This window comes from Arvicola amphibius, chromosome 13, assembly GCF_903992535.2.
Source record: "Arvicola amphibius chromosome 13, mArvAmp1.2, whole genome shotgun sequence".
NCBI lineage: Eukaryota > Metazoa > Chordata > Mammalia > Rodentia > Cricetidae > Arvicola > Arvicola amphibius.
In genome coordinates, this window is record NC_052059.1 from 50,887,987 (window position 1) to 51,010,780 (window position 122,794).

Below are 122,794 nucleotides of genomic sequence, written 5' to 3' on the forward strand. Positions count from 1 at the left end.
GACAACCTGGTGCCCTCCTCCAGCCTCTGTAGACATTGTACCCATGCAGTGCACAGATGTGTGCAGCCAAAACACCCATACACATAAAATAGAGTTCTTAATCTGAAAACATGTATGAAAGTGCCATGATAAATATAATGAACCAGTTATATATAATTAATAATATATGCCAATAAAATGCATATATATATATATATATATATATATATATATATATATATATATATAGGTTTCTTTGCAGCTCCATGGAATGGAAAGGCAGTATTTGTTTTCCTCTACTACTGGTGGAATTGGTGGATGGATAGTCACCATCCACCTCAGCTTTACAGAGGCGCTTTACAGAGGAGGGTAGATGCAATACACCAGAACTCTGAAGGGATGGATGCAAGTAACAGCCAGTCTCCCTTCCTGTTAGTATGTGACACTAACCTCCATGTTCCTGTCCAAGAACACGGTCTTGAAATTCTAGGTGGGGAGGGTTCTGGCTTTCAAGAGGCCATGTGGTTGTGGTGTGAGCTGGATCTGACTATGGCTACCACAGGGCTTATGTCAACTGGTGGCAGAAGTCGAGCACCCAGAAAGAAGAATAAATGATAAATCTTCCTCTACTGAAACCACCGTGTTCCACCCTGTATACAACACTCAAACCTTCCTTGCAAGGGAAGCCTGATATCAGCAGAGGTGCCTGGAGGGACTTCCCGCTGTTGGTGATCAGTCAGAGCGGAGCCTGGAGCTGTGTGCAGAGGAGAGCCTGGCCAGGTCCCAACTCTACCCCTTGCCTTCTGCCTAGTGGCCTCAGCCTCACCTCCTGCCCCTGTCCCCTCCTGCACAAGTCACAACAGCAAGTCCTTCTGAACTCTGGCCCAGACACTGGGTGGACCTCTCTCCACCTAGAGGACAGGTGGACATTTGAAAACTCACCTGGGGTTCTGTATGTCACTTGCCCAGATCCTGGCTGCCCTCAGCTGTCAGGGCCCTATACAGACAGGTTGGAATTAGCTGCAGATCAAGGGGTCCCACTGCTATCCAGCCTTTGTCCACCCTGCCCTCTGAGTCGGAAGTGCTTCAAGGATCAGAGTAACTTTCTCCATAAGACTTGCCCCTTCCCAAAGCCCAGCACCCTACCTGTGGCCCGCTGTTATCTTCCCACCAGCCTCCTCCCCTACACCATCAACGCCACACATGTGACCTCAGCTCCCAGCCGGGCTATCCACAAGGATTTACTAAATATTGGGCACCAGCTTTCAACGATATGCGAGAGTTGGAGAAACAGCTCATCAGTTAAGGGTGCTTACTCCACAATCTTGAGAATCAGCATTTAGATCACCCAGAAACTAGGTAGCAAGCTAAGTATCCCCACAAATGCCTGTAACCCCATTTCTGATGGGAGTGGAGACAGGAGGGCCTCTGGAGGCTTACAGGCTTCCAGGCTAATCAAGAAAATGGGAGCCCTGTGTTGGGAGCAGTGAGACCCCAGATCCTGAATTTCTTGTAATCCCCTGATCTGAGTGCCTACAGCTGCTCTGAGCACGAGACCTTCAGGAGTTCCTGATGGCAGGAGAGTGGTTTCTGGTGGGTTTGGCTAGGGTGTGGCTATCTCTATATAATCTGCCCCTGAACACAATAAAGGGGGCATTCTTGGGGAATTCAAGGATGACCCGTGTCGCTGTCTCTCTGTCTGTGTGTGTCTGTGTATTTTAACCTCCTGCCCCTTGCCCGAATCTCGTGAACTGGGTGCCAGCGCACCGAATGCAGACACGGGGACACCGTGCACGGAAATTGGAGGTCTCCACTGAGATTACGGCAATTGAAGGTCTCGTGCTCAGAGCAGCTGTAGGCACTCAGATCAGGGGATTACAAGAAATTCAGGATCTGGGGTCTCACTGCTCCCAACAGCCCTGGGTTCAAAAAAAGTACCTGCCCTAAAGGAGTAGGCAGAACGGGGGGCAGGCACCTAACATGCTAACACTCACCACACATACATAGACACTCCAGACTTTGCCCATTAGTTCACACACACAAACACAGCAGGAATGTTTCAGTCAGAGCCACCAGGTTGGACCTCTCGTTATGGAGCTGAGGCCCTGAGAAGTCAGTTGCTACTTTATAAAGACCTGCTTTGTGTCTTCTGAAAGGCAATATGGGGGAGTTTGAGCAGCAGCCAGCAGTCCCTTGGTGAGAGCCGGACTCTTCTCTACCGTGACTCTGCAAGGCCAGTACTCAGCTCCCAGCCTCCTCCTAGAGAGCTGAGTCTGCTTCCCACCACAGGACACAGATCCAGGAGGCTGAGAGTAGGGCGCTGGGATGGGATCCTGGCATCAGAGGTAGCCCAGGTGCAGCAGGGAGGAGAAGTGACCTCAGCAGCCAGCATAGCTCCTTGGCCCCAGTGGACCATCCTCCCTGACAGCAAGGTCACTGTTATCTGCTCCTCCGTGAGCACACTCACAGGGTCTGGACATCCTCCAAATATGTGCAGGGAGTTTCAGCCTAACCCAGAACTGAAAGGCCTCCTACGCCTGACATTTTCCAAGTACTGTAGACTCCAAGCAAGGACAAGAAAATAAAAAGGTACTTGGAGGTACTTCTACAGCCACCGCTGTGGCTACGACCTCTGAGCATGTTCACGTACATGTCAATGCATGTGTGGTGGTGTCTAAGTGGTTAATGTGTGCACGTGCTGTGCCTGTGCGTGTCATTGTGTGTGTATGCATCAGTGTGTCTATGAATGTGTGTCAGTGTATGTTTGCATGTGTCCTAGATACACGTGTATGTCTGTGTGCCAATGGGTCAGTCTGTGTATGTGTGTCTGTGTCCATGAATTGGGAAGGATGTAGGGAGTCGTCCACTTTGTGAGACAAAGTTAAAAATTGTAAAAATGGTGACCTGTGCTTGTATTTCCAGTTCTTAGGAGGAGGACGAAGGAGGATCAGACAGTCAAGGTCGTCCTCAGCTACCTAACAAGCTCAAGGCCAGCCATGGACACAAGAGACTCTGAATCTGTTAAACTGAGTTACAATTTTAAAAGCCTGATGTAGTGGTATACACCTATACTCCCAGTATTCAGGAGTCTGAGGCAGGAGGAGCCAGTAGCCTTGGCTGTCTACTGAGTTGAAAGCCAGCCTGGGCTACATAACAAAACCCTGTCTCAAAAAACAAGACAGGTAACATAGGCATGTGGCTGCGATTACTCCAAGCGATGATCTCTAGGAGACAAGAAAGCAGGCAAGGGCAGCAGTAGAGGCCACAGCATCCTTGGATCAGCCACATCCTGGTCAAGCCAGTCCTGTTGGGGGTCCATGACTTGTTATTGAATTCCCCCATGCTCAGCCTACCTCACATGGGCATTTGGAAACAGGAAGTTAGGACTCTGAAGGTGACTTGAGGTATTATACACAAAATGTCTCTTGTGGTCTCTGCATTTCCCCATGCCTGGTCTATGGCCTCAGCCCCTTGGCAGAGAGTTGGTCTCCCGAAGGCCATGTTCACTGTTAACCATGCCTGCCTCACAGACCTGAGTGAGACAAGCTCTCACATGGTTTGCAGCAGGGTCAAGACCTGCCACGTCTCACCTGCTTGCACTCTGCAGCCCTGACTGTCTGAAGCATCCTAGCTGGTCAAGACTACTTCTGACTCTTCCAGAAGACCTGGATTAATTTCCAGCCCCTACATCAGGCACCTCACAAGTCCCTGCAACTCCAACTCCAGGGGACTAACACTCTCCTCTCGCTTCCATTGGACACCTGCACATACACACAGAAACATAAACAAAAATAAAAGAAGAAAAATTGGTGCTTGGAACAGAGGAGTGGAGTGGTATGTCAGGGAGCCCTGTCCAAGGGTGAAGGTCTGAAATCAGCCCGATGATATCTATCTAACTTGAAAATGTCCCTCTATTGGGACTCCACCCTAGCCAGAATCTGGGGTGGCCAATGGAGTTGGGTGGGGCTTTGCTTTCTTTGTTTTGTCTTTAAATTATAATTACATTACTTCCCTTTTTTCTCTCCTTCCTCTAGACCCTCCCGCGTACTCCTCCTTGCTTGTGTTCAAATTCACGGGCTCTTGTTCATGAATTGTTACATGTATCTGTATACTATGACTTGTCTGTATGTTTGCAGGGCTGACCGTCTGGTACTGGATAACCAATGGGTGTGCTCTTCCCTGGGGAGGACTACGTCTCCCATTCTCAGCATTCCTTAGCTGTCCGTACTTCTTTGTGTAGGGTTAAGGCCTTGTAGGCACAGGCGTTCCTCAACCCACCTTGACGCTGTCCATTGTTGCTGTCTTTGTTCAGTTACTGTTTAGGTAGTCACGTGGGTAGAGCTTCTGACGTTACCAGTAAATCCAATGTCAGCAAACTCCCTGATCTCCTGGCGCTTACAAACGTTCCACCCCCTTTTGTGCACTGTTCTCCGAATCTTAGGTGTGGGAGTTGTTTTGTAAATGTATCCTTGGGACTAGGCTCAGGTCGCGTTGGTCTTGTTTGTTTGTTTGTTTGTTTGTTTTGAGACCGGGTTTCTCTGTGTAGCCCTGACTCTTGGAACTCCCTCTGTAGACAAGTCTGACCTCAAACTCAGAGATCTACCTGCCTCTGCCTCCCGAGTGCTGGGACTAAAGGCGTGTGCCACCATGTGTGGTTTTCTAAGTGTAGTGGCCCATGCTTATAATCCTAGCACTTAGGAGGATGAGGTAGAAAGATGGTGTCTAAGATTATATGGTCAAACAATAATACAATAAGAGAAGCTATGATATCCAACCCTAAAATGTCTCTTCTGACTTGGAATCTCAGTTGGGTAAGAGAGAAAATTAGTCAATAAAAACATAGTGAGTTGGATCACTTTGGGGGGGGGGGTGTCATAGTTTTTTGCCAGCACAGACAAAGAGGCCTTCCAAATGGCTGAACTTGAGGGGGAGCAGAACACTAGTGCTCAGAGACTGGGGAAGGTAACAGGCTGAGGAACAGTAGGTGTTCAGGGCTGGAGAGTCCCTCTACTCAGAGCTGGCCTGTGGGATTTTCTGGAGGGAAGAACACAGGCTTAGCACAGCCTCCATGACTGGTGGGCACTGATGAGGGGCTCAGCTTCCAGGGTGAACACATGACTGAGTCAACAGCTTTGGTGTGCCAACTGCTTAACTCCAGTCTTTTAACTCAAGATATCCCCCCACCCCTGTTGTTTCAGTCTCTCTGGTCCTCTCCTTCTCCCTGGATGAGGCATCTAGGCTGGAAGACTAACCCAGCCTGAATTAGTCTTCTTCCTCCTTCTAAGACAAACGACATTAGCAAATGACAACTGTGACCTCCTTATTCCCCAATTTACAGTGCTGCGTTTGGGCCCTGACTTGTTGAGTCTTTAGCATTGAATGCTAGAAATCTCTGTAATCTCAAAGCCCCTCTCAGCAGCTTCTGCCCCCCCCCCATCTCTTGACTCAGACCACTCTGCTATTTGTGACGCGGGTGGTACCCCTGATGCTCAGAATGACAGTTGATCTTTATCGGCTAGCAACAGGTATGTCTTTCCATATGTCCTCCGGAGCTCAGGCGTACACACTAGAGCACCCCAGCTCCCACTCAACACACTTATTTAAACCCACTCAGTCCAAGTGAGGAAGCTGTAATGGAGGCTCTTCCAACACCACAAATAAAATATGCCTAAGAATAATCCCAGCTGGGCTGTGGTGGCACACACCTTTAATCCCAGCACTCGTGAGTCAGAGGCAGGCAGATCTCTGTGAGTTCGAGGCCAGCCTGGTCTACAAGAGCTAGTTCCAGGACAGGCTCCAGAGCTACAGAGAAACCCTGTCTCGAAAAGCCAAAATATTAGTAATAATAATAATCCCAATCCCCCTCATCTTCTCCTCACATTCTGTCCCCTCTCTGCAATAATGGACACTGGTCTAGTGACCTATGTGTGTCAGACATCTACCGATGGTCTTTTCATCCCTTCCTTAGTCCTGCCCTTTAGGAATAATGGGCCCAGTACACCAACACGAGCCCCTTAACATGTAGACTAGGGCTTTCTTGTCGTCTCTCAGTAAGTCCCTACTGCTCTCTAACTGAAGTCCCAGCTCATTAGTAGAACACTGGGGCCACATTTACTTCTCTGGCCGTCATCACTTACCCTTTCTCACACTTGTACCCTAGCCAGCATGGCCTGCTTGCCCTGGGGGAGACCATCCTGCTGTGCCTTGCACTGATGCCCTACCTGGGTCTTTTTCCTGGCTGGGATGTGCACGCCACCCTCCTTGGCTGGCATAATGCCCATGCATTCTTTAAGACTATCTCAGAGGATGTGTCCTGGGAACTCTCTGACTGCAGCCTAAACTGGAACCCTACATTCCTGTGCTCCCCACGCTCCATAGAAAAACCCGTCTGTAGCCAGGCGGTGGTGGCACACGCCTTTAATCCCAGCACTCGGGAGGCAGAGGCAGGCAGATCTCTGAGTTCGAGGCCAGCCTGGTCTACAAGAGCTAGTTCCAGGACAGGCTCTAGAAACTACAGGGAAACCCTGTCTCAAAAAACCAAAAAGAAAAAAAAAAAAAGAAAAATCCATCTGTGCTGTGCTGGGGGCATCTGACTGCAGCCACTAGCTGAGTTCAAGGTTTGGGTCTTATCCAACTTTGAGACCTTGTCCCCTATTTTTATGCCTGGCCCAAGTGGGAACTTGATACCTTTTTGTCAGACGGAACCAAGCTAAGCTGTGGGGTTCTTTAGAAGAAAAAAGGAGAAGAGAGCCTGGTGTTGAAGCCAAGGTGCAGGTGACAAATTTCTCCCCCTCTCTCTGAAGAAGACTTCTGCAGCTAGGAAGAATGTTCAGATCAGCAGGCTGAGAGGAAGAACAGACAGACAGATCAGACAGGGGACACAGCAGTCAGCTGAAAGGCACCACAGGACAAGCAACCAGAGGAATCCAGAAAGCGTGGTCTGAAAATTGTATAGGGACTGTTGATTCAGATCTGAAGAAAAACCTCTATTTCCAGGTGGCATGCATTGCCACAGGCTGAACCCTGGAGGTGAGACGTTTGTAGAAACTGGAATGCGGAGTGACGGCAGACATACTGTGAGGTTATTAGCAATGATTGAACTCTGTGATGTAATTTTGACTATATGGGAAAATAGCTTTTGGAGACCTCTGGAACTCATGATGTGTGGTGAGATCCACACTTCTCTTTGAAGCACTTTAGTGTAAAATGCACAGCGGGTTTGGAGGGTAAATGTTGCTCTGAGAACCTGCGAGTTAGAGGCAGCGTGTTGTTCACAGCAACTAACTTCTAGGAGAGATGACAGCGGTTGAGTTCACGCTGGTAGAAAAGAGGAGATTTGCAAGGAGGTGCCTACATTTGACCTCAACTCCTCCGTGGCTTTGTCATACAATTGGTTATTTCTTCTTAGTTAAGTTTGCATATTCAATCACAACGGTTTAAATGACAAAAAGAGAGGCCTGACAACCTAATTACCAGCCCTTCAAATACTCCAAGTTTAGGCAAGGTCATCTTCTTTGAATCTCCTGGGGGAGGGAGGGAACTTTCTCCTGCTTGTCACCTGACTGACCTGGCTGTGCCCTTGAGAGTCACCCAACAGAGACATTGCTATCTTCATTAGTTTTCTATTGTTGTGATATAACACCGTGACCAAGGCTACTTATTGAAGAAGGAGTTTATTTTGACTTATAATTCTAGAGTGGTGAGTCCACCCTGGCAGGGCAGCATGGCAGCTGGGGCAGGAAGAGAAGGGCTCACATCTTAAACCACAAGCTGGAAGCAGAGAGAAGCCCACCCCCAGTGACATACCTCCTCCAGCAAGCTCACACCTATTAAACCTACCCAAACACCACCACCAACCCTGAGCCAAGAATCCAAACATCTCAACTTATGGGGGGAACATTCTCATTTAACCCAGCATAACCACCCAGTATCCTGATGTTAGCAATACAGGTTCTGTGGACACTTGCCAAAACTGCATTTTTCCAACATGAAGACTGGTCCTCTGCAGCCCTGGCATGGGTTGGTGAGCTCATTCCTAAATAGCTACCCCACCAGGATGGGTTTCACACATCTGTCACACGTGAGCCTTTGGGGAAAGGAATGCTCAATGATGGGAACCCACTATGAGTGATTCTCATGTTTGAGCTGCAGGAATTCCTGGAGACCACTTGATTCAACGATCTTACTTATTAAGATGGAAACATGAGCCCAGAGGAGGAAGAGACTGACCACTCACACACAGGTTAACCGTGGGATGGAATCAGAGCTGGGTTCCTATCCACACTTCAGGGCCCATTTTAGACCTTGACTGCTCACAGGACTGCTCGTTTAAACAGACTCCCCCGAGACCCGGGCCCTACTCTGCCTCTGTGAGGGAGGATGGTTTTGTACGCCTGTTTCCTCCCCTAATATGTGAGTGTAATTAAGTTCACAAATGTGAAAGGAAGGGTTATAGTATTCTGCACTGTACAGATCCACAGTTTACTCAGCAGCACCAGCGGTTTTGTTGCTGGAAATGTCACCAATACAGTGATGTCACCAACCCAGTCACGCAACAGAGTAGTAGAAATCCCAAGTTATAAAGCGATAGCAGCAATTAGCAAATGATCTGCTTCAGACATACACCTCCAAGGACTGCTGCCCCATCCACACGCCTCCCCACCCCCACCCCAGGTTTACCCTGGTGTGTTGTAAGCAGTTGTCTCGGTTTTGTGTTTGGGGCTGTTTGCTTGTTGTTTTCTCATCTTTATCTCCAGCCCATTTCATTTTTGACAGTTTCGATTCCCACTTCTGCGAGTTCACTCATTTTCCCTGGTAATGTCTAATGATTCGTCCCTCCCCGCCTTTTATGTGGTAGATGGTTGGTTAGCTTGTTCCTCCATCTCTAGACGTGATTGAAGGGTCTGTTTCTGTCTTCCCTGTCTTTATCTAAAATGCTCCTGCTTTTTCTTTATCTTCTTGGACACGTGGAAAGTACAGCAGCAGTTACAGCAGCTCGACTGTGGGTCCTAAAGGCTGTGCCATTCCCGGGCCTGTTTCTGCTCCTCGTGGCTTCTCTTTTCCAGCTTCTTTGCACATCTGCAGATTGTTTAGTTTCATTTATCCTGCAGTGTATGAGTGTTTGTCTATATCTACATATGTGTACCACTGTGCATACAGAGCCTGTGGAAGCCAGAAGAGGGCAAAGGATTCCTTGGAACTGGAGGCACAGATGACTGTGAGCTGCCATGTGGGTGCTGGGAACCGAAATCAGGGTTTCTGCAAGAGCAGCCAGTACTCTTAACCACTGAGCCATTTCTCCAGTTCCCTTTAACTACTTTTTGTATATTTTATTTTTTCTGTGTGTGTATATTTTCTGCATGCGTGCCTATATGTGCCTGTGCCCCATCCCCTCTCTCCTCTCTCTCTCTCTCTCTCTCTCTCTCTCTCTCTCTCTCTCTCTCTCTCTTTGTGTGTGTGTGTGTGTGTGTGTGTGTATGTGTATACATATGGAAGCCAGAGGTTGAAATCTGGTATCTGGTATCTTTCATCACTTTTCCGTTTTGTTTATTCTTATATTTATTTATTTATTTATTTCCACTTAATAAGTGCATGAGTGGTTTTTTTTTAATTTTGGGGTTTGTTTGTTTGTTCTTTTGGCTTGCATTCATGCATGTCTATGTACCAGGTGCATGCCTGGTACCCGCAGAGGCCAGAAGAGGGCCTTGGATTCCCTGGAACTGGAGTTACAGACCATTGCGGGCCAACATATAGGTGCTGGGAACTGAACCCAGATCCTCTAGAAGAGCAGCCCATATTCTTAACAAGGTCTGTCTGGACTCAGGGCTCAGAGAATGGCTAAACTTGCTAGTCAGCTAGCTCCAGGGATCCTCCCATCTCTGCCTTCCCAGCACTGGGCACATACCGCCACAGGAGCTAAGCACGTGAAGCTGGGTCCTCAAGACCTATCTTTCCAGACCTTCTTTGTGATTGTGGAATTTTGTTTGTTTGTTTTTGTTTTGTTGATTAATTGGTTGGTAGGATTTTCTTTGTTTATGAGGAGTTGCTTTGTTTTGAGATGGGGTCTTGCTACATTCCTTTGAACTCAAAATCCTCCCATCTCAGCCTCCCAAGTCCCATCCCAGCTTTGTACGCCCTCTGATTTTTTAATTGTCTATGTAAATTTTGCCTTTTCTGGATCTTGGATCTTTTATTGTACCTGAGCTTTCATTCAGGGGACCAGATGAGTGACAGGAAAGCAATTTCTTCCTTCCAAGTCTTGCACAAGACTCACTGGTACCAGAGCAGCCACAAGTGCAGGGCAAACTGAACTAATTCCCACTACCAAAGCCATAATTTCCAGATGTCCGTGCACCACAGGAGCTCATCTTGACCCTGAGGGCTCTGATGATGCCCGTCCTGTCAAGAGGCTTCTTCCCTGAGCACCAGGCATCTCCTGGCACAAATGAGTCCCTCTGTTCTCTGCTAGATATTAAAGGAGAGCCGGACAGGTCTGCTGAACTCTCTGTGCGGTGGTCCTCGTGCATTTTCTGCTCTGAACTGCTCCATGCATCTGCCCACCAGGCTCCCCATGGGTTGCTCTACTGTTGAAGCCCAAGGACTCCTAAGCAAACAGGGCAGAACAACCCTTCTCTCCAAAGCCCCATCCTGTGCCTGTCACTCCTTGTCTAGAAGCCTGCTAATGTGCCTGTCCTGGTTTCCATTTCCTTAATGTGGGAGTAAACTTGGTCTGTGCTATTCCATTGTGGCTGGTGATGGAGGCCAGGCCTGCTCAGACTTTAGAGCAAAGCTATTTATGCTGGCTAGCCTTGGGCCTCCGAGGATCAGAGGTCCAGGTAGCTGCTGTCACTTAACCGCTTCAAGCAGTCTGAGCCCGAAGCCACCTCAGAAGAAGGTAGCACAGAGGTGGATTTGGGGACTGATGCTGGTGAGATGATCTGAGCCCTGAGTGGAGCCTAAACTTAGACTTCTTCGCTGCACAAGAGAGGAACCAACAAGATGGCATAATGAGTTAAGAGGATTGCCACCAAGCCTGAGGACCTGTGTTCAATCTCTAGGGCCCACATGGTAGAAGGAAAGAACAGATTCTGACAAGTCTCTCTCTCTCTCTCTCTCTCTCTCTCTCTCTCTCTCTCACACACACACACACACACACACACACACACACAGACATACACATATGTAATTTCTAAAAGACAAGAACCAAATCCCTCCACTCAGGCTGGTGGGGTCTGGGTTTCCAACACTGACAAGGACCAGAAGGGCATCTTTTCCTGAATATGGAGCTGGAGAGCTGGCTCAATAATTAAGAGTGCAACCTGCTCATCCAAAAGACCCTAATTCAGTTCCCAGCACCCACGTCAGCCTGCAATTCCAGCTCCAGGTCACTGTACCCCCTCTCTGGCCTCTGTGGGCACCCATACAGATATGGCATACATTCATACGGACACGCATACCCACAAATAAAAATAAATCTTTAAAAAAACTGTATATAAAGCTAGGCATGATGGTGCATGCACATAATCTTAACACCTTGGAATCTGAGTTCCATACTAAAAAAAAAAAGTTACATGAATAGCAATATTTGTTGCACCACTGTGGTAAGGATGCTGGGAGTAGTCTGTGGAAAGGGGCCCTCAGGTCTGCACACAGTAGGTGTTCAATAGATACTATTTATTTCCTGGACTCGGACACTCGCTTCTTGGTCTGGGCTTCAGAGCCAGCCAGTCCACCCCCCTCTCCCGCTCGCAGTATCCCCCTCCACCAGTCACCCATTCCTTTTGGTGGCTCACAGGCCTGGTTCTGGGGCTCTCTGAGCAGAGTCGGCTTTACAGCTAATATCCCTCCACCTGCGGGCGCAGCTTGCGGAGGTGTCACGTTTGATAAGCTCCATTTAGTTTGGCGGCACTGCAGTGTTTAAATGATTCAAAGACAGATCGCTCCCTCCAGCAACCCCCCCCCCAAGGATTTCTGCTCTACTGAGTCCCACGGCAGGGCACTAAAGGAAACAGGGACGGAATCAGCAGGCAGTTTCTCACATAAGCTGAAATCAGTTCCAGTCCTTCTTCTCCACCCATCACACCCCATTATTCCCTGCTAATTGCAAGCCCTGGTATTTCAGGTTAACTCTTTGAGAACAATGGTGGCTTTGATTGCTGGAAAGGCGGACCCCTCCCCTCACTTGTCACCCCTGCCTCCTCCTACCCCTCCTCCCCAGCTGATTCAGCCTGTCTAGGATTCTGAGGGTTTCAGATTTTAAGACTGGGTCTCATGTAGCTCAGGCTGGCCTTAAATTCACTATGAGCCTAAGGCTAGCATTGAATGTTTGATCTTCTTGCCTCAACCTCCTGAGTGTTTGTGTTATTATAGTCATGCCCCACTAAGCCTCGTGCTGCCACCCTGTATTCTGAAGGGGGACCTGGGATGGGGCCGCTGGTAAGGTTCCACCCAGAGACAGTGAAGTGTTGTCTTTAACTGGTATCTGAATGCATCAGCCTAGAAATCTGGCATGATGGTGCAGGCCTGTTATCTCAGCACTCAGAAGACTGAGGCAAGAGGTTTCCCAGTTCAAGGCCAGACTAGGCTACACAGCAAGAACAGCAAGACTCCATCTCAAGCAAACTGGATCAAAGTAGACACATGCAGCTGTTTGGCAAAGCCATCTGTCATATTGCCATGGCTGGGCTCAGTCTTGACCCCACATCTCCTCACCCTAGCACCTGGACCTGGCCTCCCCGCCACGCCACCCCCCCCCCCCCGTCACCTGGGCAGCTGGTCCACAATGCTCACAGTCTACATGACTGTTAGGCACCTGAGGAAACATTCTTCCGGGGACCCTGTGTGTCATCCCCACAACCTATTGGCCTAGATTTTGGGTGGTGCTCACTTAGGGCAAAGAAAACTGAGTACCGGAGAGATGCTCCTGTGGGTGAAAGAGTGCTCACTGTGAACCCCCAGATCTCTTGAGACGCTAGGCTGAGTCGTGGGCCTGCAAGCCCAGCACTGTGGAACATGAAGACGGGCATCTCTGGGGATTGCTGGCTGCCAGCCTACCTCCAGGTTCAGTGAGAGAGACCCTGTCCCAAGAGAATAATAGATAGTGATGGAGTCCAATGGCTAAATCTGGCACACTCTTGTGTGGGCATGTGTTCCCCACCCCGGAAATGCACTGCATATATACACAAAACCGAACAACGGATGATAAGATAGTTCAGCTTGTAAATCCTAACACGCTTTTGCTTGGCCTTTTACAGGCAAAGGTCCTTGACTCTAGCACTGGAATTTAGATTCAGAGGGAGCAAGGCAGAGTGGCTCTGAAGACATATGAGTCTGCCCTAGACTACACCCTGGCCCGGAAGACCAGTGTCAGTAACATAACTGATGGTGTAACCTTCAGGGACATCACAGCACTTCTGTGCACTGACTTCCATCACTGCGCTGGATGGCTGTGAGGGAGCCACTTACTGGGAAGACTGGGGACATATGAACTTGTACTGCTTTTGTAACCTTCTTGGGAACCTGCAACCACTTATATTTCAAACCATCCTGCCTGGATTCTTTGGAAAATTGGACTCATCCAAGAAGCTTTGGAAGAGGCCATTCTGATTTGCCTCCTTTCTCAAGATACTCCAAGTCAAGCTCGTTCTAAAGTGTCTAGTCCTTAAACACAGGGAGGGGAAAGCATGGCACCTTATTTCTATACCCCTAAGGATGCTGGAGACACGGGTTCCCAAAGAAGGGGAAGTGGTTGTATGGGACTGTCCCCGCAAAGAGTCTTCGATTTCTTCCCACACACTGAGGATGCCCAGTGGTTCTGTAAGAATTATCAAAGATGACAAAAGCCCAGGTTTGCACGGGAGGGATGCTTGGGGCTCTGAAAGCCAGCCCACTGTGTCAAGGGTTAGGAAATGGGATTCAGAGAGGTTCAGAGCGAGCGAGCTATGAGTTACTATCAGAATATGTCTGGCATCAGTGTGACTGTGTCCTGACACAGCCCCATGACTCCTCTAATCAGGGAGTCATTTCTGGACTCCTGGCCTCAGCAGGATATTCCTTTCAAAGCTCCCAAATGTGAGAACCAGACGGTCTTCACACAAAGCAACCCTTTAAATGTATTCGGCGCGCCTCAGAGTAAGAAGTGTATCTTTAACAATAGCCGGGTATGCGCACGCCTGAGTGCATAAGATACAGGAAGCAGAATCCTCAAAATGAGGCTCACCCTGATGGTGCCACGTGTTCCAGTTCTCTGACTATTTCTTCCCTTCCTTCCGCTGTCACTATTGAAAAGAAAAGTGTTCCTTCGTCATAGGACAAGCACTAGATGCAAGGAGTGCTGGGGGCATAAAGGGGGCCTCAGAAGAGGTGGTTACTAGTGGGCTATACTTACTCATCATCCGGCCCTTCTGGAATTGTGACCCCAGGCGGTCTCAACTCTATGGGTCGCTCCACTGAATTCTGATACCCAGATTCCAGGCCCAGTGGGCATGCTCAGCTCAGATGCTCCTGGTATCGATTTCAGAAACAGTAACTTACATATATATTACATCACTGACAAACCCAGAACTCCCAGGCAAAAATAGGAGAGTTGACCCTTGTTACCTTGTTAAGAAGAGAAAGACCAGGTGAGATAGGTAGTCAGTGAAGTACTTAATATGCAAGCAAGAAGACCTAAATTCAGATCACCTGCACCCACAAAAAAGCCAGGCAAAGTGACTTGTGGCAGTAATCCCAGTGCTGGGGAGGTAGCCACAGGAGGGTGTCTAGGGGCTTGCTGGCCAGCCTGTCTAGCCAGATCAGTGAGGACCAGGTTCATTGGGAGACTTCATGAAAAGTAAGGTGAAGAGGTTGAAGAGGATTCCTGACATTGACCTTTGTCTCCTTTACACTCATACAGAGATGGGGAAAAAGGGGAAGGAAAGGAAAAAGTGAGGGGAGGGGAGGGAGAGGGACGATCAGACTGTTTGATGACTTTGTCAAGGTCACCTGCAGCCATTATTGCCAGATTTGGTCTTCTGGTGTTCTTTCCACCAAGAAGGTCTCTCGTGCCATCCCCAGCATTCATGTGCTCTCTGTCCCTGGACATCTGCGTCCTTTCTCTCCTCCTCCTTATATGTCTCCTCCATCCCTCCAGCTCTATCTGGACCAGGACGGCCCTAATTGGGGAGAGTTTCTAATAGTCACTTTACTACAAGGAGGGGCTTCAGCCAGAGCCTGCTTCCAGGGAATGAGTGAGACAGTTTAGCCATTTATACAGGCGCAGCTGCTCGCTCAAGAGGAGCAAGTGCAAAGCCCAGGGCCTCGAGCTCTCCCAGGACCTCTCTGAAGATGCTGTGGTCAGAAATGACTTCAGCGCCTTCCAGGAAACTTGACTGAAAGGCACTGCTGGTGGCCGAGGGCTTTATTAATTGACTGTGTTTGCAGCTTCTTCAAGACAGGGAAGAGCCACACTGCACCAGAGGAATCTCAAGCCCTGTGCCTGTACATGGTCGCAGGCTCATCTATCTAGGGTGACTGTCAGATATTCCGGGATTTGTTGTATTTGGGATTAAATGTGGGGACGGAGGATAAAATTAACAGGGTTTCTATAAATATAACTTCTCTGGTGCTTGTTAAAACTCTAGGGTCACAGGAAGTCTGCCTTCCAACAGGACTGTGTGGCGTGAGCCTGTTTACTTGAGACGTCTCGCCAAGATCTAGCTTTGCCCCATTAAAACTAAATAAATAATTTCCACAGAAGCTATTTTTTTGGCTCTCTTTACCAAAAGTTCTGGGAGAAGAGGCCAGCACAGAAGCCTCACATGCGTGTTTGCTATGGCGTTCTCAGACTCAGTGGGAAATGGGCTTCTTCTTCTGTAAGCTGTTTCATGACGGATGAAGCTCAGTTGGCAAATCAGTCCACAGAGAAGGACCCAGGGGGGCCACCATCCTGGTCACGTCTGACAGGAAGAAGGACCCAGGGGAGCCGCCATCCTGGTCACATCTGACAGGCAGCTCCATGGCTTCACAAATGTCTGTTCCCCATAAAGAATTTTAGGGGAGCATGGTTACTCAGTAGGATCATCTCATTGAGCTTACACAAACGTAAGATGGTCACCTAAATTTGACTTTCAGAAAAACCTGAATAATTTTGCTTTTTTAATATTTGTATTTGTTGACAGTTTTGTCTGTTTGCTTGTCTGTTGTTTTAAGGGATTATTATGATGATGATGATGATGATGATGATGATGATGATGATGATGATGATGATGCGACAAAAAACACATGAAGGTCAGAGGACAGCTTGCTATGTCAGTGTTCTTCTACCATGTGGGTTCTGGGGACCAAACTCAGTTCTTCAGTTTTGGCAGCAAGCATCCTTACATGCTGAGTCATCTTTTGGGCCCCTAGTTTTTGTCATTGTAGACAGTCTCACTAGGTAGCCCAAGCTGGCTTCCAATTTACAACACCCCCCATCTCAGACTCCTCCGTGCTGGGATTATAAAGTATGCAAGTAGGCCCAGCTAAGTAATTTTTTTTTTAGCTAAAAGTATGTTGTATATGATCTTTGGAACATCTTATATTAATTTACTACTTGTGATTTATCTGAAACTCAAATCTAATGGACCATTCTAGTTTGCTACTGTTGTTTTGTTATTATTGTTGTTGGCAACCGCCATTAAAATGCTCCATCTGCTAATCTCTCAGGAAATCTGATTTCTAACAGGATAAAGACGGGCAGTTATGGGCTTAGAAAGGAGCTTTGGGGTCTGGTGTATTGCTGACATGACAAGAATTTGTTTCACATCTGAAAAGGGGCTAATCCAGACATCTGGCCCCATGAGGAGGCTGTGCCCTGGCTCCTGGGAAGGCTGAGGGCTGGCGCTGACGCCAGGCAATGTGGGTCTCACCCCTCTGAGACAGACTACCAGAGTGTCTCTGGATGAACCCAGGGGGGAATTTACAGTCCCTCTGTAGCCCTGCTGAGCAAGGGAAAGGCAGGAATGGACAGCATGGATACAGAGGGAGAGGAGACTAGGGGATACTCAGAGGGTAAGCACACGGGAGAGTTCTATACGGTGATCTCAGAACATTGACTTTTACTGGCGTGTTCACGAGTTTAGGAAGCTTTGGGGCCAAACATCAATGGAGAGAAAACCATGGAAGGACCAGAAGAGATTTTGTCAGGGAAGGAAGGAGAGCAAGGCGCCTATGAGACTTCAGGGGAATGTACTCCTGACTACCAGGAGGCCTTGCCTGGAGAGAAGCCTGCCTTCTCTCCTTGGATTTGCATCCAGTTTAATGAGAAAATGAAGCCAAACTTCTGGAGTCTCCTCAATCTTAACTTCAAGACAAAGACCCATCCCGCCATCACCAGTCAGCACAAAGCCTCTAAAATCTCTACTGAACTCAAATTCAGGCTCCAATAAAACCTGCACCCACATCCTACCAACTCTGGTACCAACGGTAGATTTTTTTTTAATTAATTTTTTTAGGGTAGCATGCAAAGTAGTAGGTTTCTTTATAGCATTTTCATACATTTCTGTCATTACTTTTTGTTCTCATCCCCTCCTTCATTCACGCCCTCTGCACCTACTCTGGGGCTTCCCGTCCTCCCCACAGATAGTTCTTCCTTCTACTACCCCAACTTCTAGTAGCCTCCTCTTCTGAGCTTCTTTTCATTTTTTTTGTCTTCAAGCTAGCTTTCATATGTAAGAGAAAATATTGTACTTTCAAAACATTAAGGGACCTCTACTGGCCTACACCAGCAGTTAACAAGAAGGAAGTATTGTCCCCAGGATATGTGGGACGATGTCCAGAGATGTTTGGAGTTATTACTCCCTGGAGGAAGAGGAAGACCAGGGATGCTGATCTTAAATAAACAGACTACAGTGCACAGGCCAGCCCCGACCCCGCCAAGATCTCAGAGAAGTGCCTGACCCAAAAATACAGCCTGGATTGTTCACTTAATCCCTTCATTCAATCACTGAGCATCTTTTGAGCAATATAGTGTGCCCCGGATGTTGGACTAGATGAAAACGGGACATGGTCTGGGGGTAACCTTGCACACTATAAAGGAAGACTCACTGTGCCTAACAAAGGCCACTACTCTGGGCATGGGGCGGGGGGAAGGGTGGGCGAAGAGAGGCAGGAAGGAGAAACTGTGCCTGGGAAGAGCTGGGGAGGGCATCTAGAGAAATGCATTGGAAAAGAGTTACAATGAGTGGGTGTTTGGGGGCAGAGGCCCAGAGAGGGCAAAGCAGCATGGCAGGTTCTAGGAAGCACAGAAGTTCTGGGCAGCAGTGAAGGGGGATGGGGAGCCCAATGTAGAAGACTTAAGGCTACGTGCATCCTGGGCCCTCCTGCAGCTGCTGAGGATCAAACATAGGTGGGTTAGTCGATCATTCTATGCAACCCTAACAAACTTACCTGAGCCTGGAGCAGGAGGTCAGCCAGAGAGGCTGAGAAGGTAAATGGCAAAGTCCTTGAGGCTAAAGGAGGAGGCAGTGAAAGGCAAAATTGGAGGGTTCTAAGAGTCAATGCAGATACAACCGGAGGGCAAGGGTGGGTGCAAGGATCTGGAAAATGACCAGAGAAAGATGATGTGGTTGTTGCAGAGAAGGAGCCAAAGCAGGTTGGGGTAAGATGTATTAGTCTGCTATGGCTGCTGTAACAAACGCCACTGATCTTCAGTAACAGAATGGATGAGGATACAGCCAGGCAGTGGTGGTACATGCCTTTAATATCAGAACGCAGGAAGCAAAGGCAGGATCTGAGTTTGAGCCCAGCCTAGTCCACAGAGCAAGTTCTATGACAGCCAGAACTAAACAGGGAAACCCTGTCTCGAAAAACAAAAACAAAAAACAAACACAACGAACATATGAGGGTAGAGTTGGGACTATCACCAGGAGGAGTAAGCCAAGCATCTTCTAGCCACCCCCAGGAGCCGTCAAATTTCACTAATTATTAAGCCTTGACTTCATAGGCAAGAAGACAGTAGCTACTTCCCACAGACCAGGCAGCCAACTTCCTCTTGGCCAGAAAAAAAAAGAAACACCCATCTTTTGAGTAATGACGTCTCTGTGGCATGTGTTTTACATCACAAGCCATTTCGTCCTCACAGGGATTCTGCAGCTAGCTATTGCTATCGTTGTCCCATTGAATCAGAGACTAGAGGTCAGAGATGTCAAAACTTAGCTCAAGCCCACTACCAGGGCCTCTCCTGCACTTGAACTTGCTAACTAGAAAAACCTAGTGTTCCCTGACATTGTATCTTCTGGGAGAGATTTGACTTTATGTTACCATACATCCATAGCCCAAACTCCATCTCACCAGGGAAGTGCCCATAGAACAACAGGTAGCCTTCAGGACATTGGAGCCTCCGGTCAATATTTGCCTAGTAATTCAGGCAGGTAATAAACAGCTTATAGGTAGCCTCCCTTATACCACACAAGCTTCCTCAACCAGGGAGCTGGGCCCAGCCCATGTACGCCTAGGCTAGAGAGTTTACTCTCTAGATCTATGGAACAGAGGTAACTGTCCTGGCTATACCTTAAATACCCAAGGAAGCCTTGAATGTCCTGGATCCAGGCCACCTCCAGAGTAGCCGAAGTAGCGCTCAGGTGTTAACATTCCCATAGAGGACTTCACACACAGCTATGGTTGAACAGAAAGCCGCAATCAATTGATGCGGTAAACATTCTTCATTGCTTCTCATCCCAAGGACCGAAATGAGAGTTACGGCATTCAGCTAGGGCCTCTTTCCCTCTGCAGGAACATCTACAGGTTTCTACTTCCAATGTCACCATGCAGATGGACACGACCCGGGACAGGTGTGCAGCTACTCAGATATACGTGTCCAATCACAGGTACACATGTTCCTCACAAGCCTTGGAGAAGAAGGTTCTGGGCCTGGGTGGACGTCTGTGGCTGGGGAGCCAAGGCCAGTCGCTGGAGTTTTCCCATGTCACCCACCGCATTGGCACCTCTCTGGGAAGGGTGACACCTGTGCACACCAGCATGCAGAGAGGCAAGGGGCCTGGTGGTTCTCCCGCCACCTCCTCCCTGAATGAGGTTAGGAAATGGCTCAGGATGACCATCCCCGGCCCTTGTAGCAGAAATACAGTATGACCCACATGGTCTCCAAGGAGAGTCACAACCGACATGCTTCTGAGAATATTAAATGTCTTTACAAAGTCAGTTCCACCATTCTGGGGGAACAGTGGGGCTTTCCCCCAATTTTAGAGATGAGGAAACAAAAACAGAACTTTCTGTTCCCCGATTAAAAACTGTGGTAAGTTACATATGTCTACAATATGCCTTGTAAACCCTTCACACGTAAAGTTGAGGCGCACTACAGGCATAGCTAATGTTGCACAGCCACCCCCACCATGCAGCCACAATAAAATGAACTCCTCCATCTCCTGCCGACCCCCATTCTGCTGTGTCTCTTTGAACTGATTGCTCTAGGGACTTCACCTAAGAGTACCCACACAGTATTTATCCCTTTGTGACTGGTGTCCATCCCTTAGCACAGCGCCGTTGAGGTTCCTCCATGTCGGAGCATGTGTGTGAGTCTCTGTTGTGGGATTAGTGTGGGAGGTCCTTCTGTCTGTGTCTTGCTTTTATTGGCTAACGAATAAAGAAACTGCCTTGGCTTGTTGATAGGGCAGAACTTAGGTAGGTGGGGAAAAATGGACTGAATGCTGGGAGAAAGAAGGCGGAAAGTGAGGGAGATGCCATGTAGCCCTGCGGGAGATAGGTGCCAGAACGTTTCCCGGTAAGCCACAGCCTCATGGCGATACACAGATTAATAGAAATGGGTTAAATTAATATGTAAGAGTTAGCCAATAAGAAGCTAGAGCTAATGGGCCAAGCAGTGATTTAAATAATATAGTTTGTGTGTGATTATATTGGGCCTAAGCTAGCTGGGCAGCTGGGAACCAATAAGCAGCCTCCTCCCACTAAAGTGGGATATCTATAATTGAGTGAAAATGTATCCCTGTGATTGGTGTAATAAAGAGCTGAATGACCAGGAGAGAGGAAGGAGGTATAAGTGGACTTGAGGGCAGGGAGAGAGAACTCTGGGAAGAAGAAGGTGGAGTCACCAACTAGATATGGAGGAAGCAGCATGAACAGTATGGAGACACGAGGTAACGAGCCAGTCAACAGAATGTAGATAAAAAGAAATGAATTAAGTTATGAGAGCTAATGGGACAAGCCCAAGCTAAGGCCATGCTCTCATAATTAATAATTAGTCTCTGTGTCATTATTTGGGAGCTGGCAGTGGAAAAGCAAATCTATCCACAATTTCCTTCCTTCATAGAAAGCCCAAATCCTCCCTTTATGGGATGCTATGTTTGCTTATCCACTCTTCCATTCATGGGTACTTGGGTTGGCTATTGGGAACAATGTGAAAATGGTATCAAACATCTCTTTGAGACCCTGCTTACAATACTTTTGGACGTGTACCCAGAAGTGTAACTGCCTGGTTAAATGATAGCTCTGCATTTAATTTCTTTTTATATTTACATGTGTACTTGCATATGTTGGTATGTGTAAGAGAACACATGTGTGTGTGTGATCATGAATGCACATATGTACATGTGCCAGGTACCATCCATCATTTTTGAGACAGGTTCTTTTCTTGGCCTGAAGCTCATCAAGTAGGACAGGATGACTAGCTCGTGAGCCCTGGGGACCTAATTGCACTGGGATTACAAACATATGTCACCATGCTCAGCTTTTTTGTTTTTTTTTTTTCTTTTCCTTTTTTTTTTTTTTTTTTGTTTTTTTGAGACAGGATTTTTCTGTAGCTTTCGTGTCTGTCCTGGGACTAGCTTTTGTAGAACAGGATGGCCTTGAACTCACAGAGATCCACCTACCACTGCCTCCTGAGTGCTGATTTTAAAGGTGCGCACCGCCACCACCTGCCCCCCTTTTTTTACATCATGCCCTCCTAGTTAGGGTTTCTATTGCTGCTATGAAACATCATGACCAAATAAAAGTTGTGGAGGAAAGGATCTATTTGGCTTATACTTCAGCATTCCTGTTTATTCCCAAAGTAAGTCAGGACAGGAACTCAAGCATGGCAGGAGGTGATGCAAAGGCCATAGAGTGGTTCTACTTACTGGCTTGCTTCCCCTTGCTCCCCTGGTTGATTACCTCCATTGACGTTGCTGCCACTAGCACTTTGTTTGATGCCACTGCTATCATTAACTCCGTCGACGCTACTGCTATTACTGCTGACATTACTGCTACTATTACTACTACTTACATTGCTGCTGCAGCTTTGGATGCTATTACAAAACTTACCAAGGTGATAATCAGCCAATTCTCTTTCAGAAGACAGCAAACCCACCAATATGACAAAGCACAGGCATTGTTAACACCTTCTTGGCAGTAGGAGAAAAGATCGAGCAACACACCCGACAGCTTGCCATCATCTGTAACTCTGGCTCCAGGGGCTCTGATTCTCTCTTCTGGCTTCTGCTGGCACACACACACACAAATATGTGCACATAAACACACAGGTACACACAGGCACACAGAAGCATAAAAGCACATACACATAAATGATAAAATAAATATTTCAAAAGTTCTTAAAGGGGATGGAGAGATGGTTCAGTGGTTAAGAGCATTTGCTGCTCTTGTAGAGGACCTGAGTTCAATTCCAAGCACCCACATGGCAGCTCACAATCATCTGTACCTCTAGTTCCAGGGAATCCTTTGCCTTCTTCTCCTGGCCTTCATGTGTGACACATGCGTAGATGCAGACAGACACTCGTGCACATAAACTAAAATAAGCAAATCTTAAAAACAAGGGAAAATTAAAAGATAGCTAAAGACAAGACATCTCCCAGGTCACCTCCAAGCAACAGGAACTGTGAAGACTAAACTGCCCAGATGGTGACATCTCTCTTGTGCTATGATCTTCCCACGGAGACTCAAAACTGATTCCACAGCACCCCAAGACTCCTTCAGTAACACCCAGCTCCTGAGACACGAGAGGCCAGCATCCAGCCCTGTCCAGTTACCCCCAAAAGCATCTGACTGGGTCTTCCTTGCTGACCCTATACCCACAGCCCCTGGATAGAACCAGGCCAACAAGACCGCCACAGATGCTCCCCTCAGCCGTGTGCCGGGAGAGGGTGAAACGGAGGGAGAGTTACTGAGGCAGAAAGGAGGCAAATGGAGCCAGAGTGTTCTTGGGTAGTGAACAGAAGTGAGGCAATGAAAAGCTGCCAGATTTACTTCCTTAGGGACATGATATGTGCAGCCTCCCTACCAGCTGTGCACTCTTCCAGTCCGAGCATCTGTAAAATAACAACTAAGTCCGGCTGAGCGCTGAGCACATCCCGAACTCATTTACACAGACAGTATCTCATTGGATCTTTGCAGCATCTCCCTAGAGCAGGCCATCACTGTCACCTCCTGTTTACCAGGATCTGCGAGCTGATAGCCCAACCTAGAGTCAAAACCCTTCTTCACTCCAGCGCTACGGGGTCTTCCTTACCCAGACCCAGAATCTGACAATGTCTATACACTGGGGGTGGCGCACTCTCAAACCATTCAGGGCCTTCGTCATCACACTCAGCTCTAAGCAAACTCTAAGCATCACCCCAAGGCAGTCATGCTACAGACTCCAGGGCAGATATACGCTTCCTGTCTTATTCCCAGTGTTCCTGTTCCAAAGGGTCCGACCAAGTGCTCCGGCCCACATCTCTCCTAGCAGCCAGCCTATGTCAGGCCCATGGAAAAGCAGCTCCTGGTCTGCGTGGCTCTCTCTATTCTCCAAAACCACCTCCATTATCTCTTTCTCTTCTCCAAATCACCTTTGGAGTCTTTTCTCTCCTCCCCCCGCCAGCCTTGGCTTGTGGAGGCTGCCCCAGCCAAGTGCAGAGCAGAGTATAATAAAGTGGAAGGAATTCGGAGTTTCTAGGCAACCTAGCCAGGAGGAGATAAAGAGCAGGGAGGAGTAAAGACAGCCAGAGTGCTAAAGAAAGAAAAGACAGCTCCCAGCTGGAGGGACTCTGTGCAAAACTCCCTGTAAGTGGCCAAGGATCCGCAGATGAGCAAGGCCAGTGCTCTGTGTAAATACGCTCTCTAGGCTAGGGATGTAGCTCAGTCGATAGACAGCTTGCCTATGTGCACGAAGTCTTGCAATCCATCCCCTGCACTGAATAAACCCCCATGGCACCACACACCTGTAATCCCAGCACTGAGGGGATGCAGGCAGGAGGATCAGAAGTTCAAGGTTATCCTCCGCTATACAGCCTGAGATACATGATAGCTTGTCTCCAAATAACTACTACAAACAAACACGTGTGCTCACTGAGCGCCCACCGTTGTCCCGAGAGGTGAACATCCCCTTCGTCCACTTCCACCCTGGGAAACAATGCTGTTGAGGCGCTGCAAAGGGAACAGGAGCTTACTGGAACCAAAGAAAACCTAGATGAGCCTAAGCCGCCGGAACGTGCTCAGTGCCCTGGGACATGTGCATAGATGATGCTGGGGATGTTGCTACCGAGCTCCATCCAGGATTTGAGCCAAGGGATTAAGTCACGTGTTCAGGAAACTCAAGAGACCACATGCTTTTCCTTTTCACAGATGAGGCTCCATCCTGCTACAAGCGTCTTCATCTGCTACTCCAGGAAGGACATGAACTCTGGGCCCTTCCTAGTCTGCTTCATTGGCCCCTACACCAATCTGCTCGTTGCTTTGGTCTTCCTCCCACTTCCTCCCTCCTTACCCTGGGAGGAGAGCCTTCTCTCTGTCACTCTGAAGAGAGTCTCTACCAACCATGTGAGAAGGTTCTATCTGGACTCAGATCCTCGATACTCTAGCCTTCCTCAAGATCCCTATATCTCTTGACAGATTTCAGCAACAGGGGGCCAAGCCCATCCTGGAAAGATATTACCCCCCCCCAGCACTCCCAATTCCCAAATGACTCCCAGAGCCCAGATGTTTTATGTCATAGAAAATAAACATCTAGATGATTTAATACTTCCTGCTGGGTCTCATTTGGCTTCTGGCACAGAGATGGTTGGAGGTCACTCTGCCCCTTAAGCCTGGGCCAGGGCACCTGTCCTGCTCCAGCAGGGCCACTGATGACCACTGATTCTGGCAGTCACTCTGCAGGAACTGTAGAGCCAGGGCTGTAAGAGACCTCCACACCCATGGGTGATTTGCTAAAATAGCTTGCTCATCAGTGGATCAGAGGTTCACAGCAATATTTATAAGCCAGTTTCAAAGAATGCGTGAAGGCCATCCTGGAGAGAATAGGGATTTAAGGTCTATGAAACACCCAGAAGTGCCAAAATTCCAAAACTGAAGGCTATCCGCCCTTCCCCTACAGATCCTGAGGAAAAGAAGGAACACGTTGTGTGTTCCTAAGAAGCACTAGCCGAGTGCTAGGGGGCTGGGAGGGGGCCAGTGACTGTTAAATGCCTCAGTTCCATACACCACAATTCATATACAATTCACATGACGGCGGATGTGCCAGCTCGCAATGACTTGGTGATTTAAATGGTCATAACGGCCAAATCCAACACTCTCCTCTTTCGTGGGGAACGAAGCTGGCGTGAAGACACCGCCTGCTTGGGTGGCATGAACGTGGAGCACCTGCAATTGCACACACAGTGTTCGTGGTGACGGCAGTAAATGACGGAGACTGTGTTTCTGGTGTGCCTATTGGCCAGGCTATACTCGCAAATTATTATCTTAGCATGCTCTTCTTCTATTTATAAAAACCCTTGCTGCAAAAACAATACTCTTGCTTCCATCCACTTCACACAGCTCACTTTTACTGTTTCCCTTGATGACATCAAATGCCACATCAAGCAGCTGACCTGTGCCATCTAGGTATATGTCACTACTCCATGATATTCGTGTATCCATGACATCATCTAATGATGTCACCCAAGGAGCACGCCCCAGCCTGTAACACATGCATGGCTGTGTTTTAGAGTGTTTCATTTGGTTTGAGACAGAGTTGCACGTATTGTAGATTCACCTGGACTTGCTACGCAGCTGAGGATGACACTGAATGTCTACTTCTCCTGCCTCTACCTCCAAAGGGCTTGGATTGCGGGTATATACCCCCACACCTGGTTTCTGTGGTGCTGGAGACTGACGCCCTAGCTTTGTGCCTTCTAGGTAAGTATTTTATGTACATTGGTGTTTTGCCTGTCTGTATGTTTGTGTGAGGTTGTTGGAACCTAGAGTAACAGTAGGCTGCAATGTGGGTGCTGGGAACTGAATCCAGGTCCTCTGGAAGAGCAGTCAGTGCTCTTAACCACTGCGCCTTCTCTCCAGCCGCCCTGGGACTTACATCTTGGCACTAACCAACAGCTGTCTAGTTGTACTTAATGCCCACCTAACCAGAGGAAAATCACATCTGGTAATGGAATCTAGCCAGATACCTGTAGCTAGTAAAATCATGGATCTTAGCAGAGAACCTGCTCCGACCACTTCCTGGAGCCAGTATAATTTTTAACTGCCCATAAATGCTCTCTTTCTATTTACAGGCAAGTGTGGCATCCAGCCTTCATCAAAGAAGCTTTGTGCTGGCCATACTGATATGTGCACTTATTCCAAACACTCTAGAGGCCGAGGCAGGTGAATCCCTGTGAGTTCAAAGTCAGCTGGTTCTACAGAGCAAGTTCTAGGACAGCAGAGCTGCACAGAGAAGCCCTGTCTTGAAAATCAAAACAAATGAACAAACGAACAGAATGAAGCTTCTTTTTGTAACAGACTGAATCCTGCTGCTGCAAAAAGCCAAAGTTAGCCAAGATGCAGGGAGTAACTGAGTGCAGAGATCCCACTGCAGCTGACACCACAGAACTCCCACACCTGCAGCTGCAGGAACATCACAAGAAAGGGGCAGGGAGGACTGTAAGCACCAAAGGACCAGGGAGTCCACAGCTGGATCGTATGTTCTATGTATGAGGGGGAAGCTACACGCATGAAATATCAACAATGCAAGCTACTTAAACAAGTCCAGAACAGTAACACCACCAGTTGACATAGCAATATGGTTGAGGGGAATTTCATGGGACCTCTCCCCTGATGAATTAATTATAAACTGCAGAGAGGAGGAATTAGTCTTCCCTGAAGATAAGCCCCCTAACTGGGTAAAACCAAGAGATCAATCCTAAAACCTATACATATAAGCAACACGAAACAGTCTCAGCAGTTTTCATTTATATATTTATTCTTCTCTCTCTCTCTCTCTCTCTCTCTCTCTCTCTCTCTCTCTGTGTGTGTGTGTGTGTGTGTGTGTGTGTGCGTGCGTATGCATGTCCATGTGTAAAACAATAATAATTAAAGAAAAAGGAGTCACAAATTTGAAAAGGCATGGAAATCGTTAGAGAGGGGCTAAATAATATAATATTTTAGTTAGAAATTTCTTTAAATATCAACTCTCCATCCCCCCAGTTTGGGCACCCACCATTCTACTTTGGCTTCTATGAATCCATTGATGCTAGAGATCTATAACCCCCTTTTTCCTCCCTCTCTCCCTATCTCTGTAAGACAAGGTCTTGCTATATAGCACAGACTGGACTTAAACTGCAAATCCTTCTATCCCAGCATCTTAGTTACTTCTTGATGCTGTGATAAGACACCATGACCAAGGCAATTATAGAAGAAAGAGTTTCTTGATGGTTGGAGTCCATGACCATCTTGGAAGCAGACAGACAGTCGTGGCACTAGAGCAGTAACTGAGAACGTATATCTTCAGATACAACCATGAAACCAAAAGAGCTAACTGAAAAATCTCCTCTGTGATGGCTAATATTGGTTGTCAACTCAACTCTATGTGGAATGAACTACAATCCAGAAATGGAGGGCCCACCTGTGATCTGGAACTTGCGGCAAGAAGCCCACATGCCTTTGTTCTGAATCTTGAGGTAGAATGACTCCTTTATTCCAGGTCTTGAGGCTGGATGACACACCTTTAATCTGATCCCCACCATCTTCTGGAAGCCTGTAAAGACAATGGGAGAAGGAAGGTTTCCTTCTTCTTTGCCTGCTTGCCCTTGCCTTGGCAGTCCATCTATTCCTTCACTGGCATTGGAGCCTACTTTTTCAGGCTTCCAGCATATACAGATGACCAGCTGAGATGCCCAGTCTTGTGGGACTGGACAACTACTAGATTCTTGGACTTCCCATTCACAGCTAACCATTGTTGGATTAGTTGGATTGCATAGGGATAGATAGATAGATAGATAGATAGATAGATAGATAGATAGATAGATAGATAGATCGATAGATGATAGAGACAGAGAGATATCCATTCCATAAATTCTGTGACTCTAGAAAACTCTAATACATCCTCCAATAAGTCCACCCTTCTAATCCTTCCCAAACAGTTTCACAATTGCGGACCAAGTATTCAAATATGTGAGTCCATGGCGGCCTTTCTCCTTCAGACCACTACACTCAGGCTCCTGAGTTCTGAGATTACAAATGTGTGCCACCACAGTGGCTTCGTTTATCTTAATTGTGGGTAGCTTATCTCACTTGGTATGATGCCTTCAAGTTTGAATTTCTGGCTTTAGGAAGCTTCTTAACCAAAGTATGGTGGCCTGGTGAGTCATCTTGTCTGCCAAGAGCCCCAGTGCTGGCAGCCTTCCCTAGGTAAGCCCAAGTCCATCCTCCGCTTTCCCCTGCAGAACAGCCCTCCTGTCTCCCACAGAAAGCCTTCCCCCAGTGTTAGACACGTGAGAAGCCTAGTCTCATTCCACCTGTCCAGGCCTTGCTAAGGTTCCCTGAGACGTACATCACTTTTCATTAACTTCTTTGGAGTCTTTGCCTCCACACAGGAACTGGTCCCTACCTTCCAGGGTGGTTCCCTGAGAACTCCAGAACCTGCATTGCTTCCTGGATGTTCTTGGCAGCTGTGGCACAAGGGTTGACCACTCTCTGCCCTCTCCATCCACACAACGGTTAGACATGCCCTCCTCTCCTCCTGTAAAGCAAGGGACGCCAACTCTGGTGGCCCTAGTTCTGCTTATTCAGGTTCCCTGGCAGTCCGCACCACCCATTAACAGCCCCGCTCCCTGCACTGCCCAGGAGAGCTCCCCCATTTCCACACCATTCCTGAGAGTGGAGCTTACCAGCCCCTTCTGTGGCCCTCATCACCTCAGGCTTCCTGCCTGAGGTAGCTCCACCCACCTGCCCGAGAACAGCAGCCCTGGATTGCAACACTCACACCTTTAGACTGTGGGTGCCACATGGGCAAGGACTCTGCTATTTGTCTTGGCGCCGCCTTTTTTATTAATTCCCTGCTGTCCTTGTTAAGAGCCCCATAAAAGCATAGAATTAGAAAGAGGAGGATCGCCCACGGCCTTTGGCGCTCCCTTTCCGAAGCAGACGTTGGGAGAGGTCCTGCTTACCTAGTTCAGAAGTGAAAAGGTCACCTTTCACCTGCATACCCACAATGCCATGCAGAGCGCGCAAGGTGCCGTCCCAGGCCCAATCCTCAAGGACTTCCTGTTGGGAGAAGTCACCTCCCAGAGTCTATTGTCTCATCTTATTCCATCTACCACCTGTCTCCTGGCCATTTTGACGCTTGAAACTGTCCAGAAGTGTCCCTGTTCCCTCTCCATACCCCGGGTCCTTTGCTGAGTGCCTTTCTTAAGGGCCACTGACCCTCTTCCCACAGCCTGGCTTTCAGGAAATATGGTTGTTCCGTCCGTTCTCTGGTTTCCCAGAGCCTTCCAGACCTGTGGCCATTGTCTGAAGATGGCTGTCCTGAAGTTTTGCAGGAGTCTATTCCCCAGCGCCGTCTCTGTCCGCAGTCTTGAGAAGACGAGCCTTAATCTGACTGGGGAGCTCAGAAGTGAGATTTCTGGAAAGTAATCATTAAAGGAGGCCATCGAGTAGAATGCCCCTGTGATTGAACCCTGGTTAAGAATAGGCACCAGGCACCGACAGAGATACAGACTCCCTGTCTCTTGCCATGTGACATCGCTAGCAAGAAGGTCATTGCCAGAGGCAACCTTCATCTTGCACCTCCAAAACCATAAACCCAAACAAATCTCTTTTATTTATTTTTTTAAAGTACACCTTCCGGATTATTCTCTTACGGAGCCAATAGCTGCCTTACACAGTCTGCCAGCCCTGCACCCGGTCTACATGGGTCAAAGTAACCGTACACCTGCCTCACTGTGGGGTCCTCTGTTCCAGAGCAAGCTTCTCTCCTCCACGTTTCAGGAGCCATCTTGGCTTTCACCTTCTCCTCCAGCCCATTAAAATGAAAGAGGGTCAGCTAGTAAGGATGCTGGCCACCGAGTCTGATGACCTTAGTGAGGCACCTGGATCCTCTCCCAAACCTCAAAACACTAAATGCTTCCCTGTTGCCCAGAGATGATGGATTGCTGCTCCACCCAAAATCACCTCCTATGGCCTCGATGTCATATCCCGTACTGTGTGAGGACACTCTAACAATTTCTAGAATGTTCATGCTGTCTTGCTGTCTTAGGGAGAATGTGGATTAAATCAGAGAGAATTGTGGGTTTTAAGAAGGGAGAGATTAGTTGGGCAGTGATGGTGCATGCCTTTAATCCTAGCACTCCTGAGGCAGAGGCAGATGGATCTTTGTGAGTTCAAGGCCAGCCTGGTCTACAGAGTGAGTTCCAGGACAGGCTCCATAGCTACTGAGAAACCCTGTCTTGGAAAATAAAAATAAAAAGGTGGGGTGGGGGATATTATGGCTGTCTCTAATGATGGAAGGATGGAGAGGGGAGAAAAAGGCAGAGGAGTAAAGGCATGAAACACAGAATATCATCTGTGAAAACACATATCGAAATACAGGACGACCAGCAATAATGAGAATATGAACCTAAATATGCACAGAGCTCTCTCTGTCTGCCTGTCTTTGACTTCCTCTCGCTGGAGTGGAGCGGATTCCTGCAGTGTATGGTGCAGGCTACAGCTAGATGCAGAGCTGTGGCAGGGTCCTATCTTCTTTGGATTTTCTAAATGTTAGTTGGGAGGATGGATTCGTTCCTAGTTAGGGCAGATGTTTTCATGATAACAGTGACATGAATTAGAGACTAACATGACATAAAAGATGAGTGCTTGACAAAGCAGGGCTGAGAGCCTCAAAACGGAACCAGCTCTAAAGAAGGTGAATTCTAGCCCCAGTGTTACCAGAAAGATCTGCCCCTAGGTGTCTGGGTGGGGGCAGCAGGCTTGGTAGATGCAGTCCTCTTTCTTACCCCATCCCTCCATCCCCTGCACCCTCCCTCTCCTGTTGCAGAATATTTGTTTACACTGTGAAAATGTGCTTTTGCCAAGGCACCTTCTGATTGGTTTAATAAAGAGCTGAATGACCAATAACTGGGCGTGAAGAGTTTAGGCGGGACTTCCGGGGACAGAGAGGACTCTTGGAAGAAGAATGTAGTCACCATCCAGACGGCGAAGAAACAGAAGGTGCAATATGAAAGAGAGAGAGAGAGAGAGAGAGAGAGAGAGAGAGAGAGAGAGAGAGAGCAATATATGGCAGAACGTAGGATATTATAAATGGGTTGATTTAAATTCTAAGAGCTAGTTGAGACAAGCCTAAGCTAAAGGCCAAGCTTTCATGATTAATAATGAGTTTCCATGTCATTATATGCAGGCTGTCAGTCCAAAGATAGTCTGGCAAGAAAGCTTACTGTTCTCTCCCTCTCACACCCCAGAAGAACACGGGGATCTAGCATGCTGCTCTGTGAGGGCCCACAGACTTGTGGGCCTGCTTCACCTTGACTAGAGGCCAGAGAGTTTGAGCTCAGTTTTGTTCTCTCGAAGTTGTTAAAAACAAGTATGGCTACAAATGAGAGATTCTGACCTAGGGTGAGGTTAATTAGTATTTTAGGTATAGAGGTGGATCCACTCCAAAGGTCAGAGGATTCAAGTCTATTCCTTATATCATGTTAATGAAATCTGTTGCCTCCGCACTCCCCTTTGGGAGTGCAGAATATGAGCTTGTGAAAGAATAAATGAGGTAGATTCAGTATTCACTGAAAGTCCTTCCCGATGCTCTTCTGTGTTTCTGTCTCTTATTTCTCTTTTATTTCTGTTCCTTTTGCTTAATGATTGTAATCTTCATGCCCTTACCCTGGAACGTATGAGGTGGAATATATGAGGTTTGTTGAAGCAGGTCTTCGACACTCCTCTTCCGCTATCTGTGACCTGTGTTCATGGGACTTGTCTGTCCTCAGCTCTCCAAAGGAGAGATCTCAAGATGTCCAGGTAGCACCCTAAGGAACTTACAGTCATTCTCAAGTACACCTCCCCCCGAAGGCAACAGATGGAACCATCTAGAAAAGTGTGACCTTGAAAAAAGAGAGAGAGGAGGAAGGGAGGTGGATTATTGACATAAGATTGAGCTGGCCAAGCAGGGAGAGAGAGCCAAGTCAACAAGGACCCTTAAAGATGACCCATGGCTTCTGAAAGAGGACCCTCCTGTCAAGGTTGACAGCATCTGATCATTCAGAGGTGAAAGAATGTTTATACCCTCAACCTGGATCAACGTTCCAGTCCCAGATTGCCTATATTAAAAACTAAAAAAAAACAATTAACCCCGAAAGCACAAGCAACAAAAGGAAAAAAATCAAGGAATTGTGTAGTATTTCACACTTTACTTCTGAGTGAAAAATGTGTGTGGCAGAATGGGAGGAAATACCTGCACTCTGTCTAAGAAGGGGTTAACATCAACGCCATGTAAAGGCCTCCTGTAGCTGGAGGACTGACCCTACAACCCCCTCTGTCTGCCATGAGGTGACACCGGTGAGGAAAACCACGCCCTCCCTCCCCTCACCCCTCGCCACCTGTGGCAGGTCGGAGAGCTGGCCCAAGGGCCACAAAAGTGGGAGAACTGGCCTTGGCCCTGACCCGCTGCAGCACAGGAGAGCAGGCACAGCACCTTGCTGGACAGCATACTAGAGCTGACCCTGTTGTTGGGGGCATGGGTGAGCTGGGTCTGTGGGCATGAGAGCAGGAAAGATGTCCCTCTCCGCCCCCCCCCCATATCCCATGGGATGGCAGGGGTACGGGAAATATGCCCTCCCTGCACCCTCACCCCTTGCCATCTTAACAGGCAGGAGAGTTGATTTTCAGGGCATGAGAATGGAAGAATTGGCCCTGCACCTAGCCTGGTGGTGTGAGTGCAGGTGAGCTGGACCGAGAGTGTGAGATCAGGACGGCTGGCCCTGCTCCTGCTGTAGGTGGGTGAGCTAGCTGGGGCAGTGCTGCAGAGCTGGAGGGCTGGCGAAATAAGGAAAGCTGGCAGGCTGACCAACCCAGCTACCACCCAGGCCCACAATCAGGACTACAAGGTAGCCCACCCCAACACCCACCTCATCTATGAACTGCTGGAGCATGTGAAAGGGCTAGACCTACAGATCCAAAGCTACAGGATCTCCATGACACATGCCAACAACAGGATATCCAAGAGGAGTCCCAGTGAGGGCCTATTATCGCCGGAGGATGTAGCAGAAGCCGGAGGCCTCTAACCAACCAGACCAATGACTCGTTGCAATGAAGACTTACAAGTAAAGATGTATCTTCTAAAGGGTACACTGCGTGACTCACCAGTCCACAACACCTCCCAGCCCAGATTTTGTTTTGTGGTGTTTTGTTTTGGTTTTACTTTTAAATATTTTTTTGGCGGGGACGAAGGTTGTAAGGCAGAGGGGCTGAAGTGAGGAGCCAGGAGATAGGGATGTGAAATCCACAAAGAATCAATAAAAAGTTAAAAGAAAAAGAAAGAAAGAAAGAAAGAGAGAGAGAGAGAGAGAGAAAGAAAGAAAGAAAGAAGAAAGAAAGAAAGGAGAAAGAAAGATAGAAAGAAAGAAAGAAAGAAAGAAAGAAAGAAAGAAAGAAAGAAAGAAAGAAAAGCTCCCCCTAGCTTACCAACAAATACAAAACAATGCCTTGGAACTGGCCAGAGGATTAGAACCTACAGCCCCAGAGAAGATACTTAAATAGCCAATAGCGCACAAAGAGACACTTAGCACCACCATTAGTGAAAACAGAGGCAGAATTGTTGAAAGACCTGCAGAAGCCAAAGCAAGACAAAACTGGATTTCTCAGGGAGAGCGAAGCATCTGTGCCATCAGGCTGTTGGTGGGTGAGGTGGGTACTCCTCTGGAAGTGAGGTGGGCACTCCTCTGGGGTGGAGGAACAAATCCTCACAAGATGGCACGCTGACTGAGGTTATACACACACACACACACACACACACACACACACACACACACACCCGGGACCTTCAATTTGACCAACTACTGCCTTGATCCTAATAGCTGAGAGGCCTAAAAGGATAAGAAATGGTCAATTCCTGGCAAATTCACATCCCCCCCAAATCCAACCTTACTCCCTGCTGAGCAGAGGAGGGATTGATACCTCCTGCAGCTAGGGATATTCTGCTATTGTTTTACAAAGACAGCTCTGGAGCACAGGAGGCAGAGGTGTGGTCAAGGTGAACCCCCTCAGCAGAAAAGGGGCAGAGTCTTGCCCAGGTTCTGACTGCACCTCACTGTGTCCCCCAGTTGCCACATGCCTGCCACCCATGAACCTCTATGGAGGCCATCATCCTTTCCAACAAACAGAACAAGGAACCCACAGTTCCTTGTGGCCTTTTTAAGGGACCCATCTTCTCCTGACTGCTCTCACTTTCCCTGTCTGTCCCCATTCTTATGCCCAGCACAAAACTTCCTGCTTTCCCTCAGGTTCCCTGTCTGGAGAGACTGTTTCTGAGTTTTCCTTTCTGCATGTTTGCAATCCATGCAACGGGGAGTCAGTTCCTCCTGAGAGTCTGTGCTTTCTGTCTTGCATCTCTCAGACAGAGCAGCTCAGCAGACATCTGTAGAACCTCAGCTACTAAGGACCCCTCCCACTGAGGGAGCTGGTACCTGGCCTTCCCCTGGGATAGTCTAAACAAGCATCTTCAGAAAAGGGCGTTTATTGCCAAGACAGTAGAGATAAGCGGGGCTCATCTGTCTGCCACAATGACTCGGGCTGGGCCGGCTTGTACGTTGTCAGAGTGATTTTAGCAGAGCCTGCAAGCCATGAAACTCTTACAAACTCCAGATAAGGCCCTTGTCTTTAGAGAGCTTGGAGGAGAGGGGAGTGGGGAGTTGTAGCGATAGTCGCCACTGGAGATAAGGAGAATATATATTTTGTTTAACCAAACCTGTCTATTGGCTAGAGACACCAATGAGCTGGCATCTATCAAATACTTTTCTGATTTACACGAATACCTGATTCCTCCTGATAAGGAAAAGTGTAAGTCAACACAGCTCTGTTGTCATTGGGTGTTACCTGCCCAGATACTGGAGTTTTTATCTGCAGATTCATCCACAGGCTTCCTTCAGCTTTATCTGTGACTTAGGTGTGACCAGACTGTCTTACATGCCTACATGCACACGTGCGTGCTTGCAAGCGTGCATGCGTGCGGGTGGGCGTGTATGTGGGAGTGTGCATGTGTGTGTGTGTATTGCAGAGGTCTGTGTAATGATCGTGTCACGAAAAAACACCACGGTGAAATGGCGAATTGGACCCCAAAGAGGAAGAGAAGGAGGTGGCAGCAGCATGATGAATGTGTTTCATAATCAGCCCCAAGCCGCCAACTGTTGTCTACTCCAACAAGCTCCGGCCTGCTATCCATCAGCCCTAAGTCGGGGAGGACGAACCCCAGGGCTGCCCTGATAAGACAAAAAACTGTGGTCAATCATCCTACACCTCCGGACTCAGTTTCTCCACTTATGAAGGAGAAAATGACATCCATCATGAGGACGAATGGTCCACAGCACGCCAAGTGATCCCAAGACAGGAAGGCTGGTGGATTAAATAAAGATTTACAGAGAACCGTGTCCAAATGAGGCTGACTTATGATGTGCTCCGTGACGGTAATAGATGACAACCACCGAGATCATCAGGAGAACCGACTTCCAGCAGTTCAGTTTCCAGAGAGAAGAGGGAGGGTGGGAGGGGAGGAGGGAGGGAGAGAAGGGAACAGAGAGAGAGAGAGACCCAAGGAAAAAAATTTGCCCAGGATGAATTATTTCTTCACTCTGTCTTATTCCTCTAGTTCGACATTCAGTTCAAGGCTTGGAAGAGTTCACCTGGTCAAACACTGATGATACCAAATCCACCACTCCAGCATAAAAAATGACACTTGGAGCCAGGCGGTGGTGGAGCCAGGCATTGGTGGCGCACGCCTTTAACCCTAGCATTCTGGAGGCAGAGGCAGGAGGGTCTCTGTGAGTTTGTGGCCAGCCTGGTCTACAGAGCGAGTTCCAGGACAGGCTCCAAAGTTACACAGAGAAACCCTGTCTCAAAAAAAAAAAAAACCAACCAAACAACAACAATAAAAAAAAAGTGACAATGGAGGCAAGGAGGTAGCTTACCAGGTACAAGGGATTGCTAAGCAAACCTGGAATCCAGAGTTCAATCCCCCAAACCCACAGTGTCAGGAGAGAAATGACTCTACACACACACACACACATACACACACACACACACACACACACACACACACTGTGACACACACGTGCCCTCACTCAAATACGTGTACTACATACATCATCATCATAAATGAAAGATTTTTAAAGTGTGCTTTGGAAAGAAGGTTTAGCAGCTCAGAGAAACCGAGGTAGGAAATGGAAGCCGCTCACCTAAATACACTGTTAAAGTCCTTTAAAAAGTTCTTCTGCTTTGCATGCAGCATAGGAGTTTGTGTGTGTGTGTGTGTGTACATGTGTGTGTGTTTGTGTGCCTGTGTGTGTGTTTGGTGTGCAATATTAAACCATCCCCCAGCTCTCACCTCCCCATCCCCTCAGCTTCCCCGTCCCATTTCCCTAGGAAACAAGCTTTAAACTTAGTCTTTCGGGATCTTGCTAGGAACAAACCTACACCTGTGTCTTTGAACTTCGTCATCTTCTCTCACAAATGGGCCGGATGGAAAGTCTCCGGTGCCACTCTTGAACTGCCACTGAAACAGGGAAGAACTTACCACCACGCCACTAGGCGATATGCATGAGCGTCTGTGTACTCCCAAGAAGTCACTGACTCAACATTACTCCTGACGCCCAGCCTCCAGGACCGCTGGCCTCATGGACACACTCACCTCTGTCTTAGTCATAGCTCTGTGTGTGACGGAGGTTCTGAGACGCCATTGAGTCAATGTATGTGAGAGACCTGATAAGACAGGAGTTATGGGACAATGGGCAGAGAGGGCAGCGTGTCCACCTTTTGATACATAGACAGTATTCCTGGGAGTCCATGACTCCTCATAAACCCACGAAAACCTGTCTTTGAAAAACATTGACAGTTTTGACTCTGGGCATTTATGATTTCCTGACCTCAACTTTGGAACAGACTACGAGGCAAGCAAACATGTGCATGACCCCACACCGCCCCTCACTATTCCCATTAGCAGGTAATCCCATCCCTTGACCCATTCACCTCCACATCTAAGGATTGCAATCTTAGCAACCAGTGAATCATATTTCTTTACTAATGTTGTATGGGGGCTAATTTTTTATTTAGGTATGTTTAAACCAACTACAGAAATGAAGGTCTCTTGTGAGTCTGTGCCAGGGACCAGGGTAGAGACAGAGCTGTATGAGTGGCTTTAACAGAAATGACTATAGTGAAGAACTGTCAGCCAGCATTCTAATTAACTATTGTCCCAGTATTGCTGTAGTAGACACCATGACCAAAGCAACTTGGGTGAGGATGGATTTATTTCAGTTCACCCTTGCAGGTCAGAGTTCATCATTGAGGGAAGTCATGGCAGAAAAATCAAGCAGGAATTGAAGCAGAAATCATGGAGGAGCTCTCTGGTTCATCCACATCTGGCTCTCTTAGAGAGCTCCAGACAGCCTACCCAGGGATGGCAAAGTTTACAGTGGGCTGGGCCCTCCCATATCAGCCAACAACTAAGACAACCCCTCAAAGAAGACATGACCACTGGACAATCTGACCTGGCAACCCCCAGTGGGGACCCGGTCAATGCCTCTGGGCTATGTCAGGTTGACAACTGACTTGTACTAGGACAGCTAAGTTTGAAAAGCTAAAAAGGCAGCATCATAACCCTAAGGTGTCATCTAGGCAGAAACCCAAAGGCAGACATCGCTCCTAGGGCAATTCTTGGGCAATCCATAGGGAACGGCTGAACTTATTAGTCGTTAGACACCTAGAAAGATTGGTAGCAGATCCCACACTGCTGAGGAGGCATTGATTGACAGATGGCACCTGCAATGAGAGAGAGGAACATTAAGACTCAGCTGGTGTGTTGCCAGAATTTAGAGGCTAGATGACACACTGACAGAGACAGGAAGCAAGACACCAAGAACTCCCTCCGACCCCCTGCGACCCTCTCTCCTGCTGGCTGAGTCCCCTCTATAGCTCCAGGATCAGGAATGCTTCACAGTCTGAACCAAAGCATCCCAGGGCAAACGAGAGAAAGGTAGGTTGACCCTCAGAGGCTAGGGCTTAAACTTGCATCCTGTGCCTATTTTGCTTCCCTTCTTTCAGTGTTTGTTTTGTTTTGTTTTGTTAAGATAGTGTGAGTTTGTAGCCCAAGGTGACCTTGAACTTCCTGCCTTCGCCTTCTAGATACTGACGCTATAGGCAGGGATCACTGCTCCTGACTTCTTGCTTCCAATTTCCCTATTCATTTTCCCTGTCGTATCACAATGACTTGCACCTATGTAGAAAGCTTGATGGTGGCGTCTTTATCCTACCAAAGCTGAAGTCATCGACTTAATACCAACCACTCATTGGCTTCACTTTTATCCCATTATAAAATTACAGTCGAAGTTCTGCTGAGGTTCATTTTCATCAGGAAAGGATGCTGAATTGTATTAAATGTCTCTCTATATTTCTTAATATTAAGGTACTTGGGTTTCCAGAAGTAATGAGTTTTTGCCACTGACGCCTTAATTTTCAATATAGTGCTGATTTTTGCTTGAGAGTATCATGTTCATTTCCAACTGTTGCATCAGTCAGGTGTGGCTCATGTTTGTGAACTCAAAACTTGAGAGGCTGAGGCAAAAGGATTACTGTAATTAAGGCTAGTCTCAGTCAAAAAAAAAGTTTATGGATAGGCTAGAGAGATGGCTCAGAGGTTAAGAGCACTGACTACTCTTCCAGAGGTCCTGAGTTCAATTCCCAGCAACCCACATGGTGGCTCACAACCATCTGTAATGAGATCTGGTGCCCTCTTCTGGCATGCGGGCATATATGGAGGCAGAATGTTTTATACATAATAAATAAATAAATCTTTTAAAAAAGGATTATGGTTTCATGGTTCAATATTAAGAAGAATATTATGGGATAGACATAATAGTGGTGTATGCCCTTAATCCCAGCACTTAGAAGGCAGAGGCAAACAGACCGCTGCTTTTTTGAGGCCAGCCTGGTCTACATAGAGAGTTCCAGACCAGCCAGAGTTACACAGTGAGATACTGTCTCAAAGAAGAGGAGAAAAAGGAGAAAGAAGGAGACGAAAATAGTTTGTGGCTGCAACTCAGTGATAACATACTTTTACCTGAATAGTATGCGTAAGGCCCTGGGTTCAATCCACAGCAGAAGAAAAAGGAGGGCGGGCTAGGAAAAGGCCCTGTAATAAAATAACCTCTGGGGTTGGAATATAGTTAGTTCAGTATTAAATCATCCTAAAATGTGCAAGGTCTTAGATTCCATCTCTCTCATGAAAACAAAGAATTTGAATTTGTTTTATTTTGTCTTTTTGTTTTGCCTTTTTGAAATAGGGTCTCTGTGTAGCTCTGGCTGTCCTGGAACTCACTCTGTAGAGCAGGCTGGTCTTGAACTCACAGAGATCTGCCTGCCTCTGCCTCCCAAGTGCTAGGATTAAAGGCGGGCACCACCTCCCAGCTAGTTTTACATTTTAACAGTTCAAACCATACAACTGTTACTGTCCCAAGGATTTCTGAGTTGAGTCAAGCTTTAGTTTTCTCCCAGGTTCAATGGGACCAGATGCCATCTCTGCAGTCAGTCTGCCAGTTGCTTTATGGAATGTCCCTAGCTCTTCCTTTTTTTTCATTAAATCTACCTCTTGCTCTAATCCGTTCATTTGTCTCTTCAATCCCCCATAAAGGGATGGGGGTAGGAACTACACACACATTTACCACATGACCACGGGATTCTGCTTTTTGCTATTCGAACTGAGAAGGAAGCAGTCACATTCTCAGGAAACCTTTGCACAACTGCTGTGAACAGTTCTGTATGGGGAGACTCCCAGGAGCAGATTCAAAGGCGGGAATATATGAAAAATACCTGCCGCTCAAGTGCATGGGCTGTGGGGAGGGTCACACCGGATGAGAGACGGGAGCACTTGTAAATTGCCTGCTGCTGCACAGATAGCTACTCCTGCTCCTCAGCTGGGAGCGTGAGTAGAGAAACCCAAACCCAAGGAAGAACACGATGGGCCTTGTACCGCAAGGAGGCAATAGTGGGAGCCAGAAGACCCGAATGCAAGGCCTTTCTGTAAAATTAGACACAGAGGTCAGAGAACACACATGGAGCTGAGTGCTTGTCACGGGTACAGCCACTTCCTGGTATGCATAGGACCCTGGGTTCCAATCCCAAAACCACACATGTGAGTGTGTGTGCGCGCACACACACACACACACACACACACACACACGGGCCGGGGGGGGGGGGTGTCAGTTAATCCAGTTATGAAACATCTTCCCAAGCTCATGTTTTAGATTGGTTCCCACCTGGAGGAACTAAGAACTCATCAGTAAGAAGTGATTGGCCTCACAAGACATGCCTTAGCTCACCCTGACCCCCTCTCTCCCTCTGTTTCCTGGCTGCTATGTGATGGGCCACCATGCTTCTTCTGTATCCTCTCCACCCTAAGCTAAGGGTCATGTGTTTAACCACATGAGTCTATAAGAACATGTCACACTCAAACCATAAAACCCATCTTCCCCACACATAATATTAAAAATGGTAGCCCTTTGTCAATTTTTTGATGTCAGGAATCACAGACTGTGAATCTTTTTTTTTTTTTTTTTTTGGTTTTTCGAGACAGGGTTTCTCTGCAGCTTTTTTAGAGCCTGTCCTGGAACTAGCTCTTGTAGACCAGGCTGGCCTTGAACTCACAGAGATCCACCTGCCTCTGCCTCCCGAGTGCTGGGATTAAAGGCGTGCGCCACCACCGCCCGGCCAGACTGTGAATCTTAACAGGAGCCCTGAACAATAAGAATTATTACTGTACCTATTTTATAGACTTGAAAACTGAGGCTTAAAGATATTCACTAATATCTGTCATGGCGGTACATGCCTTTAGTCCCAGCCCTTGGGAAGCAGAAGCAAGCAGATCTTTGTGAGTTTGAGGCCAGCCTGGTCTACACAATGGGTTCCAGGACAGCTAGGGCTATGTGGAGAGGCCCTGTCTCAAAAAGCAAAAGCAAAACAAAACAAAAAAGGTATCTACTAATGAGCTCACATGGAGGAAGAAATGTCACTTCTAGAGGCTGTCTCTTAACTCTGGGATCAATGTCAGGTCTTCTGGGGAAAGGAGAATCCTGTTAGGGAAGTTAAAACTTAAGACTGTCTGGTGAGGGAGGAAAGGGGAAAGGCCAAAAGGTAAAGGACAGTCTCATTTCTACTGCCTACATTACTTTTTAAAGCAATGAACACTTAACATTTTGATAAGAAAAACCAATAAAGGTGTGTGTTCATGTCACGTGGTGATGGTGTACATGTTTAATCCTAGCACTTAGGCGGCAGAGGCTGGTGGATCTCTGAGTTCAAGGCCAGCCTGGTCTATAGAATGAGTTCTATGACAGCAGGGTTACATAGAAAAACACTGTCTCAAAAGAAAAAAATATGTTTTCATGTGTGTGTGTGTATGCGGGTGTGTGTGTATGCATATGCAGGTGTGTGTGTGTGTGTTAAAAGTACAAGGAGAAATGGCTTCAGATGGGGCTTCCTCTCTAAGTCCCTCTGGCCTCTCCTGTGGATTATTGTCTTTGAGACAGGGTCTCACTATGTAGCCTGGCCCACTTAGAATCCATTATGTAGACCCGGTTGGCCTTGAATCCACAGCAATGCTCCTGCCACTGCCTCCAAAGTACTGGGATTACACAAGAGCACCACCATACTGGCTCAGATGTGGGTCCCCGTGACTTGTGCTGGAGCTGTTTGTATTTACAGATCTGCCACCCTCGTGGTCCTCATCCCTTGTCCCACTGACCCAGGAGTACAAGTTCAAATTCAAGGTATCTTAACTGAGGTCATTTTACTGAGGTATATTTTGGAGTGCCAGGTCCTCCCAAAATATACGAAGCTGCTCAGAAGTTAGAAGCCACGAAAAGAAAGCCAGGCTTCCTTCCACTTCACAACATAATAACTCAACAGAGAGAGAAATTAAAGTATGGCATGTGTCATTAGCAACCGCAGGTTTGCCTAACCCTACTTCTTTTGACAGAGTCTCATTTAGCTCAGGGTGGTCTCAAACTGGCTAAGCAGCTGAGGATGACCTTGAACTCCTGAGCTTCCTGCCTCTACCTCCCAAGTGCTGGAATTACAGATTGAGCCACACACCCAGTCTTCATGGCTGCCTTTTTAAAAAGTTCTTTTTTGAAGCCCCCAAAATGTGTTTTTTTTCCTGACTATTGAATCTGGACTTTCTTGTGGTTACACAGAGTGGCAGGGCTAGCATCTGAGCCTGGGGTCTCTAGCTGGTAGGGCACTACCGTACCCAAAGCTTCCTGATGATGTCCTCTCAGCTTTGACCCAGTTCTGCGAAGAACTTCACGTCACACCATCTCCTTGACTACAGAACTCCTCAGAAGGTCTGCAATCTGTCCCTCAGTAGGACACCAACTGAAGCGACTGCATATTGCTGCTCCCAACAAGGAAAAGAGAGACCCTCTCTAATTTTAGATCAAAACTCCATAAAAGGCAGAAAGTATTGTAATAGTTACTCAGGAAAGGAGACACAAAATTACCATCAGGTTCAGGAACTCCACTTTTGGAGATAGTTGCAAAAGAAGGGAAAGCAGAACAGAAAGCAGTGTTTAAACCCTGCTACTCTCAATGGTTAAAAGTCGCAGCATCCTTCTCCAAGAAAGAGCTCATCAACTGATTCCCCAATACCAGATGGTAAGCTCTGAAAACACACATGTAAGTAACATTATACAGACTGTGCAGGCTGTACTTATTATTAGGAATATACAAAGACAGATATAGATACACACATACATATACACGTTTGCGTGTAACAACAATTAATGAAAAAGAGGCCATGAATTTGAAAGAAAGCAGGGGGAGGGTATATGAGGGGATTTTGAGGGAGAAAGGGGAAGGAGAAAATGACATAATTACATTATAATCTCCAAAAGTAAAGGAAACTGTTCTTTGAGTTGGCAACAGCCCCAATAGCCATCAACAGATGGATGGAGAAATAAAATGTGGTTTGTACACACGGTTCCGTGTCATTTGACCTCAGAGAATGGAGATGCTAGTGTGTGCTACAACATGGGTGAAGAACGTGGACACAGTGCTAAGTGAGACAAGCCAGTCACTAAATGACAGAAAATGCAGGACACCAGTCATAGGTGGCAGTGGTCATCACATTCATTTAAGTAGAATGCAGAAGGGCTTACTGTAGAAACACAGGCTAGACTACAGAATGGTGGGGTTTCAATTCCACCTCCCACCCCCCAAAAAAAAAAACATTAAGAGCTTTGAGTTTCATGAATGAAGCTGTTTGATCCCCAGCACTGTGTAAACTAAACATGGTAATGTATGACTATAATCACAGATGGTGGCAGCGTCAGGAATTTCAGGTAGTGCTACTTAGCAAGTTTGAAGCCAGCCTGGACTACAAGAGACCTGGTCTCAGAAAGAAGAGAGGAAAGGGGGAAAGGAAGGAGCAGGGACAGGAAGACGCATGCCTGCAATTCTAGCACTCAGGCAAGAGGGAGGGAGGAGGCTTGGACATCCAAGGCCAACTTGAGATACATAGTAAAACCCTGTCTCCAATCCAAACTAGGCTGTTAGATGGCTCGGTGATGAGAAACCTTTGCTGCTCTCCCAAGGGACCAGAGCACCCATATCAGCGGTTCACAACTCTCTGTAACTCCAGCTTCACACACAGATACACACCTGGGCACATAACTAAAAACAAAAGTGTGTATATATATATATATACATTATATATATATATATATGGTAAAACTGGTGCTGGGGTGGAGTTCAGTGGTAGAGATCTTGCCTAGCTTAGGTTCAACTCCAGTAATGGAAGAGAGAGAGAGAGAGAGAGAGAGAGAGAGAGAGAGAGAGAGAGAGAGAGAGAGAGAGAGAGAGAGAGAGAGAGAGAGAGAATGTGTCTGCAGAGGAATATGGTTGTACATAAACGTCCCTAATGGCACTGAACCCTACAGTGTGAAGTGGTTGAAGCAGTAACTTTTGTGTTTTGTTTATTTTACAATCACAACACCAGAACCCATGTTACCAAAGCACCGGGCTGGTGACCGTCGGCCCACTGGACAGGGAAGGCCTGTGACTCGTCACGTTCAGCTCACACTTCAGGAATTTTAATGACCTGATGCTTCGGGGAGTTTTACATGAGCATCTTCCTGTGGAATAGTTTCTGCAAGTCATCTGGTGAGGGCAGAGCATAGAGACAGGGGGCTATAGTGGACACCTTATTCATCACTCTGAAAATATTCATAACAAACTTCTTTGAAGGGAAAGGCAGTCCTGGTTCTTCCGCATCTTCCCCTTCTCCTCCAGGCCTTCTCTCTTTCTCTCCAGCTCATATTTTATTTTCTCCTGGTAGCGCCCCCCCCCCCCGGGCTGGTCTCTTCTGTTCCAGGTTCTTGCGCTACATTTGCAGATCAGTAATAACTTGTCTGGGTTCTCGCCACTGTGCAGGGACTGTTTCTAGGAACCCGGGAAGCTATGAACTGGGAAATGCATTAAAGTATGCAGGCATTGTGTTTATTCTTCTTGTTATTATTAAGACGTTCCTCTGGGAGACGCCAACTCCACAGGGGCCATCTACCCTGAGTAAAACCAGAGATCTGTTTGCCTGGTTCCCACAGCTGACTCTGTGAACCTTTCGAGGTGCCTAGCCCTTCATTTCTGGGTCAATTGGGGGCCAGTGAGGACCCCATGCCTAGGAGTATTCCAGAGGAGCTGTCACCTGGCAGAAGAGTCCCGCTGCACGTGGAAGGAACACTTCTGAGGCTATTCCTATGCTGAGAATCCACAAGTTATCACCGATTAGGGGGCTCAACTGATGGGGAATCCAATGTAGGTTCCATCTTTCTTGCTCTGTCACTTGACCACCTCTCTGAGTTTGGATACCTCAATCAGCATCATAAGCTACACTCTGGCGGATCCACTACCCCTGGTGCTAACCAACAGTGTCTAAAACATCCACTGCTTTTTATTGCCATACTAGGTGTTTGGAGAAGGACCATTTTCTTAAGGGCAAGCCTGGGATGCAACAGCAGGTTGAAGGAGGACCATTCTCACTGTGCATGGTGATACCCGGGGTGTGTTCCATCTGCGTAGAGTCCTTCGGAGTGACCTTGGGCAGCCTGAGCAGAACCTCTTGAATGTAGACTTGTTATTTTAAAAAAAAAAAAAAAAAAAAAAAAAAAAGTCCAGTCAGAGCTCTATGCCCGCCAAGCTTCCTTCCACTTCCACACGTACCAACAAGAAAAAGCCAGCCACGGGACTCTCTGAATTAATGAATCACTTCTCTTATCTATTTTTGCTGTTATCTAATTCTGAGAGGAAAGCTGGGAGCAGTGGGAGCCGGGAGATGTAGCTCACAACGTCTCCCTCCCACCCGGCTGAAACAGGCTGGAATCTCTGGGCCCCCAGGCTGATCTGTCCCTGAAAACTGGCCTCCAATAAGCCTGGAAGAACTTTCTACCCCTGGGTGAGTCACCTCCAAGTGGCCCTCCTGCCAGGGAAGGCCGGGAGGAGCAGTTGAGGGATGAAAGCCACGGGAGGACTGTGCATGCTGAAGAGGAACCTGGGAAAGGAGGGAAGGGAAAGGCTTCGCTTCAGTCCTGGGCACCCACCCAGGCTTGCTGGGGTGGGAGTTCTTCAGCTTTCGAGTAGAGAGGAAAGAAAGGATTGTTTCAAGGACAACCTGCTGAGGCAGCTTCTCTCTCTCTCTCTCTCTCTCTCTCTCTCTCTCTCTCTCTCTCTCTCTCTCTCTCTCTCTCTCTCTCTCTCTCTCTCTCTCTCTCTCTCTCTCTCCTTCTATCGCTGTTATTCTTTCTTACAATTGCCTGGCATTTTAGCTTCTCTCTTTCCTGGTTCACTGCCAGAAACTGATGTGAGAGTGAAGGCAGGCGGGCTGACCCAAGCAGGTGTCACTGGGCCTTTGCTCCCTTCCAGCACCAGATCTTACTGCTTTTCCCGGGGTCCCCCTATGGCTACCTGCGTCATCATAAGGACCACCATGGAGAACTCAGGCAAGCCCTTCCCAACCACGCCAGAGTTCCGCGCTAATTGGGTTAGTCGGCAAATGGGTCTTTCTGGATTTGCACCCCCTTTTCTTTGCTCAAGCAGGCCAAGGGTCAGTCAACCACCGTGTGGGTTTGAATTTTACTGATTCTGGGGTCGGACTTTATTGGGGTAGAAGTGGGCCCTGCAGGTGTATGGAGCAAGCACGTTTTCTCTTCCTGTTAACTCTGAGCGGAGGAGGGGGGAGCCTTGGGCTGTGTGTACTTTCGCAGCTGAGTCAAACTTCCGTCTCCCGCTTCTCAAGACCGAGGTGGTGGGTCTTGAGAGCTCTTGGTAGCAGAAAAGCTGAGGAGAGGGCTCGATCCAAAAGAAAAGGAGTCAAGAAAAAGGAGGCAGTGCTCTGAGGACCCGGCTTAGAAATGAAATCGGAGGGCCTTGGAAGAGCTGCAAGCAGCCCAGACAGGCAACTTAAGGCTGTCCAGACCTCCCCCCCCTCCTCGCTCAAAGGTTGACAACAGACATTTGAGCATTTTTGATACTGCTGCCTTTGGTGTTCTTCTGCCGTTGGGTAGGATTTGGTAAAAAGTATCTGGTGCAGGACGCATTGCCTGAGCAAAGCAGAGGGTGGGATCATATTCCTCGGCAGGAGGTCCAGCCCCTTCCCAGCAGGTAAACTAAAAAAAAAACCTTCGACCAGCAGTAAACTCAAAAGCTGCCTGGAAACTTACATCTTTCCTAGTCCGCATCCCCAACACCTCATTTCCTCTTATTCTCATTCCCCGCATACTCTCTCAAACTAAAGGAAATTCGCAGATTTGCTGGGGAAAAGATTTTTTTTTTTTAAAAAAAAAAAGTATCTATATGGACTGAAGGAAAAAGTTACTGTACAGGGCTTCAAAAATTCTATGAATTCTGGTCACTTGGCTTCGTTGTCCACATTATTGGATTTGATGCTTAGACGTCTCTAGTGGTTCATTTCTGCTATCTTTATTTTAATAAATCAGTCTAGGGTAAACAGTATTTGAACGTTCCCATTTATAAGCTATTTTTTTACGGGCTTATTGTCACCAGTTTCGTTCTTCTAGGGACGTCTTCTGAACATGATTTTTGTAATTTTGGATCAAATTTAAGAGGATCTTAAAGACGGCTTTCTGTGATTGGCACGGAAGAAATACTCACGAGCTGTTCTTGGTCTCTGTTGTGTCTCTTGGGGCCAATCAAATACCCATTTCCAACGGCTTTTTTCCTAGTTCTGTTTGCACTGGTAGGGAAGTCTTGTTTGGCACCCGTGAAATCTGGGGAGGTTCGGAGCTGAGAACTGCCCAGAGAAAGGGGTTCGGGGCTAGAGTCATCAATCTCCAATTGTCTAAACACAACGCTAAGTGGAGATTCGAGGCAATTATCCCAATAATGGGGGAGGGGGCACTTTCACCTGCTTTATCTGGATCGAAAGTGCGGTGTGGGGACAAACCCGTGATGTCTTTAAGGCCCGGAGGGTTCTCAGCGGTCTCGGAAATTTGGATAGCTTTTCCGTAGGTTCTGGGAAGGAAATTGAGGGAGATTTCTAGAAAGGCTTGAAAGGAGATTGGGGGGGGGGGGTAGTAGGCGGGGGCGCCGCATGACGCCCGGATTCCCGGTGATAAAGGCCCGGAGCAGATCTAAGGTCAACAAACCCAGCGGCGTCAGGCTTGGGCGGAGGGTAGGAAAGCTCAGAGTTGGGCGCCGGGGAGAACCACGACCCAAGCAGTCCGCTGAAAGAAAAAGAGCCGGGGGCGTTTAGCTCCGGATCCGTTGCAGCCCGGGGAGGGAGTGCAGGGCGCCGCTGGGAGAAGCGGCCTTGTCAAGTGTCAGTTTGCGGGTGGAAAGGCCCGCACGATCCAGCGTGTACCCGCGGGTCCCCAAGTGTCCCAAGGAGCCCTTGTGCAAACCCCGCCACCAGTTAGGCTTCGAGATTATCATAAAGTGACACCCTTTTAAAGGGGAGGGTGGAAAGTGGGGGGGACCTCATTGCTCAGCACACATAAAAGTCCCCAAGTGAGACAAGTTAGTATCATTAATCTCAAATCTATCCTTGTTGCGCGGCGCTAGGCGGCTTACAAACACCTCTTGTATCCTTGTTTGGGTTGTTTTTCTCACTCCCGGTAGAAGTAGGAGAAAAATAAGAAAAATATGCCCAAAGTCAGCCTCAAAAGAGGCTTGGTCTAGTCGCTAAGGGACTTCAGAGAAAGTCTTCCCCTCGAGGCGCCTGGTTCCGTGGACGAAGCCCTCAGGGAGCGTGGCCGTGGAGCCTTTAAAATGCTCTGCTTGTCCCCGGGCTCCTGGGGTTTGTTTGACCTACCCACTGTGGGCCTGAGCTGTCAAGGCAAGTCAGGCCGCCCAAAGTGGCTCAGAGCAGGCTCTTCTGCTAGGTTTGGAGGATCCCTGCAAATGGGTTAACTTTCCCGCGTCTGGCTCACCACTTAGATCTCCGTGGAAAATCCGAGGCCGGATTGCTCGGATTGCGTTTCTGGCCCGTGGCGGCCCAAGTCACTTGGGTGGGGAAAATGGCAATCGAATGTGCCAAGGCTAGAGAATACTAGTGGGTCCGCTTCCTCACGTACAGAGTTGGTGGGCTAGGGAGCTCGGGCTACCCATAGGTTTTAACCAAGGTCACTCTTATGACAGGCCTGGGCCGTCGTGTTTAGCGCCTGAGACTCCTTAGCGGTACAAATCCCAAGGGCCGGATGACTTGGGACCACAAGGGGAGCGGGCATTGTGCCTGATGCTTACGAGCCCTCTCCAGAGTCGCTTGCAGTATTTAAGACCTCGCCTGTAGCCTAAACGGAGAAACTCCTAGGAAACATAGGACCCATTACTTTCTAGTTTACTACTGCCGGCGTGAGGACCCATACAAAATGGCTCGGTGGTAGCCTGCTTCCACGGAAAGGAAAGGAGAGAACAGTACATTTAGAGGTGATGTAGATCAATGGTACAGCGATTGTCAAGCTCTCCCCTCAAAGTTATATGTGCCTCTAACTTGACTATTCTCAATACCCCTACGGAAAACACACAGTGGAGGTCTTAGCCACCCAAGGCTCCAAGACGCTGTGCGCATTTTCGTTCCCGTCTTTTCCCAGCCAATTGTGGAGCAATATTGAGGAAGTGACGATAAAGACCTTAATACGAGGGTTAGGAGTGTTGGAGGCGGGTGGTGGGTGAGTGGCCAGAGAAAGTGGGCTTCAACTCAGTTCTTGGTTCCTGGCTCTGACAAATCCAGAGCAAGCATTAAAGGTGTAAATTTCTTCAACTTCGGGGAGTCTGGTCCCTCTGGGAAAGCCGCATCCCTCTCTAGCGCTAGCTCAAGGGAAGGAAGGACCATCTCCAGCCACTCCTCATTCTACTCGTATCCCGTATCTTACAAAAACTCCATCTTAGAGAAATGCCTGGCAGAGCCCCACAGTACCACGCGTGGCTAAATGCTGGAGTGGTGACGCAATCCCCCTACCCCGGAACCCCTAAGCAGCTGCACCACCGCGTACAAGGCTGTACTTCGGCTGGGTGGGCGCTGGCGCTCCTCCCTTGACCCGACGACGCTGTGGTTTCAATGCACCGGGAAAAGGCGCCTCTGCACCCGCGTCCCAATTGTCATTCTTAGGGGTGTCTTTATTCCTGCCGTACGATCTGCTTGACCTGGTTTTCTCATTTCCATTTCACTCCGACCTCCTTTCCCCCTCCCTCTCCACTCTCCCTCTCTCTTCCTTTCTTGCTCACTACCTCTCTCCCGCCCCGTTCTTCCCTACCCCTAATTCTCACTCTCCTCTTCTAAATCTGTTCTGTAATTTCCGGTTTCTAATTAATGAAAATTCTCCCCCTCACTTGCCCCCCTCTTTCTTCTAATTTTGCTCCTTTTTACTCCCTGCCAATTACCTCCAAACACACCGGCTGCCATTAAATTTCCCTTGGGGACTTACTGGGCCTTTCCACTTCCAATGGGACACCACCCTTGCTCTTTCGAATACATTTGTCTTGTTCATTTTCATGTGTTACTCCCCTTGCATTGGGTGAATCAAAAGTCTTCCAGTGATGAATTGTTATTTCTGTTTCAATTCTTGAACATCAAACTCCATAGCAGCTAATTCGTTTGCCCTTGAGGAATTTCTGAAGCCTCTACCTCTAAATAGCTATAAAAAAATAATGTTTTTCCAAAGACTCCACAGTAAGATTTTTTTTCAAAGTGGGTAGTAATGTGTAAAAGGAGGCCAGATGCTCTATCCTGCCTTGGCGTTTATTGTGGCTCCAGAGATTTAGCAGGAAAAGGACGGGGTGCAAGCTCCTCGGTCACCAGCTAAGATTGTATTTGCTTTCTGTTAAATCTCGGCAGTTCTATCATAATAATGATAGAACAATTAGCTGTTCTTTGTAGATAAATAATGATTTTGAGTGCCTATTGTTTGCTTTATGTAGGATATGTTGTTAGATCACACATACATGAGGAACATTTTTACAGAAGAGTTTTGATAATAGACGAATTGTCCTCTCAGAAATTGACTGGAGGCAGAAAAATTAGCCTCTAAATCGAAAAAACAGGAAATCTCTCTCTCTTTCTCTCTCTCTCTCTCTCTCTCTCTCTCTCTCTCTCTCTCTCTCTGTGTGTGTGTGTGTGTGTGTGTGTGTGTGTGTGTGTGTCTGTCTGTCTTTCTGTCTGTCTGTTTTTGTTTGTTTGTTTTTGACACAGGGTCTCACTATGTAGCTATGGCTGTCCTGGAACTCAGTCTGTAGACCAGGCTAGCCTCAAGCTTACAGAAATCCTCCTGCCTCTGCCTCCCAAGTGTTGGGATTAAAGGTGTGCACTACCGTGCACTACCCCGCCAAAAAAAGAATTTTTTCTCTTAAGAAGAAAGCAAAAAAATCATTAACTCTTAAAACAAATCTATAACAAACTTAAAAAAAAAAACAAGATTATTAGCTAAGTGTGGTGCCTCTCCTCTTAATCCCAGCACCAGGGAGACTGGAACAGCAGCATCACCATGATTTTGAGGCAAGTATGGGTTACAGATTAAGGACCATCCCATCTCCAAAACAACAAAAAACAAAAAAGAAAGGAAGGTCAATAACTGATAGATATTTGATGTAGGAAACTTGGGGTGTGGGGGAAGCCAAGTGTGAGTATGAACACTGTGCCCTGTCTCATAATTTGAAACAGCAAAAACGAAGAAGTTGGGCTCAATGCTGGGAGTCTTAGACACCCCCACCCCACCCCTACCCCGGCTTGGATAGAAACAGGAAGGGTTATGGGGGAGGGGTGTCTCAAAGCATTTCTGAACCCTTAATGTTGAGAACAGAATCTAGAATCTAAGAGTTTCTATCTTCCTCCCGAAATCCCACTGACAGCAGTGACCCACCTGACCAGGAACTACTCAGGGATTGGGGAAGACTTGAGATTTAGGGGAAGTGAAAGGGCACTTTCTTAGCAAACTCTCTGGTCTTTGTGCCTTCCTGGTTCCCCAGCGTTCGACCACCACCACCACCACCACCACCGCTGGGGTTTACTTCAACTGTGATAACGGGAAGGGCTGCTATCTAATCTGGTCAGCAGCAAGAACAATCCATTAGCCCTCAGTATTTAGCATTTATCCGGGGTGGGAGAGGACGGAGAAAACTGTGCTTCTGGGTCCTACTGCATGCAGCCGGAGTTGTGCCATTGGGGATAGGGAAATGAATGAAACCAAAACTCACCAATGAAATGGTGTGTCCTGATACTGGATAAATGACGTTTCCGCCCATTGCCATACCTCTTTGAGTTGGAGGGACAGCTTTTCTTTTAAAGAGATCTATATGCTTTTACATTCTGTCTTAACTAATCATCCTAAAGACACCTTAAGATTCCATTTTTCAGCAGTGTTCCTTGGGACCGCAGAGACATAAGTCCATCCGCCCATTCACTCGTTCATTCATTCAGCAAACATTTGTGAAGCTTTACTCCGTGCCAGACATTGTGCCTTGTACTGACAGGCTAAGTTATTTGCCTAAGATGAGGGTTATGCTGACGACTGGGGCGGGACCCTAAATCAACTATTGCAATCCCATGACTGTTTCTCTCCCCCCAAGGCATACAAATCGGAGACGTGGGGAGTGGAAAGGGTTCCAGAGGTTATCTGGTCCAGCCTTCCATTCAAGGCAGGAATCCCCTCCCCATACCACTGCTGATCAGACCCCTGACTCAGCCCCACACCAGTGCAGGGAGCGTCTGGGAGTCCCCTTTGAAAGAATCACAGCAGTCCAAGGTCCTCAGCAAGATCCTGGCTTGCTCTTGCCTAAGTTCAGAGTGCCAACCCCTTTCTGCTCCTGTGACTCTGCATCTTGGTTACTAATTCTCCTTCCCAAGTGCCACTGCTCTCCTTCTGTCCTGGAAGTGGAAATTCCTAGGATTGCTGGCACTGCCCCCCTTGAAACTTGGAAAACACAGTGGACCTTGGCCAAGCGGCTTTTCTTCAGTCGCCCCCAGGAGACGTATGCTGCCAGGTTAGATAAAAACACTGTCCAGAGCCTGGATTCTAAACCCAATACACAACTCAGTGACAAGCTAAGTGACCTTCGAGAAGTTATTTTTGTAGCATATTCTAGAAATAAGCTGCATGAAATGCGCTCGGTAGCTGAGCCTGCCACCTCTTGCGAAGATAAAATTGATCTCCGTAAGTTGTTTGAGGTCACAGAAAGCAATTCATGGACACAAGGAACATTCTGGAAGTTTTCCCATCACTTTCCCGGCTGGTAATCCTAGGCAAATTATCTAAAATGTCTGTGATTCAGTTCCCTGTGTTTTAAAGTCCCCCCCCCAAACCAGAGCCTGCAGACAAGCCTCTGGTTCCCTAGTTGACACAGTAAAAAGCGTTCAACTGGACATTAGTAGCCTCCATGTCTTTCTTTCTCTCTCTATTTTGTCTTTTTTCTCTAAACTTAAGACTTACCAACTTTTCAGATATCAAATAGGCTTAATAAGAAGCAGACATTTTCCTAAATCAATGTCTATATCTTTAACTATCTTATCGGGAACGGAGTGCCGTAGGAAGCACTGTGGCAGCTGTGGCTGTGGGCTTTTGGAAAGCTACCGGTTAGTCTCCATGCAAATCCCTGTGATTCTGTGCCTCACATTTTTCCACCAGAAGACATGCACCCTAAGGAATTGCTGAGAATCCTACGAGAAAAATGCATTAATAACTAAGTCTTAGGACTCGGCAGTCACACCCCAGAAGTGTAGTTAGCAAAACGAAAATTGATAGGAACCTGCACTGTAAACAGTCAGTTTTCATTTCATAAGTGACTAAATTCATAATGTGGTTATTGCTATATTTTTGAGATTTTTCATTATATAGCAAAGTCTCATGGGAGCTTATTTTTATATTTGTCTGATTGTTTGCTAGCCATGATATTCCAAACCTAGGACTCCTTCATGCCAAATATATGCTTAACCACTGACCTCTACTTTTAAATTAAAATGGATTGGGAACCACTCTTTAGAATGTAAAACTCCTTTGGGAAGACAGAATGAATTAGAATGTTCTTAATGGTTCCTTCTACAGGAAGAGTGGGGCTTTCTGTTGTTATACTTTTTTGTATTTTCAAATGAGACTAATAGATGTGTGCTTATTTCAAATTTGAAAGAAAATAAACTGTTTTAGAAGAAATGGGTCAAACTTCCTAAGATCTTTATGACTTAGCCAAGTGGTGGCTAAGAACTCCAGCACTCTGGAGGCAGAGAGGCAGGCTGATCTCTGTGAGTTTGAGGGCAGCCTGGTCTACAGAGTAAGTTCCTGGACAGCCAAGAAACTCTACCTTAGGGGGAACAAACAAACAAACAAAAAGATCCTTGGGGCTGTTTTCAGGGCAAAGGCTATGTGGGTCCCCCCCCCCAACTCAATGTGGTCAGGTTATAGAATAGTCGCAGATACTTCCTGGCCTGCTGACGTTCCTGCCAGAAAGGATGATCGCTTCAGAGGCCTCCCTCCCCCTCTAGGGAGGCCCAGCCCTTTAGACAGTCGAGAATCTCTGCTACAGCCTTGAGTTTCTGAAACCGAAATCCCTCTGTTCTGGTCACTTTTTCTTGGACTCATACTCCCTTTGCTGGCAGGAAGATTTGGGGATGCCGAGCCAGGTGCTGGGCCAGCTGGGAAGTCAAGTTGATTAGCCCCAGTCTGGGAAGAGGAGGGAGGATGCATTGGGGGTTGAGGGGAGGTTAAACTTTGAGCCAGGGCCAAGAGGCCAGGGATGTTCAGAAAGGAAGGCCTTGGTGAAGACCAGAGAATTACAGCCAGAACTTCAGAGATCAAGAACACTTCAGGGAAACTAAGCGCCAGGTGCCACCAGGTGCCTTTCTTTTCTGACTTTGAAATCTCTTAGCAATTTCCGGAGGCCAGCAGTCCTCTCCCTCTGCAGGCAAAATGTGTGTGTGTGTGTGTGTGTGTGTGTGTGTGTGTGTGTGTGTGTGTGTGTGTGTGTGTGTGTGTGTGTTGGGGGGGTTAACAAAAAGAATGAGCAAAGGAAATCCCACCCCCCAAAAAAATGGCAGTGCGGATCCTGCAAAACTAAAACAGCTCGTAGTGGGTGAAAACACAAGCCACAGGTACTACCCCATCCTTGACTCCTTAGGTTGTATTGTGATGACTAGGCTGTGCCATGCACTTTCACGGGCTGTGAATGACACCTGGATCATCTTTTTCCAAGTTTTCAATTTTTTTTTGTAACTTCAGGATCAGCCAGTGGCTAGATGATTCCTACACACTGCAGAATTTTAGGTTTCTGTGGTGCGGTTTTGACCCTGTCTCTGTTTTAGCTCTTCCTATCTCTGCTAAGGTAAGCAAGACCCAGCCAGACCGAGTCTCACGAGGCGGCAAGATCCAGAAGCATTTGCTGACAGCCCCAAATTTGTAAGCAGCCAACTCTATCCTATATTTACAAAAAGAAACAAACCCATAGCATGAAGCATTTGAATGACCCTGCAATGCAACAAGGGATACCATGAAGCAAAGAGAGCTAGGTTGGCAGGGCTTCTATCTCCCCGGCCCTTGGAAAACAGATGAACCACCTTATTCCTATAGCTGGTGTTGCTGAGTCTGTGAGTCAGTGTGACCCTGACTGCTACTACAGTACCACCAGTATTTCCAGAAGTATCTCTGCAGCCCAGGTTTTTTATTAAACAACCATAGACTTCAGGGAAACTTCCTGGGCACCCAATCTTTACGTGATGATAAAATCATTTTCATTTGTATTCATGGAGAACAGGGGACTTCTAAAAAGCCCTTTCCTCTGCTCTGCTTCAAGTGCTAAATCACACGGTACTAGCCCCCTCATCTCTGCATTGAGAATGGTATTGACATTTTTAGCGTATCCAAGTGCTTTCAGGAATGTATTATATTTGCCCCTCCCAGCAGCCCTCTGGAGTAATCAGTGTGGGTATTACTGTGATGGCTGAGGAAACTGAGAGTCGGAGTTGTCCTGCCGAAGGTCACATCACTAATAAGTAACAGAATTAAACTCTAATGCTTGCTTTAACTACCCCCAAACGGCCTCCCCACCCTCCATGATGCCTGAGATCAGATGGCCCTTATCAACTGCTTTGTAATTGCTCTAATAGGGGTTATCAGGATCCCTTATTTTGCCTATCCCAAAATCAGGGAGTTAAAGAATAGCAATAGCACAGTTCTAGGCTCCTAAGGCTGGTAGAGCCCTGCCCCGACCCACCCCTTACACAGGTGTGGCCCAGAGGGGTTAAAGTGATCTGTCAAAGGTCAGTCATGTGTAAGAAGAGGATGACCAATGTCATTTTAAAAAATTAGTTAAAAGAACTGCCTACCAAGCCCATTTTTATGGCTTATTTTAAGCAAGTTAATGAATATACGAAGAACAGCTTTAACCCCCACTGAGCAAATGCTGACACTCATTTATAGATTGGGCAGATAAGTAGCAATAAGGAATTATTCGTCTCCCATTTATCATCCAGCCTCTGCAAGTACGAGTTATAAAGTGAAGCAAATAGCAGTTTCAGACCCCACACATGTGAGGACAGAGCAGCTAAAATTGCATGGTCTATGAAGTTGTGCATTTAGAGGGTGTCTGGGCCCCAGGTCACGCAGGACCAGGAAAAGGAAAATATTCAGGGGACTTATATGCATTTCATGAACAGGCTGTAAAAATTAATCTCTTGGGGAGCATGTGCCATATCATACGTGCGGAGGTTGGAGGTCACCTTCGAAGGGTCCGTTCTTGCTTCTCACTATGTGGGTTCTGGATATGGAGCTCAGACCATCAGACTTGGCAGCAAGTGTCTTGACCAGCTAAGCCATTTTGCCAGCCCAGGCGTGTTTCGTGTTTCTTATATAGAGCTCAGTATTTGGTTTCCATATAAATTCAGTCACTAATTCATTCTTCAAAGTAATATTGAGCACCTACTGCATGCAGAGCACTGTGGGGAATTACATTATTAATCACCAACTATTTCTGATGCCTTTTAAATTCAGTGGGGTGGAAGGTACACAAATGCACACACCTGAATCTCATTCCCATGAGCCTTTGGGATGAACAGCTTGTATAATGGGTCAAGTGGAGTCAGAGGAAGGTGTGCCTGGGAATGACTAGAAAGAAAGAGAAGGCTGTCTGTCAAGTCTAAGGGAGACACAACGCTCTTACAAGTCTTCTGTACCCAAAAATGAAGTATGAAAGGGGGTTGGGTGACATCATAGCCAGAAATTAAACCGCGAATTGATAGCCTCAACCAAGAACCTAATCCCAAAGGCCACGAAACACCAACAGCCTGGAAGACAGCTGATGGAATCTGTCCAATCATTATTATCACATTTGGGGCATACGTTGAAAAACGAGTAAATAAACAGACAATACACTTGTTGGGGAGGGGAGCTCTGGTGAATTCTCATGTGCTATTCAGAAAACTGGTTTGCCTTTTTATTTATTAATTTTTTTATCAGTCCCAGTTCACCAATAGTAGACCTCAGGCCCAAAGTTCAACATCAATAACAGAGCAGCCACAAATCCAGTAAGTGACTTAGCTCCCAGCAGCCATGAGACCCCACATCAAGGCACCACCACGTGACTCTGTTCACTTGTCCAGTGTCTGGCCTATGTGTTCAGTCACATGACCACTGACTACTGGAAGGAGAACAGGGAAAATGTTTGCTCAAAACCCCAGACACACTTGGCTCAGCAAATTCAAGTAACTTACCCAAAGGGTGAAAATACAAGTGTGTGTTGGTGTCCCTTGGGCCTGTCTCAGGCCACACAGGACACTGTGTCGCCTGTGGGTCAACAATGTGAAAGGGAACAAGGCAGATCCAGATGCCTGGGCACTAGTGACTTCCCTGCACCCATTTTCTTTATTGCGAGCAATGGAACATGTATTAATCCACAGGACTATTGGAAGCTAATCTAGGAATATAACACAGGTCTGATTTTGGAATGGTTTGAACTCAGTCTAAGGTGGGCATAGGATGCCCATGAATATTTATCAAGTCATCAAACCTCTACCTGCCCAGAAGCTCCATGACTGACTGGGCCAGATCACTGGGCCAGCTCTTTGAAAGGGATGAAAGCTAAACCAGGTTCCCTGGCCTTCAGGCACATCTCCCAGAGGCCAGAGCTGCCCTCCTCCCCTAGAGGTTACATGAAAGTGAAGAATATTTGCTCTTTGGATTCTGAAGTGGATAAACAAGTTGATGAACACTCCAAGACCCCTAGTTTTGGCCAGCAACAGTCCTAGCTATGGTACCAAAAAAAGTCAGTGACTAAGGAAAGTCTGTAACCCTCTCTGGGTGCTATTTATGTAATTTGGATTGGACAGAGCTCCACAGTAATGCCCGAGAGGCTGGCTCAGAACTGATAAGTGGGACAAAGGTACCTGGTCCCATGGTTACCACTAACAGGGGACTCTGGCTATGTTGCTGATGAGGCATCACGTGGCAGTGTCCCAACATGAGCCTCTCTGAGATAGCACACAATGAAAGAGACCATTATGCAGTTGTTTCTGCTACATCCTTGGCTGTGTGTAAGAGGAAGATTTGGACAGAATAGAGGTAGGTTGAAACCTCCATTTTTTTAAATTAATTAATTCATGGTTGCATATACCTAAGGGAGGCTGGTTTCAAATTCATTATGTAGCTGGGATGATCTTGAACTTCTCATCCTTTTAAATGCTGGGATCACAGAGCCTCACCCCCCCCACACACACAGTTTGTGCTTGCCTATGCCCTTGGAGGTCAGAAGATGTCAAATCCCCTGGAATTTGAGTGACAGATTGCTAAGAACCACCATGTAGGTTCTGGCAACGGGTCGTGGGTCTTCTGCAAAAGCAGCCAGTGCTTTTAACCACTGAGTCATCTCTCCAGCCCCTGAATTCAGCATAAAAACAATAAAAGCTACTACACATGAGACATGGGAGATAGGTAGGATCTTTTTTCACCCATGAAGAGACTGAAACTTAGGAGAGAGGTGTCCACATACAATTAGGTGTGGAGAAGATAAAGAAATATAATACATTAAAGGTTGTGGAAGCACAAGCAGAAGGGAGGTTGACTCTGGAATGGGGGTGGCAATTTTAAAAATAAGTGATACACTCCCCTCCCATATCCCTCACGATATTGATCCACTGCTCCATAAAGCAGTGTCTGGGCACTGGGATCAACCCACTTGAGTTTCTATCTTAATCTTGGTTTTGTTCATACTAAACTGGACAAGGTACTGGATAGCTGTGGGCTATCCATTTCTTTTGCTGATAGACTGGGAAAATGGACTGAGTAGAGTGAGGTAGCTCAGACATCACACTTTGCCAACATGCAGGGACTAGAGTAACACCCAAGTTAGCCATTACTCAATGAATGTTCACCCAGGGAACGGTTAAAAGTTTCACCTGCAGTTCAAGCCTTTTACCAAACACATCCAAATGGGCCCCCATTTACAATTTCCTTTATTTTTGTTTTATGTATATGGGTATTTTGCTTGTATGTGTATGTGTGCACCATATATGTGCATTGTCTGCAGAGACCTAGAAGAGGGTGTTGGATCCCTTGGGACTGGAGTGAGTTAGCTGTGAACTGCCAAGTAGCTTCTGGGGATTGAACCCAGGTCCTCTGGAAGAGTAGCCAGTGCTCTTAACCACTGAGTCATCTGTTCAGTCCCCCTTCCTTTTGCTTGTTTGTTTTTATGAGACAGGATTTTTCTATGTGTCCCTGGCTGTCCTGGAACTCACAGAGTCCCCCTTGCTTCATCCTGCTGAGCCTTGGGATTAAAATCGTACACCACTATTCTGGGCTAGGCCTCCCCTTTCAGGCTCATCATAGAACACATTATCTACAGTTAAGACTGAGTTGAGCCTTAATGGCTAGGTGTTCCCCACTATGCATTATGTGGGACTAAGAGTGTGTTCCTGAAGATGGACAATGTCGGTCTTTAATCCTGAGAGGCAGAAGCAGATGGATATCTGAGTTTCCAGGGGCTACCTAGAGAAACCGCCGGGGAGGGGGGAATGTATCCCTGGTACAGAGTCACTTGACTGGTTGGCAGAAGAGTAAAATTTGGCGAAATCATTTTGTGGAGCGCAAAGCCACAGAATGTTGGTGTGTGACGGAGATGACTTTCTGTGACTTCACACTCACCTGGCGACAATGCCAGAAGCCACCCAGGAATCTGAAGTCCCAGATCACCAGTTGCTGCGTCCCTACTGTCCCCCATCTATTTCTACCAGTGCCTGGGGCCACAGCAATGGAGTTAGGAGAAGGTGTCTTTCCTCCTTCCTTTTCTCCGGTCCCAAAGAAAAGTTTTCTCATTCTTGGGTCGTACTTCATTTTCCACAGCTGTCCAGGAATTTGATGTGGGTGCTGGGGGCCATCATCGCTATTTCTGCATTAGTTCGCCTCAACTGAAAGTGCTTTGGCAAAAGACATGTTCTTCCTTCACTGTTCCCACAGAGAAGGTGCTTCCAGGGAGGCTTTTTTTTTTTTTTTTTTTTTTTGGTTTTTCGAGACAGGGTTTCTCTGCAACTTTAGAGCCTGTCCTGGAGCTAGCTCTTGTAGACCAGGCTGGTCTCGAACTCACAGAGATCCGCCTGCCTCTGCCTCCCGAGTGCTGGGATTAAAGGCGTGCGCCACCACTGCCCGGCTCCAGGGAGGCTTTCCATAGAAAACGCTAGACAGGTAAAGCCCGCAGGAGCTGGGGCGACTGGCTCTCCAGTCTGTTGTACTTCAGATTTTAAAACAGTCAGGAAGCCTTCTTCTCCATCCAAAGCCAAAGGAGGCAAAAAACCTGGGCTAGCCAATATGGAGGAGGGCGCAGCCTGAGGTAATTGGTAGAAAACGAACTGGGTACCGAAGGGACCTTGCTGTCTTCACCTGTGAAACGACTCGCCTTTAGTTACGGGGGCCATCTTATCTGTCATCTGTCGCTGTATACACACGCATGTGCTGGATATTATAGTCGTTTGAGTTGCGATCGGAGGACTGGGCACACTACGCCGTGGAGTCCGCCTTGACCGTGAGCGGCGCTGCGGAGCGGTAGGAGCCGACGACCGGGCGCACTGGGCCGGGAAGGAAGCGCTGCCGGCGAGCGGGGCGCCAGGCTCGGCCTCCAGCGCCCTCGAGCCGGGCCGGGGCGCGCCAGTGGGGCGCTGGCGGCGGCCGGGGGCTGACCTCGAGCGCCGGAGAGTCTGCGCCCTCCCACCGGCCTGCGCTCGCCTCCCGCCGCCTCGGGTTAGGCGGCGGCGGTCAGCGCGCACCTCATCAATAAGACCTGACAGGCCGCCGGCTCCGCGGCCATCCATCAAGCCCGGGCAGCGGGTACATGGGGGCGGGAGCCAGGGCCTCCCCGAGGCTCGCTGCTCCGTGCTCACGCCACCGGGTGGCAGGCAGAACTCTCCTTTTCAGCAGAGTACTTACACCTCATTGGGTTCTCCAGGACTTAAAGATGCGCCTGGTTGCTTTGAAATGATCAGCGTGACCCCCTGCACTGCTCAGGCGGGGAAACAGAGGCTAGACTAGGTGCTGGCACACCTGGGCCTCACATCCATGCTGACGGAAACCTGAGTGCCTGTGGCACTTCACCTTGGCATCTAGATCCTGCAGCATCCACGCTGGTACAATCGTGCCCCACATATGACAAATGGAATAGGTTAAGTGGAGCTGTCAGTAAAACACCGACACATTAAAAATAATAAACTTCTGGAACGCGAGGCGTAGCTTAGTAGGTAGAGAGCCTTGCTTAGCATACCTGAAGCACGGGATTGGGATGTATCTACAGGGCCCCATACACTAGCCACGATGGCCTTGGGCAGTGGAGGCAGGGGGATCAGAATTTCAGTCATTCTTCATTTTCAGCCACACAGTTCTTCTAAGCTAGCCTGGATTACTTGAAGCTCAGTCTCAAGAGGGACGGGGAGCTCCTTGAATTTATTTAGCATTTCCAGTTTCACACTCCTTTTATCCCAAGAAGGGAACGTGCTAACCCCTCGTTTATCCGTTCCTTATTCTGATAACCAGACTCATTTCCTTACTCACAAGAAGAGGTGGATGGTAGGTAGAGACTTAAGTTTGTAGTCACACCTACAGAGTGTGCCTAGCACATAGCACGCAGATCTTGTATGGGAATTGTTACCATGCAGCTTCGTGGTAGAGAGGGACTTGGGACCTTGTGGTTAGCCTCACCCCACCCCAAGGAGGCTCACAACACAACAGGTCCTGATTTATCCAGGCCTTCCTAGGGTGGATAGAAGCTGGTGTGGCCCCACAAGGAGCCTCCTCCCCCCACCACAAATGTGGCTGGGCCAAGGTGCTCCAGCTGCGAACCCCAGCACCCATTTCACCCCTCAGTTCTTGCTTTCCCACCTCACCTTTTTTATTTTCCTATTGCTTCATTAGCAACCCCCAGGGGCTTGGACAAGGTACCCCAGGCAATAAACAGACCAGGCCAGACTGCTTCATGTCTAAAAGGAAACTCAATGATTTTAAGGGTGTGTGTCGGGGGGTGGGGGGACTTGGGGTTGTTTTGGGTGTGATTCCTCATATACTTCTCCTGAGTGTAAGGGCAGGGACAAGGCGTGAGAGCACAGGCAAGGGCAGGATGCTATCTTGTGCTGGAAATGCTGAACTTCCAGCGGTTTTTCTTGACCCATTCAGCTGCTGCTGGCAGGTGGAAGGAAAGCCTGCCGGGTTCCCTCAAGCTTTGAGGTTGGCTTACTTAGAATTTGGCTGCACAAAACCAGTCTTGCTGACTGCCTAGGCTTCCCAGCTCCACTATTCCGCCCATGTATCCCAGAGGTGGCTGCTTGAGGACTGCAGAGTGAGGGCTGCAATTGCTGTCCAGGAGGCCAGGGTAGGATCACATTAGCTCCTGCATTTGCCTTTATACAGCTTGCTGTGGTGTGTGTGTGTGTGTGTGTGTGTGTGTGTGTGTGTGTGTGTGAGAGAGAGAGAGAGAGAGAGAGAGAGACAGACAGAGACAGACACAGAGAGAGAGACACAGAGAGAGAGACACAGAGAGAGACAGACACAGAGAGAGACAGACACAGAGAAAGAGACAGAGAGAGACAGACATAAACAGAGAGACACAGAGAGAGAGAGAGACAGGGGGGGGATGGATGTGGGTGGCATACCCAGGATGGAACCTTGAGTCAGATCTGTGCAGCCAGGCTGAACAATGAGTGAAGACCAAGGCTGGATGAGTCTGCATCCCTTAAAAAAGAAGTCCAGAGCCTTCTGTGTATCTAAATCACTCTCCTGGAGTGTTGGAAGTGGGAGTCAAACAGGGGTGTGAAGCTCCCTGGAGACTGAGAGTCAGGCAGAGAGGAGAGGGGACTGAAGAATTTTATCTTGCCTCCCCAACACACACACACACACACACACACACACACACACACACACAGTCTCTCTCTCTCCCTCTCTCTCTCTCTCTCTCTCTCTCTCTCTCTCTCTCTCTCTCTCTCTCTCTCTCTCTCTCCTGCTTTTTACTCTCAGATTTATTGACATGTTCGCTCCTTATTGTAAACCTACTCCTTTTTATCATACATTCTATGTGTGTTGGCAAACACAGCAATCGTGTAAACACCAGCACAATCAAGACATCAGGACAGTCCTAGCCTGCTCCTAATTCTCTGCCCTCACCCCACCCCCACCCCTTCATGTAACTCTTTCTTACTCTGTGGCCCTGGCTACCTCTAATTTGTCTTCAGCTGATATGGTTTTGTCTTTTCCAGAATGTCCTACATACATGTTTCTTAAAATGTAGTCCACTGAGTCTTCTTTCATAGCATTGAAGACATTTTAGATTTTTTTTTTGTTGTTTTTTCGAGACAGGGTTTCTCTGCAGCTTTAAAACCTGTCCAGGCTGGTCTCGAACTCACAGAGATCCGCCTGCCTCTGCCTCCCAAGTGCTGAGATTAAAGGCATGTGCCACCACCGCCTGGCTCACATTTTAGATTCTTCATGTCCTTGGGTGTAGAAGCAGCTCATTCATTTTTGCAGCTGAACCCTACTCTGTTGCATGGATGTGCACACAGTTTATCTCTCACCTGAGCATCTCAGTTTGGAGGAATTACGAACACACCTGTAGGCTTTTAAGATATCAGGGAAAGTTTTTGGTACGTGAAACAAAACATTGAGAAGCTGGACATGTGGCTCAGCTAGTATTGGAGTGTTTTCCTAGCATGTGTGAAACTCTGGATTCAAACCCAGCTCAGAATAAAACCGGGTGTGGTGGCTCATGCTTGTAATTCTAGGACCTTGAAGGTGAGGGCAGGAAGATCAGAAGTTCAAGGCCATCCTCTATCTTCAACTACACAGCAAATTTGAGGCCTCCGTGAACCACATAAGATTTTGTTTTAAAATTAAAAATAAAATTGCCAGAGAGTGGTGACTCATGCCTTTAATCCCAGCACTTGGGAGGCAGAGGCAGGCAGATCTCTGAGTTTGAGGCTGTCTTGGTCTACAGAACAAGTTTCAGAACAGCCAGGGGCGACACAGAAACAAAAATTATTTATGTGTTTATTCACAAAGCTCTTGTTAGTCCTGTGTTACTCCAATGTAAATTACAGACAGTAGAGATGCTGAACAACCTGCAAAAGACGGGACTTAGTCCCTAACAGAGTGTAGCCGGTGGAGGAGGATGGGGAATCCGCTTTGCATTAAACTAGTCCTGTGCTTATTGCTTATGGAGCCCTCAGGGTCTCCTCAGAAAGTCCTCACCTGTTCTGCACTTCTCTGCCCCGCCCATTGGAAAGCAGTGTGGCATCAGGAAATGGGCATCTCCGGAGACTTCCTGGGAGATAGATATGGATTCTGCCCCTCTCCCTGAGGAAAGGTCCTTCTCTCTGTTTAATGAAGTGAGAAGTAGAGGCTGCTTCCTGGAGCTGGGAGCCTTTCTAGGGGCACCCGTCAGCACCCCCTCCCACACACACACATAGAAACCTATCAATTCATTTCTTGGCTCCTTGGTTCCCTTCAAATCCTTGTGTCTTAGCAATTTGTTACACATTAGCATCTCTGGGGAAGAACTCAGACTTTAAGAGGAATACACTCAGTCCCTCATCTAACCAAGGAAGGAAAAGTTGAAACCAGTCACTGAGCGCTGTGTGAGGGCCGTGGTGTAAGGCTAGCCTTACTGAGTTGTGACCGCCCTAGTCGTCCAGACTCCGGGCTGGGCTCCGTGTCCTCCTTGTGTGGAAAAAGGGTGCGGACTATTTCCCAACTGAGAGGTACTGGACTGTGGAGGAGAAGGAATGGGCACTTGGAGGGCACCTGCCGCAGTGGTGGGAAGTAGATGGACGTGGCTTTGTTGCTGGTCCTTGACTGGGAAGGGTCAGCCTGGGAACTGTTGGTCACTGGCTGGACGGCTTACCGCCAACCTCTTTCGCTCACCCTCCCCCCCCCCCCCCCGCCCCCAGCCAGCTTGCTACTGGGCCTGAGTCAGAGGGCTGTTTTTGCACTTGGGCTTCGGGCTTCCTTGACACTTTCCTGTCTCTCCGGGCCGCCACGACGCGACGCGGCGCCTGCTAGGGCGTCTTCTCTGGCTCGGGGTCACCTCTGGCTCTGAGGGTGAGGTGAAAGGTGCTGGGGTCGGCAGCGTTCGTTCCGGCCACCTTAGGGTGAGGGGGGAGGCTACCATACGGACGCAGGTCCAAGCTGGGGCTGCAAACATCAGGTCCCTGGGGACTTCCAGATTACCCTTATGTTTAGAGTTCTTGGGTGGGGGAGTGCTGGTGTACAATTGTACGGTCTGAAGATTCACCAGCCCTGTATATTTTTGTCTCGGGATGGTCCCCTCCTTTAGCACCTAGCTGTGTGTCGCAAGCTTCTACCCCAAGCCCCCACACACTGCATCTGGCATTTGACATTCTTACCTATTTGATGTGTTTTTCATCTGCATTCATTTTATGGAAAGAAGCTGGTCAGGACAGCAGCAAGTTCCCACCCCTATAAGTTCTGTACCACACAACAGTACCCAAGCAATGCAGATCGAATGACTGAAATGGATCCCAACTCTTTTTTTACTTTTCCTAGCCCTGGTCCTGAACCTCAGGTCTTCCTCCCTTCCCCACTCCCATCTCTGCCTGCTTCATTTCTGTCTCTTCCCATTTCGCTCTTGTGTCTGCCCTCACCACCCTTCAATTTTCCCCTGTTCTGGTGTTTGACAGTCCCCTGTTCCTCCAGAATTTATGGAGGGCCTTCTGAGAAATGACAGAGCCTCCCTTGGTGGGTTGCCTTTGCAGGATCACCACCACCTCCCTGTCAATCACTGCTGCATTGGTGCCTAGCTAGCTTCTCCTGTTAATCTTGACTCTAGCATCTAGTCTAACCCAGACATCCATTCTTCTTCCCCATCCCAGGGCTTCTATTGTTTCCTGAGGAATAGCCTAGATTTAGGTGGGCAATCAGGAGTTCGGGATATGAGCTACCAGGGCTGAATCAGCTCTCTGCAGATCTGCCCTTGGCCCAGAGTCCCTCTTCTGGGACTGGGTTTAAAGGCTGTGCATCACCCACGGACCAACCCATTTAAAAAGAGCTTTGTGTTCTCCCAGCAACACCAGAGATGCTAGTAACAGCCTCTCTTGCCTGGGCTACACAATTTTAATGGAGAAAAAGCAGAGCCAGAGAGGAACGTCTCTTTGAGTTTAAGGTCAGCTGGTCTACACAGCAGGACTCTGCCTCAAGCAAAACAAATGAACAACTCCTCCCCTGTTTTTGTTTTTTTTTTTTTGTTTTTTTTTTTTTCAAATTCAACCATTCCACAAACACTCATTGAACACCTACTGTGCACTGGCCTTGATTTTCACCTTAGGAAGCTTACTTTCTGGAGGGTGTGCTGGTGTGAAGGTGTCTGTCAACAACAACCAACAAATGAATTTCTAACCCCAGGGAAGAAACACCTAAGGATAAATTGAATAGACATATTTAATATCACCATAGGGAATTAATGGTGTTCTGTCTTTGGTTATAATACTACTCCTGGGCAACTTCAACTGTATAAATGAGGAAGAAAGGAGATACCACGCATGAATGAATTTGGGGTACCAGGTCACCAAAAGTATCTAAGAGGTGGCAGCTCCTACAGACAGCAGCCTGAGCCTGTTGTCTCAGGTGACCGAGCTTACAGGGAATTCCTGGGCACCCAGCAGGTGTCTGCAGCTCCTCCTCCGTTTTCCCGACAGCCGCCCTTCCCCAAGGAAGGGCGAAGGAGTCCTTAGGGAAGCCGGAAGAAGGGGGTCTGTGGGAGGAGGGGGATATCAGCAAGTCTATTTTGGGAGGACAGCTCTAGGCTCCCAGACCCGGTGGCGACCTTGCCAAGACTGGGACTCCGAACTGAAGAGCGTCCTCCCCATTCACAAAACCTCTGGCACCGTTCACAAACTTAGCAAAAAAAATTTTTTTTGCACAAGGCTTTTCGGGTTTCGTTCTAAATAAACTTTGCATTTTTAAATAGCAGACACGCGCAGTAACGGAAATTTAGAGATTAAAAAAGTAAGACGACTGTTACAGAGAGCATTTTACGGCTGCTATGAAAATATTAAGAAGTAAGACGGCAATCTCGTTTGGAGATCTGCAGCCTCCACACACACTGTCACCTAGAATTTGAGTCCCGATCTTTCTGGGTCGTTTTAAAGATGGCGAGGGTAACTTTGTCTTCCTCATCCTTGCTCGGCGGTGTTGTTTTCCCAAAGAAAAATGAAACAGGAGAGTGACCTGTAATTTAGAAGTGACTGTAAAATAAGCCATTGACTGATCTCCAGACTGGAAGCACCTGAAATATTTCCCGAGGTCTGTGAGAAAGGCACGGCTTTGGCTTGCAACACTAAACAATTCTTTAAAAGCGAGAATGTTCTTAAAGAGTTACTTCCTCCTGGGGTGGACCGACGGCAAGATCCGACCCTCGGTGTGGGGCTAGTTCTGGGGTTTGTATGAATGGGGAGTTTATATCGATTCCTTTTCCACCTGGAATCCCATGTGTCGATGGCCCAGGGTTGGGGGAAGAGTGCGTGCGTGGGGGTGGGGGGGGCTACACCGGCGCGGCCTTTCTAGTTAATTGGTTCTTCATTCTTCCTTGAACAGGATGGGGTGCGCCCAGCTGCTCACTTCGAGTTTTCTGCTTGTTCAGGGGATCTCGCGGTGTGGGCTATCCGTCACAGAGGGGGAGGGAGATGGTGTCTGTGGCATCTGGCTCCCCCTGGGGAATTGGGGAATTCCAGGACACTGTCTGGCAGCACACCGCTTTCGTTTGGCGCGGGTCTCTTTGCACGACGAACCCAACGCCTTTTGCCTCAGGGGCACATCTGCATCAGGGATGCGCGTTCTATGGGGCCAAGGTGGACTTCTGTAGTCTTCCCTCTGGCTCCTGTTTCCGATTACAGGACACTGGAAACTGTCCAAGCTTCAGATTCTTTCCGGAACTCGTTTTTCTCTCACTGCGTGGCTCGTGAGTCGATTCCTGCCCAATAGTCATCCGCCTCCTGAAACGCTGGCACTGTGGCTCTCGGTTCAACGTCGCCCACGGTTTAAAACAAACTACACGGATCCCAGGGGGCACCGTTGGTGCCGGGATCTTGGAAGGAAACCTCCCTTGGTCTCTGTGTGAAGTCCAACATCTGCTGTTTATTTTTTTCTTCGAGGGAATTCAAGTCCCAATTCCTCCGTACGGTCGTATTCAAATTACAGTTTCATTTCTACTAGCTCACAGATGGGTTTTAGTCTCAGGATCCTCCATGGAGCAAGAAATAAATTCATTATTTGGTGTTGCAAGGATTATTGAAGAGTACAGCTCACTTAAGCCCATCTTATTATGGAAAACTTCAGACACTCCACCTCCCCCATGAGCAAAAAGATTTAAAAGGTGGGAGGTGAGCCGGAACGTTGCTGCCCAAAGGGCAGAAATCTTGAGAAAGGAAAGCGGAAAGGAGAACGTGAGAGAGGTTGGGCCACCCTTCCCCGTCCATCCCATGGACATCTTCCTTAAAAATAGCCAAGTCTGAGCCTTAGAGTGCCCAGCCCCCCTCCTCCCAGCGGCCTCCCTTAGTCTGAGAGGAGCCTGGGAACCTCTAGAGGCAGCCGATAACCCCCGTCCAGCTTCAGCCAGCAAGGCCTTGAAATGCTCCCTGCTCCTGGCAACGCGTAGAGGTCGCCTTGGTTTCTCTGGTTCCAGCAAAGGAAGGGAGCAACTGAAGGGTCGGAGGGAAAGAGAGGGAGGGAGGGAACGGGGGCAAAACTAAAAGCGCCCAAGAAACACGTCTGGTTTGACTCTCAGCCCACACACCGGGAGAAATTTGGTGTGTGGGACCCAAAGTGTGGGGGTTAAGTCACAGGAAGCTGGAACAAATGTCTCCGTCCCAGGCGCCTGGCAGAGTAAAAAGAATTGTCTGGGGCCTTGGGGCTCGCAGCTCTCAGCCCAGCAGGAGACGGCCTGCTGGGGGCCTGGGAGGGAAAAGTGGCCCCGGAGAGCCCGGGTTGTAGCTGGCAGCAAGCAAAAGCTAAGAATCACGCGACTCTCTTAAAGATTCCACTCTAGTTTCTCAACAATCACAAGGAGCAATATCCCCAGCCTAACTCGAGGGCATTCTTTTTTATTTTATTTTGGTTTTTTAAGACGGGTTTCTTTGCATAGCCCTGGCTGTCTTAGAGCTCGCTCTGTAGACCAGGCTAGCCTCAAACTCAAAGATCTGCCTACCTCTGCCTCCCGAGTTACTGGGATTAAAGGTTTGTGCCACCACCGTCCCCAGGCAAAAACAGGACTACCCGCCTGCTAGATTGAACAGTCTACCAGCTGAGCTATGTCCCCAGAGCGGCCGCACTCCTTCTAAACCGTTAGGAGCTTAGTTTAGGGAGCGGTACGTGTAGTGAAAGCGCCAGGACACCACCTCGCTAAGGCCCAACCCACACACAAGGGAGAATGTCCCTGGCAGCGGCCAGAGACCTTGGGGACCCGGAGGAGTGACACTTGGTTGCTCCCTCAGACACTAAACCTCAAGCCCCAGGCTTCGTGGTGACAAACAAAATCAGAAATGCTGGCCCTGGTCCCTAACCTTAGTACATTTTGATCTATGAGGGTTGCTACAGAAAGGCAGATCTGAGACCTATGGCACACAGGTGGGGGGTAGGGAGGGGGAGAGAGGAGGGAGGGAGGGTAAGGGAGAGGGAACGAGAGACTTCTTCCGTGGGCTTCCGAGGCTTCGCGTCTCTCCTGCTCACCGGGTGACGGAGAATTCCTTGTAAATAAAGCAAGGGCCATACCATTCTCTTCGTGCATCTGAGAGGCTCAAATCCGAGTTTGCTCGGGGAGGTCTCTGATGCCCAGCGAAGGCCTCTGAGATTCCCCAGAAGACCGTCCCTAAAACTTTACCAGACCTCGAACCTGTGGCGCCCGATCCTGTCCAAATACTGTTTAAAATGGTGTGGGAGGTGGGGGGCTGGACCCTAGTCATGAGACCCCAGATTCCGGGGCGTCAAAGGGCTCAAGCTGGCTGCACCCCAGGCGATGTCGGTGAGTCAGACCAGAGAGAACAGGACTTCAGCAGCTCAGGACTGGTGAAGTTTTCTCTCCTCCCTTATGGCCGCTCTGGACCTCGGCCCCTTCGGTTTGGAAAAGAATTCCCCCAGCGCAGCCGCGCTCAGTCCTTCCTCTGGGATTTTCCTGAGATCCCCACAGGTTGGCTAAGGTCCCACGGGTTTTTCCTTTCAATCCGCTCAGCGTCCCAACCTGTCCCTATCTCCTGGGGTGTACCGGCCGGCGATGGCAATCTGCGGTCGATATCCGACGATGGGAGCGGATGCCTTCCCTAGCTCTCTGGCTGAGCGGGTTTCTTACCGGGTGGTATATTCCAGCCCTCTTCTAACTCCTCTAATCTTGTATGAGAAACCAGTGCTGGGGAGGGAAATGCGGCCTTAAAAAAAAAAGTTAGTTTAACCCAAAGCGTGAGAGCCACCAGCGAGTTGTTATCTGCAGCTGAAGGCTGTGGTAATCGATGGGTTATTTTTACGCGGTAATAGGGCCCTGTGATTGCTCTATTAACCTTTAGACCTGTCTGAGGGACTCTCCCCTCACCGCCCCGCTGCGCCAGGGCCTGCAGGCCCTGACGCCGACTCCAAACTCAGGTCTGACACCCTCCCTGCCCCCCACTCTGTGGTGGTGGGGGGGACTCCAGCCCCCTAGATGAGTTTTAACGTTGGAGACAGGCTGCTCAAACCCCCTCCTCGTTCTTTTGATTGGATCCCAGTCGCGGAGGGCTGAAAAGAGCACAGGGACAGATGAGAAGGGACAGGAGGCCGAAGGAGTTGGAAGCATTTGGTACGCGTTTTGTATAAATACATAAACTCCTGGGCTGGTGGCGGGTTCTCGGCGCCTTGCAGTCTCCACCGGCTGGTGGAAAGGTGAAAAGGACTCTTGGGTCTCTAGGCACAGACCTTAAGGTCCAGTTCGGGTTTTAGTACCTCCTGACGCTCTCTCGAACGCATTTCAGGGGCAGGGTAGTCTGAGGCTAGCTAGGTCCCCCGGGTGACCCAGTGGCCCCACGGGCGACCGAGAAAGAGCCCAGCGCGCGGGGTCACCTTCCCCTCTACCAGCCCCGCCCCTTGCCCACCGCGCCTGAACGTAGACCACTGAAAGTGGGAGGAAAGAGAAGGAACTAGTGATTAAAACAATCCTTGGCCGAGCAGCGCGCCGCCAGGCTGTCGGACAACGCCGTGGGCCGGGGTCGGCACCGTACTGAGCGCTTTGGTTCTCCGAGGTCTGTGCTTGTGGACTTTGCCTGTTGGGGGAGCTTTGGGAACAGCCGGGTTGGCGGACGCCCGGCGGAGGTGCAGCCGCCGCCGCGCACCCCCGCCCCCCGCGCTTGCACGTGACTCCTTCAGGCCAGTCAGCGCCTACGAGCCCAGTGCGGGGGCCGGGGGACCTGAGCCGGGAGCAAGGAACAAGCCGGAGGCCGGCACAGTGGCCGCCTGAGGCTCCGCCGCCACTGCAACTACGAGGGTGCTGGGAGGTCGTGCGGGCTCTCCGAGAGGCTCGAGCTGGCCAGGTAGGGCTCCCCCACCCCCTGCTCTTTTCTGGGGCAGGCGAAACTCACCAGTCTTCTGCCCTGGTTTGTCTGGAACAGGGAGGGAAGCAGCTAGTAAGTGGGAAAGGAGCCGCCGGTCCCTGCAGTGACCCCAGATTGGCTAAAGCGGGATCCACTTTTGACTTTGGCCTAGCAAGCACTTTATTTAAATCGAGTGAGAGCAAAAACCGAAGGGTGCTCGCGAGCGTGCGTTTGGATTGTTAGTGAGAAACTTGATCCCTTTTAATCGGTCCTGTGTGCAGATTCTCCAGTTCAGTTTTGCGCCCCACAGGCCAGAGCCCGTGTAATCTCTCTGACCGATCGACCTGAGACAGGCAGGCCGCATAGCCCCCACACTTTGGGGTCGCACTCGAAGGAGTATCTCCAACCTGCGACACGGGAAATGTGGAGTGGCTGTGGCAGGCGACAGTAGGACCTGGCGGGGGAGGGCTAGAGGCACTCGGAGTTAGGCTCAGCGACCTCCCGACATTTTCTGCTTTCTCCTGCTTTTTAGTTAACCTCGGCAAAGTCTAGACTAAGGCCCATGGATTGCGTGTGCTGCGCACTGCTGACTAGCGCCCACCCTCACTGCCTCAGAGAGAAAGCAGCCCAGGGCCGAAACCCCCACGGCGGACAGCAGGGATGTTCCTGGCTAGCCGCCTCTAGCTCCCTCATCCATATATTATATCGCTTGGATGTGGCCTGAGAGTGCGTGAGCAGTTGTTACCACTTGGGAGAGGGATGTCTAGATGGCCAAATTTCACCAGGTGGAAGGAAGAGGGGCTTTTCGGTTCTAAGGAAGAAGGTAGCGAGGGACGTGAGCCGTTGGCAGAGCTAGGGCAACAAGGCCGCGCTGCTGGGAAGCACCTGGGAGTTTATTTCCTGTACCTTTGGAAAAGGAAGGCAGGCAGGAATGACGCTTCGTGTGTCCAAAGAAAGAAAAGCTGCGTGGTGAGGCCGGCCGAGCTTCGTTTCTGAAGCCAGTATATTAGTTGGTTGGTGACAATTCTCAGTGTGGCGGGGTTAGAGCGACCGCGTGAGCGCGAGCCGCAAAAAACGCGAGCCGCACGGAAAAAAATCTGTAAAGGGACCCTATATGGCGTGTTGCATTTTCCAACTCTCAAAAAAAAAGTCCCAAAAGAAATGTGGGCTAAATTATGAAAAGAGAAGATATTTGCTTTCTGTTTGGGAACTTGGGATGAAGTTCGTGGAGTGATTCGAAAGACAGAAAACTCTGGGCCTGGCTGGACTACTGTGGGAATGTGGAGTTCGCTGGGCCCGCTCACAGGCGGGAATCCACTTAAGGGAACGGTGTCTGGCCTTTCCAGAAAGAGAACAAGAATTTTCTCCACCTTCTATTGTTCTAGTTACCCAACTTCAGGTTAAAGTATCAGTCATTTGAAACTGCAGAGCGCTTCGAAACGTAAGCCTGAGATCCCAAACTGATTTAGCGCTTGCATTTTTTTCAAACTTGCAAATTAGATTACAGAACTAAATCCCTTCTTTATCAGTCGAGAAAAGAAAATTTACAAACCTTTTTTACAACTTCCTGAGTTGAAATTACAGAAATTACAATTAGTTAGGCCAACTACTTGATATAAAATATTGAATGTGGACGGGCGGTGGGGGTGCACACCTTTAATCCCAGCACTCGGGAGGCAGAGGCAGGCGGATCTCTGTGAAATCGAGGCCAGCCTGGTCTACAAGAGCTAGTTCCAGGACAGGCTCTTAAAAAAAAAAAAAAAAAAAAAAAAAAAAAAAAAAAAAAAAGCTGCAGAGAAACCCTGTCTCGAAAAACCAGAAAAAGAAAAAAAAAAGAAAAAAAAAGAGCTAGTTCCAGGACAGGCTCCCAAAAGCTACAGAGAAACCCTGCCTGACGGGGGTGGGGGGGGGACAAAACAAAACAAAGAACAAAAACAAAAAAGTAAGCAAAAAAATGAATAATGAATATTTTATCAATGTAATTCTATTATTTGCATATCGAAACCCTGAAATTTCTAGGAAGTTTTAAGCTTTTTGTCTTTCCTTCTAAAGGAAGAGTTGACGACCTCAGGTCAAATTTCGTGTACCCATCCTCCAGTCAGACTCACTAGAAGGGAATGTCCAACTGTCTAGCCAATAATTTATTGTATATTTTGAAAAAGTAAATACTAAACAATTTATCAGTCACTGTGTGACAGCGCACTTTGTCATGTGTCCATTTCTGCTAGAGATGATGCAAAGATAATGAAAAAATTAATATGTATATTAAATGTCCCTTTCCAGAACTTTTGCAGTAATTAAGATGATGGTTTATGGTTAAGTATAAGCTACATCCCAGGCACTCTCTTGCTATGTATTAGAGATCGGCAATAATAGCTGTTCTACAGAATCTTCTAGGTGCCTGTTGTAACAGGTTTCTAAAGTCTGGCTATGAATGTTCTGTGTGTATTAAATTATAGTTGCCACCTACAATCCTCCAATGACTATGAGACACAGGTACCTTTAATATTTGCACTTTACAGATGAGGGCCTGGGGTGTATAAAATTATTTATTCAGGGAGTGGCGGACCTGGGCTTGTATCTAGTTCGTTTAATATTCTGGCAAATGCATTGTTGCACTAAAAAGAAAGAAACAAACAAGCAAAGAAAGACAGAAAAGGAAGTTAAAAAGAACAGAGAGAAATCAACCCAAAGAGGCCGCTTCTTAAAGGAAAATGAATGTGTATTGGGGATTGAAAATACTCCAGCATCCCCAGCCGTGTATTTTTTTTGGGGGGGGGGGGCCTGCGGCAAGTTTCAAACTCACCTACACTTCAGTTCCCTCTTAAGTAAAAATAAGGAAATTTAGACACCTTTACTTCATGGAGGTCCCCCCCCCACACACACACACCACCATATTCTCTGGTAATGCCCAACACGGGATGCCTGGAAGAATGGGATCAAGTACAAGAATCAATTCTGCTTTGATAGATTCAATCCCACTGGAAAGAGCCAGCTTGAGTGCTTCCCTGAGTTCTGTAGTGACCTTGTTCAACCCTCCTGCTTTTCTGGTCCCCGTATACAGTCTGCAAAGTGTTTAAAATGTAACTATTTGCAGAAACGTGTGGCCTGTCTGATTTGACACCCACATGGTGCACGGTAGATTAAGGAGTTTCACAATCCTTTTTATGGGTTCGCCGACACTTGCTCATGTATAAACATTTAGATTCTACCTCTAGGTGCTCTTTTTTAAGATTGCAAACAAAACTTTTCGTAGGTTGCTGGTTTTCATAAAGTTTGTCACCCCCTTCCCCACGCCAGCCCTGCCCCAATCTACAGTTCTTTCTTGTTTGAGGAAAGGTGAGGAACCAATTGAAAAATACAAAACGATGGAGATCTTTTGAGTCACTAGCGTTCCCTGGAACTCCAAACCTTGTACTTACAGAATACTCTGGACAAAAAAAAAAAAAAAAAAAAAAAAGAAAGAAAAAAAAAAGAAAAAAAGTGTTTGGAGAATAAGGTAAAATTAAAATCCTTCCTGATAAGCAATATAAAAATAATTGGCCCTAATCGCAACCGAGAACTGCCTGCCCGAGACCCCGGGTTTCTTAGGTCGTCCTCCAAGAAACTTGCCACTGGCAGCCTGATCCGGATCGAACAAAGGCCGAGGCTGTACCGCGAGACCACAGGAGCCGGGCTAGAGAAGGGCGGTTTCATTCGCTGTGCTGGAGAAGAGCAGGAAAACCGGAAAGCTGACCGAGGCTCTGAAAGTCTTGGGCTGAACTCACCTGTGGTTTATTTCCTCTTTCAGGACTGCCACGGCAGTGAAGAGTCGAGGCTTCCTCGGCCCTCTTCGCTGGAGCCCTGCTGGAACTAGCGGTATAGCCTGGGCTTGCAACAGGCGGAGTGCAGCGACTAGGCACATCCGACCGGTGGGTGATCCGAAGGACTGCTCAGGGAGTTCGAGCCCAGCCTCGGCTACGTCCTGGGGCACCTCCAGCCTCCCGGCCCGGGAGCAAAGTCAGCCCTTCTGCACTAACTTCTGGAACAACAACAAATCCAATTTGGGATTTTTTTTTTCTTTTCTGAGCAAACCAGAGCCTAGAGGTTGCTCCTCTCATGCTGGATTTAATTCGTATATAGTTTGAGCGTGTTGGGCCTCTCCCAATTGATTTTTGATCTCCGTTTTCGTGACAGTTCCGCACACCTACATTCTAATTCTTGTCGCTTTGGTCTGCTGTGCCCGCGTGGCTCATTGACACGCAAGTGAAGAGAGGACATCGACGCGCAGAGCTTGGGGCCATGTACCAAAGCCTGGCCATGGCCGCCAACCACGGCCCCCCGCCCGGCGCCTACGAGGCGGGTGGCCCCGGCGCCTTCATGCACAGCGCGGGCGCGGCGTCCTCGCCGGTCTACGTGCCCACTCCGAGGGTGCCCTCCTCTGTGCTAGGCCTGTCGTACTTGCAGGGAGGAGGAGGGGGCGCCGCGTCCGGAGCCGCCTCGGGTGGTAGCTCCGGGGCCGCCCCGTCGGGTGCGGGGCCAGGGACCCAGCAGGGCAGCCCAGGCTGGAGCCAGGCTGGAGCCGAGGGAGCCGCCTACACCCCGCCACCCGTGTCCCCGCGCTTCTCCTTCCCGGGGACCACTGGGTCCCTGGCGGCCGCAGCCGCTGCTGCCGCGGCTCGAGAAGCAGCAGCCTACAGCAGTGGCGGCGGAGCAGCGGGCGCGGGCCTGGCTGGCCGAGAGCAGTACGGGCGTCCCGGCTTCGCGGGCTCCTACTCTAGTCCCTATCCGACTTATATGGCCGACGTGGGTGCATCCTGGGCAGCAGCCGCCGCCGCCTCCGCAGGCCCCTTCGACAGCCCAGTCCTGCACAGCCTGCCCGGACGGGCCAACCCTGCCCGACACCCCAATCTCGGTGAGTACTGAAGGGACTTGAGTCCTGTCTGGGGCATTCAGCTTTCCCAACTGTTGGGGAGGATCCTTGATGCGATGAGCCTCCTAGGAAGGCAGCCTGGAAGCGGGAGGCTTGTGGTGGTGGTAGTGGGCCATCGTGGTGACCTAGTGGCCTAGGCACTAGAGTCCAGAAAGTTCTGTAACTGGGTGGACTGGTCTGCACAGCCTATGGGCGACAGTGAGGGGTGTCGGGCTCTGTAGGGTCAGCTGGATCAGTCTGGCGGTCTGATCCCAGGGATTCAGCCCCCCACTTCCTCCATCCCTTCTTCTGAGTCCTCAGCAAACCGAGACCTGCGCCATTTGGCAGCCAGGTTGGAGGATCCCTTAGGGTGGCAGATGACTTTCCGGTGGGGGGTTTTCACACCCGGAAATAATGACGAGATCAGTAAAGGAGACCGCCGCCAGAGGTGGGTTAAACCTCCAAGTTTCCTCGGTCGCACTGTGGGGTCTCACGGAGCCACGCCCCTGCTCAGACCTTAGTGCAAAGGAGCTTCTTTAGAACGTCTGAGTTAAATGGAGACTTTGTAGGGCTGCAGCGCCTAGAGGCGCCTCTTCTTAGGAGGGCTTGGTTAACATGAACGACGGCCAGTATTATTCCCGTTCAATGTCAGACTCGAAGGGACTGCTAACTTGCCCCTCTTACCCAACCAACACATTGGCATTTCAGAAGAGCCCTGGGCACTTGGGCTGGGGAAAAAAAGGAAAAAAGCTGTCCACTAGTACAAAATACCCAAATTCGTGTAGAATTTCTAGAAAGGGTTGGAGGTGGCCTTTGGATGGAGCTGGCTCTTGGGGAAGGGAGGAAGTGCAGACTTGAGAAACAAAGTTAACATTTATTGACTACCTACTAAGTGCTAAAGCCTTTTGCGTTTGCTGTCACTTTGAAGAGTAAAGTCTATCTCCTGCCCCTCCCGGTGCTAGGTTGTCTCCTGAGTAGAGGCACTGGCTTTGAAGAGGTTTAAAGTTATTCTCTGACCCTGGGTGGCCATGGTAGGTCCCCAGGAGGGGGGTCTAGTCAAATATACATCCCAGGTAAACTGATTAACTGGTGGAGGTGGCGCCAGGGCTGGGTTTGTAGCTGCCAGTGTCCTCCTGTCCGATCCCCTCCTCCTCCCCCAGCAGGCAGGGCCAAGCAGATGGCAGGCTAAGGAAGGGGGATAAGAGCACCAGTAGGGCTCAGACCTTTGAGACAGAGCAGGGTGGTTACTTCCACGTGGTGGAGGCTGGAGGCTTTGGCCCGCATTCTTAAAGAGGCCAAGTCCCCCCCCCCCAACCCAACCCCTAGCTTAAAATAAGAAGCGATGAGCTGAGTGTAATGACACATGACTGTAATTCCAGAACCGGGGAGGATAGCCTGGGCTACACAGCAGACCCAGTCTAATTGAAAAAAAAAATGTTGGAGTTAGAATTTGGTGTTTGGATACAGCAAAGAGTGAAGTCCCCATCTAAAGATGAAGAAGACATTCTGGTATTCAGTTTATAAATCCAAAACAAAGTGAGATTGTGTGACTGTACATGTGAGCCTGGGGGCTGAAGAAGGTTCCCCAAATTCCAGGGTCTACACACAGCCAACCAAACAACAGAGGACACCTCTCCCCCTGAGAGCTTGTGTTGGACTCTCATCTCTGTGGTACCAGGCAGTCCACAGAGCCACTGCTTTCAGTTAAGTGTTTAAAGAGGTGCTCTGGGATTGCCATGCCATGAGGGGGCCTAGGCAGTTTGAGAACCCATTGTCTTTCTTTGATATATTTGGGGGATATACTCATTTTTTATCACACAGCCTCCAGAGGATCTGGCCATCTGATGGCGTTACTTTAGTTAAAAGTGCTCTCTGTGAAGATGCTTTCTTCTTTAGCCCCATCCCAAGACAGAGAATCAAACAGAGTCCCTGACAAGGGCTCTACCACTGAGAGACAGTCCCAGCCGCTGTCCCTCCACATGCCTTATATACTTATATACAATACTTATATACATGCCTTATATAAACTTATATACATGCCTTGCCTATGCATGGACATTAGTAAATGCTTGGTAGCCTTAGTGAGAATCAACCATCCGACTAGCTGATGGTACCAAGTGATGGAAGGGTGAAAAGAACAGATTCTCTGATGCCTATTGCAAGGTCCTCTTTGGATGGATGTCATGACCACCAAGCTCATGTAGAGCCCCCAACCTCAGTATCACGTGGCTTTGGGCAAGCTGTCTACCTCTGTCCATCTCATCTCATGCTCTGTGGAGCGGCCTCAGTTCAGCTCAACTGGTTTCAGAGCTGTCCGGAGTTAGGCGGTCTGTGTGATGTCTAGTAACTGATCTTTTACAAATGATGGCTGCTTTTTATTACTTTTTCTAGGACTAAAGGGCTTCCTAGGACTTGAGAATTTTAGTATTAAGCCTGTGATAGTCCCTGCTGAGCAAGGATGGTTGGCTCCCCTAAGTAGACTTGAGAACGTAGAAATGACTCACCATGTGGTAAGGTAAGGGGAGATGACCAGCAAAGCTGAGGAAGCGGGAAAGGAACGTCTCCCTGAAAGCCTGGAAGTCTTCACCTAGGTGGCACCATCTGCCCTGGGTCTTGTCACTTCAACAGACGTTTGCCAGGAAAGGAACCTGAACCTGCGGTTTAAAAAAGGAAGGGAGAGAGAGCCATCCACTCACTAACGTGACACATACGTAGAACCGTAGAACAATACAGTAGCACAGCTTGTGCTTTGCTTCAATAATAGATTCACCTCCAAAGGTAAATCTCAGAGACTACTTCCTAAGTAATTTGTATGGAGGAGAAATAAGCAAATACCACTATTCTTTTCTGTGAAATTGAACTGTTTTGCTATTAACATTGACATCTAGCAAGTTCTTGTGTTGGCTATGAGAATAAGGCAGAAGTCGAAAGGATCAACACCAACAGGGGCATGTGAAAAGACGACCTTGGCAAGAAAGAGATTATTACACCCTCACTGTAACGTACGTGAACTTTAGTTCATTCCAAGTTCAACAGACCCAGGACCCTAAAGTAATTTGTTGGAAGCATTAGTTAGACACAATAATGGAATTCTGTGACCTTCCGGAGGCAGGTACAGAGTCTTACTCATAGGTAGGTGCCTGGCACATGCTGGGCTAGTAGCAAATATTTGAGTAAAGATCTGGGAGGTAATTGCCCCAGGACTCTGCCCTGCCCTGGTCAAACCACACAGAATGGCTACCGGTGTCCTTAAGAAGCAGACTAGAGCTGGGTGTGGTGGCACACACCTGTGACCCCAGAACTCAGGAGGCTGAGGCAGGAGAAATGAGCACTCGGGGCTAGTCTCGGCTACATAGCAACTCCCTGCTTAACAAAAGGAAAAAAAAAACAGAACTGGAGAGTCTCAGAGAAGAAGAGATCAGGATGGGGGAGCACTCTGAAAACCTGGGACCACTGGAAAATGCTGGGCTCTGCCTGGTACCAGAAATGAAGGGCAGAGGCTAGAAGACGGTATCAGATGCCCTGGAACTAGAGTTAAGGGTCGTCGTGAACCACCATGTGGGTGCTTGGATTCAAATCCAGGTTCTCTGCAAGAGCAACAAGTGCTCTAAACTGCCGACCCATCTCACCACTCTGGGATAGATTCTTAAAGCAGAAGATTTTTATTGCGTGTACAACATATCACAGACTAATAGATTTTTGTGCCCGTTAAGGTTTGTATAGACGTAAAACCAAAAAATAAGAGAGAGATTGAAAGAGAAATTAGACATAAATAGACCTTGAAAGACATGCCATGCTTGTAGCTGTTACTGGGATATCTAAGAAATAGAACTTTCTAAGGAAGAGTTATTCTTTGGTGTCTTAGAGACATAAGCAATCCTACTATTCTTAAAGGATCTAAAAAAAATGGAGTTGCTAGAGGGTTCAATGAGACTAACAGGAGGAAATCAATGTGTGTTTTGCCTAGCGCTTTTGAAACAAGTGAAAAAAGTGTTCTTCCATCTTGCTTGGGTGCGGCACGTAAGGTGTTAGGTCAGCAGAATCTGCCGTGTTTGCTAGGTCTTTGGGGGATTGCTTTATCAATTAGACCAGTTGCTTTCAGAGCTGGTTTGCTTAAACGGGGAACACTGTGATCTCTGAAGTAGCCTGTTCAGTTCGAGAACAATTTGTCAGTCTTCAAGAAAATCAAAGTTGTTTAATTTTCCGGTTACCACCCTGAGCCAGTCAATCAGAGTGGGGGCTGGTTTGTGCTGCTAAGTGGAGAACCAATTAAATAAGGAAGGTGTGTTGGAGTGGCCTGGGGTGCGTCTCTGCCTCCAGTGACACTTGTCGCTTGCCGGATTGTGTCCCATGAAAAGGTCAGGCCACATTTGCTGGGGGAATGATGTTCAGGAGACAGTTTCAGATAACGCCTTCTTCTATTCCCCTCCCTGCTATTTCCCCCCCTTCTTCTTCTTTAAATGCACTAAGAAAACAAACACAGGGTGAGGTATGGGGGACGGGAACTCTGATACCTGTGGGTGGGAATGTTCGTTGGTATGACCTTTGTAGAGAGTCCTCAGTAAACCAAATTACAGAGTAGATAGCTTTGACACTGAACTTTTGACTTCAAACAGTTAACTCTGGGGTGCATATTCGCTACATTGGCATCCACAATAACAAAATCCAGAAGTAACATAAATGTGCACCATCAGGGGATTGTCTTCATATGCTGCGCACACACCTGTGCAGAGAAGATGATGGCAGTGTGTATTGGACCCCATAAGATTCCTCCCGAGCCACTTGGAAGTGCTGGAGGTGTGTGCAGCACCTACATTCTTGGTGTCAAAACATGGGAAAATACATTGTATTCATTTGAGAGTACACAAATTATCTCTGGGAGCCCCCATCAGGCCATAGGTAAAGAATTTGTAACATTGATAGTCTATAGGGAATCCAAAGGGTAGGAGGAGGAGGATGAAGTTGGGGAAGGAGCTTGCAACAGTCATGGATGTTGTAGAACTGAAAACACCCTTTTGATCAGCTTAGCCACTTTGGTAGTCATTTTTGCGCTTCATAATTCTGCCAAATAATAAAAACATTCTTATGTCTAGCAAGATGGTCCAGTGATTAAAGGAGCTTGCTTGCCTCCAAGCCCCACAACCTAAGTTTGATTCCTGGATCCACATCATAAGAGGGGAGAACTGAGCCCTGAAGGTTCTTCTCTGACTGCCACACGTGCACTGTGATACATGAATGGACATGCACAAACACACATACAGTAAATAAATAAAATATAAAAAGATCTTTGAAAATACACTTAAACTCTGGGGAACTTAGTTTTGATGTCATTTTTAAACATTTAAATTGTATTTATTCATACACACATATAATATATATATATCTGTCCCCCTTCCCCTCTCTGTGTGTGTCTGCCTGTCTGTCTATGTGTCTGTGCCTGTGTGTATGCACATATAAAGGTCAAACACCAACTTGTTATGGAATCTGTCTTCTCCTTCCACTGGGGGAGTTCTGGGGATTCAGCTCGGGCTGTCAAGGTTTGGAGGAGAGTGCCTTTCCCCACTGAGCCATCTAGCTGGCCCTGCTATGCTTTCCTTTATCATCATAGCAAGTTTTCATATGCAGTTCAGTGCTATAGGCTCAGCACTGCTGTGCAATGGATCCTGAGGATGTTTTCCATCTTACAGAACGGCAACAGTTCCTCATTCTTTATTTCCCTAGCCACCAGTGCCCTTCATTCCGCTTTCCATGGCTGTGAATTTGATTGCTCTCCCTACATCCTATGAGCAAATTACATCATACTTTTGTCTTTTGTGTAAGGCTGTATTTTGCTCAACGTCGCGTCTTCGAGGGTCGCCCAAGCTGTAGCATATGGCAGATGCCTTCTTTCAGCTGAGGAGGGTTTTACTAAGTCACCACATTTTGTTTACCCAGTCACACCTGACTGGCTTCCACCTGCTGCTGGGTGTCCTGTTGCTGGGTGTCCTGTTGCTGTGGATGTGCAATGGAGCCTTTTGAATTCTGAAAAACAGAATGATGTGATCCACTTTTAAATGATATTTAACTGGATGGTCAAGATTGCTCCGTGGATAAATGTCTTTGCTGTTGGACAGTGCAGTCCTGACAACCTGAGTTTGATACCCAGAACACATGCAAAGATGGAAGCAGAAAACTGACTCTGAGGTTGTCCTTAGACCTCCACACCCACCATGGCATGTGCACACCACCCAATAATAATGAAGAAAAAAATCAAACCAGTTGAGCTTTTACAAACAGACACATTACTCATGGAAAAATTTTAAGAGTGTTTACAGACAGGAAAAGCACATTGAATTCGATTTTTTTTTTTTTTTTGGTCTGACGTTTCTTTACAAACTCCTGGGATTTCCCCATGCCCTGTTTCAATATCCTTAACCTGTACCCTGAATCTGGCTTTTGACTTTGGTCCTTTACTGAGGACAGATCTATCTCATGCTGTGGCAGGAGGTAGGTCAGCAGCAATGAGGCACAAACACTTATACCTGATAGTTAGTGATCACTTCTGATGGGCGAGCCTCCTTCAGGTGATATTAGGACCAGAACCTGCTGGAAAACCACTAATCTTTTAAACTGGTCACCTAAACTACCTTTTAAAATGCTGGAGTTGGTGCTGGAGAGACTACTCAGATGGTAAGGTGTTTACTGTGCAAGCAGGCAAACCCTAGTTCAAATCCCCAATACTCACATAAAGGTGGGTATGGTATTGCATGTCTATAACCCTGGTGCGGGGACAGCGGGGATGGGGGGAGCAAGTAGATCCCTGTAATTCATTGGCCAGTCTAGTCAAATCAGTGAGCTCCAGGTTTAGTAGCAGACCCTCAAAAGTGAAGGCCAGCAAGATGGCACTTACCTGCCAAGCCTGATATCCTGAGCCCAATCTCCAGAATCCACATGGTGTAAGGAGAGAACCAGCTTCCCCATGTTGTCCTGTGACTTGCATATATACACCATGGCATGTGCATCCCCTCCCCCAAAATAAATTAAATGTAATTAAAAAAAAATAACGTTGAGAGTGTCTGAGGCAGACACCAGAAGTCACCCTCTGATCTCTCTGTCTCTGTCTGTCTGTCTGTCTGTCCACCTCTCTCTCTCTCTCTCTCTCTCTCACACACACACACACACACACACACACACTCACTTCACACTTATGGAGCTGTGCTAAATTTAGAAAAGAAGCCACTGCAAAGGTTGTTGCTTCTGCTGACTGAGAAAAAAATAGATAAAGAGACAGATAGATGGATGGATGGATGGATGGATGGATGGACGGACGGACAGACGGACGGACAGATGGATGGACAGACAGACATACAGATAGAGACAGACAGGGAGAAAGGGAAGGTAAAAGAAAAGGAAGGAGGGAGGGAGGGCTGTGGAAGTTTCCTTGCCTTTCTAGAAGCCTGATTCTTTTGGTCTGGTCTGCTGCTATGAGAACTTCCAGGGCACTGGTTGACCTTTGGTAGATCATGACGAGGCCTCGTCGAGCATTCTCCGAACTGATTACTCACATTTTATTGGCTATCTAGACAGCTGCTCTTTTGTCACCTTCTGAAGCAAACAGAAAGATAATATAACCAGGGATACTAGGAATTAACCTCCAGTCTGTTACAATCTATGTAAAATAAATTTATAGTTTTGGTCTGCAGGCGTGCATAGGCTAGCAACCTTTTAGAGACAGTAGCCTTAGGCTACACCAGCCCACCCAGCCCACCCAGCCCACGGTGAGTAGGGAGTTGGAAGGCTGCTGCTGCCTGGGGTCGTCAAGTATCTCTTGGGGTGGGTGCACTGGTCTTTGTTATGCTGGAAAGAGACACTGCTCAGGAAGTCTTGTGCTCCCCACTACAGGAGCAAGCAGGAACTCCTGCTTAGGGCAAAGAGGAACCTCTCTATGAAGACTTTCTCTTCCCACACACTGGGGCACACTGAGCCCTTCAGAACTACTAGATTCATGGCTGCCGAAGGGCTCCCTTCTACAGGGTAGCTGCCCAGTTAGGCCTCCTTATTTCCAGGGGCTATTGTCTCTGCAGGGCCTGGCTATTCCTGAGTCTCCATCCTGCCTATTCCCACCTACAGAGCTGACAAGGGGTAGACACATCAATAGGAACCCCAGCTTGCATATCCTTCTCATCTTCCTGAAGTTGGTCTGCCGATCATGAAAGAGAGTCCCCAAATTCAGAGCCAGATGTTCTCCTAACTTCAGAGGGCCTGTTTAGGAAAATCCAAACCCTTATGGCTCTCTCAGAAAGGACTTTCTAGAGAGGTCTGTTGCCTCTTCCCCATCTGCAATGGCCATCTCAGATGTAACTATGGTAGGCGGAGGAGGAGAGGGAAAGCTGAATGGGTCTGTTTCTAATAAAGACAATAGGGGACGTGGATGCAGACTGGGTACGAAGCTGGGAAAGGCTGTTCTGCATGGAACCCAGCTGCCAGTGACAGCCTTCTTGGGGCTGGCAGGTGGCCTGTGGTTTTATCTATTGCTGCTCTCTAATCAGAATTGGACCAGGATATTCAAACTTCTTATCTTACTGAAGAGCACTTGGTTTTCTGACTTTTGGCATTTTTGCAGGCGCCCAATACATGCCTGTACTGTATTTAAAATATCCTTTGCCACAAGTCTAATCTAGGCAGGTAAGCCAGTCTGTGTTCACAGCTATAAAAATGCCTCTGCCAGTGGTACTTGTTGCTGTCTTTTACTCTGGGTTGAACGGCCACAGAGGTACCTTATTTTTTATTTTTATTTTGTATGAGAGATGAAGAAATCACATGTCCAGGATGGGTGGGAAATTTTATGGGTTATGCACTATGTTCTGCAGGTCTCCCAACTGCAGATAAACTTAGCTTCCTTTTTCTCCCCACTTAAATTTCCAGTTCTGCTTCCAGAGATCCACTCTGAACTGATCGATAGCAACTGGTGAGCAGGTTAATTATAATCGCAGGATAAACGCAGAAGTCTCAAAGTTCACCACTTTGCAATGTTTTCAGACCCCTCAGGGACCATGCCAAGAGGTGCTCATTGACCCATGGGAGCAGGTGTGGCAGTTTGAATCCGAGCAGACAATCGGATCTGATTTGGGACAATTCAATTTGGTTCTTATCTGCAGCTTTCCCCTATCGTGTGAAGTCTGTCATTTCAGATAAAAAAAGGCTCATCCATTGAGCTGGGACCTGGCAGGCTACATTTTCCTCTGATAAAGTTTTCTGATTGCTTTATAAGATTAGACTGAAATAGTTGTGTGTCTCTGTCAAGGTCTACAGGACTTTTTCAGATATTTTATCAGGTATTAGCTCCAGGAGACCACCCCCTTGTCTTTCTTTCTTTGACCTGGGAAAGAATGTCCTGACTTCCAAGATCATAAATCAAACTGGGCGAAGAGAGGTAATAATACAAGTCGCCCCTCAAAATTGAGTGGGCGGGAAAACAAACAACAAACACGACCTTTCCCTAGCTTGTAAGAACTTAACTTGACCCTGCACGAAGAATGTGGTTCCCATGATTGCACAGTTAGGAGAATTCTGCTGATCTGGAAAAAAAAAGCGGGTGGGGGAGACGTTTTCCAGGTGATGATGGCTTTAGAAAAACACACATAATTTTTTTTTTTGCTGTCTCAGGAAAACTTCAATTATCTTTCTTCTGTAAAGCTTAATGTATGAGAATATGGCAAAATAAAAAAAAACTTTCCATGTGCAAATCATCAGAAATCTTACCACACCAAGCTAGCCAGTGCCAGGCAGCACTCCCTGGCTTTTTAGTTGCTGTACATCGATCTAAGCATGGCTATTTCTATTTTTAAATCAACATAAAAGCTACTGTTTAAAGTCACTCTGCACTGAAGAGTTTCTTTAAGATTAGTGAACCAGACTGGCTCCCCAGGACTGGACTCTCAATAAAGCAAAGTTAGAGAATTGGTTCCAAGAACGGGCACTAAGAGCCATCAAATGCAAGAACGTTTATGTAAATGTTGTCACTCTTAAAGTTGACGAGTGCTGGCCAGTGTAAAGCTAAGGCAGAGTTGCTTTATTTGTTAATTATTTTTGTGCTAGGGACTTGAGCCTGCTAAGCACATATCCTAACCCAGCTATCCTTTCAGCTTATTTAAGTTCTTAATTGGACCCTTTGAAATGAAGTCTTTTCTTGTAGGATGTGTTGATGTATGAGGCTCCGCTGGCTGGGAAACGTGAGCCATAGTTGTCAACTTGCAGCTAAAAAGGGCTCCAGGAGACCAGCAGTTACAGGGAGGTGACAGTTCATGGGTTCATGGCACTGATGACCCAGATTTATGGATCTGCCGGTGTGTGGGTCTCCCACTTGTTTTCCTGCTGGGTGACTTTGGACCCCTTACGAAGCTTCTCTTTGCTTGTGGGTAAATAAGGAAATCAGGCAAAGAAATGGTGCGAGGAGCTAGCTGTCTTAGAGTCTGTAGAAGACATTTTAATTTTCAATTCAATTTTTAATTATACATATAGATTTGCATGTCAGTGTGAGTATCTGTAGCATCCAGAAGAGAGTGTAGATCACCTGGAGGTGGAGTTTACAGGGAGTTGTGAGCCAATTGATATGGGTCCTTTGCAAAAGCTATGCATGCTCCTAACCACTGAGCCATCTCTCCAACTCCAAGGGAGACTTTTAAAATTCAACATGCCTCATATGAATAACTGAGACCATGTCTGTGCAGACCACAGGTCCCATACCACTGACCTCCAAGACAGCAAATGTGCATTCCACCGGAGAGTCAAGGCTTCCATGACTGCCTTGCTCACTGAACAGCAGTATATTTGAAATCACACATTACCTGCCACGATTCAGCTTATTTTCTTATACATAACAGGGCAGCACAAGCCACTGAAATGTAAAATGAGCTTGGGGAAGCTGTGGGTGGTGACCTCTGTGTCAATGTGTTGTTGCTTTGGTTTAGTAATAAACCCATCCACTGTGAGAGGTTCAAGGAAGCTCCAGAGATTCATAGAAGATAGACATCCTTTCTTCCTAGGTCACCAGGCTGAGAATTTTCTCTGCACACTCTCAGTGAGCCTCACAGCTGGGCTTTGGAGATAAAAAAAACATGAGCAAGAAGACCTCTAAATGACAGCAACCCACAGTGTGGAAGGGAGCTAATAGGCGAGTGTGCAGCCCAAGGACTCTCAGAGGGAAATTTCCATTCTGCAGGAGCCCTGGGGATACCTCCACCTGTCCTGGTACACAAGTAGCCACCAGGCTTGCCAGAGAAGGGAGCCTATGGAGTCCTACAGGCCAGATGGGTGTTGGGGCAGGGAAGGTCAGTACTGGCTAAGGCTGGTTGGTGTCAGGCAGTCTCTGGTAAAGGTTGGATCACAAACAGAGGCTTTGAACAAGTGGAGGCCTGGGGGGAGTCAACAGACCTGGAAGCTGAGCAGCACTTGAGTGACCCTTGAGACTGAGGACTTTGGTTTTGATGATGAAAGGATCAGAACTGTGACTCCTGCCTTATTTATACCTCCGCTCTGCAGAGTGATAGCCGCCTCTGTGCATTCTGTGCCTGCAACCCACCGAGGTAGGCTTCGGTGAAGCCTCGGTGTCAATGGAGCCTTCTCTGAAGCTACATAGGTATTCTAAAGCTGTAGAGCAAAAGGCGACCGCGTGGTTTCAACACTAGGGCGTGCGCACAGTGGCCTGTTGTTAAGGCTAAAGAATCACAAAAGGGAACCAAGTCGCAAGTCAATGGGTTTCAGCCCCTAATCCTCCACCCAACCCTGAGATGCTAGAAAGGGAGGCAGTCTCTGTAACACCCACCTCCTTGCCCTTGTCCTGACTCCACCCACCTGTGTTTTCTGTAATGGGGTTGATGGTGGGGAGTAGCTTTAAATAGCAATAGCAGCAGTTTCCTGGGAGAAATACTGGTTTGCTTTGTGATGCAAAGATAGAGTCCAGGGCTCGCCTGGCTAAGAAAGCACTCAACTACTTGGCCACACCTCCAACATCTCCATCTTAATTCTTTTTAATTTTGATGCAGAGTCCCAACAAATTGTCCAGGCTGCCCTCTAAATTATTTGGTAGCCTAGACAAGCCTGGGAATTGCAATCTTCCTGCCTCAGCTTCCCTAGTAGCTGGGATGTGACTGGTCTATACATATAACCTTGACCTGTATTTATGCAAGTATCAATGCATCCCGTGGGGTGCATTTACCAAAGTCCCCGTGTACTAGAAGGCTTGAGGGGGAAGCTGAAGGGCCCTGGTTAGCTGCCTTCCTGTATGATTCTGAAACTCTCTTTAATACATCACTATAATTTTGATCTCAATTCTCACTAGGCTATCCTGGCCGGTCTTGAACTTGGATCCTTCTGTCTCAGCCTCCTAAATTGCTGGGATTGCAGGCTGATCAGTCCCTGCTGCAAATGGTATTGTTTTAATGCTGTCTTTCCTTCCTCATTTGTTACCTGAAATTCTTCATGACAAAGAAAATGGCCGCCTGGAGTGGAGTTTGGCAGGGAGAAGTAGAATAAGCGATTCCTACTTTACTTTTCCATTTATTCCAAAGTAATAAGCTCCCCCTAGCATCCTTCAGAGATTATTAAATTTGAAAAAAAACTAGAGTTTTTAATCTCCCAGCATTTACGTGTCTCTGGTGTGTTTTGGTCACCTGTCCTGATTGTTGCTCAGCTTGTGCCCCCTTTGCCGGTCAGAACTGGTTCAGATTGGCTATGAGTCTTGTGATGAAATTTCACGTTAATAATTTTCTGCATTGTGCTACAGAAAGTTCCAAACTGCCCTGACACGGTCTTCCTCCCAGACCGGAATTTGACCAATTTCTTGGGAAACTGAGGTTTTTCTCCTGAGACAGCGCTGGGGATCAGTTGGAGCCAGTTCAGCTGGCCATGCTTGTTGGGATTGTGTTGGTCATCCAACAGGCAAAGAAACAACCCGTTCCTCTCTGAAGAGAGGAAGAAACAGCCTGTGCATTCACACCTTCACACCAAGGTTTTCAGTTCAAGTTGGGAAGTTCAGTAAAGAATGTTTGTTACATTTCTTTTCTGTTATTCTTATTGTTTTTCGAGACAGGGTTCCCCTATGTAGCCCTGACTATCCTGAAACTCACTCTGGCCTTGAACTCAGAGAGATCCTTTGTTTCCCTAGTGTTGGGATTAAAGGTATGCACCACCACACCTGGCTGTCTGCTGCATTTCGTGGGTCTTTTTCTTCCTTCCTTCCTTCCTTCCTTCCTTCCTTCCTTCCTTCCTCCCTTCCTTCCTTTCTTTAGATTGTGGTAAAGTATGCATAACTCAAAGTTCAGGGCTAAGGGTATGGATCGGTTGGTAGAGTGTTTACCTGTGAAGTCCTGGGTTTAATCCCCATCACTGTGTAACCCAGGCATGGAGATGCAAGCACCCTTAGGACTCTGGAGGTAGAGGCAGGGGGATCAGAAGTTTAGGGTTATCTTTAGCTACACACTGAACTCGAGGCTAGCCTAGGCTACATAAGAGCCTACCTCAAAAAAAAAGTGAATGTCTCCCAAACGCATGGACATTTACCACTGGCATCCATTTCAAGTTTTTATCTTCTCCAAGGGAATTCCCAGTTCAGTGGCAAATTTTCCTGTCTCAGACCCCAGTCTACTTCCTGTCTGTATGATCTGCTCCTAATAGCACACAAAAGTAGATTCCTACCGTATATGCGCGTTTGTGGCAGGCTTATTTCGCCAGCATAGCGCTCTCAACGAGCCCTTGATTTGCAGCGTGAGTCTGCCTTTTCTCCTTTTTCAAGACTACATACTATTCTCATGTGTGTACAGGTCATATTTTGTGTATCCAGTCATCCCCGGATGGGCTCTAGAAATGCTTCTGCCTTCTGGATATTGTAAACAATGCTCCTACGTCTATAGGAGTATGTAGTCTGTTTGAGCCCTGGCTTCTGTTTAATAGCACGTGCCAGTTCCGTGTGGTTCTGAGGAACAACCTGTTTCCCACAGCGTCCGCACCACGTTACATCTTTCATGGGTGCTAACACCTAAAATTCTTATATTCATACGAAAAGTCTCATTTGAGAGTCTTTAAGTACTGTGTGTGTGTGTGTGTGTGTGTGTGTGTGTGTGTGTGTGCGCCACAGTGAGTGTAGAAGTCAGGACAACTTGTTGCAGTCGGTTCTTTCTTTCTACCATGTGGGTTCTGGAAATTGAACTCGGGTCATCGGGCCTGGTGGAGGTGTCTTTTATCTGATGAGCCATCCTATGGGCTCCAGAATCCCACTCTTGAGAACTGCAGCCTAAGGGTTCGTTAGCACCCAAACACTCTGATGACAGTGTTACCAGCACTGCCACTGGGGAAGCTCCCATGCCCATCTGCCTGGTTCAGTTCACTTTCTCTCTTTCATCTAGTTAGTTTTCCTTTACAGCGCCTTGTGTGTAGCAGGCAAGTGCTCCACATCTGAGTTGCATCCCTGATTTGCTTCAGGTGTTCCTAGCTTTTGGCTTTGGGGTCATTTGTGAACCCTCTGAGCTGCTCACATGTAACTGCACCCGCCTCTCTCCCTCAGTGGGCAGCCCTACCTGGGCAATTATGGTTCTCATCACACATGTTCTCACTCTCCCCTATAGGGGTAGCAAGGTAGCCATGGTGGCCCTGGATCAAAAAGGACCTTAAAAATCAGACAGAGGAAACTCAGGATTTATGAATGCAGGGCAGGTGAGACGGTAAATTAGAAAATGTACACAGGACTGTGTGTGTGTGTGTGTGTGTGTGTGTGTGTGTGTGTGTGTGTGTGTGTGTGTGATGTACCCAGGCAGAGTTCTCAAGAATTAGTACATGGCCCGTACTCTGTCTCTCTATACCTCATGCTACCTACTGGGTTTGGCTTGTTTGCTTGGTTTTGTTGTTTTTGAGACAAGGTTTTATGTAGCCCTTGAACAAACATGCTATGTAACGGAGGATGGCCTTGAGCCTCTGATCCCCCTGTCTCCTCCTGCGGTTGTGAGTGTGTACCATGCCCAGTTATTGCTGTGCTGGGGTTTCATGAGCAAAGAAGGGTTTCATGCAATCTAGACAAACACTCTAACAGCTAAAGCCACATCTCCCTACTGCTGCTGTAGTTTTTCTGGTTTTCACTGGAATGAAGGTATCTGTAGAGCAAGAATTAACACTTCATTTTTGGGTTTAAAATCTTGGTAAACTCAAGTGCCCTCTCTAAATTATGCCTTGAAAATCATACCTGGGCTCATACCTTGGTCCCATAGTGTTCTAGGTCGGGACGGGGAGGGCAGCGGTGCCCTTTTAGGTTTCACAGGGTGCCACCTGTATCAAGACCTGGGGATTTGGCCTGCAGTTTGTCATTTCCCATTGCTGGGGGCTGAGTCTATTCTTTTTCAACTTCCTCTGCTGAGTGGAATCCGGGTTCCTCCTTGGAGAGGTGAGGGGAGGGAGCTGCATGTACCAGGGCCAGTCTCTCAGCCTCTTTATAACAAAGGGCCTAGGAGCTCCGAGATCCTCTGTAGACACAAATTCCCAGTCAGACTCTGTTTAAAGCCTGTAAGTGCCTGTTGACTTTGGAGGAGAGCTCTGCCCGCCTGCAAGTGCTTCACAGAAGTGACAGGACACTTTCCTTCGGGGAATGTTGATATTAAGTTTCCTGCCCTGTGTAAACACGCCTCCAGAAATGGCATTAATAATGGAGACCTGCTCACGGGACAGAACAGAGGGATGGTGGTGAGGAGAGGAAGAAGGGGAGAGCTGGCCACATGGACAGTGTAACCAGCTGTGCGCATGAAGGGGGAGTCCTTGTTGTCAAACTTTCTGTCCTCATTCTCAGAACTTTTGCTTATGCTCCTTACTGGGACCTGCAGCTTTCTGTGACTTGGCAGGTGAAAAATGAGAGACAGGGTCTTGCGTGTCAGAAGCCAGTCTGGAGAATGACACCTGGTTTGAAATCCTGCCTTGATTCTTTGCAAGGTCCTCCCTCCAGTTTTCACATCTATAACCTGGATATAGCTAGGGGTGTGGTTCCGTTGAAAAGCTCTTGCCTAGCATGCACAAGGCCTTGGACGCCATCCCAATCAGAGAAACAGAGCGGGGGCTTGCTGCCTGTCTTGAAGGAAGTAGGCGGGCCAGCCTAGGCTTCTGGTTCTTGGTGAAAATGACCCGACGGTGCCTCCTAGGTATGTGGGCCTTTCTGGATCTGGAATCATAAAGCTAAGGATGGATGTAATATGACTATGGGCTGGGGAGGAGGAATAGAGCCTGGGCCCTAGCTCAGTTGGTGGAGTGCTTACCTAGCATTATAACACCTAACACTACATAAACTGTGCATGGGGACACACACCTGTAATCCTGCTTGGGATATGGCCACCCTCAACTAGATAGGGAGTTTGAGAATAGCCTGAGACCCTTAAATAAAAAAGCAGAACATGGAAAATGAGAAAACTGAATGACACTTATGTGGGCGCTTGCTCTCAGGAGCAGGTTTTTTGTCTGACCGTCTTCAAGGGTTAAAGATTGCAGGTAGGCAGAAGCAACAGAGATGGATACTGCCCATGTCCCCAGGCCTGTCTAATGCCCCCGCATGTCACAGCCTTGGGGAGCCATGACATGTGAAGACATTAGATCCCAGCACTCACTGTTCCTTACTTCCTCATGGCATCTTTTTTTTTTCAGTGACTCCTGTGGGCAGGAGCTGCCATGTCCAAGGATAGATAAAGAAATCACAGGTCTAGGACCCTCTAACACAAGACAATCTGCCAGGATTGAGCAGCCTAACTTCCCATTGCCTGTGTCAGCAGACTTGGCTGACTTACAAACACAGTACTAAGGGGAAAGAAACGCAACTGCCCAAAGATGTTAGTGACCTAGTGTCTACCAAGGGGACAGGGTGGGTGGGTAACAGATGTGTACTGAACACATTCAGCCTTAGAAAGAAAGAACATTCTGGAATAGGCCACACCAGGGACAAATCCCAAGGATGTTGTGTCAAGTGAAATAAGCCATTCACAAAAGAACCAAACGTTGTAAAATTTCCCTTGTATTCAGACGTGGAGAGATTAAGTCCCAGAGGCAGAGACTGGGGATTCCTGAGGGAGGGAGGAGTTAAGGTGCTGGTAGGTGCAGAGTTTTGGCTCTGAAAAAATGTTTTTAAAATCTCTGTAGGTTGTTTGCACAATGGTGTAAATATATTAAATTCTACTGAATTATGTCTTTAGTAATTCCTGAGATGATAAATTTTATGTAATTTTTTTTACCGTAATTAAAAATACAGAAAGGTAGAGAATGGGAAAAGTGTCATTTGTGGAGGGCAATGACTTCTCTCCCCCAACAACTGTTCTCTTTCCTTCCCCAAAGGTGGAGAGTGAGGGTCGGGTAGAACTCTACCCCAGATTTGAATTGGTCTACCTGGTTACTTTGTTCTTTTGGAGGCAGGGTCTTATGTATCCCAGACTGGCCTGGAACTTGCTAAGTAGCCAAGGATGGCCTTGAACTTCTGATCCTCCTGATAGCCTTTCAAGTGCTGATTATATGAATAAGATACCATCCCCCCCCCCTTTCAAATGTGGTGCTGGGGATTGACTCTAACACATAGTAGGCAAACCCTCTGCCAGCCGAGACACAGTCCCAGTGCCTTCTGTAGCTGTAACTGCTCCACACTTTCCCTAGGATCCAAAGGGATGGACTGATCTCAGAGCCCTTTTCTCTTCAAGCTGCCCCAGTAGAGAGTGCAGAGGGCTAAGCTGGATGAGTTCTGTGTTCCTTCCCATAGCATGGTGCAGAGGCCTCACTCCATATACTTTTTTTTTGATTTGTAGATGTTTGCTGGGCTGAATAATTCTGAGGCTAAAGACAAATAAAAGAGAAAGAAAATTAATCAAAGTTTGAAGTATATTCAATATCTACATACTTATGATTTAGTTTTGCACCAAAATCTGGTTTGGGGAAAAAAGAGTGACTGTTAATTTTGATTGACAGTTTGATTGGGTTAAGCTATGCCTAGGGGAGGCTGGAGAGACGGCTCATAGTGTGAACTGATTTTCCAAAGAACCCACATTTCGTTCCCATCACCGTGCCAGGAGGCTCACAGCCACCTGTCGTTCCAGCTCCAGTTCCGGGGTTCAATGCTTCTGACTTCCAAGTGCACCTGTGCTCACATACTCATAGCCACACACGGGGGGAAGGGGGTAAAGAATTAAACAATTTTTATTTTTTTTTTATTTTTTTATTATTTTTTTTTTTTTGGTTTTTCGAGACAGGGTTTCTCTGTAGCTTTGGAGCCTATCCTGGAGCTAGCTCTTGTAGACCAGGCTGGTCTCGAACTCACAGAGATCCGCCTGCCTCTGCCTCCCGAGTGCTGGGATTAAAGGCGTGCGCCACCGCCGCCCGGCTTAAACAATTTTTAAAAAGTAACATAATTTTAGAAAAAATCCCTAGGTCACTGGAGACACACCTCTGAGTATGTCTGTGAATGTGTCTCTAGAAAAATTTGATTTAGGAAGAAAAGTATGGGTAGTGCTATCCCATGAGCTGGAGTCTTGGACCAAATGAAAAGGAAAACAGGCAAAGGCAAGGCAGGATGGATGCCAGCACCCATCTCTGTATACTGTATGTAAGAAACAACTGCCGCAAACTCCCGCCACGTAGGTGGAACCCCAGCCTTGCTCCACGATGGACAATATCCTCTCAAAGAGTAATTCAAAGAGCACGGTACCTCCTTACGTTGTTTATGTCAGATGTTTTCTCCCAAACATGGGGAAAGTAACACACAGCCAAGAGAGCTAAATGCTATTCTACCAAGTATATTTATGATAGAATGATATTTATCAAGGATAAAATAGGCAATTCGAGATAAAAGTGGCCAGCTGCCATTTGCACCCATGGAGGGCACTGGAGCGGACTGCAGAGGGACAGCAGGTGACAGAACTGGAGTGAGCCTTGCTGGGAGGTGACAGGGCAAGGGTTTGCCTGCTCCGCTTCCTTCCTCAAGGCCTCTCCATCAGTTAAAACAAATAAGGTAAAAGTTTCATCATCAGCCAATTCAGAGAGCAGCTCATGCCCCCGTGCTGGGATTTTCTGCCAAATGTAATAGAAATCCAGGACACACCAAGGGGCAAGGCTGAGAGCCCAGCTCCCCCAACTCCGGCTGGTCTAGTTTCCTTGTGGATGAAGAAAATGGGTTTGGAAATGAAATGTGGATGCTTTAGTTTCTTAGTTGAAAGATTGTCAACTCAGTAAACAAATGAGATGTGTCTGGGAAGTGCCCATAAAACACGGGAAGACATAAACAAAGACCCGAGAGTGGGAAAGACACAAAAATCTTGGAGTAGGGAGCACGGAAATGTTTTCTATTCCAACCCCCCCACCCCCAATAAGTCTATACATTTATTGCTGTCTCAGGAAACAACCCAATAGGATTTTTAAATGCAACTTGTCAAGTTGATTATAGAATTTCGGTGGAAGAGTTATTGTATGAGAATAGCCATGATAATTTTTTTTTTTTAAAACAAAGACTTTTAAGAAAAGGGAACTTTCCTTATCAGAAATCAAAACAAACCAACGAGGTCCTGGCACAGAAACGCACGCCGTGCTGTTCATTACAGCCCTGTTGTGAGTAGAAGTGAAAAATTACTTATTGGAAGCCAGCCAGGGCGTTAGGTCCCGGGAGGCAAGCACAGAAAGACGGGCATTAGCACGGCTTCCTTTCCAGCATCAGGACCAGCTGAACAGCTGTAGGGACTAGAAGACAGAATGTAAATGTTATGTGCCGTTACCATGTAAAACCAAGAAGCTCTCTTAAAAGAGTGAAGTTCAGGGAGCTGGAGAGCTGGCCCAGCACCCACAGGGTGGCTCACAAACCAGCTGTAAGTCCAGTTCCAGGGGATCTGATGCCCTCTTCGAACTGTTACAGGCATGGTATGCGCAATGTGCGTAGACACACACACACATGCAGGCAAAATACTCACACACATAAAATAAGTCTAAGAAATATGTTTAAAGGAGTGACCTTGATCTGTGCCAATGTAGAAAATGCCCTAGGACACATGCTTTCAGGGAGTAACTGAGCTGTAGAGGAATGGGTATTATATGCTGCCCCCTAAGATAAGTACGCATTTATCTCTTCTGTCATCCTGAAGATGTGAGCTTGCGAATGGGACTCACCTTGACGTCACCTTGCAGCCATTCCGCAGAGGGCTTTTGTGTTGCTTGGCCATCATTTTCATACTCTGCCCCATGGAAGGAATGAGTCACCTTCAGTCTAAATGCCAGCCGGAGGGCCAGCAAGACAGCCAGCTCAACAGGTAAAGACACTTGCTGCCAAGTCCAACACGGAGAGAGAACCAAGTCCTGAAAATTGTTCTCCGACTTTCATACACACTCCATGGCACATGCCTACCTCCCAATAAACAAAAACATCATTAAAAATTAAAATCCCAGAATGAAGCACAGGTACATACCAGAACTATGACTAATTTGCAGCTGACATGTAATATGAACAGAGAAAGGTCCTTAGTATTATTATAAGCTAATTATAGGTTCTATTGAGATTTGGAAGATGTTTATTACCACATAAGCTAACAAGAGCTGACTGGTACATTTCTGCAACCCCCCCCCCCCCGACAACTAAGCAGAAGTCACTTATGCAAATACTTCTTGGCATGGCTATAACAAGTCCATTATAAGATAAAACATAAGAAAAACCTTTTCTCCCATAAAGAGATATGTACAAGGATGCTTGCTTGAGGCATTGCTACTAACACAAAACTTGAAGACAACCAAAACACAGCCAATCCACCTTAGTCCGGCTGCTATACCTGAGACTGAGTAGCTAAAGTGCATATACATTTATTCTGGAACCAGGGATGTCCGAGATCAAAGTGCTGGTATATTTAGTGAGGGAACTCTTTGTGGTTTGTAGATTATGATGTTCTGTACCCTCAAATGAGGTGAGATAGGTGTCTGTTTTTTTTTTTTTCTTATAAGGGCATTCATTCCTTCCATGAGTGATTCAGTCTCATGACACAATCACCTCTTGAGAGCCCCATGTCATCATGCTGGGTTTAGGATCTTATACAAATTGCGGGCTGGAGGGACACAAACTGTCTCGGTGAGATGACGGCTCGGCTAAGGAAACATGATGGATTGCAATAATGAGAACACGGGGCGGCACAGACAACGGGTCCTCACTGTGAGAGTAGACCTGAGGCAGAATGACAGCTTCTAAAGGGAAGGGGCTACAATGCGCTGTGTAAAACTATCTGAAGCAGGAGCTGCAGCAGCGGAGCAGCAAGACATGTGCTTAGCATGCAGGAGGCCCGAGTTCAATCCCCAGGGCTGGAGAAAGGAATAGGAAGCAAACACCAATATGACAACATAAGATTTGACAGCACCAGGTGGTGGGGGCCGTCGTTTGCTGTGCTCTCATTTATTCAGTGGTTGAGATGGTTCATTGTTTTAAAGTAAGTATAAATTCACTGTACAGCATGAAGCACTCCTGTAAAAAATTTTAAAAAGTTCAAGATTATATTACATTGTACAGAGATATACTTATATTGTGCAAAGGTATAAAAGTAAGCCAGAAAATTTATGTGTTAAGTTCATAAGATTGGCTCAGAGACGGTAGAAGAAGAATACAAGTAAATTTTTGTAGTTTTCTATAATTTAAAATTTTTCCTAAAAATAATAATTGTAATTAAGAAAATAGACATATTGAAAAGTATGAATTTGTCAGCCACCATTACTAGGGATGGACGCTGGTGACAGGAGAGACTTAAACAATGAGACACTCTCTCTCAAAGCTTAGTTGGCTCTTTTATAAGCAATTTTAATTTATATAGCTTAAATACAAAATTTTAGGTATAAATCAGGAGAAGAAAACCTAAAAGTGTATTAATCTGGAGCACTGTAATGGAGTGTCAAGTCAGGTGGCTCCGCAAGCAGGAAGTCAGAAACCATCTTTCATACAGACTTCATTTCAAGTGGAGACCAGTTGAGGAGAGGTAACCAACTGTGGTAAACATTCCCACTTCAGGCTGCTTCTGCAATCGGTTTCCATGGCCCTGTGCTGCCCACAGTGCCCTCTAGGGGTTGGAGGACCTTCCTCGGGGCCATGTCACGTGGATGGGAAGAGACTGTGAGCCCTTTAACTAACCAGCTGTGGCTCTGTCTTTTGAAGTTATTTTAATTTTGATTTTCTTTAAAGAAATGTTCCTACAGCTCATAAACAAATAAACAACCACCACCACAGCAAAACAAGCAAACGAAAAACCTCTCACTGCAGAAAGAGCAATGTGCAGACAGCATTTGATCTATTAATTTGAATAGTTGTCATTTAGGGAGGGAGCACTTGAGTCATAGATTTTCTATTTCATGTGTATGGACTGTTTGGCTGGCGTGTGTGTCTGTGCACCATCTGTCTGCCTGGTGCCCTTGGAGACCACAGAAGAAGAGACTGTTGGATTCCCTGGAATTTCAGTTACACACACCAGCTCCCTGTGGTGCTGGGAATCAAACCAGTGTTCTGAACTGCAGGGCTATCTTCCCAGTCCTCTCTATAACACCCTCTTTTATAGAAGGGGGTGGGGGAAAGGGGAAGAGACTGGATCATGGTGTGTGTGACAGTCTCCTGAGCCTATAGGAGGATGCAGTTGATCTGTCTTTATTTTTGGTTTTGCTTTCTGTTCACTGTACTCAGAACTGAACAGAACCTTGCCAACTCACATCAGACTCCATATTTCATGCAGAAAGCTTGCAGCCTTTCAGGGTAACTGGGTACATTAGCGGGAGAAGATGTTAAGTGCAGGCAATTGGGGCTTAACCTTGGTTTGATTAAGTAATCCCTGGGAAACCCCAACAGGGGAAAACAGACTTGGTGGATACTTTTCAGCACCCTGGCTCCCCTCCCTCCCCTTCGAAAAGGCGTAAATCTCCCCTGAAACACCTCCCAAGTGTCCAGGGCAATAAAGAGGTCACATTATATCTCCATAAATCTCCCCTCTGGCTGGCTGGCTGCTGCCATTCTGTCCCGGAGAGGAAGTTGTTTTCTTTCTGACAGTGGCTGCAAGCCTGGAAGGAAAAGGCTTTCTCCGAAGACCCATTGTCTCATCCCCAGGGGAGCGGCCCTGGCAATTTGTTCAGTGTTTCCGTCTAGGCTGCCAGCCTGCAGTGCTCCTTACACCCTGGCTCCCCTCCCTCCCCATTTGCAGAGGCAAATGGTCATGGTGGCCTGGCTGAAGCCTCACCTAGGAAAGTCCCATCTCAGGCTTTCTAGTAAAGGAGCTAGGGTCACGTATGCGCATGTGTGTAACTGCGCTGGAGACGTCAGACAGAGCCACTGGCACTGGGGGCCATGTGCACTTGTATATCTGTGCCATGCACAGGCGAGGGAGGCTGTTAGAATCGGGGCCTGTGTCTGCCTGTGTCGCTATATGGGGCTCTGGTATGGAATGAAGGAACAGAGAAAGGACTGCAGAGTGCTTCTCTAAGTAAGCACTTAGAGGAGAGATTCCCTTTTCTCACTTGTGAAATGGGATGCATTTATGGAAAAATCAGAACATGAAGCCTGCCTGACTTCAAAATGCTACTGCTACATGGAGCAGGGGTGATGCCAGTCTGGGGCATAGTTAGTCACATTCCCGACCATGCAGACTACTTACTGCTCGTTGGGAATAAACGCACAGTACAAAAGGGTGCATTGACCGAGACGTCTCCCTGAGCCACCAAGATGACTCTCTGGAAGTGACTTTTTACTGTACCTGCTCCATCCTTCCACAGTCTGTACTGTGAACACAAACAGACCCATCCCTAGGTTATATCTCCCTTTGGCGAGAGGCACTGTCTGTGCTGCCCTGTCCTTACAATATAAACTGGTAAGCCTTTCAAACCAGTGCGGAGTTTTGCAGGCTTCCCGGCTATGGTATGTGTGCTCACTGAAGCTACCATTCCATAGGGAAGGATATTTGTGCTGGCTTCCCCATCTTCTGCTATTGCAGAAAATAAATTTCCTCCGTAGAAGCCATTTACACCAGGGTCCGTGAACTCACAGCAAACACACCGAGAAGTGGGATAGTTGGATCAAATTGCACACACCGTTTATACTTGTGATATGATATTGTCAAGTCGCCACCCCCCCCCCCCCCCCCGGCTGGGTCATGCCTCCTGCCAGGCTCTTCATCATGTCTGGGAGGCTTGTTGCTCACCCCCTCCCCAGGGCACCATGAAAAGATGGAAGTAGGCAGGGAAGGGCCATTGGCACACACCCAGTGACTGGCGGAGACGGGACCAGTGCTGGACTTTGTCCACAGTGTGGTTGGCAGCATCCTTTGATAAACTGTATTCTATTCTCACACTTGCTGGAACTGTCCCCTGTAGGGAGAGCTTTCCCTTTCCTCTGAAGAAAAACACAATGCCATGGTGGATGCTTGAGCCTGGTGAGTTTACTGCTCTGGACAGGCGAATCCTGGTCCTGCGGAGAAGGTCCTTTGTGGGAGACATTTATTACCCCTTTGTTTATTTATTCTGTGTCCACTCATGGGCACGCCATGGCACTCCTGTGGAAGTCGGAGGACAGCTTTCAGGAGGTGGTTCTCGCCTGTCATGTGGGTCCCAGGGATCAAACTCGGGTCATCAGACTTGTCAGCAAGTGACTTTACCAGCTGCACTCGCTCACCGTCCCCTATTTACTTGTCTTCTGAGGTAGTCTCGTGTATCTTACGGGATAACACAACTGTACAATTGAGATACAGCTTTGGGTAGCCTTGAACACCTATGCCTCTTGCCTCCACCTCCCAAGTGCTGGGATTACAGATGTGCACCACCACAGCTGACTCTTTCCGTCTGTTTTGAGATGTGAATATCCAGAGTTAAAGGCAGGGTGTGTGTAGGGGGCGGGGGGAGGTAGCATCCTTCACATGCTAAGAAGACTGACTTGTTTGATTGCTTGCCTACTTAATTACTTTAAGTCATGTTTGAGGAAGGAAATCTCAGTATTTTAATACAATATTAAATATATATACATTTTTTTTAAACTCCGAATTTTTATTCCTTGACTGAAACTTGTTTTTTACTTCTTGCTCCCGATGATTGAGCAGTTGGGTCATTTCCATGTTTTGCCATGAAAATATCTAAAATAAAAATCTCCCCCTGTGGAGAATACTCTAGTGAATTGTTGGGGTGGTGGTGAGCGCGATGTGGTGTCCTTTTCCACAGAAACACATCCGTTACACGTGCACACACATTACTTATCCATGGGCACGCAGCTGGGTACTTGCGATCCTCTGCTGCGTAGATAGGCTTTCCCAGACCAGTGTGAGTATGGCCAGGGACAGAGGGTCCCTCAAATCGGCCTCACTCTCCTGGGGATCTCCTGCTCCGTGAGACACCTGGAGGCTCAGATCTTTGTCGAGTCCCACGGGTCAGTGTACACTGAGCTCCTGTTGTGTGCAAAGCATGGCAGGTGGAGTGACCCAGAGGACAGCAGCATGGTGTGGGTGAGGACAAGGTCAGGTCACTGACCTTTCTGGGAGTGGTACTCGTTCTCAGGTCACCTGTCTTCTCTGGACCTTGGTTTCCTCTGAAGAGACATGAAAATGCATGCGCCCCACTCTCTGGTTTTTGGACCACCTTCCCCCATAGCCTTCTCCCGGAGCCTTGCGCTCTGCCGCGAGCCTACATGGGGGAAGGTGTGGGGAGCTGCACAGCTGTCAGAGGGCCAGGGCCAGGGAAGAGAGGGCACCTTGGGCAGAGTCCAGGAAGTCTTTTACTTGTTCGTTCATCAGGATGCTGTGGGTGTAGTTGAACTGACGTTGATAACCATGAAGTCTAGAGGGCTCTGGAATGTTACTACTGGTCAGAGAAACAGCGATGGCAGGATTTTTTTTTTAATTTATTTATTACGTATATAGTGTTCTGGGCACCAGATCTCATTATAGATGGGTGTAAGCCATCATGTGGTTGCTGAGAATTGAACTCAGGACCTCTGGAACAGCAGTCAGTTCTCTTAACCTCTGAGCCATCTCTCCAGCCCCGATGGCAGGATTTTTGAGCCATGTGTTTGGCATCCTATGAGCACCCTATCTGGGAGGGTCTGGACTTTATACTTTTTTGATACCATAGTATTTCCTGTGTCCTGCATGGGCCCAGATCTGCAGAGCACAGGGGTCCAGGACAGAGTCCTTGCTGAGGCACAAGGGCATGGTCTAAGGCCCTCTTGGGTCTCCTGGAGCTTTGTAGTGGATCCTGCGCTCCACTCCAGGGAAGCCTTTTCTTACCTTATTCCTGAAGATCCGCTCACAACAGTGTTGGAGGCAGGGAAGCATTCTTCTTCTAGTGGGCACCCTGCAGAGCAATGCCATGCATGGATCTACCTCTGAAAGTCTCTGAGACCAGACAAGCTGGGAAGACAGTATGTTTGGGTCCTGGACTTCTCTAGTCTTTCCTGCTAACACATCCTGTTGAGACTGAGTTTTTGGACCACAGTCCTCTCTAGGTTCTCTGCAGAGAGGGTTGGGACAGGCAGCAAAACCACAAGATCAGGATCTAGCAGATGATGCCTCTGGTTTCTAAGCCACAGCTATAGACCATTCTTCAGGTACTCCCTGTCCTGACCTCTAACCCCAACCCAACAGTGGCAAGCCAGGTAGGAGCAGGGTAGCTGGGATTGTCAGGTTTTCTGAGGGAGGAGGAATGGTTGCTTACTCCTGACTTCATGGCTGAGTGACAGGATTGCCTGCTGCCGGCCTGCAGTGTGTGAGTATTAGCTCTTAGAAATAGCTGAAGATGTTCTCTTCAGTAATTCATTATTCAGTTTTCCTCTCCTGCCTAACTTATTCTCCCCTCTTCTTTCCTTCCTCTTCACTTTGATGCATTTCTCCCTCTCTCTTCCCTTCTTCCCTCCCTTCCTTCCAGAATGTCCTTGTCTGTATATGATGTTTCAGGACCGAATCACATTTTAGAGTCCCCACATGGACATTGGCATTAGGTTTCTCAGCACCAGAAGCAGAGGTTAGGGCGGGCTTCACCCCCAAGGCCTGGCTGTGTAACCACCTCTGTTCCACAGTCCCAGGGTTTCTAAAATAGGTACTTCAATCCCACCGGAGCACCATAGGAGCTGTGGCCCTCGTGGCCAGCCAGCTTCCTGTCATGGGCTTCTGCTGCAGCCTGATGAAGCCCAGAGAGATGAAACTCAGTGGCTGCCAGAAAAACCCCGGGTTTGTTTGTTCCTTGTGCCCCAGACCCAGGCGCCAGCTGCGGCGGATGAACCGAGGCCTGTCGGGAAACCCAGGCCCAATCTGCTGAACCTTGGATCCGTGCGAGGTTGGGTTTCAACATGGGACATTTGGGGTGGGGCTGCAGACTTCTCTCCTGAAGTCCCTTGGTCCTTGGGAAAGGTCCTTTTGCACCCCGCCTAGACTGTGCCTTGTTTTACCCCCAAAGATTCTCCGTTTTGAATTCCCTTCTCCTTCTGGCTCTTTTCCTAGCCCTGATAGGTAGCTGCTCTGAGAATGGGCATCATCACTGCGCGGTGGTGCACCACCTTTCTCTGAATAGAAGACTCGGTGATCTAGGACAGTGGACGTGGAGAGGGGGTACCGAAGGCCAGATTCACTGCAGTGTGCCACACTTAATAGAATGATTTGTTTTGAGCTGTGTCTTCTCAGCTAGGCCAATGCATACACCTTGGGACAGAGATTTTGCTCCAATTTTTCTGCCATGCCCGTGTGTCCAGCACTTGTCAAGGGGTCAGTAGATAATAGACACAGGGTAAAAGGAGAGACTGCATCAAGTTGCTACCCAAACATAGAGCAAGGGTTCTTCCAGCATGGGCTCTGACTCAAGACTCAAGATAAAAGACTGAAGGACACACCCAGGGCAGATTAGGGCCTGGGTGACACTAAAAGTGCAAACTCAAGGCAGCATCAGCTACCTGGGATTGTTTCCCAAAGGTCAAGGGACACACTGCTCTCCACAGTGCCCAGGGGGGTGCTGATAGCCATGACCCTGCTGTTCCCTTTCTCTCTCCTTCTGTCCTTCTCCCAGCCCCCATTTGCTTCCAGTGATTTGCAGAGCCAGGTGGGTGCACTCTACAGGAGGGATGGAGCAGGGTCAGGGGTAGTTGTGTCTCTACCTTTGATTGCATCAGCTTTGGGGAAATCAGGGCCCCCTTTCCCTTCCAGGCACTTGGACGAGTGTGGTGTGCCATGATTTCTAGGAATATCCATCCTGCACCAATGTATTCCTGTTTAAAAGAGAGTTGTTTGAAGTGGGGCATGGGATGGTGGTGGGGAGTTAGGTGTCTGTCTTCAGGATTAGGACGATATTCCTTTTCCCACGCAGCTCCTGAGAACTCTAGGCAGAGAGTGTGAACTTTCACTCACCATGTAGCTTGCAGCCTCAAACTTGAGTTGGGAACCCCATGGATCTGAGTCTGAGTCTCATTCGTGCTGGAAAGCATTAGATTTCCAAGTCTTCTCGAGTGTCTCCCCTGTCTCTGGTCTTTCTCCCTCCCTCCGCCCCTCTTCTCCAGCCTCAGAACAATAATCCCTCATGGTCATAGCTATCTCACTGGGTGTTTGCGGAGCTCTCCACAGCCATTGTTGTGAGTTTTTCCTCTCATTTGCAAAGTACTTTACAGCTGTTATTACAAGACTGTCCTCTTAGAGTGGAGAGCTGCTGACCCACTCTCCGGGGTTGGATTCCCACTGCGCCCCTGTGGGTGGACCAGTGCCTGTACTGGACAGGGGTGGGAATGGGAGACAGGCTGTCACCGGCTGGAGCCACACGGCTGGGCCCTCGACTTGCCCTCTGGAAAGTTACACCCTGTGCTTTTCCTGAGGAAGAGAGTGCTGAGTGGGGACTGGGCAGTCCTGCACCCCTTCTTCCCAGGAGTAAGCACTAAGCTGCTGAGATGGGCTGCATTCTTCCCACTCCCTGGCCCTGCACGGGGCGGGGGGGGGGGGGGGGGAGGGGGAGGAGAGGAGCCAGACAGACATAAAATGCTCCCCTCTGTTTGGGGATCAGATTTCTCTGTTTTCTAAATCAGAATTTAAAAAATAAGTAGTTATGATTTTCTAGACTGGTGCTTTTATGAAAACAGAAGTCCCCACTAGAGTCCGTCCAGTCGAAGCTCCTGTCTTCTAGGCGTGGCCGCCCTCATTGTCCGGGACACCTTTGTCGGTCTGCAGGCCAGAGTCAGCCCTGTGCTCTTCCGTCCTAGGTCCTTGGCACTGGTCACTTACAGTTTCCGTGTGGGGGCTGGAGAGACGGCTTGGGGGCTAAGAGCACTGTTGCTCTTGCAGAGAACTGGGGTCCAGTTCCCAGAACCCACATGGTGGCTCACAATCACCTCTAGTCTCGGGGGGGGGGGGGGTTGTCTAATGCCCTCTCGCCTTTGCAGGCACCAAGCACACATACACAGTACACATACATACATACATACATACATACACAGCTGCATGCATGTTGGCAAAATGCTCATATGCATCAAGTAAATCTCTCTTTTTGAAATAAAAATTCCACATACCATTCCATCGAACTGGTCGGGTAGTAAGATTTCGTGGTGGAATATGTACACAGGTGTGCCCGGCTAGGCATCTTGAGGAAACACGGTCTTTGCTTCCTGCCCAGTTCCCTCCTTTGGCTCCCGAGCTACAGTGACTGGTCTATCTGGGCTGGACTTGCACATTTCCTGTCTGAGACCAATGGTATCGGCCACAAATCCCGCACTCCGTTGGGAGTTTGAAAACGGAATGCTTCATCTTATCGCCTACTATCGATTCCCAGGTCCGGGTCTGTTAAACTAGATCATTAGCGCCCGGAGAGCGCCCTCTTCGCTCCTGTGGCATCTGCTGTCCTGCTTCCATCACAGGTGTTTGGTAAATATTTGTGGGTGTCAAATCCATATTTGCCAATGCCTGGCGACTTTATCTGGTAGGAAAACAGTTGCTAGAAGGCATAACCCGAGGTGTCCTTGCATGAGTTTCCAGGTCAACCTTTGTGCCGAGTCCTCAGTGCAGGGAGGGGTAACTGAGGGGACAGAGAGGGTGTACCCATGGGCGCTATTGAGTCCCTCGATGGTGTATGCACACATGGAATATACTCAGTGTGAAGAAAAGTGGGTCCTCCCCTCTCAAAAACAGCAACAAATCACAAAGGTTTTTTTTTTTTTTTTTTTTTTTTTTTTTTTTTTTTTTTTTTTTTTTTTTTTTTTTTTTTTTACCAGAGAGCTTAAATGAACCAGAATGAGGAGAAACCTGTGGGAGAAACAGACTGAGACATTGATGGGCTGAAACGGAAGGATCTTGGGTTTTCTTCTGTAGTACAGGATGGTTAGAATGGATAAAGGTCCAGATGAGGTGACATGGTCCACAGATCATGGGAAGCCGCTTGATGGTTAAATAGGAGCGTATTTTATACTCTGCCATCCTTGGACTATAACTCATTTCAAGGTCAAACAGAATCAAAGGACTGCAGTAGGTCTGAGCTAAAACAATGAGCAAAATCCTTTCTCCTGAGGTGCGATTTAACCTAGAGTCTGTGGTCTTGGTTCAATTTTGAGGCTGTAGCGCCCTCTAGTGTCCATGGCAAAAAAGAGCTGCCACCGCTCGTTCTCAACCCTGCTGGATGTTGGCTCTGGGAATTCCTGGTCTTTCTACTGCTTTCAGAGGTCTGGAAAGGCAAGAGCAAGGCTGGCAGGCCACAGACAAGGTGCTGGTGCTGGTGCCAATGGTGGTGGCCTGGCAGAGAGTAAGCCACGGACAAGAGTCACCTCTAGAGGCAGGTGACCTTGATGAAGGGCCTTCAGTGTGACACAGGTGTAAAAACAGCCTCTCAAGGCTGGCTTTACTTAAGCTCCTGGCCTGAGCAAACAGCCCCTCACACCTGTAACATTGTTTGCTCGGGATGGACACACCACCACTTTTTGCAGGTGTAAATGACTGTTTGCGTGCCCAGAGTCATGGGGAGGGCGCCCTACCCTCTTCCAGCCAACATTCCCTTAGAGCTGATTACTGAACAGTGAAGCTGGGGCCTGAAGGAGGGGCCGACCTTTAATCCCGCCTTCGAAGGGGTGCAGATGGCTTCCCCAGAGAAGAGCTCAGCATTGCCTTTGGTATCAGGACAAGGGCAATCTGGAGACCAAGGTGGCTATGCTTAGAGACAGAAGACTTAGATGGCATGAGTCAGAGGGACTTCTGGAAGTTTCCAAGCATGGTTTCTATAGGTCAAAAGGAGTGCGAAAGCCAACCCTACCTCTCTCACTCAGGCAATAAGGGACACGAGGGTTTCGCTAATGAAAGGGCAAATGAAAGGGTGACAGATGAAGGCAGCCTTCTTGTGGAGGAATGACACTCACATTTGATGGAGTCCATTAGGTGTCTTTAGTGTGTGTGCCACATACAAGGAAAAAGAACAAAAAGCAAGATCACGCATATACGTTAAGAGTACTATCCTGGTTTCATTTCAGTTACTGATAAAATACTCTGGCCAGGAGAGAGAGAGAGAGAGAGAGAGAGAGAGAGAGAGAGAGGAGACAGAGGAGGTTATTTTAGGTGACAAGTCCAGGTCCATCACTGTAGGAAGTCACAGAAGCAGGAGGTTGAGACAACTGTCTACGCCACGTTCACAGTCAAGAGCAGAGAGAAGGTGCATGCATACTTGCGTGCATGCTTGCTTGCTTGCTTGTGCTTCTTTTCCCTACTCTTGAACAGTCCAGGAATCCTTGCCTAGGGAATGGTGCTGCCTATGCTAAGCAGGGTCTTTCCATATCAATGAACTTAATTCAGACAACACATACGCTCACAGCCAGTCCCATGTAGACCATTCCTTGTAGAGACTCTTTCCTGAGGTAATTCTAGTTGATAATAGTTGAGGTGTCAAGTGGGCAATTCCAGCTAACTGTCACAGGAGGAAAACTAAGTGAACAATAAAGTTAAGAATGTAAATAGAACCCTAGTCTCCATGACCTAGAAACTCTCCTTCTAGGATAGAGCTCGGAGTCGGAACTAGAAACTCATCACAGATGTATGTACAAAGAGACCCGTGTTTACAGAACAAATATCAGAAACTAGACAGAGATTAAGCAGTTACTGAAGAGCAGACATTGGGGGGGGGGCACATTTCAATGATGGACTAATATTATACCGTGCTGAAATGAGTTTATAATACATTTCTAATGTGGTAACACATTAAGGCATTAAGCAAACAGAGCAAAGCAAGATAGGCCAGGCCGTATCGCTTGACCTCAACTAGGCAAAGGTATGTGTCAACATAGAAAGTCTCACAAGGGATAGAATAAAATAACACGCTCACAAAATACAGCATAGAAAGTCTTACAAAAGATAGAATAAAATAACATGCTCACAAAATACTGACTCGTATTTTCTTTACATGTTTCAATACTAATTCTCCTACAATGTAAATATATTTATCCAAAAGGAAAAAAGAATCTGTATGGCTTAACTTTTGCAATTATTATGACTGTAATACCCAGAGAAATTGTTTAACAGAAGCCAGATTGATTTTAGCTCATGATTTCATAGGGATTTGGTCTACCGTGGCGAGGGAGGTGTGTCAGAATGGATAGGATGGCAGAATACTGTGGAGGTTTCTCGGAGTGCAGTAGACCAGAAGGCAGTGAGAACAGGAATAGAACAAGGGGCCTGGAATTATAACCTTGCGTGATCGACTTCTTCCAGGCAGGCCCCACCTCCTAACTGGGTTCCACAGTCCCCCCCCAAATAGTGCCAAGACCTGGGAACAGGTGTGCAAAACATAAGCCTGTGTGGACATTTCAAACCATCACACGGTCATAATTAGGGGAAGGAAAATGAAGAGAAAGGTCTGAGCAGGTTAGGTGGTACGGTGAAGACTGTAGTGGCAAGATCTGGGCTCGGAAGTGTCCCCTATCGCCTGTGGAGCTGATGCCTTCTGCTGCATCTGGACGGCACACAGTGGCACCCACTTGCCTTGCAGTCCTGACCGAGGAAGAGGGAATCTTCTGGGGAGACCTCGGGCCGTGCGTTCCAGGTGAAAGGTCTCCGAGCAAAACAAAAGTAATCATTTGTGTTTTCTTTATCCTGTGTCCTCCCCCAGTAGATATGTTTGATGACTTCTCAGAAGGCAGAGAGTGTGTCAACTGTGGGGCCATGTCCACCCCGCTCTGGAGGCGAGACGGGACAGGGCACTACCTGTGCAATGCCTGTGGCCTCTACCACAAGATGAACGGCATCAACCGACCCCTCATTAAGCCTCAGCGCCGGCTGGTAAGCAAGCACCCCTATGACTTAGGGCCAGTTGCCTTGAGAGCAGCCAGCTTTGCCTGTCTTCCCTGCACCAGACTTTGAAACTCTTGCCCAACTTTAAATTTTGGAATTGGAGGATATGAGCTGAGGGGTTAGGTAGGTGGAAGGAAAGAGGGAGCTTCTCACACCTTTAGAGTGAGCTTGGGCTTGCTTCGAAGATGCTGGCCCAGCTAGTCCACCCTCATCACCCCTATCATGCAATAGTAGAAAATGAAGCTCAGAGAGGTGAGCGGCACCAGCCACAGGGAGCCAGATCCAGGCCTCCTTGATCTCAGTCCCTTTATCTTGAAGGTCAACATAAACCAGAAGTTGTCTTATTTTCAGTTGATCCCCGAGAAAGACCAGGATTCCAAGAAGGCAAAGCAGTGGGTGTGGCTCCTGGCTAGGGAGGCCTGGAATGGGGCCAGGTGTTCCTGTGTTTCCTCCTCCTCCTTTCTTCCTCCTCCTCCTCCTCCTCCTCCTCCTCCTCCTCCTCCTCCTCCTTCCACCTCCCTCCTCCTCCTTCCCCCTCCCTCCTCCTTCCCCCTTCCTCCTCCTCCTTCCCCCTTCCTCCTCCTCCTCCTCCTCCTCCTCCTCCTCCTCCTCCTCCTCCTCCTTCTCCTCCTCCTCCTCCTCCTCCTCCTCCTCCTCTTCTTCTTCTTCTTCTTCTTCTTCTTCTTCTTCTTCTTCTTCTTCTTCTTCTTCTTCTTCCCACCTGACTCTGATCAATACCAACCCACTTTGGTGTATTCAGGGAAGGGGACTAGAGAGAGAGAGAGAGACACCCTGAAGCTTCCTCTTTGAGGAAGTTTCAAGTTCCTCGCCCCAAACACAGTCAGACACTGGCACCCATGAGCTCCACGTTGGGGAAGACATGCTCTGTTGACAGTGTCCAGGTCATTCATACCATACCCCGATCTATGTTGTAGTCTGCTTCCCGCCGGGTAGGCCTCTCCTGTGCCAACTGCCAGACCACCACCACCACGCTGTGGCGCCGCAATGCCGAGGGAGAGCCTGTGTGCAATGCCTGTGGCCTCTACATGAAGCTCCATGGGGTGAGTCAATACCCTGCCCTGCCCTGCCCTGCCAGGCCTATGCCCTACCTACGCCCCCTCATGCCCTCAGCTCTGCCTGACAGGAGCCTCCTCCATTTCTGTTCTGCAGGTCTCACTTGTCTTTCCTCAAGAGTAGAATCCACATGCTTCTTTTTTTACAAACCTTCACTTAATGTGTGTATGTGTGTGTGTGTGTGTGTGTGTGAGAGAGAGAGAGAGAGAGAGAGAGAGAGAGAGAGAGAGAGAGAGTTTCAAGACCATAGCAGACATCTACAAAGGGAAATTGATATATTAACTTCCAACCCTTCAGGTACCCAGGCCTCTTGCAATGCGGAAGGAGGGGATTCAAACCAGAAAACGAAAACCCAAGAACCTGAATAAATCGAAGACAACAGCAGGTGAGGAATAGATCCGTGTGTAGGCATGTGAACAAGTCAGGAGTTCCCAGAGCATTCGAGAACCATGTCTGCCTCGGTAGGCTGCCAGAGGATGGTGATAACCGCCTCCTCCATCCTCCTCTCTCAGGACAGAAAAGAACCCAGCAGAGAAGCCAGGCCCATGAAGCCGTAGGATGATTGCCCTTGCAATCGACTGACTGGACCAGTGTGCGGCCTGAGAGAGTGATGTTCATTGGCCCCATCTTTGATGCTGCGATTAAAGCAGACAAGTTCTCGTTAGGCATGCTCCTGGCAGATTGATCTGTAATTGGGGTACATTAATGTCACGTAGAGCTCTGAACCTGCACAAATTCCTGCAGGGATCCCCTCAAGACCTGACAGAAGCAGCCTGTCTTCCTAATTAGCATACTGGGGCTCTCGAGGATAATGGCTTAAAATCACACTGGTATTGGCTGGGATTTGGAATGTTCACTCCGGGATCAATAGTCTGTTCGATATGTTGTTCTGTCTTCAGAGTTTCTCCATGGCTCAGAGTAACCTTGACCTCATGACCCTCCTCCTCAGCCTCCTAAACTGTAGGATTATAGGCGTGAGCCGCCCACTTAATGACAATGCCTTTTACATAGGGTTACAGGACTGGGGAGATGGCTCAGCCGTTAAGAGGGAGTGAACTGGCTGATGTGGTGGACACCTCACCTTCCCACCCCAGGCAGTCAGACTCACAAAAGCCATGGCCGGCATTCTAGGTTCCTACATTAAACAGGGACTTCGGGAAGAAGTATCTCCTACCTGAACCTTCTGCCACTCCTCATGGGGTCCTACCTACCTCTTTCTGCCTCCTGGACTAGGAGCGCAGCAGAGCCTCTGGGCGCAGGTGTAGAGTCCTCAACTCCTAGGTCGGAATTCAGGACCATAAATTCAGAAGCAGAACCTGTTCCGGAGGGGCACAGACCATCCGTCGTCGCCACGTCTCCCCGAGCAGTGTTCACATTTTGCTAGAGAGAAATTAATACAGTTAATTAGAGGTTGCTGTCCCAGAACCCTCTGGCAGTCTCCTGAAATACATAGTAATCACGTTGAAAAACTACACTGAAAGCGTGGAATCCCCAAAACAGAATGTGGTTTCCTGGGCTTACGGACCTAGGGTCATGAGGGAATCGTTGAGTCTTTTGCAAAAGTTCCTTTAGGGCTGGGGCTGTAGCTCAGTGAGTACTTAGCACGCAGGAAGTCGTGGCTTCAATCTCCAGCATTCCATACACTGGGCATGGTGGCATCGGTCTGTAATCCCAGCACTCAGGAGGTGGAGGCAGGAGTACCAGTTTAGCAGCATCCTTAACTACATAGTGAGTTTGAGACTAGCCTGGACTACAGCAGACACTGTTTTAAGAACGTGAAATAGTCTCCTTGGAATTTTGTTGTGGTTTATCAGAGAACCGCTGTTCTTCACCGTAAGGATACCTACTTTTCTTCCCAGCCGATGTAACTAGGGCCTCTGTCCCTGCAGCTGGACTGAGTTTCCTGACTCTGTCTTCTTGCAGGTCCATCTGGTGAGAGCCTCCCGCCCACCAGCAGTGCCTCCAGCAACTCCAGCAACGCCACCAGCAGCAGCAGCAGCAGCAGTGAGGAGATGCGCCCCATCAAGACAGAGCCTGGGCTGTCCTCTCACTATGGGCATGGCAACTCCATATCCCAGGTGGGTGTGGTGATGAGGCTAATAAGAAAGTAGATTCCGGCCGGGCGGTGGTGGCGCACGCCTTTAATCCCAGCACTCGGGAGGCAGAGGCAGGCAGATCTCTGAGTTCGAGGCCAGCCTGGTCTACAAGAGCTAGTTCCAGGACAGGCTCTAGAAACTACAGGGAAACCCTGTCTCGAAAAACCAAAAAAAAAAAAAAAAAAAAAGAAAAGAAAAAGAAAAAAAGAAAAGAAAGAAAGTAGATTCTGGATTCCTGGTGGCCTGCCCAGCCCTGAGAGGGCTGAGCCGCCGAGCTCCAAATAGCCCAGCCTCTGAGTCCTTGGTACCTCTGGTCCAGCTGCGGTGATTCGGACACAAAGAATGCCACATATTTAGCATCTTCCCTGTGCTGTGACCTGTAGGAACAAGGAGAAGGATGCAGGGACTGCACCCAGCATGCATGTGACAGAAAGCACCAACTACCCCCTGAGTCAGACTTGGGTGTTGCCATTGGAAGCAAACTTGGACTCTAGAGTTGGAAGCGCTTTGACCTTGGTCTTGAAGGCTTCTCAGGGAAGGCGGGAGGACCCTGTTAGCATGGCTCAGGCTTGGGTGAGAGGTGGGCAGAAAGCTATTTTCATAAGTTCCAGCTTCCTGAGAGCCTCCAGAATGGCCCAGCAGGGGACCAGGCCCTCTTGAATATATGACGCCCAGTTCCTCTGCCTCTTTGGGGATGAGGAAGTCAGTTTCCCTTTTCCAGCCCCACTACCTCTACGTGTGTGCGGCTGTCTGAGCACTCTACCCTCAGAGTGAACCAGAGAGAACCTGGTTCCACAGAAACAAAAGTGCTAGGACCCCTTCGGGATGGAGAGGATGACCTCAATCTGACCCGGAAAGACCTCTATCTGACCCGGAAGTGGTGATAAGAGTGTCTCCTATGGCTGTCAGAGCCTTCTGAGAAAGCACAGCTGCACAAAACTCCTGGGTTATAGCCCTGATTACACTGTGCTTGGGACCCCTGGGGAAGCACACAGACCCCTGCAGATAGGCCCTAGGCCCTAGAGAAGCAGCTGAGTGCTTACTCCCTCACCCTCTCCCCAGACCTGGTCCTGGGGCCCCCAGGGGCATCCTACTGGCTCACTCTGCTTTCTGCCTTCCAGGCGTTCTCTGTCAGTACTGTGTCCGGCCATGGGCCCTCCATTCATCCAGTGCTGTCAGCTCTGAAGCTTTCCCCGCAAGGCTATGCATCTCCGGTCACTCAGACATCACAGGCCAGCTCCAAGCAGGACTCTTGGAACAGCCTGGTCCTGGCTGACAGTCACGGGGACATAATTACCGCGTAATCATCCCCTCTCCCTCTTCAAATTCCTGCTCGGACTTGGGACCTGGGGGCCAGCAAAGTCTGAGGCTGGGGCATCCTGGCCAGCCCCTTCGTCTGGGAACAACTCCCGAAGAACAACTGGGTAGAACTTGAAGTTGTTGACAATCGCTTAGGGATGTGGGTGCTGGGTTTCTTCAAACACCTTTTTCAGGTGAAGCCCTGGGAAGAGCCTGTGCCCTCAGAGACGCCCACCTTCGCGCGAGCATGGTCCAGTGAGGCTCTTCCCTGGAGCAGGAGATCTCTTTCTCATTCTCCACCTGCCTGTCCAGGACAGAGACCTAATCTCCTTCACCCCAACTCTCCACCCCAGTGGTTCTAGGTAGTGGGTTTTTTTCTTTGTGCTCCTCGGGTGGCTGTAGGGTCCCAGGCTTCAAGACACTGTCTCCAGCCTGCGCAGGGTGTCTACTTGATGTGGACTGGACGTGGCAGCCCTGCCCTTGTCCAACACTCCCCTTGAGGCATGGCATATCCCTGCATGCCCCATACCAGATCTGACTCCAGAAGCGCGGGTGCAGTGCAGATGTTACTGAGTGCTCCCTGGGGAGACGGTGGTGGCGAAGGCACATCACCCATCACACGGTATGCAGCAGATCACAGTCCAGCTGTCGAGCCTTCCCTTCCCCCTCTCCCAGGAACTCCGGCATTAAACCCTTGCTCTCCAGCCTGAACATCTCCTATCCTCTGCAGAACTAGAGCTCAGTTGTGTAGCGGGCTTGGGCCATGTGGTGCTGCGCCTAGCATCCTTTTTCAACCCCTTCACACATACGGGTTCCACGGAGGAACAAAACGTGCTACCGAAGCAGCTTGGTGACTGCACTCATCTGCCCCTTGGATCCCCCTGGAGGTTGTGTCTACAGCACAATCCTGTTCCCAGGACTCCAGCTTGCTTGCTCTGAGCTTGCTCTGAGCCTGCCAGGCCATGGCCTTTCTCAAGTCAAACAGTCACCTGGATCTGGGCCTTTCTCCAGCATGGGTCCTTTGTCTAGGAAACCCAGAGCGTTTGCAAGACAAATTCAAAGCAGGAACAACCGAAGGAGATTTGCGGAAAGACAAAGGTGACAGAAGATGGATGGAAGCCTGATGGGATTGCCATGCTTGTAGCTCTCCTAGAATTGGCCTTCTTCCCCTCCCCCATTCCTGGGGCCCCCAAAGATCCTTCCTCGTCCTCATCACCCACAGAGCTGTAGCCAACTATGGCATGATCCATTGTACCCCAAACTCCCAGACCCCACCCCGAAACGTTTCTGGCCGTAGCAGAGAATAGCTTTGAACCAAGATTGTTGTAATCATCCTTTACACCGTTTGCTCCCTGAAGGCTGCCCTCTCATGCCTCCCCCTCCACAACCTGTTAACATTGTCTTAAGGTGAAATGGCTGTAAAATCAGTATTTAACTAATAAATTTATCTGTATTCCTCTTTCCCTTGGAATTCTTTTCTAGAAGTCCTGAGGCTCACGCCCTTTTTAGTAGACCAAAGGGTAGGGACTGTCTCTACCCAGTTCCCCCTTCATGGCTTTGGCACTTGGCACCTTGAAGTTAGTGGCGGAGGCTGCTGAGGGAATGGAAGTGGAGGATCTCAGGACAGGCTCAGCTTCCTGGAGAGGGCGGGAGCAGCCGGAGCTGAAGCTCCTGTCCCCACCTTCTCACATAGCTATCCCCTGTGAGTGGGGACATTTTAAAGCATTTTCCTTGGTGCTTGTGCTTCCGTTCAACCGAATGGTCCTTGGTCTCTCCTGTCTCCTGATGCAGGACACACCCTGAGTAGCCCCCAAGGGACAAATATCCCAGTGAGACAAAGACAGTTGTCTCCTTTATCCTCAGGTCACACCTGCCGATCTGCTTCACCTCAGAAATATGAGAGGCATGGAGCAATCATTGGTCCTAAGACTGTGTGTCATTTGGTCCCTGCGGCATGGCTGGCTTACATATCACCCACCTTCAGGACCAGCTTATGCCACATCTGCCAGGCATCTAGGGCCTCAGATCTCATGGCATTCTGGTTATTTTCTAGTAATAATAACACACACACACACCACACACACACACACACACACACACAACACACACACACACACACATACACACACTATTCTATGTAAAACCGGAAAATATTTTAAAGTGTTTTCAAAATTAGTTGATTGTGTGAAGGGGCGCACATGCCACAGCATACCAATGGAGGTCAGAACAACGTTTGGGAGTTACTTCTCTCTTTTTCACCTCTACATGGTCCAGGGTTCAAACTCAGGTCGTCAGGCTTGTGTGGCAAGTGCTGTGCTCATGTGACCTCTTTTTTGTTGTTGCTTTTGTTTTTTTTTTTTGCTTTTTGACACAGAGTTTCTCTGTGTTTCTCTGCCTGTTCTGGACCTCACTCTGTAGACCAGGCTGACCTCAAACTCACAGAGATCCACCTGCCTCTACCTCCCGAGTGCTGGGACGAAAAACATGCACCACCACAGCCTGGCTCAAGTGACCCAATCCTACTGGCCGAAGAAAAACTTAACAACTCTTAAAAGAATAGCCAAACCCATTAAACTGAGAGTTACTGTCAATCAGGTAAGGTGAGTCCCAGTAAGAAGAGAGATACTAAATTGTTGGCCAAAGAGGTCCATGGGTTTTGTTAGGGCATTTTTGTTTAAAACATTCACATTGCTTGCTTTGGTTTGGTTTGGTTTGGTTTTTGAGATAGGGTTTCTCTGTAGCTTTGGAGCCTGTCCTGGAACTTGCTTTGTAGACCAGGTTGGCCTCGAACTCAAGACCGGCCTGTCTCTGCCTCCCAAGTGCTGGGATTAAAGGCGTGCGCCACCATTGCCCTGCATACATCACTTCTCTTTAGAAATGGATTTCAGAACAAAATTCTACGTTGTCTCAGTAGATGCCTCTTTCTGCATACACTCTCTCTAGTTAAGATAACTTGGCCTCTTTGATCATCAGACTTGTTGCAATCTTTAAGGAAGCATGAGTTGCTGTATCCAAGACACTATAAAAGATGTAGACGGGCCTGGTTGTGAACATTATCTCATTTATCATCCACAACAAAGAGTATTTCCAAATTGTTGGTACATATTTGGGAGGAGGGAGAAGCGAGGGAGAGGGTACAAAATGATGTCATTAGGATAAATCACTTTCTCAAGGGACAAGTTTACATAACAAATCATATGGCTTTATGGTCACACTTTTGACTGATAAAAACCTTCTGGGAGCCAGGTTAAGTCCATAGGCAGTTGGATATATATTGGCCCCAGCTTCTGAGCAGGAGGCAGCATAGCTGTGACTGGGTGTGGTTGGGATGATGGCAATGGCTACAAGTTTTTCATCACTGAATATGCACCAAATGGGGCCGGAGAATTATTAGGAGGAACCCCTGTCCTCAAAGCTTGGTGTGCTGAGTGTGTTTGTCATCTTTCCCTTACCATAATTAACCTTGAGACAACTGACATAAAGAGAAAGATTTAGACTGGGGCTTTACCTTCATTAGTAAAGTGCTTACCTAGCATGCGTGAAGTCCTGGGTTCGATCCTCAGCACTACATAAACCAGGTGTGGGATATACCTGATACCCCAGCACTCACAAGGTGGAGGCAGGAGGTTCACATGTTCAAAACCAGCCTGAGCTCTTAGTCTCTGGTATAGTCTGGGGTTGGAAGGCTGTCTGTCAGATTAACCATTTCAAATGTGTCTAGTGTGCCCTAACACTCGGTGGGACAAATGGAGCCCGAAGAAAGCCTTGGTTAGCTTAATGAGAGTTAGATAATTTCTGCCAATCCCTTCATCCCTTTCTGGAGGTAGAAGCCTATGAAAGTTCAGTGGGGTTACAGGGGTTCAGTTGCTAAGAATGAGTGTCCAACAGCCAGCCTGGGAGAGTTGAAGACAATCTAGCTATGAAAAAGGAAAGTCAGATCATAGGGGTCTCAGGGACCATCTGACGGTCCAAATGCTTTAATGTTGCCATCCAGAGAACTTCCTTATGGCCACAGTTGGTGGGAGAAAGACCACATTTACGCAATTTCTCCCCTCCGGAGGCCTAGAGAGCAAGGAAGCACTGCAATTGCAGTTCACGAATTCACCACGTGGGGGCGCAGACATTCTTGTCTCCCTGTCCCCTTATAGCTAGCTGGTTTTCCAGCTGTTAAATCCGAGGTCAACCCCAACCAAACTTTTCTACTCAAAAGCATTACTGCTTATTGAGCACTACTGAAGGCTAGACATTGACAGCTTTATCAAAACATTTTTACATCTTTGCAATCATGTTTTGCAACAAAGATTAATCAACACTTATATGTTTCCAAGTGACTCATACACATACCAGAGTTTGCGAAATATGGCTTTATGTCTGTAACACTGTGGCATAGATGTCCCATTTAAATGCTAGATTTAGGTATTGTGGCTGGCTTGTTTTCCCACAGCTAACAACGAGGCAGTCTATGTAAAGATTTTCCAAGGTGTCTTACACACACAGCGTGTGCTCAGTAAACTAAAATGGCGATTTTAAGTGACAGCAGCAAATTGTGAACGGTTCACTTTCTCAGCTGTAGGGTCCCTCGGTCTCAGAAGAGACCTCTCAGGTGCACAGCTCTGATTCCACCAGATAAGGCGGGCTTCTATCCAGCACAGCCCGTCTACAAAATGTGGTGTGTGTGTGTGTGTGTGTGTGTTTGTGTGTGTGTGCGTGCATGTGTGCGTGTGTCGTACGCGCGCGTGTCGCCCTCTGGAAGCTGCCACCGGAGTGCACTGAATCCTGTAGCAGATGTGATTCTCTGAAGAAGTCAGCTGCAGAAAGTGGGAAAGCATACTCCAGTACTTATACATTAATATAGGGGGACCACCCCTCCTTAAAATGCTGCACCCTCAAGCTCACCTTCTGCCCCTAAGGGACCTTTGCCCTCCGGATGTCAGAGGCCTCCTCTCCTTACTTCTGCTCTCTGACCTGCAGCAGGAGCTATGGTGAAAGACTAGCTGAGCTACTCCTTGAGGCGGGGCTGTCTTCCCTGTTCTGGCCAAGTCCTCCTGGGGCCCTCAGTTGCAAGGTCCAGGGACTGACACCCTAGCCACCTCCTGTAGGCCTGCTCGGAGTTCGCCAAAGGTATGCTAACTTCCTGGAAAGTGCTGGATCCACCCTTCTTGAAGTCCTATCTTTGAACAACCCACTACCATCTTTATTCTTCTAAGTAAAAATTTCAATACACAATAAAAAAGTTTTTAAAAGCATACAGTAAAAATTCAAACACTATTAAAATAATATAAAGTGAAAACTAATTTCACTCTATTTTTTAATATTTATTTATTTATTATGTATACAGTGCTCTCTCTCTGTCTGTATGCAGCTGCTGGCCAGCAGAGGGCACCAAATCGTATTACAGATGACTGTGAGGCACCATGTGGTTGCTGGGAATTGAACTCAGGACCTCTGGGAGAGCACCAGAGAGCAGTCAGTGCTCTTAACCTATGAGGCATCTCTCCAGCCCCTAATTTCACTCTTTAAAAACTTTTCAGGCCGGACGTGCTAACTGTGTTTAAAATCCCAGCATTTTAAAGACTAAGACCGGAGGGTCACCCAGGAGTTCAAGGGTAACCAGGGTGCCACAGTGAGTTCCAAGCCAGCCAGCATTATACTGTGAGGCTTTTTCTCACAAAACCAAAACCTCCCAGAAGAGTGCAGAGGACCGGAAATGTCTGTCTTGGTCTGAACCATGTTAAGACCACTAGCATCTGAGCGCTTGCCTTTTCTTGGTCCCAGTCCACTCTCTCCCAGGCTCTGGGAGTTGGCAAGCCCGCGGAGAGTCGTGGGGAAGGAGGAATAGAGGGGTGTGGGTGCCGGGTAACAGGCGAATAAGCTTCCAGCCTGCCTCAACAGAGTGGAAGCGGCCCAGGGAGAGAACTGCGTCTCCAGTGGTTACCACAGGAAAAAAAAAAAAACAAACGCAGCATCCTTCCCAAGGTGAACCCTGTCTCCAGCTCCTCCAGGAGAGAAGCTTGCAGCTCTCCGTCCCAGGGCGCACCCCACCTCGGTGCAGCACTCCCAGGGGAAGAGCTTGTAGCTTCTCCATCTCGGAGGGTCCCCATCTCTAGAGCTCCCAGGAGAGAAGCCCGCAGCTCCCCACCCACCTCCAGGACGAGCTGGGTCCCTGGAGGAGCCCTGGAGAAGCGGCTTCCCGCCTATCCCCGGGAGGAGCTATTCGGCTCTGGGTCGCCGGGCCACCTCGCCTCCCGCAGGCTAAACTTGTCGTCCCTCATCCCCGCATCCGTGTCCTCCCCACCACCGTCTCCCGTCTGGAACTGGAAAGCGCGAGCGGATAGCGCTCCCGCTGATGCCGCTGGGACCCGGTTTCGTAGAGTACAGCTAGCTCTGCAGGACCCGCCTGGCGCACTCCGGCCTCCTCCTCACCTTCCCGGGGCCGCACACGTGCACGTTGTCAACACTTTTTTTTTTTTTCTTTTTAACCTTTGGTGAGAAGTCAATTACAGAAAAGTTAAGCAGCCTCTCTTCCGGTCACGCGCAGCTGGGGCGCACGTTTGTTTTTGTTGATCTCGTTGCCTTCCGCCTGCCCGGACCCTCATGACCTTCACGTGTTCCCTCCCCCTTCTATCATTCTGAAGATTTGAGAAACGCAGCCGCCTAAGACTCGGCCTGGAGGCTGGACGACAGGGACCACGTCCTGCACAGTCTGACCACCGCGCCCTAGAAACGAAGCCCAAGGTTCTCATTATCTCATCCCTTTCCTGACCGCTGAAGCGTGCCTGTGGGCGGGATTGTTGTTTGTTTTGAGACCAGATCTCCAGTAGCCTGGGCTGCTTTGTAGACCAGGCTGGCGTCCAGTTCTCTTGAGATCCTCCTGCCTCTGCCTCTGGGGCTGCTGGGATTAAAGGCTTGCACTACCACCTCTGGCAGGCGGTAGAAATGTAAGATTACAGGCGGACCTTTCCAAAACTTTCTCTGATGAAGGCCAGGGGGACTCTGAGCTGAGAGATAATTAGGATACCAGTGTCTGGCAAGCCGCCTTCCAGCCCAGCAGTTTCCCCTCAAGGTCTGAGTAGATGAACTTTTACCGCATTACCAAGAGTGTGGTTGGGAATCCAAGTGTGGACGAATTTAAATATTGCACTGAAGCCTAAGACTTAGCACAGTTGGTAGAGGGGTTGCTTAGCTTGCAAGATGCCCTGGGTTTGCACATTAGCCAGGAGTGGCCAAGCAGTCCTGGAATGACAGTGCCATGGGGTGGAGACCATCCATACACAGAGGGCTATGGGCCAGCTTGGCATCTGGAATATAGGCAAAAAAAAATAAGCAAGAAAAAGACAGAAAAGAAAAATAGCATTACTACTGAAGGTGTTGCTTATGGATTATGAGAATTTGTGGAATGTCTAGGGTATCCCAATTTTCCGGTTAGAATCTGTTTTAAGTGTCTTAGAGGGAAGGGAGGGAGTTGTATGTGGCTCACACTTATAATTCCAGCACTCACACTGGGGAGACTCAGATAGGGCGTTTGTTCAGAATTCAAGACCAACCTTGGCTACAGAATGAGACTTAAAAAACACCACCACCATCAAAACAAAACAACAGAAAGCCAACAACCAACCCGCCTTTAGAAACACTGAAATAACTACCTGTTGTGTGCCATTGATAATTTTCACCATGGTTTATGGAGCCTGGGGCTGGTGAGTGGCAGATAAGGTTAGGTGGAACCTTGGGGTGGGGTAGGGCAGCTCCCACTCGCCTCAGTCAGGATGTAGACCATTCAGACAGTGTCATCCTAGTGGCTCTCAGTGACTTTGAATGATTGAGAACAGGGAGGTGAGGGGTGACAGGCAGTCCTGCCTTGCGTTTACTGTAGTTTTTCAGCCATCCGGCATATTATCAGACCTCAAGCTGGTTGGTAGCCTCCTTGCCTGGCTGGTGTCTACTTGTCACAGTTTTGAGCTCTGCCAGCACTTTGGTCCTGTAGAGAGAACCACTGTTATTGATCTCATAACTAGTGCATCTCTCCCTCCCTTAGGGTGGTCCTAAGAGAGCCAGATCCAAGGATGGGTGAGCAGAGGATTGGAGTTATTGCTTTGGTGGTGGGATTGGGAAAGACAGAGAAAGCATGGAGATGACGTAGAGGTCTAATGTACCCGGCAAAAAGTAACAAGGAGGTGCTGCATGTTTGTAATCCCAGCACTTGGGAGCTTGAGGCAGGAGGAGAGCTGTCAGTCTTGAGAACAGC

General features: G+C 48.2%; 1 protein-coding gene across 3 annotated transcripts; it reads left to right on the forward strand.

The window, feature by feature from the left end:
* Positions 1–45,754: 45,754 nt before the first annotated feature.
* On the forward strand, positions 45,755–115,667 carry Gata4 (GATA binding protein 4). Of its 3 annotated transcripts, none has more exons than XM_038310019.1 (7): positions 45,755–45,886; positions 75,738–76,841; positions 109,902–110,071; positions 111,019–111,144; positions 111,455–111,542; positions 113,081–113,235; positions 114,375–115,667. In XM_038310019.1, exons 2-7 carry the CDS (start codon positions 76,229–76,231, stop codon positions 114,555–114,557), a joined length of 1,335 nt encoding a protein of 444 aa, XP_038165947.1. In that variant the 5' UTR covers positions 45,755–45,886; positions 75,738–76,228; the 3' UTR covers positions 114,558–115,667. The 3 variants fall into 3 exon arrangements, with proteins under 3 accessions (XP_038165947.1, XP_038165946.1, XP_038165949.1); XM_038310018.1 differs by lacking the exon at positions 45,755–45,886 and adding an exon at positions 71,804–71,947; XM_038310021.1 differs by lacking the exon at positions 45,755–45,886 and adding an exon at positions 71,804–71,947 and having other exon boundaries at positions 109,905–110,071.
* Positions 115,668–122,794: the final 7,127 nt, after the last annotated feature.

What these genes read in the sequence shown, in the direction of transcription:
- Gata4 (XM_038310019.1), top strand. Translation starts at nt 76,229, where the DNA reads ATGTACCAAAGCCTGGCCATGGCCGCCAACCACGGCCCCCCGCCCGGC. An exon ending in TCTACATGAAGCTCCATGGG is followed by an intron (nt 111,145 to 111,454) that starts GTGAGTCAATAC and finishes CCAACCCTTCAG; the next exon opens with GTACCCAGGCCTCTTGCAAT. An exon ending in TAAATCGAAGACAACAGCAG is followed by an intron (nt 111,543 to 113,080) that starts GTGAGGAATAGA and finishes GTCTTCTTGCAG; the next exon opens with GTCCATCTGGTGAGAGCCTC.